The 144,179-nt window shown below is 41.1% G+C and overlaps 8 protein-coding genes and 2 pseudogenes across 16 annotated transcripts in view; 3 read left to right on the top strand and 7 right to left on the bottom strand.

The window, feature by feature from the left end:
* The window catches only part of si:dkey-22o22.2 (neural-cadherin), a 113,943-nt gene extending 79,920 nt beyond the window's left edge, over positions 1–34,023 (top strand). The window contains exons 16-34 of the mRNA XM_051399225.1: positions 1–140; positions 5,740–6,023; positions 8,599–9,228; positions 9,316–10,312; positions 11,709–11,802; positions 15,547–15,731; positions 17,306–17,541; positions 21,253–21,530; positions 22,418–22,632; positions 24,656–24,783; positions 24,952–25,079; positions 25,187–25,298; positions 26,200–26,380; positions 26,692–26,858; positions 26,980–27,244; positions 27,523–27,703; positions 27,800–28,050; positions 28,985–29,142; positions 29,502–34,023. The exon at positions 1–140 is cut by the window's left edge and continues 4 nt beyond it. Of these exons, the coding sequence (XP_051255185.1) occupies positions 1–140; positions 5,740–6,023; positions 8,599–9,228; positions 9,316–10,312; positions 11,709–11,802; positions 15,547–15,731; positions 17,306–17,541; positions 21,253–21,530; positions 22,418–22,632; positions 24,656–24,783; positions 24,952–25,079; positions 25,187–25,298; positions 26,200–26,380; positions 26,692–26,858; positions 26,980–27,244; positions 27,523–27,703; positions 27,800–28,050; positions 28,985–29,142; positions 29,502–30,173 (5,302 nt within the window). The 3' untranslated portion in view covers positions 30,174–34,023. The remainder of the gene's footprint in view (positions 141–5,739; positions 6,024–8,598; positions 9,229–9,315; positions 10,313–11,708; positions 11,803–15,546; positions 15,732–17,305; positions 17,542–21,252; positions 21,531–22,417; positions 22,633–24,655; positions 24,784–24,951; positions 25,080–25,186; positions 25,299–26,199; positions 26,381–26,691; positions 26,859–26,979; positions 27,245–27,522; positions 27,704–27,799; positions 28,051–28,984; positions 29,143–29,501) is intronic.
* Positions 34,024–39,200: 5,177 nt separating this feature from the next.
* ccne2 (cyclin E2) lies at positions 39,201–46,518 on the bottom strand. Of its 4 annotated transcripts, none has more exons than XM_051399370.1 (12): positions 46,152–46,518; positions 44,499–44,537; positions 44,163–44,244; positions 44,012–44,065; positions 43,201–43,340; positions 42,605–42,740; positions 42,371–42,517; positions 42,194–42,289; positions 41,543–41,677; positions 41,348–41,459; positions 41,010–41,167; positions 39,201–40,440 (listed from the first exon to the last, which is right to left on the bottom strand). In XM_051399370.1, the coding sequence occupies exons 1-12, from the start codon at positions 46,181–46,183 to the stop codon at positions 40,330–40,332; spliced, it is 1,242 nt and encodes a 413-aa protein (XP_051255330.1). In that variant the 5' UTR covers positions 46,184–46,518; the 3' UTR covers positions 39,201–40,329. The 4 variants fall into 4 exon arrangements, with proteins under 4 accessions (XP_051255330.1, XP_051255329.1, XP_051255328.1 ...); XM_051399369.1 differs by having other exon boundaries at positions 44,012–44,068; positions 46,152–46,517; XM_051399368.1 differs by having other exon boundaries at positions 43,201–43,343; positions 46,152–46,516.
* Positions 46,519–51,797: 5,279 nt separating this feature from the next.
* tp53inp1 (tumor protein p53 inducible nuclear protein 1) lies at positions 51,798–61,076 on the bottom strand. The gene is made up of 4 exons (XM_051399389.1): positions 60,789–61,076; positions 56,423–56,787; positions 52,499–53,048; positions 51,798–52,368 (listed from the first exon to the last, which is right to left on the bottom strand). The coding sequence occupies exons 2-4, from the start codon at positions 56,547–56,549 to the stop codon at positions 52,146–52,148; spliced, it is 900 nt and encodes a 299-aa protein (XP_051255349.1). The 5' UTR covers positions 56,550–56,787; positions 60,789–61,076; the 3' UTR covers positions 51,798–52,145.
* Positions 61,077–70,610: 9,534 nt separating this feature from the next.
* On the bottom strand, positions 70,611–87,194 carry nagpa (N-acetylglucosamine-1-phosphodiester alpha-N-acetylglucosaminidase). Of its 3 annotated transcripts, XM_051399344.1 has the most exons (12): positions 87,005–87,194; positions 83,708–83,907; positions 82,623–82,890; positions 80,874–81,013; positions 78,344–78,452; positions 76,402–76,530; positions 75,871–76,076; positions 75,297–75,344; positions 75,031–75,159; positions 74,818–74,949; positions 73,112–73,193; positions 70,611–72,083 (listed from the first exon to the last, which is right to left on the bottom strand). In XM_051399344.1, exons 1-12 carry the CDS (start codon positions 87,085–87,087, stop codon positions 71,834–71,836), a joined length of 1,776 nt encoding a protein of 591 aa, XP_051255304.1. In that variant the 5' UTR covers positions 87,088–87,194; the 3' UTR covers positions 70,611–71,833. The 3 variants fall into 3 exon arrangements, with proteins under 3 accessions (XP_051255304.1, XP_051255305.1, XP_051255306.1); XM_051399345.1 differs by lacking the exons at positions 83,708–83,907; positions 87,005–87,194 and adding an exon at positions 83,362–83,701 and having other exon boundaries at positions 80,874–81,000; XM_051399346.1 differs by lacking the exons at positions 83,708–83,907; positions 87,005–87,194 and adding an exon at positions 83,362–83,698.
* A 1,359-nt stretch (positions 87,195–88,553) lies between these two features.
* Positions 88,554–110,409, bottom strand: LOC127362072 (uncharacterized). The gene is given in 3 exon segments (XM_051397346.1): positions 88,554–91,046; positions 96,978–97,914; positions 109,618–110,409. Coding segments are annotated over 3 exon segments (3,441 nt in total). The 5' UTR covers positions 110,343–110,409; the 3' UTR covers positions 88,554–89,267.
* creb3l4 (cAMP responsive element binding protein 3-like 4) lies at positions 92,487–136,801 on the bottom strand. 4 transcript variants are annotated; one of them, XM_051399365.1, is made up of 12 exons: positions 136,554–136,799; positions 130,047–130,187; positions 129,686–129,950; positions 128,936–129,060; positions 128,768–128,857; positions 127,340–127,446; positions 126,125–126,193; positions 125,122–125,206; positions 124,502–124,595; positions 122,722–124,032; positions 112,160–112,452; positions 92,487–93,056 (listed from the first exon to the last, which is right to left on the bottom strand). In XM_051399365.1, exons 2-10 carry the CDS (start codon positions 130,182–130,184, stop codon positions 123,704–123,706), a joined length of 1,302 nt encoding a protein of 433 aa, XP_051255325.1. In that variant the 5' UTR covers positions 130,185–130,187; positions 136,554–136,799; the 3' UTR covers positions 92,487–93,056; positions 112,160–112,452; positions 122,722–123,703. The 4 variants fall into 4 exon arrangements, with proteins under 4 accessions (XP_051255325.1, XP_051255324.1, XP_051255326.1 ...); XM_051399364.1 differs by lacking the exon at positions 112,160–112,452 and having other exon boundaries at positions 122,426–124,032; XM_051399366.1 differs by lacking the exons at positions 92,487–93,056; positions 112,160–112,452 and adding an exon at positions 111,598–111,956 and having other exon boundaries at positions 122,223–124,032; positions 128,936–129,030; positions 136,554–136,801.
* Positions 97,921–99,232, bottom strand: LOC127362975 (E3 ubiquitin/ISG15 ligase TRIM25-like; annotated as a pseudogene).
* LOC127362948 (E3 ubiquitin/ISG15 ligase TRIM25-like) lies at positions 115,452–120,500 on the bottom strand. The gene has a single exon (XM_051399349.1). The coding sequence runs from the start codon at positions 120,435–120,437 to the stop codon at positions 118,767–118,769; it is 1,671 nt and encodes a 556-aa protein (XP_051255309.1). The 5' UTR covers positions 120,438–120,500; the 3' UTR covers positions 115,452–118,766.
* Positions 131,456–133,877, top strand: LOC127362964 (tripartite motif-containing protein 16-like; annotated as a pseudogene).
* Positions 136,802–144,172: 7,371 nt separating the features above from the next.
* LOC127362966 (zinc transporter ZIP1) overlaps positions 144,173–144,179 on the top strand; it is a 7,093-nt gene continuing 7,086 nt past the window's right edge. Inside the window, exon 1 of the mRNA XM_051399387.1 lies at positions 144,173–144,179. This exon is cut by the window's right edge and continues 152 nt beyond it. The gene's annotated coding sequence lies outside the window, so the exon portion shown is untranslated.

Here is a 144,179-nt window from a genome sequence, read left to right as displayed (position 1 = left end):
CGCCTACGTCAGGATCTTCGTCACCGACGTCAACGACAACGCGCCGGCGTTCGCCCGGCCGGTGTACGAGGTGAGCGTGGAGGAAGACAAAGAGGTCGGCTTCGTCCTCATCACCGTCACCGCCAACGACGAGGACGAAGGTGAGTCAGTCTGTCTCCTCCTTCCTCTTCTTCCCTCATCTTTTTTTCCTCTCCCCATCTCCTCTCGTCTCTCATCTCTTCTCTTCCGCTTCCTCATCCTCTTCCTCTCTCCTCATCCTCGTCTCCTCTTTCTCTTCCTCAGCCTCTTCCTCTCCTTCCTCCTTCCTCCTTCCTCCTCCTCCTCCTCCTCCTCTTACTGTCACAGCTCGTTAGCGAGTGCTGTTGCTCCCTTGAGGTCGACAGTTTTGATGTTTGTCTCTTTGTTTGTGTTTGTCCCTCGTTCCTCTTCCTCCTCCGCCCTAAACCAATAAGCAGCAGGAAGCAAAAAAATATGAAAACAACAACAAAACAGGCGTCTCCCCTCCTCTCTCTCTACTCTCCCCTCCTCCCTCTCTCCTTTCTCTCTCTCCTCCTCTCTCTCCTCTCTCTCTCCTCTCTCTTTCTCTTAATGACATCTGCTGGCGTCGTCTCGAAGCCTCGGGGGTTTTCTTTACTCGGCGTGAAGAAGAGTGACGTCTGATTATTTATTGTCTTTTTTTTTTAATCTTTAACCTTTTATTTCTTCGCGCTCCGCCTCGTATTCCAACATCCGTTCCCTCAGGAGATTCCCGCCTCCCCCCAAAAAAAGCTCTGCTCTCCTCCAAACTTTCTCTTCGCAGTTTGATCGGATGTTAGAATCGAGCCTTTTACTGTTAAAAATAGAAAGTGGAAGCAGTTCGAGTTGAGACTGAAGACAGGAAGTAGAATCAGTTTGGGCCGAGTTGGTGGTTGATGATATATATAATATCAGAAATGACTCACAGACACATCAGACAGTTAGCTTTAGCCTCCGTCCGTCACCAAACTCCTGAGGTTTAGAAATCTGCTTTGCTTTATATTATTCATTGTATTACGGGTTTAATCTCTCAGCTGCTGCTGTGTGCAGTCGTTGTTGGAAGTGTTTTAGTCTTTATTCCCCTCAGACGGATCCCTGCGAGATTCGGGAAGACGCTGAACACGGGATTAAGAAATGCTAAGATAGCAAACAGCAGATGATTCCCCTCCCCAAACGTAGACCTTTTATCCCCAGTTTGTGTCTCGTCAGGGACTCCCCGAGGTAATTAACAAACACCCCTCGACCCCCCTAAAAACCACTGGGGGGTCCGGAGAGGGAGATGGAGTCATCTTCGCCCCCAAAACCTTCCTAACAGGCAGATAGGCGGGAGATTAACGGAAAACATACAGACCTGATCCCGGCTGAGTCAGCAGGTTGAGATCTGGAAGCATTAAGCATCTTTTTCTGTCTGTGAAGACTTTCATGAAACTCCTCCACTGGTCTAACTGGTCTAACATTAAATAAAGACAGTAATGATATATATTTTACATTTACATTCATGTACAACATAAGGTTATAAAATCGATTTAATAATTCAACTGAATATATTAATTGCATCAAAAAACAAAATGAGGCAAATATTTAGAGGATTTCTTTTTAATAAATGAAGAATTACTTTCTTTCTAATAACAAGAATTACGAGCGAGCCTCTATAAATACTCGTTAATTTGTTACAGTAATTATGTTTCTGGGGTAAAAAAGCTTTGGATCCTCGTTTGTGAACAGATTTGAGGAGAGAAACAGTCAACAACAGAATCTGGATCCATATCTGATCAGCACTGTTTGACAGTTTGATCTGAGTTTGGTGCGTTGAGCTGGACTGACTCACTGAGAATGAGCTGTCAATCACAAGGTAGCCCCACCCTAAAGCATACCCTGCTTTATGGTCTGTTTTACTCTAAATGGGACCATCAGTTACTAAATGAACATCATGCTGTATGGAAGAAGACTGAAACTAGAGACTGAGACCAGAAACTCATCAGGAAACTGTTTACTGAGCTCATAAATCAACTGAGAAGTCGACTAATTTCTCCATAAGACTGAATGGTTTCAGGATGGAGCTCCCCCTGCTGGCCGTTACATAGACTGCAGGTCCTTAGACACGGTCCGTCATATATGCCGTCATTGCCTCTTATGCTGCCTGTAGTCTTTGTTTAGACTCTACAGACACGCTGTGTGTATATATGCAGGAGGTATAGTGTGTGTGAAGGTGACTGAAGGTGAAAGAATCAAACTCCTGACAGAGTTAAAGCTCCAATCTGAGGTTTGATGATCTGTAAACTCAACTGAAGGTTTTATCCTCCGACTGCATCACCTTCAGCTCTCTGTTTGTGTGTGTGTGTGTGTGTGTGTGTGTGTGTGTTATACGTTATGACCACAGTTTGCTGTTGAAGCATCAGTGACCTTCTGTCCAGATATAAACTGGAGGTCAAACAAACACAATTACAGGAGAATCACACACACACACACACACACACACACATTGCTGCATTTGTATTTGGTGTTTGTTGGAATAATCAAAGGTAGGGTGGAGTGTGTGTGTGTGTGTGTGTCGGTGTGTGTGTGTCGGTGTGTGTGTGTCGTTGTGTGTGCATCCTAAAGCTGATTAGGCGCAGCAGCTTTTGTCACCCGTCGTGTTTTTTTTTTTCTGGATCCCGTTTGGTCCTCCGAGTGGAAAATTTGCCGAACTAAGTGCGTCTGGTAATGAGATCAAGAGGCTCTTTTTTAATTCCGCTGAGTTTGGTGTTTCAGTTTAGTGTCGCCCCGGGGTTTAGTAAACACACACACACACACACACACACACCTACTGCTGCAGTGAAGCTGGGTGATAATGAGGGAGTGAGTGTGAGTGTGTGATGTTACTGTGCAGACAGAAGCTGCTGCTGATGATGATGATTGGCTGCGTGTGAATGCTGTTGGTTTATAATAATAAAGTTCAGCTGATCAGAGCTTGTAATTATAAATTATCAGTTTAAAAGTTCTGCACTGCAAGAAAGGAGGTTTGTTTCTGGGAAATGAGTAAATAATCTTGTAAATAAGAATGTTTTGCATTAGAAAAGTCGTCTGGAAATGAAGCAGCTGTTTAGTTTTTCATAATTTTAATATAAAATGCTAAAAAAAAGTCACTTATTTTTATTATGCTGTATTTTTTCTGAAATAAGCTTTCAGATGTAACTAGCTAGCTAATGATGATCCGCTGTAGCTGCGCTCTTTCAGTGAAAGAAGTCTTTTTAATTTTAAGAATTTGTTTTCCATTTGAGGTCACATATTATTATAATAATAATAATAATAATAATAATTATACCAATAACAAGGGACAGTTCCTACCTACTGTCTCTGGAATAAAGAACCACCGGCTGCAGGATTTCTGGGCAGTCAGCTGAATTTTCAAACAGCTCCAGTATCTCTCGCAGCCATCTTGAGGCCACAACATGTGATATTTTTTCTAATGTGGTTTTAAATCGAAATGAAACTTCCTCCAGTGATGAGTTTAGTCCTTCAGAGTGTCGACCTGCAGTCAGCGCTCAGGGACGACTTTCCCCTCCGGTCCACCTCACGAGGAGCAGAGATCTGACCTTAATCTCAATTTTGGGCCTCCTGCTAGGCTTCGAATTAAATCAGCCCTATCCCCCAGTGTGTGAGTTTGTGTGTGTGTGTGTGTTGTGTGTGTGTGTGTGTGTGTGTGTGTGTGTGTGTGTTAAGAGGGCAACACCATATGGCCAGACTGATCATTAGGGAGGCTGCCGGAGGCAAAAAAACCGCTGGAGCTACTCCCCTTACACACATTCACACACACACACTCAGCCGCTCGGCGAGTGTCACGACGGATCGTGCTCAGAGGCTGTGACGGACCGGTGCACTTAAGCTTTTCCTCACGCACACACACACTCACACACTCACACACACTCACACACACTCACACACACTCTGTGGTGTCGTAATGAAGGTCCTCCATGTCTCCACAGATGGTGTTTGTCTCCTAAAGTCTCCTTGGTGCCGGTAAACAGAGAGCAGGCCGGACCCTGACAGACCTGCCTCTGGGCACCGAACATGCATGTGTGTGTGTGTGTGTTTAACGTGTGTGTTGTGTGTGTGTGTGTGTGTGTGTCGGCATTTCTTCACCACATCGGGAACAGAGAGGAGAGGAAATCAGAGGAAAGAGGAGTTAAGAGGAAGAGAGGCCAGGAAGAGAGGAGGAGGGATGAAAGGGTTCAAGAGACAAGCTAACAAAAGATTTGGGGAAGTAAGGAGGAGAGTAAAGGAAAGGAAATAAGGAAAAAGAAAGGAGAGGAGGAAGTAGGAGATGAAGTCAGAAGAAATATGAGTTTAGGGTAAGCAGGAAGAGAGGAGGAAGGAGGAAGGCGGGATGGAAGGGTTCAAAAGAGATGGACAAAAGAGGAATTACGGATAATAAAAGACTTGTCGAAGTAAGGAGGAGAGGAAAGGAAAGGTGGAAGCAAGGAGATGAAGTCATAGGAAAGATGAGTTGTTTAGAAGAAAAAAGAGAGGAAAGGAAGAGGGAGGAGGAGAGGAAAGGGGAAGAAATGCAAAAGGGGAGGGTAGAAGGTGAGGAGAGGAGGAAGGACTGAAAGGGTTCAAGAAACAAGATAACAAAATATGTGTGAAAGTAAGAAAGAGAGTAAAGGAAGGAAGGAAAAAGGAGAGGAGGAAGGAGGAGAGTCGTAGAATCCAAACTGGAGGAAGCTATCGTATCTTGACTTTTATTTAACCTCCTCTGGTTTGCAGCAGTCGATGGTAGAAATACTGTAAAAACTACGTGAACTTACGACCCCGTTAGCGACCCGGTGCTAACCGACCGTCATCAGCCTCATTGTTAACCTTCGACGGTTAGCTCGCTGGCTAGCCGTGCACTCGTTACCGAACTTCTGGAAACAAAATATTTTGGTAAAAGACCTCGAGGAGGGAGAAGGAGAGCAAGAAATCAAAGATGGCGAGGAGAGACAGCGAGAGAGAGCGAGAGAGAGAGGGAAGGTGTGGGGCAGAGTAAGGCATCTAATGAGCCCCACTGTGAGAACGACGCCTGTTCTCCTCCCAAATATTTTATATCTGCTGCTGCTGTCCACACGGGGTCATCACTGTGTGTGTGTGTGTGTGTGTGTGTGTCCACTGCCAATCAAACACTTGTTTTTCAGGATGGAAATCGACTCCAATTTCATTCAAAAAGTTTATTTTTCACAATAAGAGCTCCACTGTCACCAGTGCACATTTATCAGCGTCACCTGGAAATCGTGTCGCAGATATTTCCTGAAAACAACAACTGCCGTCTCGTTGTTTTCTCTAGAAAATATATTTGATTTGAGTTGAAATAACTCAAGTAAATTAAGTTAATTGTACCAATTTCATTCAGTTAATTGAACTTAAAACTAATTAATATATTAGACTCTTCATGCAGCTCATTTGAAATGTGTGAACAGAATTTATCTGAACTAAATAACTTGAATCTTCTTTATACCAATGTTCCTACTTACAGTTGAATTTGCTCAGTTTTCTTCCACTAAAGCAAATTATTACTGTCAAAACAGCTGACTTACCAAAATGGAAGCCAATTAATATATTAAGTCAAATTAAAGAAAACAAGTCAGGTGGAACAAACTGGAATTAAATTGCAGATTTGAAATACTTCACACATCTAAGTTGAGTTATTACATATTAGAGTTGAGAGCTCCAGACAACACAAACTGACCTCCGCTTCCTCCCTTCCAGGCGCCAACGCCAAGCTGCGCTACCAGATCACGGCGGGAAACACCATGGGCACGTTTGACGTGGAGCCCGAGGTGGGCACCATCTTCGTGGCTCAGCCGCTCGACTACGAGATGGAGCAACGCTACGAGCTCCGGCTGGTCGCCTCCGACGGGAAGTGGGAGAACGAGACGCTGGTGGTGGTCCAGGTGGTCAATCGCAACGACGAGGCGCCTGTCTTCAGCCAGACAGAGTACCACGCCGCCGTGACGGAGGAGCTCACGCAGCTGCCGGTTTTCATCCTGGAGGTCAGTGATCGTCCTCGTATGGGTATGATGTCATATTAAAGCTCCATTATTATTATTAAGCTTCAGATTCATTTTTATGCAGCACTGACTTCTGTCATCTCTGTGCTTTACTACTTAAACAAGTTTAGTGTCTCTAAGCTAGTTAGCTCAGTCCGTGCGGGCCGGGGTGAGTGCTGGTATATTTACACTGCTAGCAAAGGAGCTTCGGTCCCCTGAGAGGAAGAGGAGAGACAGCGGTGAATGCTGATGGTGAGCAAATAAAAGGCTGCAGAGAGACGGCGAGCCGGCTTTCTTGCCGCATATCTAGGCTGTACTCTTTGTTTCACCCAGTGCATGCTGGGATCAACCCCTCTGTCACCCTGCACAGCATAAGCGGATACAGAAAATGAGTGATATTGAATAAAAAAGTAATAAAAAAGCACAGATTAGATGTCCGTCCAGTCCAGATGAAACTGTTTAAAATGTCAACATGAGAAAGTAGCGCCTCCTGAACGCACCTTCACCGCGAAGGAGCTTGTTGTGAGAACGTATCAGGTTAATACAGACGGATCTTAATACTGTTGGTCACGCTTCAAACCGAGAGTTGAATTAGCCCCGAGCGACACCTCAGCGTGGATCCAGTGTCCACGTCCTAACACATCACACGTGTGTTTAACACAATATCAGCTGATAGAGGCACTGAGATCGACAGGAAGGGCCCAACATCTGAAAAGTTGCCTCAGAAAGTCGACCTCCTTTTTCTTCTCTGGCTGTCATCCGCCTTTCGTCACACCTATCTCCGGTAATTCACAGTAATATGCGTGTGCCGCCAAGCTAAATCAGATTAGAAAGGTGGAAGTGCGTCTGAGAGGGCAGGAAAGTAATCCCCGTCAGAGAGGCATGTGTCACCGAGTCCTCAACCCGGGCCTGTTTCCCCTCGCCTGCTGGAATTGATTTGATATACGCTCGGTTCCTCTCTAACTCTCTCAATAGTTTTCCCGGCATGCGGCTGCCGGCCCCTCCCTGAACGCACGCCGCTCTGAGCCCCCGTGTATTAATACAATTCAGCAGATAGTGAACGGAGGGGAAAATCCAATTTGAAATGAATATTTTTTGACTTCACCTGCACAGCAGCCTCCTCTGTGGCGCAGCGACTGCTCATCTTCAATATTGTCTACCTGCATCACGTTGTCATGAGAGCCAACAGGGGGGAGGTGGCAGTGGCGGCGGCGGGAAGGAGAGGGGGGAGGGAGAAAACTTCAAAGGCTTCTGTAAACAAACCCTCTGGTGAGGAAAGAGGAGAAGAAAGGCTAAAAGTGTACTTTTTTCTTGCTTTTGTTGCCGTCTATTAACTTTTAATTGCACTGTGTGTCGCGGTGACAGATGTGAGAGCTTGTGTCGTCGCCGCCGCCGCTCGTGTCCCCTCGTTCAGAGAGATAGCAGGAGGGCAGGTTAATTAAGCAAACAGGACAAAGCAACAGAGAAATGTTTATTCCTGTGTCGCAGAGTCCCCGCGTGCTGCAATCAGCTCCCTGCCTCGTGTCCTATTTGCTGGGCTTGACATTTGTACATAATGAAAAAGCAATTCAACTGTTTTGATAAGAAACACCTCAAAAAGCAGTAGTTCCTTTAAAGAGGAAAGTCAGTGTTGCTACTTGTGACAGCCAGCGACCATGTTTCATTTCAGTATAATGAAATCCAATTTATCACCAACAGAAAGTGGTGTTTTGTGGGTGATTGGTTTTATTTTTTTTTACGTATTGCTTGTTTTTAGGGTTTAAAAGTCTTCCAGTGTCACCAAAATTTAGATTACAGTTTTTAAAAGGAGAATATTCGACGAGTATTTCATACAAAAAAGCTATTTAAAACTTAATTTAAAAACATAATTTAAGTATATAAAACAATGTCCTCCTAAATAATCAATATCAGTTTAATTGTACGCTATATTTCAAATATATATCCACAGTATTACTTTCCTTGTACCCTATCAAGGCAGCAGTAGACCAGTAACTTTGTTCTGTGAGGTAAAATTACAGTTTTTTTCAGTTGGGTCTGGTGGCTTTAGATAGAGTGATACAACAGCTTCAGTTCCCCTGTCAGAAATTTCCGTCTGACGGCGAAGTAAATGTGGCCCGAACTCGTCTAAAAGCAGAAGTGTTAATACTTTTTCTGAATGGCCACAGTTGGGGAACAGGTACCTCCCGGCTGCAAGAAATGTACAGCAACTCAGGGTTAAGACGTTGTTAGACGATCCAGCAAACACAGGAGCGGCTGTATCTCGGGATTCGTCGTGGGAACCAGAGTCTAAATACATGTCTTTGCATTTCGGGTCTTTATCTGTGTGAATGGAGTGGAACAAAATAAAGTAATTCTTCTTCTTAACACACCTGCGGCCCTGAGCTTTCTTTCCGTAACAAATTCTATAAATGTCTAAAGGTGGTCATATATCTTAATTTATTACCTCAAAATATATAAATCTATCTCTTCTGTATTTCAGTCTGGACCAGGAATGGTTAGTAGATCACCTGAGATCACCTGAGAGGGGGTTCATGTGGTAAAAATAAGTCTCATTTTAAATTTGTCTAAACCTTTGCAGGTGTCAGCCACTGATCCAGACCAGGAGGCTGATCAGACCGCCCTCCGCTACTCCCTCCACGGCCAGGGTGCTGGTGGCGAGTTCACCATTGAAGAACGCACAGGAAGAATCTACGCCCAACGGCGTTTGGACCGCGAGGAGCGCCCGGCCTGGAGGTTCCTTGTCCTCGCCACAGATGAAGGAGGGGCTGGACTGACGGGGTTTGCTGATGTTCTCTTAGAGGTCCGAGATGTCAACGACAACGCGCCCTTCTTCCCATGCCCAGCACTGGAAGTAGATGGATGTTTTGTCGGCCAAGTGCCTGAAAATTCACCTGCCGACACCTCCGTCATGGAGATGCGCGCCATGGACCTGGACGACCCCAACGAGGGCAAGAATGCCATGCTGACCTACAGCATCATCAAGAACGTCCGCAACGAGATTAACCTCAACCTGTTCTCCATCAACGCCAGCACAGGGACCATCTACACGGTTCTACGCTCCCTGGACCGGGAGGTGGAAGACCGGTATCTGGTAGTGGTCGAGGCCAGGGATGGCGGGGGTTTGGCGGGAACAGGGACAGCCACCATTATGATTTCAGACGTCAACGATCACCCACCCGTCTTCTCTCAGAGGCTCTACACTACTCAGGTGAGTCCACGAAGGTGAGGCAGTGACACGCCTTCATTCCCTTCTGTTGTTGCTAATAATAACTCTGTTGTGTCCTCCGGCGTTCAGGTGACAGAAGACCTGGAGGTGAACAGCGAGGTGCTCGTAGTTTCTGCCACAGATGGCGACGAAGGCGAAAACGCTGTGGTAACCTTCAGCATCGTCGGTGGTGACGAGGACAGGAAGTTCTTTGTGGAGACAGACAAAGTGAACCGACGTGGCGTGATAAAACTTAAGAAGAAGGTCGACTTCGAGAAGCCCCACGAGAGGACTTTCAATCTGACCCTGAAGGCTGAAGACGCTGATTTCTTCAGCCTCGCCTACTGTCTCGTTCAGGTTGAAGACTCCAACGACCACGCACCCGTATTCTTCCCGCAGTTCTACGAGTCACCGGCCATGTCTGAGGATGTACCCGTGGGGACGATTGTTGCCCAGGTTACAGCTTCTGATCTCGACTCCGGCCAAAATGGACGCTTTTCTTACAGTATTTCAAAGGAGTCGGACCCTTACGATCAGTTTCTGGTGGACCAGTCGGGTTGGGTGGTAGTGGCCAATTCTCTGGACAGGGAGAAAATCTCACAGCACAGGATCATGGTCCTCGCCACCGACTCTGGGACTCCATCCCTGACTGGCACTGCCATCGTCGTGGTAACCGTACTTGACATCAACGACAATGGGCCAGAGTTCGAGGTCCCCTATAAGCCCATGGTTTGGGAGAACATGGCCGCGCCCCAGGCGGTTCGGATGAATGAAACCTCCCTCCTCCTCCACGCCACCGACCGGGACACCTCCACCAATGGCGGACCGTTCTCCATACGGCTTCTCATGCTCACCTCAGACGCCACCAACTTCAATTTAACTGACTTTCGCAACGGCAGCGCAGCCATCACCGCCCTCCGGACCTTCGACCGCGAGCGGCAGAAGGAGTATCACCTCCCGATTCTCATGATCGACAGCGGCTCTCCTCCGATGAGCTCCACCAGCACGCTGACGGTCGTCATCGGGGACAGGAATGACCACCCTCACTCACCAGGACACACTAACTTCATCGTCTACAGTTATGAGGGTATGTTCCAAGTTTTCTGTTTATATAATTGACGGTATTACCACCTTTAGTTACAGACATTAGCAGGATAAATCTGGGTGGGGAAGGTGATTACCACCACCTCGTCACAACCAGATCATCACAGCAACGCCATGAGCGAAAAAACATCGCATGACCTCGTAAAAAGTCTTATTTTAGAGACTTTCTTCAAGTCGCCACCCCGTGAGTTTTAGCCGTTGACGGTCGTGGTTGGTCGTGATTGGCCCTGCTGCTACAGCGGCATGGTTATTCCCCCGCTGTGAAGCTGTAGTGGAAACGCATGTCATCACAGCTTGGCTTGGCCGACCAGGGTCCGTGGAAAAACCCTGTTATGTGAAACGGGGCCCCTGGCTCTTCTTTGATTTAGTAGGAGATCAAAGTGAACCGCTCCAAGAAAAGCAGAAATATTTACCTCCCTTGTGTTGTTCACAGCTACAACTGAAGAGTTCCTTTAGATTTTCTCTGCAGTTGTTGCCTTTTAATTTGTATTTTCTTTGACTTGTTAACCTCCTTTTATCCAGGAACAGGCTTTGCTGTTTTTCATTTCACACCCGAGAGCCTCAAAGTACAACTTTCTACTCCGCCGTAGAAGTTGCGGCGTTGCTCAAGGGAACCCTGGTGGTAGTTGTAGACAGACAAGAAAACATTTGTCATTCATCGTCCCAGTTCAGAGTTCACCAGCTGTTCTGAGGGATTCAAACTGGTGTCTTTCTGGTCGCAGACGGGCTCCTCTAACCTCCAAGTCCCCCCGGTGTCCCTCCCACCACCTCCTGAGTGCTCTGCGCTCGTGTTGTTAAGACTGTACTTGTCACAGTCGACTGCTTGCAGCCTCCCGCTCCAGCCCACATCACTTATTTAGCATTTCATACCATCTGTCAGCCTCCTGTAATTTGCTGGAAAAACTAAGGTTTTCTGTAATGTATTTTTAGTGGATTCCCTCTCCGGGGGCCTTTCCACATGAAAGTACATTAACCCGCTAATACGAATCCATCACGTAGCTCAACAACATGCCATGAAGCAAACAATTAACTCCAGCTTAAGTCCCAGGTTTGATGGGCACATAAACAGGAGCCATTTTTAAAAGGCAGCTGATTTCACGGCTAAAGAGATTACAGCGCTGCGTTCAGCTTTTTTTGGAAGAAGGGGGGAAAAACACTGTGCGAGCGTGCACGTCTTCCTGCTGTGCTGTCAAACCATGACCGTGTGTGCCAATGAGGCGGCACCCGCCACCTTATCTCCTTAAAGAAGCCTCCACTTTCTCTCCGTCACTCTTAATATTTGGGTTGTACCGCAGGGATCCCTCGCACTCAAAACTAATTCCTTTCAAAGCCGATGCATTTTTTGACTTTTTTTTTTTTTACTTCCCACCTCCTGACAGGTATTCTCCCGACGACAGTGCTCGGACGAGTTCAATCCCCCGACCTTGATGACTGGAGTGAGAAGGTGTACCGGTTCGAAGGCAAACCATCCAGGTACTTTGATCTTGTGCGGTGAAAACTGTGAGATGGCTGAAAGGTGACATGCAGAAAAGGGGGAGTGATGGAGGGGAAAAGTAGAGATAGAGGAGTAATAGTTGGATGTCGAGGTAAAGAGAGGTAGAGGGCTTTGAAGGAGAGCAAGGCCACGAGCTCATAAGGCAGAGAGGCAGCAGTGCAAACAGAGGAAGAGGTAGAAAGTTGAGGTCGAGTGGTAGAAGTAGGGATCTGAGAAAGAGAAGCAAAGTGGGGAAGACAACAAAGGAAAAACACGGACGCAAAGATAACGAGGTGGAGAGGATACCGCTGGCGGGTCAGTGTACTCGGCGGACAACAGATTTTTGTTCTGAAATGAGAAAAGCAACCTGTTTTGTTTCCCAAATTCAGAAATGGTAGTTTCACAGCGAGCAGATTTTCCTACCAACAGTCGAGTTTCAAACAGAATACACTCTCAGGTTTTCCAAGACAGCATTTTCTGGATATTTGGTCATTTTAATACATTTCCAGGTGTTTCCATGATTGGAAAACTAGTCTCTAAAGACTGTCTGAGAGGAGGCCCACACCCTCAGACTGGATTTAAAGCAGCAGGTAAATGACAACAGGAGGTAGTTTAATCCCTGTGGACATCTGGACCATCTTTAATACAAGTGTCCACACTCCTGTTGGGCACATTGTGAGTAGCTTGTAGATAAAAGCATCCGGAGAATGGCAGATGTAAAGCAGGTTTAGGACGTGTTTGGAGCAACGCAGCAAAGATTTCCCCCCCGTTAAAGTGTCCCACCTCTCATGTGACACGCAGCATGAAGAAACAGAGAGAGAATACAAGAGCGGCACAGGAACTGACAGATTTAAAATAGAGAGGGAGAGACAGTACAAAGGTGCGGCGGGAGAAAGGAAAATTGGGACAGAGAAACAGGCAGTTTGAAGGGGGAAACAAAGAAAGAGTGAAAGAGAATGAAAGGGCAGAGGACGGGGAGGAGAGAGAGATAGAAAAGGGGATCTGACTTGTCAGGAACAGTGCTATTAATACTTCATAACCAGCGGTATTGAAAATTCCCAGTGAAGCGCGGCGAGGGCGCGCTCGTTTTGTTTGATGAGGCGAGGCTTCATGCGGGCGCGTTTGAAAGGAGAGCCTGATTGCGCTCCCTGCCACCCTCTCTTCTAACGAGATACCTGTAAGGAGGGACGACGAGAGACGACAAGAAACGGCCGAGAACAAAGGAACCGCCGGAGAATTACCATAGATGCTCCTGGAGCCCTCATCACGCTGGCCCGCGGATAGCAATTTGTTCCCAGTATGGATCAGGGTTAGGTCTCGAGTTATTTAACGCACAGAGGCGATATGAGCTGGAGGAAAGAGAAGAACAACCTGTCACGTCACAGGACAACATATAGACATATAAAGAGAAAGATATCATCTGACAGACTGTTAGGGATTAATCTGCACATCATACACTGTAAAAAATATATATATTCAGGCAGATGGAGCGGATAAATAGTACAGTAAAATAAAAATAATATATATATTATATTTTATATTATATTTTTTGGCTTTTTAATGTTTAATTGAAGATATTTACACTGTAAAACCAATTAAATGAGCTGTAAATACAGATGAACTCTGCTATAATACAAATAACCAGGCTTACATTTACAGCAGAGTGCTGTTATTATTAGATTTTTCTTATTTTAATGTAAATTTTAAAAGTTATAGAACTGTAAAAAAAGTAATTATTGATGTTTTCACTGATAAAAACTGTGTTTGGACAGTTTACCAATGCTTATACACTTATAAACAACATTTATTCAACGTTTGTGTCATTAAAACTTCCATAATTATTCAAAATATCTGTAAATTAACAAACAAATCCATGTAAAATTACAAAACTAATATTTTTTACTGTTAATTTTCACTATTTGTTACATAACAACAACAGTATTAAACTTAAATTTAACAGTTTTAACTCTTAAACAGTAAATAGCTGCAAATAATTGTACATTTGCAAATGTATTTCAACTTTTTATGTGAAAAAAGGTCAGTTTCTTTAAATAAGCAATACTTTTATGATTATTTACAGTTACAGTACACATTATTTTACATTACACATGTAAATTCACAGGATATTTTTGTAATTTTATTAACATTTCCATGTATTCCATGCATAAAACCCAATAAATGTAAATATCCTCTCATTGGTCAGAGTGTTTGCCGGGATTGAAAAGTGTGACATAAAACCAGGCAAAGGTCCGTCTCAACCTCCCCTGCAGCAGAAGGTTTGATCCCGGGTGCATTTTGGCCTCGATTCAGCCGCAGTTAATTAATCCGTCTGGTTCGAGCTCTGAAGGTCGGCGCGGTGTAAAGAGGTTAAACAGTTACATGAGCCTGATGGCGCATATTCAGGACCGGGGTTTGGACCTGGGCCACGGCGCCTGGAATCGACTCTCCGGTGCAGCGGAGCGGAGAGCGCCAACGTTTTCCAGATGAAGAACGAGGATCCGTGTTCAACCGCAGACCTCCATCTGGTCCGAGTTTGATCAGAGGAATCCCACATGAGAGAGACTTTACCCAGATTTAAGATCGCACAGAAAAATAGATCAATAAGAGGATTCCTGCTCATATTAACATCTTCTACCAGTTAACTCTTGTGTTTTTGGCGTTGCTCCATTTTGGTTGCTCCACGTTCACCTCAATATTATAAATAATAAAAGTTAATATTTATATATAATATATATATGTAAATAAAGTATTTGTTTCTGTCTGAACTGGAGAGGAAAATATATACTGTATATTCCAATTAAACTAATTTATGTCCCAGTTTTTAAAGACTTCACTGCTTGACTAGTTCCACCGTTTGACTCTTAACATATAGAGGTGACAGTTTTATTCAGATCCTGCTCTCTTTTGTATTTAATCTTTATGCAAAATTGCTGTTTCTAACAATCACAAACTCTGGTTTGGTGGAAAAAAACGCTTAATTCAGCGAGTTAGATGAGAAAATATCTGTAAAAAGGGCTGCAATCGTTCCAATGTAAGCTACCGTTAATCCTTAAGGACAAACGCGTTTGACAAAGTGCGTCCGCTGAATGTTTGTTCCACTGACAGACTCAGGTTGTTATTGTCAGTGTCTGACATCATTATGGAAAGGATCCCTACAGAGATAGACCTTTAGTTTAACCACAAACAGCCGTAATATCACTATCACTCTCCACCAGACTCCAGAGACAAAAACACTCATTTTACCTTCAGATCATCAGAACTTCATTAAAGTGGACAGAAACAGAATTAAACTCATTAAAGCGTCTCTGTTAGTGTTTCCAATAATCACCAACTCTGGTTTGGTGGAAATAAATCCTTAATTCACCGACGTAGATGATAAAAACAGCAGTTTCAGTCGGAGCAGACCGGCTATGGAAACAAACCACAGAGAGGCTGCGATACAACACAGGCAGAGGGAGAGAGACACCATGTGACTCTGTGTCTGTATATAGAGAATATAATGTTAGCTCATATATTAATGTTTATAAATCTCAAATAAAACCTTTAAAGGACGACAGAACTGGAAGAAATTAAGGACAAAATCCAGTAATTTCTTGTCTTGACAAACAGATTTAAAATTAAACGGACTGTAATTCTTACTGTAATATTTCCTTCTTGTGGAGGGAAGCAGCACATCTGGACTAATTATTGACCAATGATTGATTGATTGATTGATTGAACGACCATCTCTCTTCCTCTCTCAGGTTGTTCAGTCTGAACCAGAGCTCGGGTCAGCTCACTATCAGAGAGGGGGCTCCTCCGGGCTCGTACCGCCTGCAGGTACGCGTGTCGGACCACGCCTGGCCCGACGTCACCTCCACCGCCCAGGTGGACGTCAGGGAGCTGCGGCAGGACGCTCTGCGCAACGCCGCCTCCATTCGCATGAGCAGTGAGTCCCACAGTGATGATGTGGGAGTGTAATAATACTATTACTGTTATTACTATTGGAAGTTTGACACATGACAAGATGCACTCGTGCACGCCCCAAGTGGTTGCCATGGTGACTGTAATTGCAGGGGAGCGATGTCGCTGCCGGGTCCTGGTTTTGAGCGCTGTCAGTTGCCCCAGGCTCCATCAGCAGCAACTGACAGAGAGGCATGATGGGAGAAAAAAAACACTCCCTGTGTTTTTTGCTGTCTTCTTCTTTCTTTTTTTGTTTTATTTCTTAATTTTTCTTCCTTTCTGTCCTCCTTATCTTTTACAGAAGCTTATTTCTGTATTTTTTCACGTTATTATGACATAAAAACTCATTAAAATGTCACAGTGTCATCACAATAACTATTTTCTGTTTATCTTTTTATAATGTCAAATGTTTCTTCACGTATTGTTGCGTACAGTGTTTACTGCTCTACTCAGTTAAATTATTATATTCCTCATTTAAACTTTATACATTTAAACTCTGAGCTTTCTCCTCCTTTTAGCAACGTTTTTGTTTAATTACACTGTTGTTGTTTACATTGTTTACACCCTAGCGACAGTAGCATAAGCAGTTAGCCATGGTTTCTGTTTCCATCGGCTCTTTCCTGCTCGGTGTGTCAGATGTTTACTTACTGCTCTGCCTCCTTTAACGAGAGTGTTATCTGTAATAAATGTAGTTTATTTGCTGTGCTGGAGGCCGGTGCGGGTTCAGTTCACAGCTCGGTCCAAACCGGATCTGTTTGTGTCCTGAGATAACTTTTGTTTGTTGTTTAAGTTATTGTTAAAACATAAAAGGTTTGCTGTTATAAAGAGATAAATAGTATATTGTTATTGACACTATGACATTGTGATAATATTGTATGTCGTACTAACGTGAAAATGTCTTGTTTTACACCACGGTCTGGGTAAATACTGGATTCTGATTGGCTGCTGTGTGTCTATTAATTCCTGTTGTGGGACATCTACTGAGTAGCGTATCGTAGCTATCTGTCTCGTAGCTGAGCCTCTGTGAGCGGAGAGAACTAGAAATATCTCCTGTTGCCAAGTCGAAGCTAAGGTTTGTCCTATTTACTGGAGCAAAACAACATTTCCATTGCATTAGAACATTATGGGATGGTAATGATTCTTCCAGGTATGAGTTAGACCCTCAGGTGTTACCAGGGAAACAGAGTTATGGCTTGTAAAAAAACTTTAGATTTTAATTGAAAAAAGCTTAAAAATATGAAATAATGATGGTATAAGCGGGTTAATGCCCTTTGAGGTCAATTAATGGGCGAAGTGGAGGCCAGAACCGTCCCGACGCACAGCCTCGTCGAGCATTATCTCTTACATAACAATGAACTTTTCATGTTGTAACGTGATACTGATCCGCTCTTCTTTTTCTCTGATGGCTGCTGCAGTCTTTGTATTTTTAATCTTTTCATTCATCTGGAAGTATAATGTCTCTGCTTTTTCATGCTGCAGCTGATTTCCCCTGAAGCTTTATAAACTAATTAAATCAATCTGTTAACCGTCCTCCTCCTCCTCCTCCTCCTCCTCTCTCAGACCTCACAGTGGAGGACTTCTTTAGCAGCAGCGGAGGTGAAGAGAGCCGGTTCTCCCGTCTGGGTCGAATGTTGGCCGAACTCCTGCAGACTTTGCCGGAAAACGTCCAAATCTTCTCTGTGGGCGGCGCCGGCCAGCGGGGAGAGAAGGCGCTCAATGTATGGTTCGCCGCTCACGGCTCGCCGTACTACAAGGCGGAGAAGCTGCACGGCTACGTGGCAGCGAACAAAGCCAAGGTGAGGAGAGAGTTAGTGTATAGGTAATAGGGGTCTTTTTTAAAGTCAATGTTCCTTTGATGAATTCAGGGTTTAAAGGAACGTCACGTCAGTTAGCTTCTGTAGCTATTACATAAGCTAACTGAACACTGCTCGCGTCTGTATTTGACGACGTGGGAATGAGAACGAGCTGTGAAGCGTGTAGGAGAATCTACGGTGGCCCCACTGGACCTTTAATCTCGTCTGTGGTAACACATTTGTGTGAGGACACACTGTTGATGCCCGTAAAACTTTCTTGGTCATTTTAAATTCTCGAGCGCCCTGGTTGCAGACTTTAAGGGGTTAAAAAGATCTACAAAATGTGGTTTTTAATTTGGCACAAAAATATTCTCTCAATTGATTAAAAATGTACAAGGTTGAAATTGTTTCAGAGTTTATCTCACATGAATTTTAAGCGTTTAAAACAAACACCACAGCGAGTTTTAAAAGCCTTAAATCTCTAATTTATGTTCTGTGTGACACAAAAAAGCTGACTCATGGCTGACTCTTTTCTGTCTCCCAAAAAACTCCTTTAAATGTGGAGAACACAGGATAAACTTTAAGAGCTGTTGAGTCAGAGCGAAGTGTGAAAGCAGGGAGGAGATCAGCTGACAGAACTCATAATTACGACTGCACACAGAGGGTTAAAGATACATTAATTACACATCAATTAAACATCACATTCACACATTCATACATACATTTCAGCGGCCACTTACAGACACTTAACACATTCTGTAAACCGTTTAACGCTCCGTCTCACACGCGTGGCAGAGGTTGAATATGGAGGTCGCAGGTTGACATGCGGACACGTATCTCCAACGAGGGGCTGCTCGTATGATACACACTCACACACAGATTGCTGTACGTGCATATGAATATTTCACATCCATTAAAAGCACGAGAGCAGCTGCTGAGCTGAGGTCAGGCAGGAAGGTGACGACAGTTAGTGAACCATGTAAACACACACGTGTTTAACACGTGTGCACACACGTTTACTGAGCAAAAGTGATGGAAGATATAAAATGTGGCATTTACACCTTAAAATGTGTATAAACTCTAGTTTTATATTCTATATGTAGTTGAGTTCTTACATTATCTCAAATGTTTCCAATGTTCAAACTTAGATAAATCTGTCATTTTATTCAGGTAACGCTGCGTTTCACCGGTCGCCTGTAGATGGCGTCATATCCCCTTTGTGCCTGCGTCAGCGTTGTGGTTGTCTGCCAGAAGCTGTCATACATTGACTGTTGATCCAGTCTGAAGCCACATTGTTACCATCCACTGTTTAGATCTTGGTGCTTTTTAACTCTAGATTTGAACCGGATGAAGGATTTTAGTCATCGGACGTCTGGATCTTAAGTTATCAGAGAAACAAGCTGAGCTAACGTTAGCAGCAGCTCGGCTCGCAGCCCCTCCGGGACGTCCTTTGTCTGTCCAACAGCGTGGGAGAAGCAGTGATTGTTAAGGTGGAACTGCTTTATTCAGTGTGTTTAAGGTGGAACTGCTTTATTCAGTGTGTTTAGTGGTTTTAATCAGCGGGTCAGTTTGTTTTGGAGAGGAGGAGACCTCTGTGGATCATCGGCTCCCGGTAGAAACCTCCTGTAAGTCTGGATCTTAAGTTCTCGGAGAAACAAGAGTTAACGTTAGGCGTTACGTGTAGCTACTGCATTAAAACACTAAATTTAAGAGCAAAGGTTGAGTAATTAGTAGAGTAGTCACAAGTTCAGTTCCTGAAGCCATTTTGTGTCCAAGTGTCAGGACAGATTCAGTATCTCATTCAGCAGCTTATTTAAAACAGTCCTTCCAGAAAAACTAGTTTTTTTGTGATTGTTGCAAAAATCCTTGATTATGCGGCACGTTTCTTAAAAAATGCGATGGAATATGCGGGATATTTATGCAATTTTATGCGATGAAATTGCGGAAACTTGCAAAAACTGTGGCTTCATCGCGGGGTTTGCGGCTTTTCGATGATGTTCATGTCGCGTAATTACGTCACTTCATAACGTTCTAGGCAACAGGGGACAATGGCTGCTCTTGTGTGAAGTAAACGCAACATTTTTCAACTTTCTGCTAAGATATATGTGACGAGGGATTATGAAATCATGCAAGCCCTGCGTATTTTGAGCGGAAATCCGCAATTTATGCGGTGAAAGTGCGGCGTCTTTGAAAAAATATGAATAAATATGCAGACTTTGGCTGATTATGCATTGAATTGCGCATAATCGCGTTTTTCTGGATGTACTGTTAAAAATACAGACTTAAGTCGATAGAAAGTATTGAATACAAACACCACCGGTGGCTGTGGCTCAGAGGCAGAGCGGGTCGTTCCTTAATCGGAAGGTTGTGGGTCCTTGAGCAAGATACTGAACCCCAAATTGAATCCCAAATTGCTCCCGATGCCATGCATCGTTGTGTGAATGTGTATGAATGTTAGTTTCTGTTCAATGGACTTTGCCATCACTGAGTGAATGTGTGTGAAAGGTTGAATGTGGCCCGTAGTGTAAAAGAGCTCTGAGTGGTCGGAAGGCACTATACAGGTTCATTTACCATTTACCAGAACAAAGCACACAGCATGATTAAAAATAACTTGTACATCAAATGCCGCAGAAGAAAGGCGTGTCTTATTATCTGAGGTTAAAAGGAAATTTTAGAATCTGATTCAGAACAACAATGGCAGATAAATCCAATAAAACTGGCTCTGGAGCCAAACACTGAAGCCCTGCCTGGGGAGTGTAAGTCACTGTGGATATAAGAGCGTCAGCTGAACAACTAAACTCCCCTAAAAAAAAAAAGAAGTACACACAGTTGGAGAGAGACAGGAAACCCTGAGGGACTCTGATGAAAACCTCTCACCCATAAAGACAAAACAAGAGCAGAGAATCGAGGTGACAAGCAGGAAAACGGGTGAACAGAAAGTAAATGACAGCAAAAACTTTAACAGGAGGGGGAAATGACAGAGAAACACCAAAGTGCATAAATAACATTAAAGGGAAATAAAGTAAAATTCAGATATCATTGATGCAGGTAGACGTGAGATGAAAGAGAGCTGCTGTCATTCTCTGAAATTCTCTATTATGTTCAAACACAACTCACAACTTCAATAGTGCTGTTTGTTTTTTGTCCCAATGTTACTTTATTTAGATTTTACATTCAGCCCACATTTAGTTTTAGTTGTAGTTTTATGTCTCCTGTTACTTTCAATTAGTCCGTTTCTCTTCGGGGGTTATTTGGTTTCATAATACTTTTAGTTTAAACTTAATATTAGTTTCAGTTAGCTACACGCTAGGTTTAGATTCGGTTAACTACCTTCACTTCAGTTTCTTTTCTTCAGTTTAACTTTAGTTTTAATTTAGCTTTGGTTAGCTTAATTGGCTTCTTTCTAGTTTAAAGTTATTTAGTAGTTTCAGTTAGTGACGGTCCGTTGTGCGAGTTTATCCTGGTTTCAACTTGGTTTCAGTTTATTCTAGATTCTTGCAAATGTTTTGTTCCTTTTACTTCAGAAGTTCTAAGTTACAACAGTTGTTTACTCTCAGTTAGCCTCGCGTTAGTTAGTCAGTTATTTTTATCCTCGTTACAGTTAGACAATGTTTTAGGTTCTTCGAGGTCATTTTTAGTGTTCAGGTACTTACAAACGTGATTAATAAATCATAAAAAATACTAATCTAATTCTCTTATTTTGACGCCCTGCAGCTGGAGGCCTCGTTGGGCGCGACCATCTCTCAGGTGGGCGTGGACGACTGTCCGTCCACGGACTGCGGTCAGTCCGGAGGCTGCAGCAGCGACGTGGCGTTCAGCCAGGCCCCGGTGGCGCTCAGCAGCGGCAACACCTCTCTGGTGTCGCTGTCGGCCTCATCGACAGCGCGGTGCGGCTGCCGGGGCCGAGAGGCGATCCACCTGCCCTGCTCCACCTACCCCACCAACCCCTGCCTCAACGGGGGCAGCTGCCAGGACGGGCCGCTGGGATACAGGTAGGCACAGGGAGGGGTGTATTATTATTATTATTATTATTATTATTATTATTATTATTCTAACAGTGATTTATTTAAGGTTTATCAATGAGTGAACTGACTTTATTCAACAAATACAGAGGATATAAATATAAACTGTAATATAAACAGTGAACACAACAACTGCAGGAAGGTTTGGATGAATTTATGCTTTTTTTTTAGATTATTTCCTGTGAATATTGATCAGAAATTAATTTTTCTGATATTTTTAAGAACTTTTTATACAATTCTTTGTCTGTATTATGTTTTTTTGTTGTTATTTTTAACAATCATACAGACTGGTCATCAGAGTTTAGATGTTAAATAATACATTGTGATGTGATAACTTATTTTAAAATGTTGAAACATGGAACATTTAAAGTTACACAAACTCATTCTTGATTAAATACATTTTACTAGTCGTTTTTTTACACAATAATAATTAAAAAAAGTTACTAAAGCTACTTAAAAAAAAATTGTTTCACTTAAAGATTTTGATGTAATCGGTTTCAACAATTGTTTGAGTTAAATGAACTTTTCTGGTTTTTAAATATAATTAAAAAATATATATAAATAAAATCAAAATACAATGGAATGTATAATAATAATAATATATGTATAATTTAGTAATATGATAATAATAATCTTATATATTTTAGGATCTTTGGAAGCCGGTATAGTGATATTTATTCTTAATAATAATAATAATAATAATAATAATAATAATAATAATAATAATAATAATAATATAGCTGTGATACACAAAATATAATTAGACAGTAAAATAATGAATACCAGAATACAATAATAAGAGCAGAATTGAAGTCAATAAATAAAAACCAATGAAACAACCTCTTCCTGTCTCTCAGATGTAAATGTCCTCCCATGTTCGACGGCCCCGAGTGTCAGCAGACCAAACACAGCTTCGGTGGTCAGGGATACGCCTGGTTCCCTCCCATCATGCCTTGCTTCCAGAGCAGGATCTCCCTGGAGTTCCTGGCTGAGTCTGCGAACGGGCTGCTCCTCTACGACGGGCCGCTCGGCCCCGCCCACTCCGGCGAGCAGGAGGACTTCATCGCCGTGGGTGAGTGTGCCGCCGAGGTTGTTCTTTAGTAAAAAATACAGTAATTTTATTTTATTAAAATACAGTTTTTAGCTTTATTTTACACAAAATCTTGTGTTATTTGTCTTTTAATGTTTAATTAAAGATATTTAACTGTAAAACCAATAAAATGACCTATAAATACAGGTGAACTCTGATATAGTACAATTATTATTAGATTTTTCTTATTTTAATCTAAATGTTAAAAGTTATAGAACTGTAATAAAAGTCATTTTCTGTGAAATTACAGAAATTATTGCTGTTTTCACTGATAAAAACTGTATTTGGACAGTTTACCAATGCTTATACACTGATAAACAACATTTATTCAATGTTTGTGTTGTGAAAACTTTCATAATTATACAAAATATCTGTCAGTTAACTAAGTAATCCATGTAAAATTAAACAAATACTTTTTTGCTGTTAATGTCACTAATTTAAGAAATGTATCAACAGTATTAAACTTGAATTTAACAGTTTCATCTATTAAATAAACTGTAAATATCTGCAAAAACATAAATTTACAAACGTATTTAATCTTTTTATGTGAAAAAAAGGGAATTTTCTTTAAATAATCAGTCATTTTATGATTATTTACAGTTATTTTACATTAGACATGTAAATTCAGCAGTTATTTTTGTACTTTTATTAATATTTCCATGTATTTTATAAACAGCAAGTGCAGCAGAAAGTAGACCAGAATGCAACTACGAGACAATCAGTGTGTAAATATCTGAAACTCTGAACTCACTGATGAGAATTCAGTGAAATGATTTAAAGTCTTGTAAGTCTGTTTACTTTTACTAAAAGTTCAAACATTATTCTTCTAACCACCACGCTATAATCTCGCAGTGCTGGTGGGAACGTGCCGCTCGTCCTTCTTCAACAAACACAAAGAGTGACTCAATGGCGGCGCCGTGAAGACAGTTTCCTCGGCGGACAAAGAGCTTCATAAACTCTAATGTCAGCTCCCGGCGGGCCCCGATGTGGCGTTAACGGATTAGCCTGCAGATGGCCTTTCCAACACTTCTTGCATAATCCCGTGGCGTTAAAGTTATGTAATTATTGATCCGGGGCGGTTGCTGCGTGACACCGGGGAGGGAAAAATCAAAGGCGGCCGCGGCCATTGATCACCGTGAAGCATTTTTTTACTCAACATGTTCAATAACGTGGCCGTGAGACAGTGAACGCTCTTAAAGGGAGAGGAAAACTGAATCATGTCTCCTCATCGCTCCCATGGCTCTGTAACTCACTGCCTCCCGACCTTTGACCCTTTCTATCATTCAGTTAACTGACCAGCTCATAAACCGAACAGTGAACTCAGTGACTGCAGGAAGTTGGTGGAAACCAGAGATTTGAATGAATTGTGAGCAGATTATTTCCTGTGAATATTGATCAGAGATCAGTTTTACTGGTAATTTTAGGGAACTTTTATCCAGTTCTCTGTCTGTATTCTGTATTTGGTTCTTTCTTCTCCCTCGTGTTCTGTTTGCTGTTCGGTTATTTGAACACAAATGTCGTATTTCCATCTTGTTTTCTGGGTTGTTTTTTTCATCGCTCTTTTATCTACGTCATCTTGTTGCGCCCTCTTCTTCTTCTGGTTTTTCCGACTAGAGAATTGGCGCCACCTACTGCTGACCTCGTGAACTAACTGCAGATAATCGGCAGTGGATGGAAACAAGCGCTCAGTCTCATTGTTCTTCTGCCGTTACTTTCGTTCTCTTCACCACATATTGTTAATTCCATGTACAGACGCTAAAATGAGACCAAAGGTTACGAAAAATAGTACGAATTTTGTAATGACCACTCAAATGTGCGACATTTTAACTCATGTTTCAGGTACCAGATGTATTTATTTCTTTGAGTCAGCTGGAGGTTTACACACTCACGTTAACAAAGCAGGAGGAAACACTTTAAACTATATATTTATTAATTGTGTGGGTTTACTGGACTGTGGGCAGTAAAATAGAAAACTAAGAATCTCTTCCTTTGTTTCCTCATCCAGAGTTGAGGAACGGGGTTCCAGCTCTGAGTATAAACCACGGATCAGGAACTCTGACCCTGCAGCTCCCGCCGAAATCCACCGTCACCGACCGCCGCTGGCATCGCCTCGACATCATCAGTGACGGAAAGGTAGGATTGGTTCCGATACCACAGTTTGAAAGGCCTCCGATACAGCCGGAAACGACGGATGGAGTGAACTTGAACTTTCTATAAACTGTAGGAAAGATGGCCGACAATAACAACGAGCCAACAGTCAGTTGTTGTTGTTGACGTGTGTGTCTCGTTGTCTGCGTTCAGGCCGTGCAGCTGATCCTGGACCAGTGTGGGGGGGTGGCGGTGAACGAGCAGGAGGGAGTCGGGGGGGACGCTCAGGAGACGGACGAGTCCGGCTGCAGAGCTGCCGGAGAGACGCCGGGAAACCAGAGGTGAGTCCGAGTCCGGAGACGCATTTACTGAGAATTTATAACTTATTATTATAAATATTTAATAAAGAGAAATAAATCTGAAAACTCCTCCTCCTCTTCCTCCTCAGATATCTGAATGTCTTCCAGCCTCTTCAGTTGGGAGGAGTGAAGGAAACGTCTCCTCATCGCCGTTACCGCAGTTTCACCGGCTGCATCCGCAACCTGGTGGTGGACAGCCAGGTAACTGTCTGTGTGTGTGAGTGTGTGTCTGTGTGTGTGTGTGTGTGTGTGTGTGTGTGTGTGTGTGTGTGCCGGCGGTTGGACAGATGATGGTGTGAGTTTACCGACATCACAGTCTAAGATATGATATAACTGAAGAGAACCTTCCTCCTCGTCGAGCTGCGGCTCTTTCTGCTTCCCAAAATGCCTTCAAAAAGTCTTAAATATGATTTTGACAGGTTTTAAAAATTGATTGGATGAATGAAGTTAATGTTATTTGTATAAAGTTGCATTTTTCAGACACTTTTAAATGTGTTTCTGGGAAGAATTGTATTGATCATGCTGTAACAACTACTAGAGGAAATCAACATAGAACCAATACTGATTTTCCTTCATATCCTTTGTGCTTCTTTTTTTGCCAGTATTGGTGTAAAATAAGTATTTAATGCATTTAATATGATCTTAAATTGAACGTGTTTATCCTAAACTTTGGTCCGGAGCAAACTATTATCCCAGAGGTTCCCTGAGGATGAAGCATAATGATTAGTGACCCTCTGAACTGTCCTCTGGCGCCACCATCAGCATGCTTCACGCTCCCCAGGAGGATGAACCCTCTCATGACCCAACAGTTTTATGACAAAACAAGAGCTGCTTAAAAGAAAGAGGAACATAATCCATCCTAACAGGCGTCTGTAATCAGAGCTGCTCTCTTGCTAAGCGTTAAGGTGGTTTGACACACCGCAGAATGAAAACACTGCACGGCTGCCAACAACCAGCATGTTCAGACATTCAGTGCATGTCAAATTCAGTCTCACTGCATTTCAGACTCAAAGCAGGAGAATAACTCCTCCGATGGCGGCTGTATTCAGCGCTCTTTCATAAAGGTGGTACAGATAATCCTCTTTCTGCCTCTGTTCCTCAGGTGTACGACCTGGCGTCTCCAGGTGAGAGCGTGGACAGCAGCCCCGGGTGCAGCCTGACGGACGGGGTGTGTGTGACGGCAGCCGGACCCTCCTGCGGCGTTCAGGCCTCGTGCCTCGCCGACTGGGGCTCCTTCAGCTGCGAGTGTCACCCAGGATACACCGGACACAAGTGTGACAGGGGTGAGGGACTCTGGCGGCATCAGCCTGAACTCTGAAGGGATCACGTGTTGAATGAAAATATTAAAACAGAGAGCAAAAAGCAGTCGTAGAGAGTTATTGTGGGTTTAACTGACCAGCTTGTTGTGGAAAAACTGATATTTGACTTTGAGCTTGTTTGGAAACTTCCACTTTCCACTTTCAGCTAAAACGAGTAACAATCATCAGATAAATGTTCTTTACAGCGTTTGTTTGCCAACAGTTGTCAAACCACTGCTGGTGAACTGTTTTTATCTGTGTGAGTGAAATATGACCTCCCTCTTTCCCGCCCTCAGCCGTCCCAGAGTTCTCCTTCAACTCGGGCAGCGTCGTCCGTTATCAGCTCCGAGGTGGCGGCAGCTCTCGCCGCACAAACATCCAGCTGCTCCTCCGAACCAGAGCCACCTCGGGCACCTTGCTCTCCGTGACGTCCCGGGAAGCCACCGAGTACATCGTCCTGGAGGTCAGTCCGCCAGTCGGCCGATCATTGGCTGACCCTTTTAAGCAGCGTTCACCAATCAATACGAGAGACGTGATGCATTGTGGGAAGGTTTCGGGAAAGTTCACGCTGTAGTTTCTTTCAGATCATGGAGGGTCACCTGTCTGTCCGCGTCAACCTCGGTGACGGCGCCCACGCCCTGCGGCTCCCCGGCCAGCGGGTGGACATCGGGCAGTGGGTCCTGGTCAGCCTCAGTCGCCATGACAACCTGTTTACCCTGCGTCTGGAGCAGGGCGGGGGCTCACGGGAGGTCCAGGCCCGGCTGGGGAGCCGCAGGGAGATCGTGGTTCACCCGGCCAGCGTGATGGTCGGCAACGGCCCGACCGCCGGAGACAAGGCCGACTTTCAGGGTGAGACATGGATCTGATCTGGATTCAGTTACTTAGTGAACTGACCCAGAAGAATCAATGTGACACAATAAGAGCTGCTTTAATTCTTTAAATGCTCCAAAAGTACATTAAGAGTAAAGAAATGTACAAAAAAGTTACCAAATTATCAGTAAAACTCATCTCTGATCAATATTCACAGGAAATAATCAGCTTTTTACTCAAACTTCCTGCAGTTATTGTGTTCAGTATGTTAATAATAATAATAATATTTATTGATTTGTGGACGTTTCCTCCCGCAGGCTGTCTGCAGGACGTTCGTTTTAACGGTCAGGTCCTGCCTCTGGACGGGCAGAGCCGGGACTTGGTGACGGTGCTGGAGAGGCGAGGGATCACCTCCGGGTGCTCCAGCGACGCCTGCAGCAGTCAGCCGTGCCGCAGCCCGCTGCGCTGCATCGACCTGTGGAGGAAACACCAGTGCAGGTAAAAGACTGTCACACCGCTGCTTCACATCTGGAAAACTTTTCTGATTTTATTCTGATGTCATCTTGCTCTCCGTCCCCTCCCTTCGTCTCCCAGGTGCCCCGGCGGTCAGGTGACGGTGACAGATGACTCAGGTCAGCAGCGCTGCGTGCCGTCGCCCTGTGGATCTACTTCCTGCCGTAACGGCGGCGTCTGCCAGGCGCTGTCGCCCGACAGCTACCGGTGCCGATGCCAGGAGGGGTTCAGGGGTCAGCGCTGCGAGCTGGGTCAGGTCAAAGGTCACCGGCTGGCCGCCCTCAGCCCCAGCTCCATCCTCGCCATCAGCATGTGTCTGCTCGTCTTCTTCGGTAAGGGACCGGAGAATTATTCATGAGCTCCGTTTAGAGAGAATCAAATGAGGAGAACTTTCTCATTACACTTTAATTAATTAATTAAAAGTTTCCTGAACTATAATGAAGTTTAAAACAATAAACTTTAGACAACACGAGCCAAACGGTAAGAGAGTGAACTTAGAGCCATATCAAAAACTTATAATAAACTTATAATGGCCCCACATCCCATTTTAATCAGTTTTAATGTATTCGTGGTGCACGCCACGTACGCTGAGTGGGGTTTGATTTGCTGCGTGTCGTCTTTCTCTTTCTCCCCTGAAGAATCAGCTAAAATAAAACGCACTGTGATCAATAAATGCCCATACATATGTAAATGACAAGACCAATAAGCACTTTAAAAATAGACTGCGTCAGACATTACGGGGTTAATATTATATAAAACAGGCAGATTCTCTTTTTATTCACATCAACTGTTCAGAGTGAGAAAAAGACTGAGCGTGACGTCAACTCAACCGTCTCCTCTAAAGACCTTTTGTTCCAAACTGAACTGATCAATAACTTTCCCATCAGCAATCGATCGGGAACCTTCAGACAGCGTTTGACACATTTCAGTTACGTAACGTTCACAGAACAATCAGCTGTTACGTATAGTTCAGGAAGCTGATGGCTGATTCTCCTCCCACCAACAGGCTCGTTTGTTTTTCACCTGTTTGTCGTAATTATCAGTAATTAAACTTAATATTAATTAACTGACTGAGACTCAGTTAACGAGCTGCTGCCTGCTACAAATATACAGGAAGGAAATGAAATCTGTCCCGGTGGCACAGAAGCACATTTACGCAAAGATGCATATTTATACTGTTCCCCCCTCTCTCTCCCCCCTCTCCCCCCTCTCCCCACTCACTCACTCTCTCTCTCTCTGTGTGTGTGTGTGTGTGTGTGTGTGTAGCGGTGCTGGTGGCGGTGACGGTGTGGAACCAGAAAGGCAGCCGTAACAAGTTCAGGAAGCGAGGAGTTTACCACATCCCCGCTGAACACGAGAGCTGGGAGGACATCAGAGAGAACATCCTCAACTACAACGAGGAGGGAGGGGGGGAGCAGGACCAGGTACACACACACTAACACACACACACACACACTAACACACACACACACACACATAAATAAGGAAATTCAGATAAAAATGTAAAATATGTTTAGAAATGTAATTTTTTTAATGCTACATGAAACTCACACACGTTGTCAATGTGTCACATTCTTCAAAAATATTAAAATATTCCTAATTAAACCTTTTATTAAATACAATTACACCACAAAGCCTTCAGCTGACCCTTCATAAGCCCCGCCCCTGAGGGTGGTTAAAAGATGACATAACACATACATGGAAGCTAATGTTGTGCTAATGTAAAACCTTACTCAGCTAATTTCCATCATCATTGATTGCTTGTGTTCCTCCTTCCTCCCAGAACGGATACGACATCACAGAGTTGAAGCGTCCGCTGTGCTCCAGTTTGTCTCAGTCCTCGTCCTGCACCACCGCCCCGCTCATCAAGTCCTCCCCCGGCTCCCAGGAGGAGGTTCACCCGTCCAGCTCCTCCTGCAGCTCTGGCGCTCCCTACCTCAGCATCCCTCATCACCATCACCACCACCAACAGCACGCCACCACCAACAGCTACACCAGCGACACCACCTACGCCAACTACACCGCTCACGTGGGCAGAGACGTGGAGACAAGCGACGGAGGCGGCTACGCGGACGCCCCGTCGGGCTCGCGCTCTCACGTGGATTTTAAGAGCTACGTGTCGCGAATAATCTGGGAGGCGGACAACGACTGCGATGCGTTCCCGCCCGACTCGTACCACGTCTGGTGTGTGGAAGGCTCGGGGTCGTCGGCGGGAAGCCTCAGCTCTCTGGGGTCGGCCGCGTCACGTAGAAACATTACCGCCGCGCCCGGCGACGATGAGGAGGAGGAGGATGACGAAGGAGGGTTCGTTTATGACAGGCTGTCGCGGTGGGGCCCCAAGTTCCAGGCTCTGAGCGAGATGTACGACCGGCCCCAGCTGGCCCTCACGTACAGGGACGCAGTGGCATACATACAGAGGAGCCACAGCCACGACCTCCTGCCGCACCACCACTAGGGGGCGCCGAGACACACAGTTAGTACAGACAGGGAGGAAGCCGGTGCTGCGTTCACGTCCCATCTGAAACAAACCAAACCCAGGATGATCAATCAGTTATCAATCAATCAATCAATATCAGATTATTAAAAAGTGCTGCTTGAACGTCAGAACCAGATTTTTTTTCTGAATTAACAGGTTTATTAATTCCATATAATTCAGTTTTATAATTAAAAGGCGAAAATTAGTCGCCACCTATGCAGATGATACCCACTTATATCTATCGATCAAAACGAGAGAAAATGTATCATTAAAAATAATATTTTGTAAACTTTAGTGGAGGAAAGCTGCTTAAAATGAGCAGGTAAAAAAACATGTTCGCTACAGACTCCAAAAAACTTCACAGCATCATGATTTTAATTGGGTTTTTTTTCAGTGAAAATTTAATTTGTGATGCATAAATTTCCACAATAATCGTGAATCATATTGCAAAATAACTGCAATGGGATGTTTTTACCACATCGTGCAGACCTCACCGAGAGAATCTGAGCTCCATTGATCCGCCGTGAGGCAGATGGGATACACCGGATATCACAATATTGCAATTTAATCATTAATTTGGAGGATTTACTTTTATAAAATGATTGAATTAATTATTGCACATTGTCTCACAAAGGAAATCCTGATGCAAAAGTGACCCGTCTGTGGTAAATTATTTAACTTTATTTATGAATATTCATAATTTTTGATGACTGATACTATAGGACATATTTACCCACTTTTCCAGGTTGGTAGTCCAGCTTTGTTTATTGTCCTCAACAAGTAAATTACAAATAAACCCTGAATCATAGACTGAATATTATCAATTTATACTAAAACTCTCTGTCCAAACACACGGATACTTTCTGTTTTTTCGGCTGATTGAACCTCGTTAAAGTTCATGTTTGGGAAGAAGAAGATTAAAAATAGTGCACTCATAATGAAATAGAATAATAATAATAATAAACTTTATTTATATAAATATTTATTTATATGGTTACTTTGCTCAAATTAAAGCTCAGGAAGCTTTTTTTAATGACAGTTGGTAAACCAGCTCTGTATGTGCATTACTGCCACCTGCTGGACTGGATGTGGAGCTGTAGAGTGGCAGGAAACAAACAAATAAAACAAAATAACTAAATTCTATTATTTCTGTTTATTCTTAAATAATTAATTAAAAGATTATGAACTTTCCACCCTCACTGTGCTTGAGACTAATCAGCTGAAAGAACTAAAAACACCTGCGTAGGTGCACATCGGGCCTTAAAATCTGATTGGCTGCACCGGGCGACGCCTTTTCAAATTCTCAGTCCTGATTGGCTGTTGGTCCCTTTAAAACTAAGACCAACTGTTCTTTCTGTAAGTTCATTCAGTCATGAGGCACAAAGCAGCAGCAGCAGCAGCAGCAGAGAACGTGAGTAAATCAAACTGGTTTATGTGGCCGCTGCTTAAACTTAACAACAATCAACAGGAAACTGGTTCAGTGTGTTTGTTACTGAGAGACACTGACAGTAAACTCAGTCTTTAAACCTTTGAATTTCTAATTTCTTGTGTATTTATTTCTCCTGAAAGCGTCACTTCTTATATTGTCAGTGTCCTTCAGTCTGTATTTGTTCAATTTTAATACAAGAAAGACTACCATTAACAAGTATTTTCATTATCTGTTAGTCTGTGAGTTTCTTAATTAAAGAACTAGAACTAAAATCAGTGAAAGTTTTCCCACAGACCAAAGTCCAGTCTCAAAAGGTCTTATTTTTGTCCTAAAGATTTCTATTTTCACAAAACACAAAGAAAAATCCTCAAACTTTAAGTATTTTTGCTTAAAATATTACTTCAAAACATTTATGGAACAACAAAACTGTTGCAGCGCCGACACAAACGCCACCAAAGCTCATCCTGAACGGAGAATGTGATGCGACGCGAACGCAGCGACGGCAGAAGCGAAAGGCTCCGACGCCTCTCAGGGGTCGAGGGGGGGTTCGCTGTGACGTGACCCCGATGTTTGTTCGTGTAGAAAAACCAGATAATGTTCGAGGTCTCGTTTCAGAGTTATGGGTTCATGTACCAGCTTCCCACAGGAACATGTCAAACATCCTTATTTATTCCGGCTCTTTAAAGCAGCTCAGCGTATTTATTTCTGTTCGTGGTTCTTTGTGGGTCGCTGAGTTCTCAGTCTGAAAAAATGTGGACTTTTAGGGTTCAAGGTTTTCTTTTTTTTTATGTCCTCTGGAGGAATATTAGCATCAAACTGTCAGAAATCTCACAAGAAATGATCCTGGTTCATTTGTTAACAACATTAAGGCCTTGAGTCTCACAAACAGGACTGGAGGTTCTTTAAGGGTGTTTTAATGTAGCGTTTTAATCTTTTTACCCGCGCCCCGACACTCTTCTTTTTCAAACCTCAAGGACGAACTTTCCTTTCACCGTCTTGTTTTCTTTGTTTGCTTTCGCTGCAGATTAAACCTCCAACAACCAGCTTTTAATTTCTCTTTTCTACCTTCCTGTTGCACTAGTGGACGATTCACTCGGACAGGACTGAAAAAAAAACAAAAGACAAAAAAACGCAGAGAAATAAAAGCCTGAAACACGTTTTCCTCCTCCAACATGTAACATAAGATTTGATAGATTGTTTTCAGAAGAGATTATTTTTGTACTCCCTTGTAGAAACTTGTGTTAACATCGCGGATGGCGTCAGGCCGTCGGTGTTCGTGAACGTCGAGATGTTTGTTCGACGACGTCCTCGGAGCTGGAAAAACACAGCAAAAATCACATCAATGTGAAAGCGTGTGCAGATTCTTTAATGACAAAACTGTCGAAGCACAAAACAAAGAGCTTGAGTCGTCTGCAGGTTCAGGTTTGAGAGCTCGGAAAAAGAAGCACAAAATCCAGATTTTACCGAAGCCGTTTTCAACTGTTTGTGAGTTTAACATTCTGTCATCTATTCTGATTACAGAAATATGAAATAAATTTAAATAAAAGACAAAAATCTACATGTTTTATAACAAATCTGACAGTTGAATCTGAAGTTTAGAATTTAGAAACATTACTTAATAAGGCTTTCTCATCTGTTATTGGACTCCTGAGGGTCAGTACAGAACTTTATTTTAGCAACTTCAGTTTGACGCTCTCAGATCTCAGCTGGCAGACTGACTTCAGATTTTGTTAATAAACTTCTGTAAATGGCGTTCTTTGCTTTTTAAAAGGCGTGTTTCGCCCCTCCCACCTTCCAAACAACCAAATGTGATTTATTTTTATTTTTTTAAATTAAAGAAAATGTGAAACAGCGGTTTTGTTGGGTGACTTTAAACCAGCGGTTGTTTCCTACCTCTCGGCGGCTGCGTATGTTGTCATTGCACCGTCTGATGAATGTAGTTTTATACGTAGGGAGTCAACGTTCCCCCGTTGAGGGTTTTTAGGAAACAATCAAAGAGTTTTTATACAAACTCTACTTGATAAAAGTGACTCTTAAAGGAGAAGTGCGTAACTCAATCCTCAGCTGGCGAAACGGCAACAATCGGATATTTTAAAGGTTTTTTCGAATTGCACTTGATTCTCGATTCTTGTGTCACAACAGTCGGTTTTCTCTTCAGAATAAAAGAAGCCCTTCAAAGACTCAAAGCTATGCATCCAAATGAAACAACACGGGTGTCTTTTTCTACGCCGATGTGAAGCTCCAGATGTTGTCCGTGCTGTGTGTGTAAAAGTGTTTTTAACTTCGACTGAGCAGCGTTGATCTGTATGATATTGTTGTACATATGGACGTTTTATAGCAACCTAACACGGAATATTCCTTTTGTATATGACTTTTAATAAAATGGCTTTTCCCCAAAAACCTTCTGGTGCTTTTTGTGTGTTAAAATATACCTGAAAAACTTTAACCTTGGACCTGTTAGATTTAGCCTCAGTATATTAGCATGCCATCATAACCAGGGACCTGTTGATGTTTGTTTGTACTATCAAAGTAAAAGACCCCCTTTCAAAATAAAACAGTAAAACATGGGTTCTGTATGCCTTTCAGTAAGATTGAGATAAATTAGTTGTTATATATAGCAGCACCATGCAATAGTGAGGTCCAGTTAGTAGCTGTTCTGTAGCTTGTGAGCGTCTTTCCTCAGCAGGTAGTTCCCCCCCCGGTTGCCATGGTGACTTCTGTATCCGTCTCAACTTAAAAATTATAAGTAAGTTAAAGTTCTTGAATCTGGAAACAGCTGACAAAGTATTTAAAGTAATATTTGAAGTATTTTTTTAGTAAGCAGTTCATATGGTGGCAATACAAATAGTTTGTAGTATCTGCTGGATGAAAATATGGTGCTTTTTTTTACTGACATACATTTATTTAAAAACTTGTAAGATCAGGTAATTAATACAAAGTATAATAAAGTTATACATTATGATGTATTATTTTAGATTTATTTATCCAGGGGAACATTCATAATATCAGAATATAAAATAATATTCTGCAAAAGTACTTTTACTTTAGGTATATGTTGATTCTAATTCTTATGTACTTTTACTGGGATTTTATTATATATTTAAGAGTATTTATAGTATGAGAGTAGAGTATTATTCCTCTGACTGACTGGTGGAGGTTTATATTTACTTGTGAGGCAACGCTGCCACCATGTGGTCAACTCTGATATTACACAGGACTGAATTATTTTCTGTATCACTCACTGACACTTCAGTTTCATTTTATTATCCCAAATTAAATATTTTGTCTGGATTATAGTCATTTTGGTTATTAATTGATCATTTCTGAATAAACTGTCTAAAAAAAAAAAGTTTCTCTTCTGAAGGCAGTTTGATAAAGTATATTTTATGAATATATAAGGTGACTTAAATGCGACATTATAAGCGTATGTGTGTGATACAAACATGGACATTAAATTGTTTACTTTATGTAGTTCAAATACACTGTAAAAGTTAAAAACCATAATATTACAGCAGCTTGGATGCCAACTTTTTAATTTTTTATAATTAATTTTAGCTTTCATTTTGCATAAAATCTTGTTGGCTTTTAATATTTAAAGACATTTACACTGTAAAACCAATGCAATGAGCTATAAATACAGGTGAACTCTGCTATAATACAAATAATCAGTCTTAAAGTTACAGCAGAGGGCTGTTATCAGATTTTTCTTATTTTAATCAGAATTTTAAAAGTTATAGAACTGTAAGCTGTGGCTCAGAGGAAGAGCGGCTCGTCCCCTAATTGGAAGGTTGTTGGTTCGATTCCCCGGCTCCTGGAGCCACATCTCGAAGTTTCCTTGAGCAAGATACTTAACCCGGAATTGCTCCCGATGCTGTGTGTGAATGTGTATGAATGAGTTAGCTGGCCCATCGAACAGAGTGAATGTGTGTGAAAGGGTGAATGTGCCATATAGTGTAAAAGCGCTTTGAATGATCGGAAGACTAGACAGGCACTATACAAGTACAGGTCCATTTACCATTTAATAAAAGTCACAATCTGTGTAATTACAGTAATTATTGCTGTTTTCACTGATAAAAACTGTATTTGGACAGTTTACCAATGCTTATACACTGATAAACAACATTTATTCAATGTTTTTATTGTGATAATTATATAATAATTAAGATCTAAGATATAAGATATCTGTCAATTAACAAACAAATCCATGTACAATTACATAACAAATACTTTGTACTGTTAATTGTCACTAATTTTATAAATGTTTTATTAGTATTAAACTTGAATTTAACTTCACGATCTCTCTCCCTGTTTGCATGTCCACAAGTGTATGAAGTGTGTATTTCAGCCTGTGTATAAAATCAAAAAATAAAAGACTGAAAAACCAATTTCCCCAATAGGCGATTTATAAAGTACATATCTTATCTTATCTGAACAGTTGAATCTATTAAATAAACTGTAAATATCTGCAAAAACATTATAAACTGTCATATAGCTCATCAGACTGCACATGCTCAGTGCGGATTGGCCACTTTATTTCCTGCCTGTTTGTCACATTGCAGCAGCAGAGAAGCCCCGCCCATATCATACAGGCCCCTCCCACTGCTCAGACCCAGACTGTGACCCCTGACCCCTGACCCCAAACTTTCTCCAGCTCCAGTTTATCTCTCTCGTTTAACTCTCTCACTGCCAGCCGTCCCTGGTTGATATAATCCATCATACATCTTGAATTTAACAATCAAAAATCAAATAAATCTTCCTGATTATTGTAGAAAAAGTGAATCTTTGAGACTTTAAAAAGCTGATCAATAGAAGTAGCCCAACCCCCCCCGACCCCTGACCCCTGACCCCCGACCCCGAAGCACATGAGCCAGAGTGCACATTGAGTTGACATGAAGCGTATGCACTGTTGCAAACAATGAATGGAGGTTAATGTGCTGTAACGCAGATGAGTTTGGCAGTGGGGTGCAAACTCAGCCTCGTTATAATATAAATATAATATAAATAAAAGCTGTTGCACCCTGGAGATAAATTATAACTTAACTGTAAATAAAAACTGAATAGTTACACATCCTAATATACTGAGGCTATCATGCTGACGTACTGACGCTGAAGATAAAGTGTAAACCATAAAATGTCCCAAAATAAACTCACTGACGGTAAAACAGTTTTTCTGCCACACAGCACAATTTCTTTCATTAATTGCAGCCTTTTTGTGACACAGTAACCAAGTACGGACCTAATTTATTGATATATTTCAATATTGATCGAGCTTAACTACGATGTTAAGGCCTTCTTGCTTATTAGGGGGTGAAAGAAAACTTTAAAAAATACACACAGGTAGGTCTTTCTCTCAGCGTTTGGTTCACTTCTGTGTAAGTTAATGTAAAGTGTCTAATAGAACAATAACCAAACGTCAAGGAGGAGAAATTGTCCAAAAAGAAAAAGAAGCTTATAAAGTCTGAATGATTGTTAAAAATCATTAAACACACAAACTCCCTGCAGCTACTGATTATATCTATGAAATATGTCACTGAGTCAGTTTAATAAATGATAGAAAAGGGGTCCTCAGAAGGAAAAAAGGCTGGTGCCATATCACATGTCCCCAAAAGGAACATAAACGTGTATACATGTGTATGTGGAGGCCACGCTTTCCCAGGCCGACACAATGCCCTCCATCTACAGGAGTTTCTTAAAGGGGGGTAGCATGTATATATGCGGGGGGGGAATCTGTCTGCCAGAATACCCTATATATGTCTCACTCTCACACACACACACACACACACTATTCAGCCCTTTGTCTCTCTTTCTGTGGACGTTCTCGTTGTCCTGCAGCAGTTTTTTCAGGCAGATTTTTCTGAACTCTGTGAAGTAACATCTCCAGCACATCTTGTGTCTCCTCGTTAGCACGTGAATGTTTTTCTTTACACGCGCTGGAAGTTTTCTTTGTTTTGTTTACGGCTGCCAAAACTCTAAACGTCGCACTAAACTGCGACCTGAAGACTTGTTGCTTCCTCTTCACCAGTTAGACTCAGTCAGTGGTTATAATATGGTCCTTATTATTCAATGTATAACAATAACAGTAGAGAACAACTGCAGGATGTTGAAACAAGTGATTTGGATGAATTTTGAGTAGATTTTTGAGTTTTACTGATATTTTTATACAATGTTTTTTATTATTTTTAACACTCATACAGACTTAATAAGCTTCTTTTCGGACAGATTTAGTGTATTGTTTCTCATTGTTCTATCAGCTGTTTGGTTGTTTTCTAATGCAAGATGACTTATATAAGTTTATCTAATAATAATAATAACTAAACTTTAAAAATAACAGTTTAATTTATTTTGTAGTTTATTTAGCTTATTTAAAGAAAAAATATTAAAGTACATTTACAATATTCCTGTTTATTTAATAGATTAAACTGTTAAATTCAAGTTTAATACTGTTAATACATTTCTAAAATTATGTCAGATTGAAGTATGGAAGTTTTCACCACAGAAACATTGAATAAATGTTGTTTATCAGTGTATAAGCATTGGTAAACTGTCCAAATACAGTTGTTATCAGTGTAAACAGCAATAATTACTGTAATTTCACAGATAATGACTTTTATTACAGTTGTATAACTTTTAAACTTCAGATTAAAATAATAAAAACCCAATAATAACAGCACTGTTGTAAATTTAAGCCTGATTATTTGTATTATAGCAGAGTTCACCTGGATCTATAGCTCATTTTTTAACCAATTATAATAATAAATCACATTATTTTCACTGTAACTCGCAATTTAACAGAGAAACTGTGGAGAAAACAGGAACTTTAAAATCCAGTAGGGACCGCTGTGTTAGTGTCCTTATCCTAATGCTGCCTTTTTCACAGCAACCATTTTGACTAGCGTGGTAAACGTTATCAGCGATACTAATTAAGGCTCTGTTCCATTTAGTGTGGCGGCCTCTGTTTGACCTGATCATTCATAAACAGCTATTTACCCCAAAATGCCTGCTGTGAAAAAGTCTATCCAGTGGCTTTTTGTTACGGTGGTCATCGTTTTAAGGACGATAAAAGTTTGCTGCAGTTGCTATAACTATAGTAAAAGAACATGTATGGATTTTAAACTTAATTCCATATTTTGTAAATACAAGTTTTTGCCATGAGAGTTTAACCTTTTTAAAGTTTACAGTGTTTTGCTGTCATACTTTGACTGTTTTTAGGTGTAATTTTAATCAAAACCAGTCTCTAAATTTCCAGGATTTGTGGAAATACTCAGCAGGTTTACGTAGCTGATCTAAGTGACTAAAATACTATTAAAAGTTTCCAGGATCGTTTAAATCTAGTTTTCCAGCCATGTAAATACATTAAATTGTCTACATTTCCAGGGGACATGTTGGGAAATATTTACCACCCAAACATGTTTATTTCCACTGTTTTTAAAGTTTCATTACAATGAGAGTTTTATTCCTCTTCACGTCTGATTAACCGGATGGAGTTTAACAACACAGTTTATGTAAAAGGAGATTAAATAACATTTTCCAGAACAAATTACTGAAATGATCAGAAATCTACATTTCTCAGACCAAACTCACTTCTCATTTCACTTTATTCAAAACATTGCCATATAAAAAGATTACACATTTCTGAATTATCCTATTTACAAAAACATACATTCAACATCTACATACAGTTTACATGGTTGTTTGTTCACTGCAGAGCTCCTCACTCTGTACAGTCACAGGTTTTTGTTCGATTTCAACGGCTCCTTCTGCCTTAAAGTAGCCGTACAGTTCATTTTCATTTCAAAAGGCACTAAGAAAGGACAGGCTAGCACAACAGGTGACAGAGCTAAATCATAAATAGCTTTTACCTTTGGCAGTGATCAAACTGAGCTCATTTGTTTGTTTTTACATATGAACAGACTGTTTGTTTTAATCAATAAATACAAGCACTGAAAATGAAAACTCTGCACAATTGTAGGCAGTTTCCTATGAAAGTCAAGTTTTCCAGGAATGTAACAAGAACGTGCAACCAGGTTGCAACTACAATAAAGAAAAAGGATTATTGAGCCACAAACACATCAGGTGCATTCAAAGACAACCCCAGGTTTCAGGATGTTACAGTCAATCAGGTGTCTGACTGTTCCTCTGGCTCATGAAGATAATGAGTTCATACACTATCTAATGGGATTAGACCGGGGGTGACAATTAAAACACTTTAATTACCCCAGTTTAGAGCAGAATTAAATATTTAAAGGTTGAAATGAGAAACTCACTTCCATGTTCCTGAGAATCCGACTGAAGCACCAGTAAAACTCCCAGAAAACCTCACAGGTACAAAATGTTCAGTTTCCTCTCAAAACAAAAAAACTGTTTATTTCTTTAAAATTTAAAAAAGGAGGTTTGGTTCCCTGCCAGCGTCCCCACTTCACATCAGTGGACTCAGTTGCTACTGCAGGTAAGACGTCTCGTACCTGCTGGCTCAATTCAAACTAATTAACATATAAAAATTATATTAAAAAAAAAAAAGTTTGGTTATGTGCCGAAGAACTGCAGCTCCTGAATCTCCAGTCGCAGTTTTAGAAAACCAAAAAATATAAAAAAGACTTAGTGTTTAAAAAAATAAAACGTCTTCCCTACAACGGCGTGCCGCTCTGCGAGGGGTCGGCTATCACTTCAGGTTAAACTGCGGAGAGAGAGAGAGGTAGCGGTGCTCGCTCAGGGATTGGCTGGTTTCTCTGCGCTGCTGGGCGGAGTCAGGAACGATCCCACGGGGACGGGCGACAGCTGACAGTCGGGTTGGTTCATCTGACGCTTCTGAGCTTTTCTCTGCAGAAAAACAATCCAACATCACGAAAAGGATTAAAAGACGATTTTAAAACATTTAAAAAACAGAATTAGTCCACTTTTTAAATCAGTGCTTTTATTTTGGTAACTTTAAACTTTGACTTATTGCAGCCTTAACGCCATTAAATGATTCCTGTTGGCTGGTTTAGACATTTACACCATATTGGACTCTGGAGTTAAAGGTGGGACCGTTATCGCCTCGCTGTACAGGAAGTTCATCCTTCAGGCTAAAATCAGTAAATATGTCAAAGTAAGTCACATGGAAACTATTTTCTTACAGAGTTTGTTTTATAGTTTGTTACAGTATAATGAAACAATATTTAAAATTGTAGTTATGATAAATGATCACCCAGATAGCATTAGCTCACTGGTTCCCAACCTCTTTATTAAAGAGACTTCTTTTCTGCTGAGTAAACCAAAAACCCCAATTAGGTGATTTTATAGATATTAAACATACAGAACTACTAATAAACTGTACAATGAACCCAAATACAGAACACGGCACTGAGTGTGAAACGAGTGTTTATATAATAATGTGCGTTCTCTCTCACCAGCAGGTCCAGATAACCCACGTGCGTCTGGATGTTGTGTCTGTCGTCAGATTTGACTTTGGGGAAGTTCTTGAGTTGCGGCGCGGCTTCAGACTGCAGCGTGTCCATGAAGGGAGTCATCCACCGAACGCAAGGAGCCACGCTGTCCCACGTCAGGCCTGATGGACAAACAGACGGGGGTCAGCATTTAAAACGCAAAGCCAGAGAACATTTTACCTCCGTCGACAAACAGCAGGAGTTAATTTATCCTGTTTCCGTAACAACCAAAACCTTAATTTCTGTCGCCACAGAGGATTTAAGATTTAAGTCAGACGTCCAGGTAGAAAAATCAAACTTACCTGAGACTTTATGAACGACGTCGAACGTGGAGAAGTGACAGAAGGCGGCCGCGGCGAGAACGCTGTAACTGTAGTCCAACGAGCAGGAGTCCATCATACACAGGTCCAACAGCTGCAAGCAGGTCAAAGGTCAGTACGACAGCAACAGGTTTGATTATCGAGCGCGTTAAGAGACGGGTGGGAGTGAAGGTTTACCTGCGTGATCTGGATGTATGTTTCCGGCGAGAACTGCGGCACTAGGAAGTTCTCATCGCCCGTCTGAGCTTCGACCTGCGCGTACAGCTTCAACCAGGAGATCGGCGTCTCCGGACACAGATTCCAGTCCAACGCCTGCAGGACGACACAAACAAACACCTTTAAGTTATTATTGAATTACTTAAACTCCAGATACGTCTGTTGAAGGTCCTATTGTTAAACCAGAGTTTAAGACCATTATAACCATTTTATAGACCAAATACAAAGTAGTATTTACATTTGGGAACTTGCCAACACAGAACACTGAACTGTGACCTTAAAAACAAAATCCGATGTTCCTCATTTTCTGACTAACAAATTAAAATATCTCTAATAAAGTTGCTCCACTAACGAGGTTACATAACGCCACGCTGCTGTAAAGGGGATTGGAGGAGTTTCTATTATTTCTTGTATCTGGAGCTGCTGTAGAGTAACTTAACTCAAAGTCTCTTATGAGCGCAGCAAGTGACCTCTGTACTCGTATTGATCCCTTTTGATTTTGTTCTTTTGTGATCGATACAAACTTAAGAGTCTGAAAAACTACTTTAAACAACATTAACTTCATTTTAGTTTCAGGGTCTTAAAGCATTAGAGTGATGAAGAGTTTCATACCTTCAGCATGTGAAGCTCAGTGCTCTGGATGTCCCAGATGTCGCAGGCGCCGTCGGTGACGTAGGCGAACTCGAACAGTTTGGGAGGGTATATTTCCTGAAGAGAACAGAACACAATAAGCACCCAGACGTGGATTTAATTTAGTCTCGGCGCTCGTGCCATCGTATCGGGACTCACCTCTATCTTTGAGGCGATGAAGAGCGCCGTGATCCCCAGGAGCTGCAGGCATTCTTTGCCCACGTTGTCCTCCGTCAGCATGAAGCGGTCGAAGTAGTCCTGAGCGAGGTAGGCCGTCTGCCGGTGGAGGCTGTACACCTCGCTCACCTGCACACACAAACACTCAGTTATATCGGCTGACGGCTTAATAAACGGAGCCGGTCCTGATCCGGTTTCAGTCTGCTGGTTCCTCACCTCGAGCAGCCAGTCCAACAGAATCGCCCTCATCTTGGGCTGCAGTTTGGGGTGCCGCTGCAGGTAACTCTTGTCGTGGACGTACTTCAGCTCCTTGTTGAGCATCTTGATCCACACGTCGTCCGAACTGGCCCAGCTGGAGGACAAACGCCAGGTTTTAACATCTTTTTATAATAAATGTCATTCCTGTCAGTTTCAGTCCTGTACGTTTGATTCACATTAAAAAAAGGTTTTGTTCTTTGAGTTTGTGTCACTTAATCAGCTGTTGGCTGGAAACCCTGAAACTGGATCAACTCTGTCTTAATCAGGGTTTCAGCAGGTTAAAGTTAACTTCTTAAGACCTATTGTGGCAAATGAAAAAAAGTACAAAGAATCTGAAAGAAACTGGTATTAGTTTCATTTGGTAGCAACACTGATCAATACACATTTCTCTCATTGATCCAATCCATTTTAAACCCATCACACATATTTAGAGACTTTTTGAACTCAGAGCTAAAAGAGAACTGAAGGTGAACGAGGGTGTTAACAGCTCAGCATGAAGTGTTGAGCAGCAGCAGCCTCATTGAGGTGTCACACACACAGACAGAGACACACACCTGAGGCGAGGAATGGGGGAGGCTTTGATGAAGAGGTTCTTGAACCTGAACTGCTTGAAGCTGGATGGATCTGAAGGCTCCAGCTCTTTGTGGGGGGTTTCGATGAGGACGCACGGACTCGCTCCGTCCTCCGACCAACACTTCTGCAAATAAACAAGAAAACAGTTCAGACGAGCAGATTAAGACTTTTTAATGTGGACTCATTTTATAGTTTTAATTATTGCTTCTTACATTATTTATCCCTCTGCACCTCTATATGATTTTAATTGTCTGACTTTATTTTAAAGCCTGGTTCCAGCCATGTAAGGCAACCTTTAAACAAACAGAGCTGAACGGCGACACCCTGTGGTGAAAAGAAGGTACTGCACAAACGCCTGAGTCTCTTTAACCTGCTTCATTCAGACTCATCATAGAAGATAAACTGAATGTAAGAACTCGCTCCAGCTGCTGTGAGAAAGGACATAAACGAGCAAGAGACGCAAAACTGTGATAAAAACTAAAAATAAATCATTCAAAACCAATATCAGACATATTCCATATAAACAAAATGGACGCCTCACTATAGGAGACTATACTGTAAGAACGTCTCAAAGTTTAAAGGTTTTACTGAAAACTCAAAAATACACAAAAATTAAAGTTTTTAAAGAGGACAGGTCGAACTGGAAGGGAGGAGACGCAGATAATAAGGTAGTAACACACATCCTCTCAACTCTTATCAGCTGTAAACACACATGACACACACACACACACACACACACACACATTCACACACACACACACACACACACACACACATTAATGACACACACACCTGTATTTCATAGCTTTGTTTCTTGGTAGCAGGTTGTAGTTTCTTCTTGGACGGCTGCTGGAGAATAAAAATAAACCAGTGAGTTATCAGAGACTGAAATCATTATTATATTAAAGTTAGTGAGAAACAGGTTGTAGGTAAAAACACAAACCTCTGACTTCCTCCTCTTCAGCGGGGCTCTGACGGTCAGCTCAGGTGTGTTCGAGTCTCTGGTTTGCAAAGTGATGCGACCGCTGAAATTAAACATAAATGAATCAACGTTTAGTGAAACCAGAGGACGGTGCTGCTTCATGTCTGAAATTAATTGAAACTTGGTCAATTTATTGATCAACTCTGAGTTAAAGAGGCAATAACGTGACTTAAATTCAATATAAAGTGAATTAAACAGCACTTAAGCTGGTGGATGATTCATTATTAACATTTAATTCAATGTAATCAGAGATAAATCTATTAATAACTCATTATCAGTCAGAAACCGGCTGCTCACCTGCGTCTGGACATTGTGTCGAATGTTTTTATGGCTCCTCTGCAAAGAAAAAGAGGGAACAGGTGAGATACAGGTGAATGTTTACAGCTGCTGTCAGAATGTAACAAAGCACACATTTACAAACAGATATTATATATAATTAGAGTTTATATAAATAAATACAGAGTAAAGAAGAAATAAGAGCACAAATAAAGTAAAATAAAATACAATTAAATGTTTCCAGATCATTATTAGTTCATTTCCAGGATATTTGTTCATGTTTAAATCCATTTCCAGGTATTCCAGGTATTCCAGGACACATAAAACCTGATTAATCCAACTCTCCTGGGACTCTGAGGCCACATGATGTGGAGCCACTGGGCCCCTTTATTCACAATATAACACTAATGTGTGCGTTAACAGGCCCGAACCACAGTTCAATAACCACAGTGGGGTTATAAAGAGACGACTGTAGAGTCAGACAGGATCCTGAGACATTAAATATTAAATAATATCACATTTTAAAGCTGGTTAGCTTCAGATAACTGCAGACAGACACACCGATAAAGAGACAAAAGGTAGCTCAACGGATCAATAATGGTGGACAGCAGCACATAAAACCCCTCAGACAGACAGACTTTGTATTAAAATATAATATAAGTGGATTTAATGATGATAAAGGCTCAAACTAGCCGGACAGGCTCAGTGAGCTAGTGAGGCAGAAAGGAGGGGGGCTGCTGAGCTTTCCCTCGATTTCAAACAAAAAAAGCTCAAAAATACCGCGTTTAAAAGCGGGTTTCTCTGCCCGAGCCGCTGAGCAAACGTCCCCACACTGCCCCGGGGGGCTTTAAAGGCACCAAAAGGGTCAAATATTCACTTTATTTCAGGATTGAAACTGAAAAGAGGCGCCAATTTCCGACGCGCAGAAGCGGGAGGATTTGAGCCCTGCCTCCGCCTGCTGGAGGGGGGGTGGGGGGGCAGAAAATACCGCTAAAAAACAACCACATCGACTTTAAAACACCATAAACCGATAGATCAAACCCCCGGGAACCAGATAGGATAAAGAAAACCTTTCTCACAGCCCGTTAAAGTCGGGTAAACCGAGACCACCGCGAGGTTGTGCTATGGAGGGAAGAGGGGGGAAGCTACAGTAATTAGCAACTGCTAACTAGGTCAACAATAAGCAGCTATCAACCAGATATTAACCAGATATTAACCAGATATTAACCAGCTAATAACCCCGATGTGCACGTAAACATCGTGTTTAACAGCTTCTGTGTGCAAACCGCTGGAAACCTGCAGCACTTCAGTTTAAAGAGGCAACACAACAGAAGTGCTCAGAGTTTAAAGTTTCCTCATAAAGCTCAGTGTTAGTGCAGATTGAACTCATTACACTCACTATATAAACACACAGTCTGGAGGAAATGCACGATTCAGATGATTAAAAGAGGAAACCGTTTAAAATAAGGTGACATAAGAGATAAAAAAACTCCCCTGTCCGGGTTTAAATCCACAAACACAAAACTACGTAAGGAAAACTTCATATTTAAGATTCAAACGCGCGATATAAAGTACACGACGGCCCGGACAGTGGGAATAAGAGCTGAAAGTAATAAGCTGTGTGTATGAGTCCTCTCCGGCTCGGTTCTCCGGCTCGGTGCTCGGTGCTCTTACCTCCTCGGTGGTGAATGAATGAATGAATGCATCAGCTGTGGCGCCGGCGCCAATCCTTATATCCGCAGTCCTGCCGCTGCCTACTGCGCATGCCCGTTCCCGGTTAACAGAAACGCGCTAAACGTTCAAATCAAAGGGAGATTTTCACAAAGCGCGACAGCGGATCGATAAAACACGATCGATTCACTCGTTTCATGGATTTATTGGTTCATCGGCGGCGCTGGGACGCCGTTAAACGGGTTATTTACCGCGTTTAACCGGAGCCTTCGTTCACTTTAACGGACAGCGCACCGTCGGACGGTCTTTGTGACGTCAAACACGGTTTCCGTTGGTTCCGGTTGAACTTTAACGGCTCGGTGGACGCACGTGAACCGTTTGACGCCGGAAACGAGCGGTAAAGTTTCAGCTCGCGGAGTTATTTAGGGTTTTTTTTCGCGGCATCCAAACAACTTCCGCGCTCGAGTCCCGCCTGTGGGAAGGGCCTCCGTGACGTCGAGCCAATGGGAGAGCGAGGAGCGAGCGCCGCGTGCTCACTCCGCAGAATGTAAACAGAAAGAGCACGTGGGGCTCCTGTCAAAATAAAACGCTTCTTTTCTGCTCTTTTAATTTATTATTATTATATACATTTATATTATATATTATACATTTATATTATATATTATACATTTATATTATATTATATATTATACATTTATATTATATTATATATTATACATTTATATTATATATTATAATATACATTATTATATTATTTAAATATAATATTTTATCCTCACAGATGTTACAACAGAGACATATTATATATATATTATATATACATTATTATTATATTATAGACATTAATATTATATTATATACATTTATATTATATTATATACATTATTATATTATAGACATTAATATTATATATTATACATTTATATTATATATTATAAATTTATATTATATTATATACATTTATATTATATAATATACATTAATATTTATTATATATTATACATTTTATTATATTATATATTATATTTATATTATATATTATACTTTTATTATATTATATATTATACTTTATATTTATTTATAATATAGATTATTATATTATTTAAATATAATATTTTATCCTCACAGATGTTACAACAGAGACATATTATACATATATTATATATACATTATTATTATATTATAGACATTAATATTATATAGTATACATTAATATTATATTATTTAATATTATATTATATACATTTATATTATATTATTATATTATTTAAATATAATATTTTATAGTTTTTAGCTTTAATTTTATATAAAATCGTGTTTAATTTCTTGTCTTTTTAATATAATATTATATATATATATATATAATACAAATAATCAGGCATTAATTTACAGAAGAGTGCTGTTATTATTTAATTTCTCTTATTTTAATCTGAATTTTAAAAGTTACAGAACTTACTTACAGAAAAAGTCATTATCTGTGAGATTACAGTAATTATTGCTATTTACACTGATAAAAACTGTATTTGGACAGTTTACCAATACTTATACACTGATAAACAACATTTATTCAACGTTTCTGTTGTGAAAACTTTTAATCCATTAAAATTAAACAACAAATACTTTTTACTGTTAATGTCACTAATTTTACATAATTTTAGAAATGTATTAAGAGTATTAAACTTATATTTTACAGTTTAATCTATTTAATAAACAGTAAATATCTGCGTAAAAGTTATAGATTTGCAAATTTATTTAAACCCTATGTGAAAAAAAGGAACTTTTCTTTAAATAAGCTGTAATTTTATGATTATTAACCGTTACAGATTTATTATTTTACATCAACATTTAAACATTTTTTGTAATTTTATTAATATTTCCATGTATATAAAGAATACAGAAAAAATCTGTAAAATAAACAACAAAAACATGTAAACTTACTGGGAAAGTAATATTATTAGTAGTTATAAGTAGAATATGGTCTCTGAAATATATTAAAGTGCCTTAAACCTCCAACTGAAGACTTTCAATCACCGATAAAAGTGAATAAGTCGACTTTGAGTTAATATTTGTGAAGCAGAAGAATCAGCCGGAGACACGAGAGCTGCTTATGAAAACATTTATTATCGGCTAATAAGAGATCACATGTATTAACTATTACAGTTCAAAAACAGATGACCCCACTTTTTAATTAGCTTTTTTTTTGTTTTGACATCAGAACAGAGTGAATTGATCTGTCACACATCCAAAAAAAACAAAAAAAAAACAAAGAAGGAGAACAAGTTATGTCGATAAATAAAAAGTTAACCCCTAAAACAAAATCCTACACCTTTTTATTCCTTTTTGGCAAAGTGCTGTATTATTCCAGTAAACTACACAAAACAAAAATAACAACTAACACTTGGTGAAAAATAAAAAATGCCACAAATATTCTTCACACTTTTTCTTTTTTTTCTTTTTAACAAAAAACAAACGAGGAGAGAAAAAGAGGTTTTTGCTACATCATTCTGTCTGGTTTTGTTGAATCGTTATAAAAACTGGACGTCTCCGAGTGGTGCATAGTTGGTTTCTAATGTCTGTTTGTTTTTATTTATTTATTTATTTATTTATTACGTCCGCTCGGGGACGTAGAAAGAGAGACAGAAAACAAAATAAAACAAAAAAGGGAGTTCAAGTTCTTCATTGATGCATTGTCGTTACAACATTTCAACCTGGAAGGCACGTGATCCACAAATTTCAAGGCATTGAACAAAAACATTACAAATCCCTGTTAGTTTGATGATGGAGAGATGAACTGAGAACAGAAAATAAAAACAACCAAAGGCTCCGGACAGCAGGAGGAGACGCCTCCTCCGATCCCTTCTGTCTTTAAGTTTGCCTTTTTCTTTTCTTTTTTTAACAAACAAAACAAAAACACAAAATAACGTCGTCCACGATCGCGAAAGCTCGAAAGCAGAGAAAGACATTCGAGAAATAAAAAGAGAAAGGTTAAATACACCAGAGAGAGAACCACTCAACTATGGATTATTTACAGCAAACCGTACGGACGCCTAACAAACGTTTGTTAGTGCTTTCTCAATAATGCTACCGTTCAATCAACGCGACCCACACTGCGAACTCTGTTATATATATATATATTTATTTATAAAGTTAAAATAACGAGCTGAGCGTGTTGAAATGTAAATGTAGGTTGAGATAAATCAAAATTATGAGATAGTGAAGTTAAATGTTTGCCCTTTAATGTCACAGCTGACCCTTCATAAGTCCCGCCCCTTGTTTGCTCCTATACCAACAGCCTCGGTCAACTTCCTCCTTTCCTCCTTTCCTGAACCTTTTAACCATCTTTAAAATGTGTCAACATAGATTAGTTTAGTACAGGAAGCGAGGGAGTTGACCGAGGCTAGCTCAACTGTTATTGGAGCACAGAGCGAAATGGGGCGGGGCTTAGCAAGGCTCAATTATGAGATGAGGAGTCGTAATAATAATAATGAGATAATAAGTAAAAATGAAACACGAGTCGTAATTATTAAATCATAATTTGTCATTAGCTTCTATCGGACTCAGTCTGTGTTTGTGTCCCGCAGTGTGGTGACTCGAGTCGGGCTCGACGTTCCCTACAGCAGACGCATTAAACACATTAACGTCCACCGCGTCAGAGCACCGACGCCAGCCGCTGTTAACAAACACCTAAACAGTTAAAAACAACCAATAAAAGAACATCAGTATTATAAAAGTAGTGATAGGTTAAAAGATCATTGCTACTTTTTTTTTTTTTTTGGTTTAAATATTTTAAACAGTTTAGCAAAAAATGTAACTAAAGTTAACACGGAAAATAAGAAGAGTTAAAAAGCATAAAGTACATTTTCTTAAACCATGTTAGGGTACACTTATAAAACATCGCTGACAGTTTCTCTCCATCTCGATGGGTTTCCAACAGTCGACTGAGAACGTCAAATAAAAAGGTTCATTTTCACAGTCCTGGGACCAAAAAGATTAAAACTAAAAGTCGATCATTACTCATAAACGCTGGGTGGAGAGCGGGAAAAGTCCGAGCAAAGAATCATCAGCCGTCAAGTAAATCTGCATTTTCCTAAAGAGTAAAAGGTGATTGGTTGTGACCCTGAGAAGTGGACTGCAGATTCATTTAAGAACAAACAATAATAATAATAATAATAATAATAACAACAACAAAAAGAAACAAAATCTTTTTCCATTTTCTTTTTTTCCCGCCGTCGTCACACTAACACAAACTCTACGACCATGCGACAGATTGCACACTAACATAACCAAACATACCTAAGCAAGAAAACCGTAGACGCATATAAACCAACTTCATACTGATATGTAAATTTTATTTTTTCTCTTTTCAAAAAAATATTTTGGAAGTTTTTTTTTTTAAATACATTTTTAGTTTTTTTTTTTACATTTCTATTCATTTAAAAGCTACCGTTAAAACAAGGCGTTTTAGTGATATTTAACCCAGTAATTTTTACCGTCTTTTTTTATTTTATTCCATTTTCTTTTCTTTTTTTTGTCTTTTCAAACAAAAAAAACAAAATATTGTGAAAAGTACTGAATTACAAAGTCAGAGGCGGGTTCAGCCGGCGGGGCAGGACGGGGCAGACGGAGGAACGTTCAACCAACAGGAGACAAACTTTAAAAAAGGCAGGAAAGTGAAGGAAAAATAGCGTTAAAAAAGAGCTTCTTCTGTCTTTCTTTCTAAAGCTGCAGGTAGAAATCATAAAAAGGAAGCACAGAGAAACCTAACATCAACCTAAAAGGCAAATCAGCTACAGTACAGGTTCTGGTTTCAGTCAGAACTGAATCTCTGTTCTCGGTTTACTACACACTACAGTTTCACAGACAAAAGCCCCTGAATGCAGCACGCTCACACCTGGGTCGCGATGTGGAGGAAATCTTAGTGTCTGTGAAGTTTGGAGGACTGAAAACACGAAGCAACCGACATATTCTGACTTTTACAGGTTTTCCTGCTGGCACAGGACGGCGCTCGGTTCTTCGTTCAGGTCCGGTGGAGTCTTACAAATACCACTAGGAGGCGTTAGGAGGAGCCAGAGGACGCTGACGCTTTCACAGATTATCTGCCTCATGTGCTACTATCAGGATATAAAGAAAGATTCAACAAATATGACAAATACAAATATATTTGTATAAAAATTACCGTCTGCAGCTTTAATTGCTATCTGGTTTGTCAGAATGCATTCTGGGAAAGTTTGGTGTAAAAATAGATTGCTGATTACAACACTGTCAGACTTTTTGAGGGGATCTTTCCTTTAAAGGTTTTGTCTCTCTGCCTTTCTGGGCAAAACTGTGGGGGGGGCAACTACCACAGCACTCCTGCACTGATTAAACGGCGACGTTGTGCTGCAGCACCGAACGCGTTCAAGCGATCTCGGGATCGGAAACGTCTCCGGTCGTCCTGTCGAGTCGCACCCAAAATAAAAAGCTGCCGCGACGTCCTCCAAGCATCCTGCCGCGCTGTGAACCCGCCCGCTGAGTAAAGTGACCTACAGCATTGATTCTACACATTAAGTTGTCCGTAAAGAACGAGAAGAAGAAGAAGAAGGAAGAAACAGAAAAGAAAGAAAGAGGAGAAGAATCACAGTGACGACTCTTCTCCTCTGTGATCGATCTCCAGAGTAAAACATGGATGACAGAGGAGGAGAGGGACGTGTCCTCTCCTCTCAGAATCAATATGGAGGATGAGGAGGATGAAGAGGAGGATGAGGAGGGAAGGTGAGAAACTTTTCACCCACTGGCCACATGACAAAAATCAGCCACTTTCCCTATTTCACCGTCCAATCAGCTTTCAGATCGGTGTAACTGGTGGCTGATGATGGTCGGTTGTTGCTGGTGTTGATTTATTGAGAAGATTAAAAGCAGAGGTGTGTGTGTGTGTGTGTGTGTGGGGCCAGTGTTAGTTTCCCATACTGCTTAGCGGATCGAGGTTGATGATGATGAAGATGAAGTTGCCGTGACACCTCAGAAGTTGAGGTGTCTCTGGCTGGGCTGGTGCAGGTGCGCGGTGCTGGCCTTCGGGGGGCGCAGCAGGTTGAGTCGTCGGAGGGCGTTGCGGGACAGCGGCTGGGTGCGTTGGGTGGCGTTACCCGACCGCTGCTGCAGGAGGCCGTTGCGGGCGGAGAGCGCCGCAGCGTAGCAGGCGGAGTGGAGGCTGGAGCGACGCTGGACGACGGCTACCTCCGGCCTGCGGGGGGGGGGGACAGAGACAGAGACAGAAGCAGAGAGCTGTTAGATGGAGAGACAAGCCTCACCGCACAGCACAGGACACAGCGCCCCCAACAGGAAGTTCCCCGTTGTGTGTTTCCAGCTCTTACCTGTGGCGAGGGCCGTCCAGAGTGCGTCTGCCCTTCTCCTTCCCACCGGAGGCGGTCGGGGCCGAGGGCATGTTTCCAGGCAACAAGCCCAGCTCCAGGTCGAGGGAGCGCGGCAGGGGGTCGAGGGTCAGTCTGGGGGGGCTGCGGTGGGCGTAGACGGACATGCTGGGGTGCTCGATCAGCAGGTTCTCCAGGGGGCTGGTCTCCAGGAGGACGGGCTTGCTGCCACGGCCGGTGAAGCAGGGCGGGGGGGTGACGAACCAGCTCTCCTCCAGAGAGCCGACGTCCAGACGCAGGAAGCCGCTCTCCTCTTCGTCGTCGTCGTCGTCCTCCTCCTCCTCCTCCTCCTCCTCCGCCCCGCCGTCTGGGTCGGTGTCGGCTGTGGAGTTGAGGGAGGTGCAGGAGGCGTAGCGGACTGGGGGGCTGGCCATGGGGGAGGGGATCATCACCAGGTCCTCCTCCTCCTCCTCCTCCTCTTCCTCCTCCTCTTCCTCAGGGCTGACAGTGGATCCAGAGAGGCCGTCGCCACACTGAGCGGAGCAGGCTTCAGCTGCAGGGGAGACACAGCAGAGTGGGTTTACTTTACAGAGTTTTAAGCTTTTAACGGGTTTAATTTATGTAATCTCAGCGTCAGAGAGCAAATGAAACCAAAACTCTGTAAAATATGTGTTTTTGTTATTTATGTGAATTTGAGAACATTATAAATCCATTATTGGAGCTTTAGGTTGTTTTCCAACGGGCTGCTAGTGGAGGCTTTCATCAGAGACACTGCAGGGCAATGTCTTCAGTGTGCCAGCAGGTGGCACTGTGACCTGTCTGCTCACATGTAAACAATCAGGAGAGCTCCAGGCGGCCTGACAGCTCAGCATCACATGTGCAACTGAACCCGCAGCCTGCACGCATGTTTACTGTCGGTCTGCAGGCCGGACGGCGCTGAACGATCTGCTCAACGACCGCCTGATCCTTCCACTCTGCTTCCTCCGCACGAAGCTGCAGAAACAACACGCACAACTGCACATAAATCAGCGAACCCGCAGACATCCTGCTAAAGAGTCGGCCTCTTTTTGCTTTTGATCCAAACATCAGCTTCTAATGACTCGCAGAGAGAGACAGGAAGTTCTGAGGCGGAGAGGCAACATGATCTCAAGCAGCCAGACTAAAAATAACTCAGACGTCTGTTTGATTTCAGTTCTGTTTTTTCCCCCATAAAAGCTTCTTATTGCTCAAACCCTGCTGCTTTTTATCCTTTATCCAAACACCCTGCTGACAAAAGTTTAGGAGCTTCATCTAAAGACCCCCCCCCCCGACCTCTGTGCGCTCACTGTTTACAGAATGCATTTCTTTCCATGCATGTCAGCCAGCTCATCACACGTGAACACCGTGGCATGAACAGGGCTCCGACTCCCAGGAGTTCACAGAGGAATCCGTGTTTACCCACAACAGGCCAGAGGGTGCTGACTCAGCGCCAGCCAGCTGATCTGCACGCGTCATCCTCTCGCTGTCCGATCAGCAGCTGAGCTCTTCCTCCAGAGGCTGGCGTCTGCAGGAGTTAGCGAGGACCGGCAGTGTTTTGGAGACTTTGGCCGGCGGTGTGACGGGTTAATGAGGTCGGTGTGGATTATGAACGAACCCACTGACCTTCCACTCGACTCAGAGTCAGTTCACCTTCAACCAGACCAGAGTCACAAATCTGCAACATGACGTCATTTTAGCTCAATCATTTTGGTATATTTCCCTGATCAAGACGAACGGCACACTTGTGACAGCCCTGTAGGACCGTCATCTGTGATCTGTGTGTACGCTGCGCTGCCTTCTGTAAACAGGCCCCCGGCTCGCAGGCCGCAGGGCCTCCATACAGTCCAAAACACGGACATGCATGCAGTCCTGTTGTCTGTACATTAAGGGCTCATGTGGATATCACAGCACAAGTAAACCCTTAATTCACTGAGTAACGTCTGCACTGGTTACTGTGGCTTAAATAATAAACTAAACTTCAGTATTAACAAAACTCATCTCCAAACCACAGCAGGTGGGATTGTCAAGTTCCTAATTGTGACTTTTATGGTAGTTTGTGATCACTTCCAAACTGTTCATTTATGTAACTTCTCCAATAAGTAATGCTTGTTTTACTTGTGGAAGACATTCACACAAAAGAAGATTTCCTTACGTTCAAACCTTCAGACTTCCAACCAAACATCATCCTGAGCGCTCGTTAGTCTTGTGCAGAGCTCAGCGAGACTTCACGGACAGTTGTGTAACTTTATGATGCACCTCGGAGAAACACAACACTGTATCCAGGTGTGTGTGTGTGTGTGTGTGTGTGTGTGTGATGGAGAGGGTTTAGCTGGAGGGATGTCAGAGGCGGCTCTGTGCCCATACATGTCCACCTCCACAGGCCCAGAATGGGAACTCCAGCTCCACCAGGTTCTATTTTTACCTCCTCTGGTTCCCCCGGGCGCTTTTGTTTGACCCGTTTACAGGTTGACTACCATAAACTGCCTGATGGCACCCTGCCGCCCCACCACCCGGCCTGAAGTGGACCAGCCAGCCTCTGGTCCTCCCCCTCCCCTCCCACCTGAAATATTCACACGGCTGTGGAATCGGAGACGGGTCAAGTCGAGTGAAGACCGGCGGCGGGTGAACGGTGGGCCAAACTGAAGCTGTGCTGAGAGCCACCTGGAAGTCCCTGCAGTGTGTCATGTTTCTGTATACAGTGTGTGTGTGTGTGTGTGTGTGTGTGTGTGTGTGTGTGTTTTGACTGGGATCTTTTTTTGATCTCAGAGACTCAGCTGGAAACTTGGCTCGACTTTTCGCGGCCATTAAAAGAGTCTAAAGTTATCCCGTATCTTCCTTCCTGAATCTTCCGTGTGCAGGTTTATCGTCTCTCTCTGCGTCTCCGCTCAACGTCTCCTTACTAACTTTACCCTGCAGCTTTCAGCTGATCTCACAGTCTTCATCAGCAGGTGGATTTTGCTCTGCTCATCCTTTAAATGAGCCTATTTTTTTATATTTTTAGAGACACGTTTACATGTTTTTATGCACAAATTTGAGGTAAATTCATCTTTTACTTCTGCTAATATTTATGCTCTGAAAAAGTTTCATTTATGACACTTTTGTCCAAAATTGAGTTTGATTGTTTTAACTTGAAATATTAACTCAACATGTGTGATAATAAAGCTGCACAGCCACAGAACGTGCACACAATCGGGAGGGTTTTATATCCTCTTTATGTGCAGCTGCTGCATTCACACTGTTTTGGGGTGTATTTGGAAAACAAGCAGCAGGAGACAGATTCCTTTTCCATGTATGTCACTTTATTTGGGTGATCTGCCAGAAGGAATAACGGGGAACGACAGATATCTCCGGAAAACTAAGACTGTAGCAGCAAACAAACAGATACAGACCGACCCACCTACAGCAGATAACGTCAATGTCACATTTAAGACATTTTAAGGCCTGAAATTCAGATTATTGGATTTTTAAACAGACAGTAGAAAGGTTCAGGTTTATAAACTGCTGCAGGTCAGCGAGTCGGCAGCTGATGAGCTGGAGTAAAACTGTCAGAGCGTGTTTTTACTTTGCGTCACGTCGCCACTGTGCGTGCCTTCGAGGTTTTGGGAGGATTTTATCTGAGGTTTCGTATGTGGTTACAGGTTTTACTGCTGTATGTTCTTTGAATTAAAGCGTGCTGATTGTCGTTTCTGGAGGAATTTTTTTTTGGAGGAATTTTTTTATGGATGTATTGTCCAGTGTAGAGATGAAACAGTTCATTTATTAATCAGCAACTATTTTTACAGAAAGGAATATAATAATACATTTTTTTAAAACGACTTAGAAATCAGTCATTTATTGTTTTTTTTAAATCATTTAATTTAATTTTTTTTTACCGGTTTCACCAGGTCATTGTATTCTCATGAGACTTACCCAGGTAGTTGACCAGGATCCAGTCTTCATCATCCTCTTCTTCCTCTTTGCCGTCTCCGGGTCTGCTGCTTCGACTCAGCTCCTCCACGTCGTCCCCGAACAGAGCGCTGGCAAACCTCTGGAACATCCCTGGGCGTCCTGGGGGGGCCTGAGGCTGAGGGAGGGGCTGGGGGAGGCGCGTGGCTCGGGGCGACGGCGGGGAGGCGTGGCGCACACTTTGGTCATCAGCTGCGGGGTTCACGGCGGCAGGAAGGCTCCGGAAAGGTGCTAAAGTGCATCAATAAGGTGTGGTCATGGATCATCTGAGGCTGGACATCGCTCAACGGCAGGGTCGGATCAACGAGTGCAAAAATACAAAACGAGCCCTGAGAGGAGAAAAGACAGATTTAATCAACACTCTGATAATCAATTCATCATGTCAGCCTCTCAAACGTGAATATTTCCTGGTTTCTTTAGTCCTGTGTGTCAGGAAACGTCACCTCGGTTGACGTTTTTCACCATTTTCTGGACCAAACAACGAATCAACAGACTAAGTGATCATGAAAATGATTGTTAGTTGCAGCCAATAAAGTCAATAAGACGAAGTTTGAGTAGAATCTGAAGTCCTCATTACAACTACAGGAGTCTTTCATGTGTCTGAATGTCCAATAACAAGACATTTTACCTCCAAGAGCAGTTTTTAATGTCATTTTAACAAAAATGTCTCAAAACTTCTGCTGTCAGGTCAGATGAGCATCATGTGAATTTAGTCTCACAGCAATCAAGTCCTAATTCCTCAAACTTTAAGATGCATTAATAAGGATTTTGGCCTCGCCTTATAAAGCCGTTACGGACAATATTTGCTCTCTTTTAGGTAGCGTACAGTGAGCGCTGAGAGTCAACAGCTAAACAATGAGCTGTAAACCACTATGAGGCTCAGTCATGCCGGTGGGGGCAGAATCAGGTGATAATTCTGGAGTTATTTACAGCGGAGAGGAGTCTTGAATTTGCAGCGTATGCAGAGATTTTGTTTTAAAATAGAAAATGGGTCAGACGTCGGGTCTTGATTTTGGAGGCCAAGAATCTTCGCAGCTGGGGGGCCATGTAATTATTAAGTTACCTGTAACCTTATCGACCGACCCCCACAGACACTGTAAATACTGTAAACCCTCTCCTACTGGCTCTAATCTCAGCGTAATAATCAGTTCCACTCTATGTGGGGGTGACTTTTAAATGTTTTACTCTTTCCTGCAGTGAGTGTTTGCTAAAGAAAATACAAAAACTTCCTTACAAAAAGTCCTCATGAAGATTAAAATGTGAAGATTTGCTGAATATCTGTCACCTGCAGAGCATCACGTCCACACCTCTCATGGAAAAAACAACTCTACAGCCATGTTAGGGAGTGGTCTGATACATACACCAATGTGTGTGTGTGTGTGTGTGTGATTGTGTGTGTCTCAGGCAACAGATAAGGGTGTTAATCACACACACACACACAATGAGGGCTGTACTGCTGCACACACACACACAGGCTCGGAGGTTGTAAACTCAGTCGGGATTCATTTCCTGAGCAGCAGCTGCAGTTTCCTCACTTATTGAGCTGATGGGAGGCGAGCAGAGAGAAGCCGTCCCGTCTTGTGTTTTCACTCAACGGTAAATAAAGAAAAGGACGCGCTGTGTTCAGAGGACACACAGACACAGCTGGCCGGCAGCCGCTCTGCTGCCTCTCAGTACAGTCTTTCATGCTCAGAGAGCTCCAGTAGAGGCGATCAGTGTGGCCGTCCCACTGCAGCTGCTGCGTTAAAGGGGAAGGGAAGGAGGCCTCTCCTTTGGCACAATATTGGTGGATTGAAGCCAAAGGGTGCAATCCCCGACTCGTCCTCCGACTGTCCGGCGTTCAGCAGTGAGTGAGCGCTCAGAGAAAAAGGCTTTACACTGATTTATGGCCTTTCTCCGCCCTGGGTCGGGCCTCTCAGGCGACAGCTCTCAGATTGGTGGAGCAGACTCTGCAGACACTACTGAGGGATGATAAACCGCGTAACGCCTCGACGTGTTTTTGTTGTGAAATGAATCAAAATGGTGACTCACAGTTTGACTCAGTGTTTCAACAAACCACACAGAGTTTGCAACAGTTTAATCCTGAGGCCTCTACCAGAGACAATCGGCTGGTTTTATAAAGTTATTCTTAATGTCTGTTTCCCCTTGAAATCAATGAAACGAGGAGGCAGAGAAACACTACCGCTTTTGTCCACAGGGGGCCGCCAGAATCAACACAACAGAGTTCCTTATAGCGGCTTTAAGTGGAGTTAATAATTAATAACAACAAACTACCTAATCACAATGTAAAGACTGGTGTGTGCATACAGGTATGATATAAATAGTGTTACAAACTATAAACAGTGTAGTGCGAGTAAAACTCATTGTTCTTATTAAGATTAAAGGAACAATGATGTCCCCTTTTTTATATACATCTTTTTACATTTTTTATTTTAAAACTGTGATAAAAAAGATAAAATAATACTAATAAACTGCACTTTCCATGAAAAAGCATAAAGAGGCGACACAAAAGCAACTGTGCACGAATAAAACAACTAAAGGAAGTAGAGTAACAGGTATGAATCACTTATATATTATATTATAACTATATCATTAATAGTATAATTAGTCACTGTAAACATTACAACCTGATGTCACACCTTATTTTCAGACTGATGTAAACAAACCTCTAAAAAATATATTTTGAGTCGGTGTGTATTAAAAGGCTTGTCAATCCCTTTGGGAGACACAGCAGATGTTATTAATGCTAGCTGCTAAAATAACCACCACCAGGAGGCTAACGTCTATTGTTTATCTGAAAACCGACAGAAACCCAAACGTCGGATTTTTGTGAACGCGTCCTCCGTTGTGAACGAATGTTCCGCGGCTGTGATGCGTTCAGTTCCTCTGCTTCCAGTTCGTTTTTCTGCGTTCTCATATTCATTACAAGCTGAAAAGAGGGAGGGGGAAAAAAAGAAAGAAAGCGGTTTTCTTTTTCTTTTTTCTCTGCCTCAGTAAACAGCTGTGACCGCGGGACGGACCGAAACACAGAAAACGGTATCACAACAACAACAACAACAACAACAGCAGCAGCAGGCTGATAATCTGCTGCACCTGTTCCTCCTCCACCCTGCACACACATTTCATAGCACACTGAATATCAGACCATGATCACAATCACACAAAGGGAAGCTCCTCTGGGTCACTGAGTCACCGCAACTCACGCATCTGTTACATCATACCCGCATTATTTATTCAAACGCGGTTAAAACCCGTAAATCTGATGTGAATAAGCTGCAGGATCACACACACACACACACACACACACACACACACACACACACACACACACATATATAAACACAGGTCCCATAATGAGGATGAAGCCACATTACTGTGCTGGAGCTCATACAGCTGCTCACACAGCTACAGGACAGTAAACTGTATTAATTGTGTGTTTTTGTTGACATTGCAGGTTGCAACAGTAACTATCTCTATAATTAATCGATCAATCTATCCTATAACATATCAGAAATAAATGAAGGAATGTCTTCAGATGTTTTGTCAAGAGTCGAAATCAACTTAAAAATCATATTTGGGATAAATTCTCAAATTAAACATAAAAAAACAGAAAGTAGTGAAATATGTAAATAATAAAGTTTCTGAAATCCAATATGATCTCTTCAGGTTTCTTACATTGTTTAACAAACAGTTCAAAAACCGACACATCTCTATTTAAAACGGTGATGAAAAAAAAAGCGAATCCTCACTTGGAAAAAGCTGAAAACAAAGAATAATTGACGTTTTTTCTTGATAAATGACCAACTATCTAAAAGGTTATTGATTCTCTGTAGAGTCGATGTACTAATAGACTAATCGGCGCTAATGTGATTTAACAACCAGTAAAACAACAAGCCGAACTGGTCCGGTATTAGTCCGGTATTAGTCCGGAGCAGCAGCAGGGTTTGTCGGTTACAAAAGGGGAAGGGGAGGAGGCTGTAACCCTACACCGGCCGGACAGATCCCGAGGGCCCTGAACTACAGACATATATCAGGAAAACATTCCCACAGCATGCTGGGAACTTATTCTTATTAAAAACAACAAACCAAAAAAAACCCAACCGAGTTCCTGCAGAGCCACAGCTAACGTTAGCCTAGCCACATGAAGCTGAACACCGCAGAGTAACGCAACAAAACAAACAAACAAACAAAACAATGCAACGCAACAAAGGCCACAGCAACGTCTGTGTCCCGGTGGAGGAAGGGGCTCTGCTGTAAAACAGACCATAATAAGAGGAGGAAGAGGCACCGGAGCCGTTAACGGACACCGAGAGGAAAACAAAGAGCTCACCTGCGGCAGAGAGAGAGAGAGAGAGAGAGGGAGGGAGGGAGGGAGGGAGGATGTAAACGGGTTAAAATCCTTTAAACTGAGGTAGATGGATCCTTTTCGATAAAATAGAAAAACTTGCGGTTTCTTCTCGGAAGAAATAAAATATAAAAAGAGTTAATTTAAGGATTGTTCATCGGGAGTCACAGTGTGCTTCAGCTTCTACTCCTTTTTCTTCTTTCTCCCCCTTTCAGTCCGTTTCCTCCTCCGTCCCCCGACTGCTGCTCCTTCTTTTGTTGTTGTTGTGGCGCTCCAACAGCTGATCGCGGGTGACGTCGCCGGCCGGCAGCCAATAGGAAGGCTTCAGGGGCCAGGAGCGGCTCGGGCCAATCACAGCGCGCGTTACAAGCTGTCACCAACCCACGTGACCTCTCCTCCCTCCTCCCTCCTGGAAAAAAGAAAAAGACATGACTGGGCAAAGCACACACACACTCACACACTCTCAAACACACACTCACACACACACACTCACACACACACACACTCTCACACACACACACACACACACACACACACACACACACACACACACACACTCACACACACACACACACTCACACACACTCTCACACACACACACACACACACACACACACACACACACACACACTCACACACACTCACACACACACACACACACACACTCTCACACACACACACACACACACACACACACACTCACGCACACTCACGCACACACACACACACACATACACACTCACACACACTCACGCACACAGACACACACTACACACACTCACACACACACACACACACACACACACACACACTCACTCACACACACACTCTCACACACACACACTCACACACACACACACACACACACACACACACACACACACACACACACACACACACACACTGTAAATGTAAACAGTCAGCTGTTTATTAAAGTCATAAAACAATAAGTGCAGAAATAAAAATAAAAACTTTTTACAGACTTTTAGTGTTGTTTGGGGTCAAATACGACGCGAGGGGTCTTCAGTTAGTTGCTAAATCTGCTCGATGCTACTCACTCCTCCACGCTCGGTCCGTTCAGCGACACGTCACACACACGTTATTGTCTCAACACGAGAGGGTTTGATTCAATGTTTAAAAAATGCTTCTGGTTTCATTATTTAGTGAACGCAAAGAAAGAACGTTTGTGTTTGAGAACGCAGCTTGTTCATCAGTGGGGGGGGGCTGTATGTTTAATGCACCTGAACAGGTGTTCACAGAGGAGAGGGTCTCCTGCAGCCGTCTACTGCACGAGGCTACAACCAGATAATGGGTCAGTGGTGGGGCCTCAGAGGGGGGACCCCCTCTCCCCCTCTCTCCCCTCTCCCCTCTCTCCTCTCCCTCTCTCCCCCTCTCCCCTCCCCTCCCCTCTCCCCTCTCTCCTCTCCCCTCCCCTCCCCCCTCCTCCCCCTCCCCCCCTCCCCCTCTCCCCTCCCCCTCACCCCTCTCCCTCCCCTCACCTCTCCTCTCCCCTCTCCCCTCCCCTTCTCCCCTCTCCTCTCTCCCTCACCCTTCTCCCTCCCCCCCCTCCCCCTCCCTCTCCCCTCACCCCTCTCCCCTCCCCCTCCCTTCCCCCCCCCCTCCCTCTCACCCCTCACCCTCCCTCCCCCTCTCCCCCCCTCCCCCTCCCCCTCCCCCTCTCCCCACCCCTCCCTCTCTCCTCACCTCACCCTCTCCTCTCCCCTCTCCTCTCCCCTCTCCCCTCACCCCTCCCCCTCCCCTCCCCTCTCTCCCTCTCCCCCTCCCCTCCCCCTCCCCCCCCCCCCTCTCCCCTCACCCGCTGCCCTCCATTCAGCCCATAATCTGGAGGAAAGGCCGTAAGCTTCAGACAAAGGTTGTCCTGCTGTTGTGTCTCAAAGCCTCAATATTTTCTGTTCTTTGTTATTAAAATGTTAAAAAAACGGTTGTTATATACATTTAATTATTCATTCAAACACTAAATGTTTTTATTCTGTTTAACATCTCAAACTGTTCATTTTAATGCAAACAATAAAGATCTGCGTGCCGTGACCTTTGACCTCCCCTAAGCGTTAAAGCGTCTTTAGGTGGCTGTCAGGTAATAACCATACGTCATACAACAGGAGAGGCAGACGGACAGATTCCTGCCTCAGCTCGTTGACTTTAATGACCACAGACTGGTTGGCTCCGCCTCCAACGACTTACTCAGACACGCTGTATGTGGAGGGACAGGACGAGGACGCGGGAAACTTATCCTCTAATATTTATTCAACCTATATAGAAAGAAATCAACGGCGTCCAGGTATAAGAGAGTAAGACATTAAACACACGGAGAAATCAGCGGAGACACGTTGTTTACGGAGGCTTCCTCCAGCTGATGGCGTGTAAGAAAACTTTATAAATATATATTATAAATATTTCTGTGAAGAAAAATGTTAAAAAAAACCCACAAAAGTTCCTCCAAATATCAGGAAAACTCGTCTCTGATCAACATTGACAGGAAATAATCTGCTTCCTGTTGCTGATGTGTTTATTACGTATATAATACGTCTTCGTCAGTTTACTCGAGGTCGAATCTCCGGTTCTGACTTCGAGAAAATAGATCCGTGGGTCCCGGGATGGTAGCGAGAGCGGACAAACCTCCATGCACAGCGCGGCTCTTAGGTTTCCGACGAATGCAGACTACCGCCACCTGCTGGTACAGAGAGTCACTGCCTCTGGCGCCGAACGTACGCGCTGGTTGGTCGCTGTCCTGACTTAGCATTTATCTCACAGCACCGCTCACAGAGCTTCTAGTATGGATCCTGTAAGTCATTATAATGAGAAAATGTCTCAATATTTGTACTTAACATCTTAAAAATATGACAAAGTATCTTGAATTTGAGTAAAAATGAGAACATTTCTCAATATTTTAACAATTATACTGACTAACAGAATCCCTTTTCCCCGTCGCATTGGCAGAAATGTTGTTTCTTGTTTTGAGGCGTGACTTTGACTCTTCTAAAGCTTCATTTAAAGCCCACACAGAGCAGATATTTTCTCATTGTACCCGAGCAAACACGCTACGAGGTTTTTCAGCCCACTTGGCAGCGACAACAACGCGAGGTCGTTGACCCCCGCGGTGCTCAGAGAGGACAGGATTGTGCAACGCGGACTGTAAACATTAGCCAGATTATGTAAAGCTGAAGGAAGGTGCATTGTTGTGATGAATGTGTAACACTGATCCGCTTATTATGTGGGTAAGGGGGACATTTTGTACGACACACACACACACACACACACACACACAGAGTGAGCACCTTGTGTGTGTCATTACTGATTTCTAATGAGGAAGATGTGACTTCAGTGTCTATCAGCAGGACACAAACAACCTTTTTAGAGCCACGACCTCCACAGAATATTCAGGAATTACAGGAACAGGGTCCACGAGCTCCAAAAGAGAGGGGATTTTAGGATTGATGCAGCCTTAAATGTTTAGTAGGGACATTTTGTCTTAATGTCTAATGTAAAATAACATGAAAAATGAACTGTAAATAATCATAAAATTACTGGTTATTTAAAGAAAACGTCCTTTTTTCACATTATTTCACAGATATTAACAGTTTATTTAATAAATTAACCTGTTAAATTCAAGTTTAATATTGTACATGTATGACATTATGTCAAATTAGTGACAATTAACAGTAAAAAAAAGCATTTATTGTGTAATTTCATATGGATTTGTTTGTTACCTGACAGATATTTTGTATAATTATGGAAGTTTTCTAAACAGAAGCGTTGAATAAATGTTGTTTATCAGTGTATAAGCATTGGTAAACTGTCCAAATACAGTTGTTATCAGTGTAAACAGCAATAATTACTGTAATTTCACAGATAATGACTTTATTACAGTTCTATAACTTTTAAAATCCAATAACAGCACTCTGCTGTAAATGTAAGTCTGATTATTTGTTTTATAGCAGAGTTCACCTGGATTTATAGCTCATTGGTTTTACACTGTAAATATCTTTACTGTTTACATACAGTTTGTATGTGATGTGAATGTTTTCCTGTTACGGCGTCGGACGGCGGGGTCAGAGTGCAGCGGCGGTGATGTAACACAGAAAGGGAGCAGTGAAGGACTTCTTATCGCTGTTGTTTGTGATGTCAGAACAGTACAGGTGTGACCTTGTTATTTCGGGAATGGAAAGATCTGGAGTAACATGTTGTCCCTGTGGCCTGCTTCTGTGTGTGTGTGTGTGTGTGTGTGTGTGTGTTTTTCCACATGGATGTGTAACATGTGTTTGTGTGTTGGAAATATTCACACTTTTAGAAGCTGAGGAAGGACAAAACATTCCTCTTCCTACATTAAGATCAATATCTATTAAGACAGTATAAAACATTAAAACTAAACAAAGAATACAGGAAAAAGTTAAATGAACTGTATCATACAGTGTATATCAGCGGTTCCCAACCTTTTATCTTAAAGGAAACCTTTTCTATCAGTGAATAAACTGATAAACTGTACAATGAACCCAGATAATAACAATAACAATAACTGTATAATTTCCTGTGAATATTGATCATGGATGAGTTGATATTTTAAGGAATCTTTTATAAAATGTTCTGTCTGTATTTTTTAACTCTTTAACAATCACACAGAGACTGAAGCTCTGTGAATACAGACTGTGTTCAGGTCTTCAGAGTTTAGATCTTATGTAATGATTTCAACTTTTTACAACTATTTATTGTTATTCATTTAGTTTTCCCCACAGAGACCTGACTGTGCACTTCAAGAGTTAAAATAATAAAAACTGAATCTTCTTGCATTGTTCTGAATGTTTCAATGTTCATAAATAAAAGGTATATTATATTATATATATATAATTCACTCGCAGAGGCAGTTGAATCTTGTACTATTGAACAATAAGTTTAAGGAACTGTGAGTATTAGTGTGTATGTTAATGGCCCCACCCTCGGCTCCATTTATCAAACCCAGTTGTAGAGACGCAGCATGTTTCACACTCTGCTGTGGGAGCTTAAAACACTGCAGGCTGTTGGGAACAAGGCAAATATAAAAGACAAGATAGTTAAGGTCATAAAAGGAGACAACAGAGGGAGGGAACTTTTAAAATGTGTAAACAGACCCGTCAGAAAGAAGAACTGATGAAACTCTGAATAATGTTTCATTATTGTTTCTATTTCTGCACCTGCTGAACAATATTTACATCCAACAGCTTCAGAGTGATTGGATGATTATAAATGATCATATCATATAATATATTATTGTGTCTCTGGGGTCGTGAACGCTCGCGAGCCTCCTGGGAGCTTTTTTTTTTTTTACAGTTATCTCCTCCGGCTGTCGACGGTTGCCGCGGCGACGTCAGTCAGGAGTTCAGCGACCGTTGATCAGGACGTAAACATGCAGAGAGGAATGTGGGCCGAGTGTAACACACTGACCTCTGCGGTGTGAGAGTTCACAGCTCTACAACCGGGAGGATCAGTGACACACACACACACACACACACACACACACACACACACACACACACACACACACACACAGAATAAATAACTTCCAACTTCACTGAAATTGATCCTGACTAATCGATACGATGGATGATTGATAACATTAACAGTTACTGACTAATTAACTGCCTACAAACTGGCTCCTCTTCCTCCTCTTCCTCTCCTGTCGCTGCCTGAACCCGCCGAGTCTTCATCCCCAGAGTCAGAGTCCTGGTCGGAGCCGCCGTCCTTCCAGCTCCCAGTCCGCATACAGACAGCTTATGGGACCGTTAACTAGCTAGTGTTTCTAAACTGCTCGTTTCATTGATTTCAAGGGGAATCCGACCTGGTGGCAGACGTTAAGAATAAGTATAGAAACAGCCAATCTTCTCACTGATGGTCTTGTTTCTGTAGGTCATATAGAGGAATCAGTATTAGACCAGTTAAAAACACTTTGTAATGCGTTTAAATAAAGGATCTGAATCTGTTGTATTGATCATAGAGTCCTAATCACAAACCTTTGGCCTTGGAGCTACTAAAACAGACAGAGGAAATGTTGTCTTTCTCTCGACTGACTGAATTCAAGCTGCTTGTTCTTCACTGGCGAGGAAACTACACGGCTACAGGAGGGTGGAGGACTGTTAGATGCTCAGATAGAGTTTGGGTGGAGTGTCACTTTAACCCACGATTGACAAACAAGACCACAAACAAGTGAACACACCCGGGAGACGTGAGAGGCGAGAAGAGTTCGATGAGCTGATATCAGACACGAGCTCATTACGCTGCAGAGGATCCAGAAAGCAACGCTGAAGTCTGCAGGAAGAAATGTGAAAGTGACATCCTCCTCCTGAGTTGCATCAGCTGAGGCCGGCATAGCGGGAGGCGGGACGAAACCGCCAGAGAGCCAGCAGGTCATTGGCTCTCAACGTCCCGTCAGTTGCCTCAGTGAACCCTGCTTGGCTGCCCTCCAGCCCCTCAGCTCATAAAGCCAGTTAATAATAGAGGTGAAGTCATAAAACACAGCCCCGGCTTCCTTTCTCCATCAAAATAACTGCAGGAAGAAAGTGAGTCACTGTTAGGAAAATAAGAGTCTGAGAGCACGTGAAGAGATCCACCACTTTTAAATGTCCTGTGATTAAATAACAAATTGTTTTCCAGGACATTTTCCAGGAGTTTTTTTTCTTCTCAAAACGCTGGTCATCATTTAAGGAAGTGTGTGTGTTTCCCAAATTAAATAAGATTGGCAATAAACCCGATTCTGAGGCGGAGAAGAAGACAGACCGGAGGATCATGTTACATTATAATCACCTCAGTTTGAATTCCACACCGCTGCCAAAACAAACCTCAAACCAGCCGGAACGACAGATCACAAACAGGTCGCTCCTTCTGGTGACAAATTTTTAAGTTCACTCACAGCCGATACAAACAGGGTGTTACTGAGGAAGAGGAAGAGGAGGCAGCAGAGAGAGTCACAACCTTATTGAACGTGCAGCATCTCTGGGTTCAATAAATAAACTTTGTTTCTTCACATACATTCAACACTGCTCCACTTACAGACCATAGACTCCTTTATTATTAACTAATGACTAACTTCATTCACATTCACCCGTCAATCAATCTTCAACTTTTAGCAACACAAAGCGAAGTAGAGTTTTTACAGGAAGGGCAGAAGCAAACAGCTCTCTGATTTCAGTTTCAGGTGGACTGTGTGGTCTCCCTCTTTGCTAGCTCACTGAGCCTCGGCTGTGATGAAATGGGGGCTCGTCCTGGACCACAAGGCTTACGTCTCTGAGCAGCACGCGGCAGAGAATCCATCCCAACAGGTTTCATCGTACAGATATTTAGTGTCGGTGTTTCAAAGAAGACGGCTAACCTGATTCTTCGGCTGCTTGGAACGACGCTCACATTCCTGCTCTGGCTCACATATCTGACCCGCAGGCAAACACAGACAGCTGAATACTTCCCTGTGTGTTTGTTTACATCCAGCCTGTCAGTCAGTCGGGAGGGAAGAACGTATGTTGCGTCTGAGAAACATAAAAGGATGTTTTGAAGCCTGGAGGTTTGGTTTTAAAGCTCGCTGACATCTTTTGTTAGCTCCTGTAATTTATGGAGGAATGTGCTACTAACAGGGCTCCAACTCTTTTTAAGAAATAATTTTCCAGGAGTTTCTTTGTTTGAGCTCTAGGCTATTAAAAGAAGTAGAAATACGCTGTTTGTGTGTTTATTAACCACCAACTTTCATGAGTTCTGCTCGCAGCTTCAGCAAAAACAGACTTGACGACAAAAAAGATTGATGCAAGTTTGTTCCACGTCTGGTAAACCCGTTTTAAAGACCTCGTAGGTTCAACAGTTGAGTTTCGAACTAAATATGATCTGAGGCCAAAGATCAGAGCGAGGGGCTAAAATACAATAACACAATTCCAGGACTGCATGGATCATTTCCAGGATATTTGGTCATTTTAATCAATTTCCAGGCGTTTCCATGACTGGAAAACAAGTTATTTAGAGGAATAATTCAACATTTTGATTAACACATTACGACAATTACAATACGATTATGTCCTTATTTGGCAGGGCTCAACAATAAGGACTTCCCAATTGCCGGGTGCAAGTAAAATGCCACTTCGGGATAGCACATGTAGTAGTAGTAGTAGTAAGTTCACTGTTCTCGGTTTAGAAATGCACAAGTCAGTGAGCTGAAGGGCAAGGAAACAGGAGTTTAGCTGGGTGGCGTTAAGAGGATCTGGGCGAAACTCCAACTATGCGTTGGATAAAATGAGGTTGTTTTTCAGGCACATCAAGTTTCTGAAAAAATATCTTGTTTGCGTGGCAGCTAATGAAACAAGTTTTATAGGGGAAAGCAACGTTTGACCCTGTTTGTTACACATTATTTATGTCTCAATATGAAGCTACAGCCAGCAGTTAGCTTCACTCAGCACAAAGCACGGGAAAGGAAACAAAATCCACCTACCAGCACGTCTTAAGCTCAATAATTAACTCATTGTATCATGTTTTCTTTAATTAGCATTACTATTTCTGTCTAAATCTGGCACATTTGCGTCATTATTGATGTTAATTAATGTGTGTGACTAAAATAATAATTAGTAAATAACATTTTCTTGGCACAGTCACTTCCTTAAATACAAAACCACAACATTATGCTCATTGATACCATGTTTATTAATGAGCTTTACAAGTGCTGGCAGGCAGATTTAGCTACTTTTCCAGTACATGACATGAGAGTGGTATCGATGTTCTCATCTCACTCTTGGGAAGAAAGCGAGTATGTTCCCTAAAATGTCGAATTATTCCTTTAAAACTGTAGGGTACTTCCAGAGACACCAGATATTGTCGTACAGTGTAAAAAAACATGTTTTCTAAATGTATAAACTTAAGTTTGTCACCTCCCATCAGCAGAGTTTAACTCACCAAACATCCAAGTGACAGGAAACTCAGAGTAAAAAATACCCACAAAAGTGAAACTAGAACAACAGGTGTTTTTCACATTAACTGGTCGGAGCGAGGAGCGTGCAGCTCGAGGTGGAGGTCAGAGGTCAAGTGAATGCCCCAGTGAACTGATAGTGGACAGAAATGCTCCTAAAGGTGCAGTGACCTGCGGGTGAAACCTCAACCTCAGCTGACCTGCAGACTGGATGACTCTGCACATAAACATAAACTGAGAAAATGTCTGATGCTGCAACAACTCGGTGACCTGCTGCTGGGCGGAAAAAAAACAAAGAGACAGAATAAGTGAGTCAGCGAGGCAGAAAAGATGCTTATTTTCTTCTCACACTGACAAATGTTTCTAAAAAAAATACAGAAATGACGTCAGAAACCTTTAAATCCACAACAGAGACACCAAACCAGCAGTTATATGTGTGTTTGTGAGCCAAGTGAGTCAAAATGAGCCAGAACTTGTTTTGCTTTAACTGAATGGAGATTGTAATCTGCGTCGTTTTAGTTTTAAATTGATTTTACAAGCTTTCAGCATTACAAAGTTAAAGCACATTATTGCACAACGGTGGTTTGTGCTATGGCTCAATAAAAAGGTCAGTTCTTAAAGGGGCTAATAATTTTGACCCTGGTAGTTTTTGTTTTTTGTGAAATAATTTTGTTTCTGTGTGCAAAGTAAAATAATGTAAGCATCCAAAATGAAACTAGGATGTTTGAAAAAGCTGTGTTAAAAATTGTTTGCTTTGTTTAATTGCAATTGGGAAATACTTTTTAAAAAAGGAAGTTTTCATAGCTAATAACATGGCAACAGACGAGCTTTATGAACATTGATTCTCTCACTGATCAACTACAATCAGAGACAGATTCATCTTTCAGTGGTCAAAACCTGATATTTAAATTTATTTGTGTTTAAAACAGGCACAAAGAGCCAGTGACATCTCAGCAGTTTGATGACATTCACAAATGACATTATAAAAGAACAACAGTAAGAAATCCTGATGAGATTCAAAGTTTGGCACATTTTTTACAGAGAAGCTGAAACTGAATACCTGTTGCAACATTAATCTCGTGGTTATTTTTACATTCAGACATGAAGCTCAGTGCGGTATGACAAAAAACATCTAAAAAAAAAAAAAATGTTAAGAAATTCTCTGATAAAAAAAGTTTTGAACACCAGGAGCTTCCTGCTTTTAAAAAGTGTTCAAAGTTCATCTGATTATGTGGCAACAAGTAGAAACTCCACCAGGAGCCGGTATCATGAGCAAACACTCAATATGATGGGATGTAAAAAAATATGATATATATATTATTATACATGGTTGTCTTTATTTAAGATGTTAAGAAGTTTTTGGTGCTTTTTGTTGACAAACCAACTACATATGGTTGTAGTATTAAAGAAACTGCAGCATTAATTAGGTTGGGTGGTGAATCATCTTTCTGTTTGTTACGTAGTTTCTTCGGGTGTTATTTTCATGTATTAATCACATTTTATTGTAAAGTAATTTATGCTCCTGAGCTCCCTCACGCTTCACTTTCCTGCAGTATCAACAATGTGCTAATGTTAGCTTATAAACGAAGTCCACTAACGTCCACAAACGGCCGAGAACCCGCCACAACACAGAGTCCTGAGTCAAAGCTAACGTTACTGTAAAGCTTGTGAAAGATACTGTCATACTGTGGTTAATGTTAGTTCTCATTCGTCAGAAATCAGACGAAGCGAACCGGCTTCGTGATCGCCAAAGATCGCTGGATAACACATTAATCTCGCTTCGTGATACAGGCACCTGGTGTGAGTTCAAAGTTCATCATGACAACGAGTTACTGGAGCTGGGATTCAAACATCCGGATCGCTGAGAGACAAATAAAGCTTGGACCTCTTTTCCTTTCATGATCGGTTTTAAAAAGGTCTGAACTGTAAACGAAAAAGGTGAAAATCTGATTAGCTGCAGACAGAAAAAACGAATGGAGCAAAACTCTTGTGCTTTCGTCCTTTTATCTTTTTCCTTCAGCAGGACAGTCGGTTCAATAATCAGCTGTTTGTCTTTGTGCAATAACAGAGCGTCCTCACTCGTCGTCCTCGGTCCTCCCGACAGCTACGACCTCCCCGACGGAGACCAGATTTCATCCTGAGAGTCCGAGTCGTCCAATCCGAAACCTCCTTTCCCGCCGTCTGCTCTGGCGCGTGAAGCGGCGCCGTTGATGTCGTTCAGCGGCACGTAGGAGTAGTCTCGATGTTCGGGGAGGCGAGCCGCCACCGAGCCGCGACAGACCTGCACGAGGTGAACCAGCAGGCTGACCGACAGCAGCGAGGCCAGAGTGAAGGTGATTATCAGCCACGTTCGCCTGAGGAGAGACGGACGAGGTTACAGCTCCGTGAGCAAAACCAAAAACATACAAAGACGGACGTGCATCCGTACTGAAAGGCATTGTAAAGAGACCAATACGGAAACCAAGTGAGTCAGTGATTAAGTAATCAGGTTATTGGAAGGACAGAGTCAGAGTCCTGGTCGGGTACAGACAGCATTAGCATATGCAACAGCGCACCGTTAAGTGACTTCCTGTGGATTTATACATGCCGTCTCTTTGTTTCGATATCGGCGTTACATATCGCTCACCCTGATTTCTAAATATCTGCGACTACACATATTTTTTACACTGTGTTCAGGCTCGTATATAATAAAACATCCGTACATTTGAACACAGATACAACAGAACATCTGTGGTCTCACCACAAACAACTGGTTTCAGTTCAAATGTTTGGTCAAATAAGGGTTAAAACCACCAAACCACCCTTCTTTTCCTCCATCTGTGACCAGAGTACCCGTTCACAAAGCGCTCTGCAGAAACCATAGCAACAACTAACAATTCCTCACTTGCATGTGAAAGGTAAGGAGGCTAATGAATGCGTCCCGTCCTCAGAGCGCCCGCCTTGTTTTCATGTAAAGGAGAGACGAGAAGCCAAAATCAGAGCGGAGGACACGACTGATCATTCCTCGTTAAATATCTCACGTCACACGGATTTCTCGTCCTTCCTTCCTTCATTTGACATCTCTTCCGTTCATCTTGAATTGGTTTTAACTTAAAGCCACACTGAGAGAAGAACAGAACCTCCTCACACAATGTGTGTTTAACAGAGGTTTAACATTTGGCTGGCAGATGGGAGGATTTCACACCTCGACACATTTTCTGAGAGAGAGAAACCTTTGTGTCGACCAACCAGTGATTATACAACAAAAAAATAGACAAATAAACCTTTCTAGTCTTTTCTAAAACATCTCAAAATGAGAGAACTGTGACCATTTTTAAAGGAGATGGTTTATTAAACGAGAGATGGACAGCGGGGTTCACGTGACTCGACCTTTGACACTTACTCTGTCAGATGAGGCTGCTCTCGGTGAGCTTCTTCGTCTCTTCTCCAAGATGTAAACATCTGTTTGGCCAGACAATGTCCAGCTGTGGAGAGAGAAAGGAGAAGAGGACTGTTTGTTATTAAGAGTTAAAAAAAGAAACATCAGCTCATTAATGCGAGATCAATATTTATATGAACTCTTTGGTAAAGAAAAAAGAAGTGTGTCAATGTAGAGTTCCTGACCCAGTATTGATGTATTCTTGAAATAATTTAATAAATGATCTCAAAGGATAATGGCCAACAAAGCTTCAGGGACACATAATAAGCCTATTAAGTCTGTTTGATTGTTAAAAATGATAAAAATACATAATACACACAGAGAATTGAATATTCCTGCAGTTACTGAGCTCACTATTTGGGTTAATTGCACAGTTTTGAATATTAATACGAAACATCCATAAAATATGTCACTTAAGCGAGGGGTCTTCAGTTTGATAGAAGCACTGTTACAGTGCGTATGGAGCTGAGCAGTCCTGGAGAGCATCATAAGATATATATAGATCTATCTATAGATCTATATATTACAATACAAACACTGACTCACAGTCTCAGTACTCAATGCACCAATGATTCTTCATGCTTGTTGAATAAGACTAAAACTAAAGACATTTCCTGTATATTTAGTTAATTTAGTTCACAATATCGCTTCAGTTCAAGTCTAGTTTTTATTTTAGTTTTAGTAAACTATAATCCCCTCAGCCCTCAACCTTCCCAGCATGTAGGAGAAGCTACGGTGTACCTGTAAAGATCCACTCTGGGTTATATTCAGGTAATGAAAACATACTGATGATGAATATTAGATTACATTTCTGACAATAGATCCTCCTCAATGTTAAACACTTTAAAGCCCTTTAAATTATCACCCGCCTGTTTGTGTCTCAGTCAAAATTCAAACCAGAACGAGGAGATAAATCCAATTCAGCTTAATTTAATATGAATTATGGGTGAAATACGAAACAAAAACAGGTACATTTACCATCCAATAGTCATTTAAAGACAATTATTGGTAATTTGAGGGAAAGAACTGATTTAAAGGAACAGTTGAACATGTTTGGAAATATGCTTATTTGCTTTCGAGGAAACAAATGATGCGTGTGTGTTAAGTACAGAGCTGAACCCCGGAGGCAATCAGCAAAATGACATGTTAATGAGTGAACTTTAAAAGCTCTGGTAGGTTTACATCTACATCCAGTCTCTCTGAGTCTTTATAGAGTTTGTGGGAGCTGAAACATTTCCAGTCCTCCCAGTTGAGTCGATACAGCTCTGTTTGGACAGACGCCAACAAAGACTGGACTGTTTTAACTTCTGCTCAATGCAAACAGTCAAACATTTACTAAACGTGAGCACACACAGACACACACACACACACACACACACACACACACACACACAGACACACACACACACACACACACACACTGTGATAAACACTCTTTGTCAGTGTCTCCCTCTCAGTCTCGAAGTGGTGGAGATATATTTGTGTCAGAATCGGTGCGTACAGATGATTGATTGGAGGTTACAACTGGTGAGGATCATGTTCAATATCAGATCAATAACACACCAATAATCTCTAATAAGTGTATGATGTAAACGAGGAAGAGGAAGAGGAAGTTGGGAGGCTGCAGGGAGATAATCAGCTGTATGTAAACTGTGTATGTGTGTGTGTACCTCTGTGTAAGGTGTAGTTGGTCTCTTTTCTCAGCGTGGCGTTACAGCTTCCTGTCTGGGGGTCACATGGACACAGGTCGTCACAGCGACACTCCTGAGCGCAGGACGGACCGAAGAAACCCAGAGGACACGCTGACACACAGACACACAGGGAGTAAGTCAAATCTTCTAAAAACGAACCGGCTCAGATGCTGCAGCGCGAAGCAGAGCTACCTTGGTCACACGTGTTGCCGTGGAAACCAGAGGGGCAGGTGCAGCGTCCGTGGACGGGGTCGCAGGAACCGCCGTTGACACAGGCGCAGGTTTGGTTGCAGGCGTCGCCATAGAAACCTGGAAGGCACTCTTCAAACAAGAGAAGAAATCGACGTTAAAGGAACTCCATCCACTAAAAAGGCTAACACTAAAGGCTAACGTGTGTGTGTGTGTGTGTGTGTGTGTGTGTGTGTGTGTGTGTGTGTGTGTGTGTGTCTCCTGATTACCTCGGCTGCAGTTGTTTCCTCTCCATCCAGCATCACAGACACAGCCCTCTGCGACAGTGCAGACAAACAGTGAGTCATTCTAAGGTAATAAAAACACAACAATTCCTATATTCAGGTGATTATACACTAAATCCTAAATGTTACTGAACCTTTAATATATTGCTGGGTGGTTTAAGAAGAGCTTTATTGTGCTTTGTTTCAAGCAGGTAAACCATCTGATTTTAAAAACAAAGCTTAAAGTTTCATTCTTGATGTCGGGAAGTCCGTCGTAAACTGTTTAAAGCTCTGGTACATAAGTGAGAAAGTGAACCCTGAGTTATTTTAAGTGATGAATGATATATTGCATTACAGGAAGCAGCACATGTAACAGGTATTTTAGTCTTCTTCCTTTTGTTATTCATCTTCCTGCAGTTTAACTGTGTCTGCGTTTCCTCCTAAACTAAACTAAATATTACAAACCCCTCTGAGTAGTCCCGAACCTCCTCCGAGACCTTCCCGGTTGTATAAAGTGAACAAATAAAAACACAGAAAGTCAAATAAATGAGATTCAGCTGAGCTCCGCCTCCACACTCACTGGCAGTGCAGACGCCGTGGGGGCCGCAGGTCGGCGGCTGACACACCAGAGAGTCACAGGCGGCGCCCCGCCAGCCCTCCTGACACCGACAGCGTCCGTCCACGCAGTCTCCGTGTCCGCTGCAGTTCGCCGGCTGGCAGCGCCGCGGGTGAACGCACAGGATGGTGGAGACGTTCCGGCCACAGCGCCACCTGCTGTCCGATTCACTGTGAGGGGGAGGGAGGGGGGTGGCGTTTATTTGTTTGTTTGGTGTTTTAAGGCGAGGAAGGCGACATCAGATCTGTGTGCGGTGATCAGGTGATGTGTCATAGAGCCACAAGGAGACTAATGAGTTAAATGTTCATTAACTCTTTTACAAAAAGCCAAAAAGCAACTCAAATGTTGAAAAACTGAGGACTTCTTTTTCTAATGTTGCTGCTTTAATCAAACTTTTCCAAGGCGATACTTCAGGAAACACTAAGAGGGCTTCGTATTGAAGGCAGAGTGAAGAGAAGACTTTGTTCCTCGCGTACGGAGGATTAATTGGCTCACCAGTGATCAGAGGGGTAGCTGGCCAATGATCCATCAGTCACGTAGGTGGAAGACCCGCCTCCATCCAGATTAATGGCATTGATGACTCCGTACTTCTTCAGAAAGTCGGCCACCTCCCAAAGATTCATACTGTACCGACAGAGAAACAGAAGAGTAACGGGATGAGGTTCAGACCGACAGTTCAAAGTGGAATAAATCTGACGTGTGCCAGAGTACAGACTGTTGTTATTCGTGAGCGGGAGGTCGTTGTTTGGTCCCATCTGACTTTTACACGTTGTTATTGAGCGGCCGGTGTCCTGATATTGAGCGGAGACGTACAGAGGGCTGCTCTGACATGTCATCTTGTTGTGCTTCTCAAAGCCAGATCATTAACACCAACCCATTAATCTCCACAGTCGCTGCACCGAGGGTGGGTGGGTGGGAGGTGGGGGAGAGGCAGATCAATACAATCGATTGGTTGATAGATCTTAGTGGGTTGAGGTGACATGAGCCCAGGTTCAGAGAGTTTAGTGCTTGTTATTGGCAAGAATCTGGTGATACAATACGTATCTAGGAATGGGAAGCGATAAGATTATATTGAGACCAGCGACGTCACAATAACAGATATTTCTGATGGCAAACTTCTGAAAACGTGACGGTACACACTTTTGTACAGTACTGTAAGTACCAGGGAATCAATTCTTCCCAACCTGATGGGTCACCTTCCTGTACAGCTAATGACTGTCGCACAGTTTCTGCAGAGAAACACTCAAACACACGACTTTATCAGTGATTTGAGTGAAACTGGATCAGATTTTATGGAGAGAAAATTGTCTGGATTTCCCTCTGACGTCCTCCGACTAACTGATAATGTAGATTTACGACAATAAACTCAATTTCTTTGTATTTTTATATGAAAATCTAATATTTTTGGTGATTTATGGGAGTTTTTCAGATAAAAGAAGCAAACTGTCGCTAACTGTGACATTAAATGCTGTTAACTAGTTAGCTTGGTAAGAAAACACCTTTACTTTATTCTCTGTAGTCAAACTGTCACATTCAGTCCACTAATGGATCCACTACAGCTACGTAACAAACAGCGCTACTGACTCACTAACTGCCTGTTTGTAAAGGAAATACATAAATATGAGGAAGCAAACAGCTCTCTGACTCCTAGTAGACAATAACTGTCAGATCCATCTTAACCTTCAGTAACTCGTCATGTTTTGTTTGTAGAAGAACTGAATGGCTTTGTGGACACATTTCACTGATCTCACAGCCGGTTTTAAGATTATTACTGCTGGTTTATTTTTTTATTGTTTGCCTTGTAACATCAAACCAATCAGGAAGCAAACAGACAGGCTGAATAAGACTCTTTGTGAGTTCAGATGATTACATTTAAGTTCCTGTTTCCTTGTTTTTTTTCTGCATTTGATTTTGTCTTCTTTGACGTTCATGTGCCAAAACGAAACCTGTTATGAAACGTGTTCCCAGTATGAGGCTTGCAAGGCTTTAAGGCTGGGCTTCAAACCACAACCAACCGTAATACCTTAACAGTACCGACCACAGTGAGTCTGTAGTTGTGATTACTTAGTCGTACATTCAGGATATATACTATATACACCCTTACAGCCTTTATTTAAGCTAACCATGTCAAACAGAAGGATCCATCCACAGTGAACAGATAAAGAAACTCCAAAGAGCATAGAGCTTGTTTTTTGTGTTTGGCTCAGCGGGGCTCAGGCATGCAAAATCAAACCCTGCATATTTAATTCCTAGTTGGGGCACTTTGTATTGACTCAAAGGCCCTGTGAGTCACTTTGTGTTAATGGAATAAATTATCATGTGTTTTTCTCACGTCCACATCTGTGTCTGCTCGCTCTTCCTTCCCCCAGAGAGGGACTCACTCTTTCATCCTACTTACTGGGTGTTAAGTAGAGCAGAGGAAGGGAGCTGCTCTTACCCTCTTATCCCAGTCTGTCCATCGATCTGAAACAGGATCAGTCTGCCCTCGGCGTCGTGGCCCACCGCCGTCCGGGCCGACACGACATCCACAAATGTTTTGAGGAGCCCTGCGAGAGGAGCAAGAAGAAGGTAAACACAATTGATTGTGGACTCTGTGTTCCTTGAGGCAAAAAGCTCTCACAGAGTACTCGATGTTTTCTTTTCTTCACCCAGGAGCTTCTTCAAGTCTAACACGTCGGATTCAACTACTGAGGTGCAACGACGTGAGCTCGTCTGCACTGGAAATATCAAGTCTGACAAAAACAAACCTCATCCTTTTCTGTAGAGGACAGAAGGAGCAGATACAAACACAGAATACAAAGTCAGGCACATCGTGTTAAGACAGGTTCACATGGTCTTGAAACAATACTTGCACGCCCATATTTATTTTCACAGAGTTATCGGCCTAGGTTATCGGTCCTCCTCCCCATCCTGGCTGCACAGAGATCCCTTCTTATCCTTAAGTTAAGTTATGTTCTATATGTAGTTGAGTTCTTACATTATCCCAAATGTTTCCAACAATGTTCAAACATTTTATTCAGGTAACGCTGCGTTTCACCGGTCGCCTGTCGATGGCGTCAGATCCCCTTTGTGCCTGCGTCAGCGTTGTGGTTGTCTGCCAGAAGCTGTCATACATTGACTGTTGATTCAGTCTGAAGTCACATTGTTACCATCCACTGTTTAGATCTTGGTGCTTTTTAACTCTAGATTTGAACCGGATGAAGGATTTTAGTCATCGGACGTCTGGATCTTAAGTTATCAGAGAAACAAGCTGAGCTAACGTTAGCAGCAGCTCGGCTCGCAGCCCCTCCGGGACGTCCTTTGTCTGTCCAACAGCGTGGGAGAAGCAGTGATTGTTAAGGTGGAACTGCTTTATTCAGTGTGTTTAGTGGTTTTAATCAGCGGGTCTGTTAGGAGGAGACCTGACCACTGCAGTGTACCATTTGGTGGTATTAATAACTATTAAGGCAAAAGAACATCTTATAGCTGCGATTAGTATGAAATGCCACATTGGTTGCCTGTGATCTGTCTGATGAGAGCCGCCCCAAGGAAAGTGATATTTGCCAATTCTTCATTGTATAGCCGTAATATTTTATAGCTTCTGAAACGCTCCAGGTTGAAGCTGCGGACCGAAACTCGCAGACGTGGCATCATAGAGGCGTGCCCAGTGGAAATAAGGTGTCGAAGATGACCATTTTATTTATCTAACTTAGTAGTAGTACTGGTAACTAGGGATGTTCCTGGTGACTCATTTTGCTGATGTAAAATTCAAATTCAGACTATTTAAGTAGTTTAAAAGTAAGAAAACAATCAAAATTGAGCAAAATTTAAACATTAATAAAATATTACAATGAGTTTAACCGACTCGCGAGGGTAGCACATCCCTACTGTTAACTTTTAAAGGCAGTTTCCCAATTTGTTATTGACTCAAGTTCGTGTTGAAAGAAATGTTGGTTGTCCCAAAAAGCCACACGATGCCACGGCGGTCAGTGGGAGGACGTCTCTACAGAGCTTTTAAAATCGCTGCCACGAAGCTGAGGTCAAGTGTCAGCATTATGTAAACAATGACAGATCAGTTCAGAGAAGCCTCAGCCTTATTTATTAAAGAGGTGTGTGTGTGTGTGTGTGTGTGTGTGTGTACTTTGGTTGGTGCTCTTGTCGCCGTTAATCAAACATGGCAGTGTTGTGTTTTGGTGGTGTGATGTGAGTCCCGTCGGGTCACAGATGAGTTTCTGTGTTATGTAAAAGCGGCTGAGATACAGTTACATTTAATTACTGCTGAACTGAAGCTGATCCAGTTTCTACCTCCCAGCCCGGGCCGAGCTCAGGAGAACTGATCCTGGACAACCAGGGTTTATTTACAATCTGTACCTGTCACTATGGCAACATATGCCCTGAAACTAACCTTATACAGCAGATTAACTCAATCTTAACCTCGACAACAGAGTTAACTGTTCTGATCTTATAGATCAGTGGTTCCCAAAGTGGAGGTCGCCAAATTTCGTTGATTTCTGTGAAGAAAACTAAATGGAATATTCATTTTTAAAGTTTAGATTATTATGTAAATTCTAATCTTTTAAGCCCTGTACACAAGTTATACTGACCGAGCCTTTACTCTCTGATAAACAGCAAACAATGGTCGAGTGTCAGAGAGAGGAAAACACTGAATTTGTCCAAAAAAGCCTTTTAAGTGTTTACAATTGGTAAAACCAATTAAAAAATACATAACACAGACATAAAAAGTATAAAAAAATATGAGGAAAACTAATTTCTGATGCAATATTTTGAGAGTTACTGAATTGAATATAATATTAAATCCATAAAATATGTCACTTAGTCAAGAGGTCGTCGGTTTAATGAACCATGTAGACGTTATAGACGATCCAATCGACTTCTGTAGTGTTTGATTGGACAGAAAACTGAACCCTGCAGGCAGACAGGAAGCCGTCTGCCTGTGGATGTGAATGTAGATGTATATATATATGTACCCGTCTCCTGGGTCTTGTCGCACTCGGCCTTCAGACTCTCGCTGATGTAAACCTCGCCGTTCCTCAACAACCACACCACACCGCTGACCAGCTGGACGAAGGGGTTGGACTGGTCCAAAACATCTTCCTGCGACAGATACCTGGGTTTAGACATGAAGTAGTACACAGGTGTTATCAGGATGAATTATAATAACTTTTGATGATCCTTGATTATGATTTGTAATCTAGTGCCATCATCAGGTCCAATACTTTAATTTTATTCACTGATGAAGGTCTTTTATTCTTACTTCTGATCTCTATGTGAGTGGGTCACTTTTACCAGGAGGTGTAAACAGCCCAACTGTTGCCTCACTGTGGGAAACAATGAAGCAATACTTCCTATTTTAGGTCAGAGGCAGGTGTGTTTTCACACAGAAGAACCGAGCAGGACAATAACTGGTTGTATCAAGTCTGAGGTTTACTGCGTGTGAGGAACATAAATGTTATTTTAGCTTCACTTTCTCAGGATGATTGACACAAAAACCCCACGCAGACTGTTGTTCCAGAGTTTACTGACCTCAGGTATCAAACAAACAAGTAAAATTGACTTTTTCGTGGTTTATAGATAAAATGTGTGTTTGTGTAAGTGTTGACCTTACAGTGGCATTGTAAATATCCAGAGCTATCCTTGGGGAGCATTCTAGGAAGGACTTAATCAGCAGAACTATTTTAAATGTTAGGTTGATTTTCAGTGAGCAGTATTTAAAGGAAGAAGAGTCTGAAAGCAGCAGAGAGCCATGTTCACATTAACATCCACACATTGTGTTTTCGTGTGTAGTTCATTAAACTGAACCAGAGGTTAGAAGTTACCGGTCCACTGGCAAACAGGAAGTCACTAAACTGCAAATGCGGGTTTACTTGAGATAACGCAGGCGGGCACAGGAAGCACCGTGGAGTGAGAGCGGAGGTCAGGTGCAGACGGGCAGAGAGAGAGGAGACTGAAAGCAGTTTGTGTTTATGTAAAATGTAGTTTCTGACTGTTAAATGAAACGTTCCCACTCTGATGATAACATGAAGAATGGTGGCCCGTGCCTTATCAAAATAAAAGCTGCTGGTATGCTGACTGTTGTAATCTGGCAGATTTTGTAGTTGGTAAAACATCTCGCTGTATTTCCAGGAAAATAACATGTGTAAAAGTTGTTGTGAAATAAGCACAAGTCAGCTTTGACATTTTGTTGTTTATTCTAATAGTCTAAATATAAATATATATATATATATATATATATATATATTTGACCGGTTACTGACTCTAGTGGGAGCAGCTAGATGAGCTTGACTTTGTGGATGTCCGGTTGTTGTGGTGAAGGAATTCCCCCTGCCGTGATTTAGGGTGGCTGAACAGCGCAGTACCCATTTTTACTGCCATTTTTGTTCGTTTTCGTTTTTATAAAATCCTTTGTAAGGAGTACAGCTGCATAGGGTACAGTTAGATTGCTCTAGGGTGCTAAATCTCTGGTACCGCTAACTTTACTGCAATGGTTCTGAGCTTCATATTTTAGCCAGGATTTTGGGCCTCCTCGCAAAAAGTTGACTTACTTTCCGGCTTCGTGTTTCTGTTTGGTGGCTTAATATGTGTCCGACATCTCCAACAACATGTAACGGAGATGCTTCTTAACTCTAGCGAGTAAGTAAGACAACAGGTTTTTCATAGTTTGCGTGAAATGACCCTTTAACGTTGGGACTGTGGTTGGAGGTGGAGCTGGGCCTTACCCGAACACCAGGGTGCCGTCCCTCCTGATTCCAAACTGGGCGTTCTGCACGCCGCCGCCGTCCCTCACCATCCTGCCGTCGCTCACCACGTTGCCCAGACAGTAGCCTTTGGTGGTGTTGAAGAAGCCAGCGTTCTGGGCGTAAAGACACCCGGCAGCCTTCGCCGTTTCCTCCACCGACGCCGTGTGATTCATCCCGCAGCCGCCCGGCCCGCCCGGCTCCAGCACCGACAACGTCCTCAGCGGGTCGTGGACCACCGTCATGTGACCTGGGAACAAAGACGCGACGAGATGAGATGAAATAAATGAAGATTTTAATCAGTGTCTACTTAAATACGCAGTGTGGTCATGTTTCTTTAGTTTAATAATATTGCCACCTTCAACCCAGACTCTACTGTAGTAGTACTGTAAAGCAGGGTCCCTAATAGACACAGGTCTCTTTTAAAAGCCTGGTGGCTACACGTTTTGACAAATAAACGCAGGTCTCCAATAGAGGCCTGGTCTGGATTTTAGAGAAATTATCTTGATGTATAAAACCTCTTAAAACCCACCGGGTCGCCTGCTTGAGCGAGTTTTAAGTCGTTTCAATCTCCTACACAAATATAAATGTTTAACCTTCTGTCAGTATGAACATAATGAACATCATGAGATCAGTTATAGATTCTCCACAATTCAATCTTTCAATATATTTTACTAAAACTATCAACAACAAAGTATAACTTTAATTCATTCTGACTTACCGGTGAACAAAAGAGAAGGAAAACAACCTCTGAAGCATCATAATCATCATGTTAGTTGTCAAATTTGCTGAACAAAACCTCAAGAGAAGCAGCAGTTAGAGTTTAGTTTCGTGCTAAAGGAATTAAACGCCTGTCCCAAATAGAGGCTTGTCCCCAATAAAGGCAGGGGGAGTTCAGTGATTTAAGCAAATAAACTTCCGGGCTATTATTAGAAGTTTTACGGCACTTTAATGGATTAAATGGATCAGAGGTGAGGGAGTAAATCAATAAACAGAGAGGGATCGATCAATCAGAAGTTCATCAAACAAGGATTAGACTCAAATCATTTAAACTGTCCGTCACCGACCGTAAACCCACGTGGAGCGCCCGGGGACGTCCGATACGAACACCGTGGAGTCCGGCAGCCGGCTGTGGTCACTGGAGGGCCAGCTCTCGTGGGTGGTGTTGCCATGACGGACGGGCTGACAGTCTCTGACGTGGCGGTGAGAGTGGGAGGGGCCGTGGCCGTGGGCGTACGGCAGCAGGACGTCGTCGTTCATAGAGACCCTACGAGGAGAGGGAACCAAAACAAGATTAATAGAGGAAGAAAGTAACGGCTGTGTTGTTTCTATTGTTGTGTGTTTATTGGCCTAACAAAAGCCCCCAGCCTAAAGGGGCCCCCAGCCTAAAGGGGCCTTTTCTAAGTTGTTTCCATGTTTATTTATTTTGTTGTTTTCTTCGGTTTGGGCTGTAAATAAGTTGCACTGATCCACTGCTTGGAAGAAAGGGAAATAAAGAAATTTGGACTGACTGAACAGTTTCAAGGTCCCTTCCTTCCTGCATTCGCCGCTCGAGCAATCGTACAGCGGGATTTTGTTCCTTGTTGAGGATTTTAAAGCCTCCCACAGACGACACAAACGTTCCTTTCTCACTCGCTCTCTCCACAAGAACCAGAGATTCACCGATCCGGATCCAAAAACCCAAATTTTTATATCTGCCGACTCCAGTGTCTCTTTTTAAACGTGCATTCAGCCCATTGTGATTCCTCCGTTCTAAAATCTTCCAGGACTTTTTCTTGACAATAGCACAATAACACGACGACACATTAAATAAAGAAACAGAGTTATATTTACACTATATACAGCGTTTTATATCCAGATGTGACTGCCAACAGTCGGGTTTCAAACTAAATACGCACCCAGGTTTACGTAATGTGAGTGAGGGGCTGAAATACAACAGCATATAGTTCATGGTTCCAGGTATATTTGGTCATTTTAATCTGTTTCCAGGTGTTTCAGTGACTGGAAAACTAATCTCTAACGCTTGGGAAGTACCTGGAGTGTGACTGCATGCCCCGAGCAGCATGTCTGCCCCTCTCTCTACAACCCACCTGTCTTACACCTCCTTCCATCCTCTCCCTCTCTGGATCTCACACACACACACACACACACACACACACACACACGTATGAACAGCAGTCAAACAAATCAATAGAAACGTCAGATATCAGATGTTCACACAAACTCGACTTGCAATCAATTCAATCCGTAGATGGTGACCTAAACAATAAACACACTAGTTATAAATATAATATTTGCTGTCTAATATGGGGCCTTTGGTCTTACCGCAGGGGCCCCGGTTCGATTCCAACCGGCGGCCCTTTGCTGCATGTCCTCTCCCTTTCCTGTCTATCTTCACCTATCAAAATAAAGGCACGAAAAGCCCCCCAATTTATCTTTTAAAAATAAAATAACTCTGTCAGACTCTAAATGTTTCACAGTTTCTTTCAACCGTGTTTGTGTTTCAGGCTTTGTTGAATACATAATCCAACAGCGCCATCTTGTGTCTGCCGTGTGTGTGTGTGTGTGTGTGTGTCTGTGTTGTGTGTGTGTGTGTGTGTGTGTGTGTGAGTGTTGTGTGTGTGTGTGGTGTTGTGTGTGTGTGTGGTGTTGTGTGTGTGTGTGTGTGTGTGTGTGTGTGTTGTGTGTGTGTGTGGTGTTGTGTGTGTGTGTGTGTGTTGTGTGTGTGTGTGTGTGTGTTGTGTGTGTGTGTGTGTGTGAGTGTTGTGTGTGTGTGTGAGTGTTGTGTTGTGTGTGTGTGTGTGTGTTGTGTGTGTGTGTGAGTGTTGTGTGTGTGTGTGTGTGTTGTGTGTGTGTGTGAGTGTTGTGTGTGTGTGTGTGTGTGTTGTGTGTGTGTGTGTGTGTGTTGTGTGTGTGTGTGTGTGTGTGTGTGTGTGGTGTTGTGTGTGTGTGTGGTGTTGTGTGTGTGTGTGTGTGTGTGTGTCTGTGGTGTCTGTGTGTCTGTGTGTGTGTCTGTGTGTGTGTGTGTGTGTGTGTGTGTGTGTGTGTGTGTGTGTGTACAGAAACTGACAGTGAAGGATCAAACACACAGCAACAACTAACAATGTGAGCTGATCTACGTTTGAGTTATTGTAAATGTTGCAGTTAATAATTTATTGATTATTTGTTTGTTATTTTAAATGTTGCAGTTAATAATTTATTGATTATTTGTATGTTATTGTAAATGTTGCAGTTAATAATTTATTGATTATTTGTTTGTTATTGTAAATGTTGCAGTTAATAATTTATTGATTATTTGTATGTTATTGTAAATGTTGCAGTTAATAATTTATTGATTATTTGTTTGTTATTTTAAATGTTGCAGTTAATAATTTATTGATTATTTGTTTGTTATTGTAAATGTTGCAGTTAATAATTTATTGATTATTTGTTTGTTATTGTAAATGTTGCAGTTAATAATTTATTGATTATTTGTTTTTTTTAATTTATTGATTATTTGTTTGTTATTGTAAATGTTGCAGTTAATAATTTATTGATTATTTGTTTGAGTTATTGTAAATGTTGCAGTTAATAATTTATTGATTATTTGTTTGTTATTGTAAATGTTGCAGTTAATAATTTATTGATTATTTGTTTGTTATTGTAAATGTTGCAGTTAATAATTTATTGATTATTTGTATGTTATTGTAAATGTTGCAGTTAATAATTTATTGATTATTTGTTTGAGTTATTGTAAATGTTGCAGTTAATAATTTATTGATTATTTGTTTATTTGAGTTATTGTTTGTTATTTTAAATGTTGCAGTTAATAATTTATTGATTATTTGTTTGTTATTTGTAAATGTTGCAGTTAATAATTTATTGATTATTTGTTTGTTATTTTAAATGTTGCAGTTAATAATTTATTGATTATTTGTTTGTTATTGTAAATGTTGCAGTTAATAATTTATTGATTATTTGTTTGTTATTGTAAATGTTGCAGTTAATAATTTATTGATTATTTGTTTGTTATTGTAAATGTTGCAGTTAATAATTTATTGATTATTTGTATGTTATTGTAAATGTTGCAGTTAATAATTTATTGATTATTTGTATGTTATTGTAAATGTTGCAGTTAATAATTTATTGATTATTTGTATGTTTGAGGGAAGTGAAAGTCCTCTTTGTGTCTTAAATACTGAATATTGTTTCTCAACAGCTGGAAACTTCAGTAAAGGTTAACTACATTGAACCAAAAACAATAATAATTAAGTTATAAAAGTAAAATTAACTAATTTAACTGTTTGAAACGAAACAAGTTTAAACTCGATCTTTAGCCACGGCTAGCATTAGCATCCAGCTAAAGCCGGAAGCGTTGGTCTTACCGGGTGTTTGTGGCCTCGGACGGCCGGACACAGAGCCCCAGCAGCAGCCACACAAAGGGACATTTCACCGACACTGCGGCCATGTGAGGAGGGGAAACTATCCGGCCAAGGTCCCCTCTGCTCCCGCTGCTCCCGCTGCTCCTCGCATCCTCCAGCTAGCACACCGCAGCACAGTAAACAAACGGAGAAGGAACCACTTCCTGTTGGGCTACAAAATAAAAGCCGTATTGGCAGCGTCAGCCAACAATCAGCCATTTTATTTATAGATTTTAGTTTTTAGAAAAAAAACATTAAAAAGCTAATTCCTTAACCCTTTAAAGTCAAATATGTTCAAATACCACATAAAATGTTTTATTCAGTTGTCAAATTTGACTTATCTGACTCAAAATGTTAATATATATATATATATATATATATATATATATATATATATATATATATATATATATATATATATGTAACTCTATATAACTCTATATGTGTGTTTTTTAATAATTTTGGGTTTATCAACTGACAGAAAAGTTTAGGCCTGTTTGTTTGTTTGCTGTGTTGACGTACAGTGCTGCTGCAAACTTTTGACAGCGTATATAAACAAAAAAGTAAAAAAAAGCAACTATTAAGTAGTTGTTGTCAACGGTTTGTTTGTGTATGAAAACACTTTATTTTGGAGGTTAAAGCAGGTTCCAGTACTGTGTTTGCAATTTCCACAGTAGGGCCATTTATATTATTACATGTTATTTATATATATTATATTTATTTTTAAAAAATACTAAATTTAAAGCTAATTTAAAGTATTTAATGTCCTTTTGATGGTTGGTAAGATCTAAGACTGGAGATATATTATTTCCCTGCATCCCTTTGTTTGTTTTTTGACTTTTGGTATTTATTTTTATTTTTTTTGGTTATACATATCAGATGAAAACATATAATAAATATATAAACGCTGTCTTGTTACATTGATTTCTTTTCACTCATAGAATATTCTTTCAATATTTTACTTTTATTTTGAAAGAAATATTAACATTTTCCGGTGTTTTTGACGTAATGTAGTAACTTAACGTAGGGCGGTCACATGACTGCCACCAGCTGGCTGACAGCCACGTGTACTGACATAGAGGATGTTAGAAACAGATGAGTCTTTTATTTTACACAGTATGAAATTAAATTCAATAAAACGTCAAACTCTACAACAACATATTTATATAAAGAGTTCTGGACTGTAAATATATAAAACACTAAACTCTATTTGTCCATTTTGTTCAGCCTGTGTAATAAATCCTCTTTATTGACTGAGTGCACAAACAAAATGTTGGTTGTAAAAAGCAACGAGTGATAGAAAACTCTGCTCATTTCTCTGTGACGAAGCTGTTTTAGTGAGGAAAGTTGAAAGGACAGAGACTGACTGACAAATGCTCTTCTGCTCTGAACATGAACTCTGAACTTTGTGGTGTTTCAGGAGGAAAACTGCCTCAGTTATACTCTCATATTAGTTTCACAGTTTCTCCATCAGCTTTGTATGAGACCCTGGAATGAAGACAAGAAGAAAATACTTTGTTCATGTTTGTTTATTCATGATGTAAAGCTTCAGTTTGTTCACACATCCCATCAGTAAAGTCTGTTCAATGACTCTTGTTCAATGAGTTCATGTACAGATTCACTTCATCCACACAATCAGTTTGTTGGAGCAGAATCTCAGCTATGTACAAGGAAATAATCAATCATCTGCTTATTGATTATCATCATGCTGAATACACTTTTATAATCCCTCATAGTTCCTCATTTGTGCGTGGATTTGGACAACAACAACAACAACAAACAAATAAATGTGATTAAAGATTTCTTTCCAAAGCGGTGAGAACAGAATATCTCCGATAAAGGAAGGTCTGCTGCTTTCTCTCTTAGACCCATACAGTGGAAGAGAAACAACAACATACAAATACATCATTACAAATATTCAACAAACACAAGTTTACATTTTCATGCAGAGAAATATCAGTTCAGGTAAACAACAGTCATCATGAGCAGTGATAGCCTCCATGGCTAAACAGACACAGGAAGGAGCGCCACCTAAAGACACTCAAACATTTACAGAACAACTAATGAGAAGATGTCAAAGTACCGCCCACAATGTTTGATTGACAGGTGATCTCTGTGCAGTGAAGAAATGCCACAACAATCAGCTCTCAGCAACAACGATGGAAACAAAACCATTTGAAGAAATGAAACACAGAATTTAACCCACTGTCCCTGAAATCACTTCTGTCTATTTCAGTTTACACAACTCAGCTGTGGATCCATCATAGAAAGGCCAAAGTCCAGCATAGAGAGGCTGAGTGAATGTGGTCTGGACTCTGTGGAGGAGAGTCATGGTTTCAGAGACGCTGTAGAAGGACAGAATACCTGCACTGTGATCCAGGTACACTCCAACTCTGGAGGACTGAGGACCTGAGACAGGAGTTTGGACTCTGTTGTAATAAAAGTAATAACTGTTTGTGAAACATTGTAACATCCAAGATTTGTCATTGAATCCAAATCCACATTCATCTGACCCCCCTGCTCTGCTGATATTCTTGTATGCGACTGCTACACAAACTCCTCCCCCTCTCCTCTCCACCTCCCAGTAACAACGTCCAGTCAGACTCTCTCTACTCAGGACCTGCTCCCAGTCAGTGAATCTGTCTGGGTGACTAGAATAAGACTGTTGTTGTCTCATTAATGTTACTTTTCTGTTCCCCTCAGATAATAACAGCAGTGTGTTTGCTGTGTTTGGATCCAGTGTGAGTTCACGTGAATATTGTAAGAATCCAGCTCTGGTCTTGGGCTCTGGTTGTGGCAGTAAAACATCCACTTCAGTCACTGTCAGTGAGACGTTTGTCCATTTGTCCCTCAGAACGTCCTGTAGTTTATCTCTGAGCTCTGACACAGCCGCTGTCACATCCTCAAAGTACCTCAGAGGACGGATATTGATGCTGGATGTAGATTCACTGAGTGCTGACAGTGAGGGGTAGTTGTGTAGAAACTGGGTGTGGTCCTCTGTGTGTGACAGCTTCTTCATCTCAGCGTCTTTCCTCTTCAGCTCAGTGATCTCCTGCTCCAGCTTCTCCTGAAGCTCTTTGACTCGACTCACTTCAGTTTCCTGCTGGGATCTGACCTGCTGCTTCACATCAGAGCTTCTTTTCTCCATGAGACGGATCAGCTGAGTGAAGATCTTCTCACTGTCCTCCACTGCTTTATCAGCAGAGCGATTGATAGCCTCCACCTGCTGTTGAAGCTCCTTCACATCTTTCTCTCTGTCCTGGATTCTCTGCTGGATGTTTTGTCGACTCACATCGAGCTCTCTCTGCCTCTCAGTCCTTTCTGCTGCAGCTGAGACTGTGTCGTGGCCTTTATGTTCATCCACAGAGCAGAGATAACAGATACACTGCTGATCAGTACGACAGAACATCTTCATCACCTCATCATGACGAGAGCAGATGTTCTCCTGGAGCTTCTTGGAGGGGTCCACCAGCTTGTGTTTCTTTAATGGAGCCACATCATAATGAGGCTGGAGGTGTTTCTCACAGTAAGAAACCAGACAGACCAGACAGGACTTGAGGGCTTTCAGTTTTCTCCCAGTGCAGACATCACAGGCCACATCTTCAGGTCCAGCATAGCAGAGATCAGCAGGAGCAGCTTGGAGTCCAGTCTTCTTTAGTTCCTCCACTAAATCTGCTAACAAGGTGTTTTTCATCAGGACAGGCCTCGGTGTGAAGGTCTGCCTACACTGAGGGCAGCTGTGGATTTTCTTCTCATCCTCTCCATCCCAGAAGCTTTTAATACAGTTCATGCAGTAGCTGTGTCCACAGGAAGTAGTCACCGGATCCTTCAGTAGATCCAGACAGATCGGACAGCAGAATCTTTCTCGGTCCAGCTGAACTCCTTGCTGCGCCATTTCACCTCTCAGTTACAGTGACTGTCTGAGTTTCACTTCCTCAGAGCTGAAACTAGTTTGAGCTCTGATGTAATCAACAGGTGTTTCTGCAGCGAATGGGGGCTGTCGGCTCTTTCACATCACCACATGTTGGTTACACCCATCTTCAAACTGTAGATCTAAAGGGGAGGGAACAAGGAAATATGTGTGCAGAGAGGAGCTCGCTGTGTTTGAGAGCAGGAGGAAGAGGGAGGGGTTATCAAGCTGTGGTTCATTCCAGGAAGAGGAGCAGCGCTGTGAATGTGAATTTTGATTCCTCGTTTATGATGAAGCCTCAGTTAAAAGCTGCTCCATGTTGGAAAACAGTTTAGATTTTAGTTTTAGGGCAAGAGGAGGGGTCGGGGTTACGAACACAAGCATTCATCCACTGTCAGTCTCAACTTCCCCCATCACATTTTGACCACCAAAAATAAAGTTAGAGATGTTTCATTATTAATATTATTTAGTCATTTTTATTCAGTGTATAAGATCAAAATAATAAAAAATAAAATAAGGATAGCAAAAACCTTAAGTATTCAACCAGCTATGACTGATTCAGGCCTGAAACTCTTTATGCTCTTTGCTTTACACTTTCTGCATTTGTTAAAATTTTGTATTTCACCAGATTTTTAAAACTGTTTTTCAAAATTCTTTATTCTTATTATTATTATACAATACAATAGGTCTTCCATCTTGTCTTGCTTTCCTCATTTTTATCTGATATTAATATTATTAAACTGCAGGTTTAATGTTTCAACTCATTTTATATTGATTATGACAGTCAATGCCAGTTTTTATGTTTCTATGTATTTTTCATGTGAAACACTCGGTGTAATTTTTTTGTTGCAAATCGCTTTGAGCTGCATTTCTTGCATTAAATGTGCTATATGAACAAAGTTATTACTGTCATTATTATTATTACTGTTGTAACTGATGTTGTCTTCTCTGCACTGCCAGAAAAAGAAATTCTGGCCAAGAAATACTGAAATCTATTTGTTTGCCCTAAAAATTTAAACATATTTTATAAGAAACTGGAGTCACTTTGTCAAATATCCCCCACGTGTTACTCTGCAAAATAGCTAAAAGCCCAATAAATGAAATAGAAAACACTGAGGAAATACAGTAACCTGAATGATATAAAGCTGTTGAAGGGCAGTAATCATTAACAGCTAGCCTCTTTAATCTGGCTGCTTTTGCTCAGCAGCAAACTGCAGACAGACACAGTTACAGACTAGCTGGCGAACATATAGTGGAGCATTTAGAGTTAGATACTTCCCTCAGAAGTTGGTGCAGACCAAAAAAAGAGCTAAAGGAAAGAGACTATTGGACTTATATACATCAGGTGGACACAAACACGACTCTAGTGGGTTCATTTTGTGTTCTTAATCATCATTAAAGCAGCTTTAAGAAGGTAGCTAAAACTAAAATCCACTGAGTGGCTGCATCAAGCAAACTGGTGTACTGCATTATAGTACTGTATGGTGACAGTCAGGTTGTCCCATAAGAGAAATAATCAAAGAATCCGACACAGTCTCCACTGATTGTTCCCTTTTAATAACGTTATAATGAAAAATGAAGCCTGTGAGTGGATGAATGACGCTGTCTCACACAAACAAAGGGAGGTGTCCTTCCACTGCACTGTTATAAATGAGATAATGAGATAAATGAGAACTTAACACAGCGCTACAAGCTGAAGACAAAGCTCCCATTTCCATCCTGTAATTCCACTGGAACTCAATAAATAAACTCAAACCACTGAGTGAAGGAAACCACCATCAATAATTCATTCATAATGACATTTCATTTTGGTTTAAAATAAAATAAAAACATTCAGAATTAGAGTCAACAAAATCCCTCCAACAAAGAAAACTGATTTTCTAAATAAAAATACACACAGTACCTTTTATTTTTTAACAGAGCGACACTGTCAGTGGCCTTGAGGCACATTACAGCCAACTGTTGAACTGTTTATTAATGTAATGTAGGAAAACAAGCTCAGTCAAACTCCTCTGTTAAAGTTAAATTAACAAAAACTACATTACACTCTATTAGATTTTGCCTAAATTGAGTTTAATTTAAAAAGATCAGCTCTTTTCAAAGTACCTAAACCAATAATTTATCTTAGCCTTTATCGTTACAACTAAAGTGTATTGTGTGTATTGTGTCCAATAACAGTTGAGCACGCCTCGGTCAACTTCCTCCCTTCCTGTGCTTAGATATGCTACGTGCTAGGCTAATCTGTGTTGAAAAGACGACCACATTTTGAAGATGGTTAAAAGATAAAAGTGAAATCTTTACGTTCCCATGTGTCTGTGCTGAGCCCGGTTCTGTCGCCTGCTAACGGCGGATACAGTTAGTAGCAGTTAATTAGCAGTACCATTAATAATACCCGAAAATACCTAAAACATGACTTTGTCGTCACTGTTGGGTCAGAAACTAGATATTATTATATATACTAGATATAACTTAAGCTGTGACTCAACTGTTATTGGACTAAAGAAAGGTCAGTGACAGAATTCCTTTATGTCCACTGTCAATAAGTTTATTTGAACATTTGTTCATATTATGATGGATTATAGCTGGTTTCCAGAGTAAGGGATAAACAGAGGACTTATGTGGCTATGAATGACGAGCGAACACGTTGGGAAACAACAAACAAATACGTCAACGTTTCAAATATTAAAAGATGTTCTGTTTAAATGAGCGATCGCGTCAATGAAACACCAGATTATGTTGAAAATCAATCATTTTTTAAGGAGAATATTAAAATACAAGCATATTCCCAACCATTAAAACACAACAGTTAAAATTAAACATCTTCCAAACTTTCATGAAGACTTTGTCCGAACCCTGTAACCATAATATAAGGGGTGAAAAAGGCCACAAAGGCGGAGAGGCAGACGTACGGTCAGCAGGTAATGAAGCGGTGTTGGGTAATGGCAGAGTGAACTGGGCCTTAAAAAACATCATAATCTGTCTGAAAAATCCCTTTAAATTTTTATCTTAATCATTTTTTAATGATCAGTGTCTTGTTGTGGAGATTGTCCATGTGTCCTCCTTCTGTGAGGGAGCTACCTAACATCTGCTTTTAAATTCTGTTGCGGAAGAAGGCAAAAGGTTAATATTGTAACTTTGGGCAGCAATGGCGTCTACCGTTGGCGTTATTCTCTGCAGGCCTTACCTAACTTTACCGTCCTGCCCTCATCCACTGACATGACATCCGGTTGGCTGCCTATCGTCTGCCTGAATCCATGTGAATGCAGCACCAGGCAATAAAACTACTTGGTTAGCTTCAGGAAACGATCATGCTTTGTGTGGAAAAAAACACATTGGCTGTTCCACCCTGGGTGCAGATAGCAGGGTTGGCTGCTGACAGCTGGGTGCTAATATCATCTGCCAAACAGAAGCTAGATGGATATGAGATTGTCAGAACTTCCTCACACCTGTGTACCATTAATAGCTGTTTCTCAGCTGCAGAAAGAGACAAATACAAATACATACATCACTTTATCGTTAACAGTTACCCATTTCATGTTGTCACTGATAATAGTAAAAATAATAATGAATTTGATTAATAAAAGCACATTTGTAAAAGCCAACAGGTTGATAGAGTACACAGATCAGTATACTCAGTAACCTCAACATATTATAGCCTTCCAGTCAGTAGAATAAGTATAAATCCATGATATTTAGGAATGACACCTGCAAAAACATTTGTATTACTTAATCACTATGGGTAAGATCATTACATTTTCATGTAGGCCTACACACAAATGCATATTTTCATCAACTCCAACCAGCTCGTCAACCCTGTTCCCCTAGAATGGAAACAGGGTCGACTAAGATACCTCACCAAACTGTTGTTTTGATCAAACTTTTACACATATGAAGAATAAAACCCATTCATGAGTGATGAAACAACACTTGAGGCTGGGAAGGTGAAAGGTGTCCCACAGACACCACTGATGGCTTTCTTTGACCAGCAGGTTCTCCGCAAGGCCAGGTCCGTTCTGGACTGTACAAACTGAACCTGGAGGTTGAAACCTTCCCTTGGCCCTCAGTAGATTTAGAGAACCAAGGTTGAAGTGCAATAGGAGTAAAACATCCATTGTTCCTTTTGCAATTACTAATGTGCACGTGTCATTTTAAATTCTGAGTGTCTTATGTGTAATTCTAGCATCTTGCACATGGATTTCTCTACATTGTTGTTGTATTATGGTGTACTATTTATTGTTTGTACAGAAATCATTTTTGTGTTGTTCAGGATTTTATTACTTGGTTAAATAAACTGAATCACACATAAATGCAGCAGTAATATTAATCCAAACACATCAGATATAACAATAAAACACTGGCAGGAACATTTTACTGCAACACTTTTACTTTAACTACTTTATGTACTTGTTGCTTATTGCAAAGTTTTACTTAAGTAAAATACACCTTTACCTACATTTAGTTTTAGTAAGTAAGTAAGTTCACAGTGTTGTATTGGTATTTTTACTGCATTACTGAATACTGAATACACTGTGGAAATAAATGTTGAGAAAACTCAAGGCAACTGTCTTCATTCAGTTTCACAAACTGTGAAGTTAAGAAAGAAACTAATTTACTTTTCTTCTTTAAAAAATACTTGAATCTTTAAAACAATCTGTCTTTCAAACAAAAAAACCAAGACGAGGTCAAATCGGCTGAATGCAGGGAGTTCATTTAGAGCTTATGTGCAATGAACACATGAATGCTTGGTGCATTGTACTGATAGTGTTTGACAAGAAGTAGTACTGCAGCATGTGGATGTATCAGCTCTGTATGTGGTAAAGAAGGTTTCACACAGCAGAGGCTCATTGGACTGAAGGGAAATATTAAAACGTGTGCAGAAGTTCTTCAGTGTAGATTGTCCTCTGTAATTCCAATAAGAAACAGCAGGTGGAGCCCACACACACACACACACACACACACACACACACACACACACACACACACACACACACAATAAGTGAAATGAGCCACAAGTCCACAACTACACGATATCTGTTGTCTCATGTGTGTAAGGACTCAAACTGGACCCAATGAATTCTGATTATTTGTCCACTTTGTTCAGCCTGTGTAATAAATCCTCTTTATTGACTGAGTGCACAAACAAAATGTTGGTTGTAAAAAGCAACGAGTGATAGAAAACTCTGCTCATTTCTCTGTGACGAAGCTGTTTTAGTGAGGAAAGTTGAAAGGACAGAGACTGACTGACAAATGCTCTTCTGCTCTGAACATGAACTCTGAACTTTGTGGTGTTTCAGGAGGAAAACTGCCTCAGTTATACTCTCATATTAGTTTCACAGTTTCTCCATCAGCTTTGTATGAGACCCTGGAATGAAGACAAGAAGAAAATACTTTGTTCATGTTTGTTTATTCATGATGTAAAGCTTCAGTTTGTTCACACATCCCATCAGTAAAGTCTGTTCAATGACTCTTGTTCAATGAGTTCATGTACAGATTCACTTCATCCACACAATCAGTTTGTTGGAGCAGAATCTCAGCTATGTACAAGGAAATAATCAATCATCTGCTTATTGATTATCATCATGCTGAGTACACTTTTATAATTCCTCATAGTTCCTCATTTGTACGTGATTTGGACAACAACAACAACAACAACAACAACAACAACAAACAAACAAATGTGATTAAAGATTTCTTTCCAAAGCGGTGAGAACAGAATATCTCCGATAAAGGAAGGTCTGCTGCTTTCTCTCTTAGACCCATACAGTGGAAGAGAAACAACAACATACAAATACATCATTACAAATATTCAACAAACACAACACAACACAACAAAGACACTCAAACATTTACAGAACAACTAATGAGAAGATGTCAAAGTACCGCCCACAATGTTTGATTGACAGGTGATCTCTGTGCAGTGAAGAAATGCCACAACAATCAGCTCTCAGCAACAACGATGGAAACAAAACCATTTGAAGAAATGAAACACAGAATTTAACCCACTGTCCCTGAAATCACTTCTGTCTATTTCAGTTTACACAACTCAGCTGTGGATCCAGAATAAACAGAAAGTCCAGCATAGAGAGGCTGAGTGAATGTGGTCTGGACTCTGTGGAGGAGAGTCATGGTTTCAGAGACGCTGTAGAAGGACAGAATACCTGCACTGTGATCCAGGTACACTCCAACTCTGGAGGACTGAGGACCTGAGACAGGAGTTTGGACATTGTTGTAATAAAAGTTATAACCGTTTGTGAAACATTGCAACATCCAAGATTTGTCATTTAATCCAAATCCACATTCAGCTGACCTCCCTGCTCTGCTGATATTCTTGTGTGTGACTGCTATATTAACTCCATCCCCTCTCCACTCCACCTCCCAGTAACAACGTCCAGTCAGACTCTCTCTACTCAGGACCTGAGGCCAGTTAGTGAATCTGTCTGGGTGACTAGAATAAGACTGTTGTTCACTCATTAATGTTACTTTTCTGTTACTCTCAGATAATAACAGCCGTATGTTTGCTGTGTTTGGATCCAGTGTGAGTTCATGTGAATGTTGTAAGAATCCAGCTCTGGTCTTGGGCTCTGGTTGTGGCAGTAAAACATCCACTTCAGTCACTGTCAGTGAGACGTTTGTCCATTTGTCCCTCAGAACGTCCTGTAGTTTATCTCTGAGCTCTGACACAGCCGCTGTCACATCCTCAAAGTACCTCAGAGGACGGATATTGATGCTGGATGTAGATTCACTGAGTGCTGACAGTGAGGGGTAGTTGTGTAGAAACTGGTTGTGGTCCTCTGTGTGTGACAGCTTCTTCATCTCAGCGTCTTTCCTCTTCAGCTCAGTGATCTCCTGCTCCAGCTTCTCCTGAAGCTCTTTGACTCGACTCACTTCAGTTTCCTGCTGGGATCTGACCTGCTGCTTCACATCAGAGCTTCTTTTCTCCATGAGACGGATCAGCTGAGTGAAGGTCATCTCACTTTCCTCCACTGCTTTATCAGCAGAGTGATTGATAGCCTCCACCTGCCGTTGAAGCTCCTTCACATCTTTCTCTCTGTCCTGGATTCTCTGCTGGATGTTTTGTCGACTCACCTCGAGCTCTCTCTGCCTCTCAGTCCTTTCTGCTGCAGCTGAGACTGTGTCGTGGCCTTTATGTTCATCCACAGAGCAGAGATAACAGATACACTGCTGATCAGTACGACAGAACATCTTCATCACCTCATCATGACGAGAGCAGATGTTCTCCTGGAGCTTCTTGGAGGGGTCCACCAGCTTGTGTTTGTCTTTAATGGAGCCACATCATAATGAGGCTGGAGGTGTTTCTCACAGTAAGAAACGAGACAGACCAGACAGGACTTGAGGGATTTCCGTTTTCTCCCAGTGCAGAAATCACAGGCCACATCTTCAGGTCCAGCATAGCAGAGATCAGCAGGAGCAGCTTGGAGTCCAGTCTTCTTTAGTTCCTCCACTAAATCTGCTAACATGGTGTTTTTCCTCAGGACAGGCCTCGGTGTGAAGGTCTGCCTACACTGAGGGCAGCTGTGGATTTTCTTTTCATCCTCTTCATCCCAGAAGCTTTTAATACAGTTCATGCAGTAGCTGTGTCCACAGGGAGTAGTCACCGGATCCTTCAGTAGATCCAGACAGATCGGACAGCAGAATCTTTCTCGGTCCAGCTGAACTCCTTGCTGCGCCATTTCCCCTCTCAGTGACAGCGACTGTCTGAGTTTCACTTCCTCAGAGCTGGAACTAGTTTGAGCTCTGGTCTAATCAACAGGTGTTTCTGCAGCGAATGGGGGCTGTCGGCTCTTTCACATCACCACATGTTGGTTACACCCATCTTCAAACTGTAGATCTAAAGGGGAGGGAACAAGGAAATATGTGTGCAGAGAGGAGCTTGCTGTGTTTGAGAACAGGAGGAAGAGGGAGGGGTTATCAAGCTGTGGTTAATTCCAGGAAGAGGAGCAGCGCTGTGAATGTGAACTTTGATCATCAGTCAAACAACCACTAATAAAGACAATAATGTCAGTGTTTCTTATTTTAAATGATGCAATCCTAGACTGTCTGTAAAAGGTGTCAGAGATGAGGACTGTAAACACAGCTGCATCACACGGTGCCATTTTATCACCTTTGTTCTTAATTTAACAGTCTAAAATCCAAGACTCCCTCTTTAACTTCCTACAGTTTGCTGAAAATGTGAGTAAAGTCAACTTGAAGATCAGCTTTGTTTCATCTCAAAACATCAAGTTATACAAGTTGTTTAACTGATTTGTTGTTTAAACTTGATACTTTGAGTTAAAACAACTAACTCTGTTACATTATCCATTCAAGAAAACTTGCTTAAAGATTAAGTTAAGAGAACTTAATCGTTTCTACTTCATGACTAATAATGTTTCACAGTTTACTGAATCGACTTTCAACTCATCTGTTCAAAGATGTAAAATGTATTTGAACAAGAGCAATGTTACATAAAGTACAGCTTTTTTAAATAACAGTGTCTCCACCCAAAGCTGATTCAAAATGAATGAAATAGAAACAGAATGAACTGTACTTTCATGTCTATAAGATTACTAATACACAGCGGTGCGACGCGTAGCAGTGAGCTCCCACTAGTCGGTTTGAGAAAAGTACCTCTTATCAATAGAAGTAGCTTTGAAAACGTTTCAAATCAAGTATGAGAGGAGGGAAACGAAACGAAGGGGTCAGAGGATTGACAGGAAAATGAACAAAGCACAAGAAAACACGGAGGTGACCGAGTCTGCCGAACGCGGGGATGATGGCGACCATGGAGGAACATCGACAGGTGAAGCTATCACAGCAGCTACCATCCACCAAAACGCTCTGCTTGAAGGCCTGACACTCAGTAAGGAGCTAAAAGACTTCAAACAAGATATGAGACGGGACCTGAGAGAAAAACAAAATTAAGAAAGCTGTGAAAGACGACTTCGCAGAGTTTAAAGAGGAAGTTAGAAGAGCTACAGATCCAAAACGCTAACATTGCGGAGGCACGAACCCGGATAGCCGACCTGGAGTCAGCCTGCCTAGAGATGAAAGATGGTTTATGGCTGTTGATGGTGGAGAAGCAGAACATGGAGATGAAAGAAGAAATAATATCAGGATCTACGGAGTGCCAGAAGAAAAAGAGGGGAGTTCAGTCGTTGAGTTTGTGCCTGACGGAGTGGAGCTCCAGATCCAGAGGGCGCACAGAGCACTGATCCCAAAGCCAGCTGCTCCCTCATCCCGAGATCAATAATAGTAAACCTTTTACACTTTCATGTTAAAGAGCTGGTTCTTAGGAAAGTTTGGCAACAGAAGATTGAGATGAACGGCACACGACTTTACCTTGACAACGATTACGCGACTGACATCATGGAGAGACGCAAGGCGTACGGGCGCTATGGAGAAGGGGATCCGGTATCAGACGCCCTACACGAAGATGCGAGTGCACTGGGATTCCGGATTGAGGATCTACGGGACAGCGGACGGAGCGACTCAGGAGCTGATTCGACGCGGAGTCAAGGTGACGGTGACAACGAAGGTGAGCCACTGGATGCGGTGATGCCATGGAAACGCACCATCGCTTCAGAGAGCGCAGCTCTGCGCGCAAGAGAGAGGCTGACAGAGTTCAGACGAGGCACCGAGTGAGAGAACTGAAATGAATAAGGAGATAATTGTGGTCCAGGTGAACTCAAACATTACTATTACGATATGTTTTATTATTATTTACCTACTTGAATGAATATTTACTTTTGAGTGAGTGGTTTTGTTGAAAACATCCAACCCTGGGCCACACAGGATAAAAGACTCAGGACTTATGTTATTAAGTTTGTGAAACCGATTGGAGGTTTGTAGTTTAAACAAGCACCTAATGTTGGACAATTCTAGTAATAGTGGGTATCTTCTCACAACTAGGGAGGGCCCTCATAGAAATGAGGCACTTTACCCTCCTCCCACCAACAGGGACCTTAAGGGATGTCAAAACACATCCCTTCTTTTGAAGGTCACACTGTTATTGTTGTTCTATAGTTATATTGTGTTTTTTATGTTCAGAGTTGGATTGCCACGCAAATTCATAAACAGTAATTGGAGTATAATACCAAGATACTGTCGTTGAATGTTAATGGTCTGAATAATCCCGTGAAACGACAGAAGGTGATGACTAAACTAAGGAGGGATAAATCACAGATTGTATTCCTACAGGAAACTCATCTGTCTAGACAGGAAAGTGAGAAGCTCAAGAGGTTTGGCTACACAAAATCATTTTATAGTTCATTTCGCCATGGGTGTAGAAGAGGTGTTATCATACTTATTCCCAATTCTGTGAAATTTTAATGTGTATCAAAGAAATCAGTGATAAAGAAGGGAGACACTGGAAAACTGGAAAACAAAATGGTGACATTGGTTAATGTATATGCTCCACCCAATAGTGGAAAGCTATTCTTTAAAACCTTGCTAGATATCATAATTTTAGAAATGGATGGAATACTAATATGTGGCATAGACTTTAGTATTGTGATGAATAGTAAATTAGATACAACAAACAAGAATAGAAGCAATCATGTCACCAAAGTAATTAAGAAAACATTTAAAGAATTTGGTTTATTTGATACTTGGAGGGAATTACATACCTCTAAAAGAGACTACACACACTACTCGCCCCCAATGACAGCTATGAATTGACTATTTTGAATGAATAAAAAGGAGTTATATAGAGTACAGAAATGTGAAATTCAACAAGCAGACGTATCGGATCACTGTGCGGTTTATCTTGAATTCAAATTAAAACCACAGGAGAAAAGTACACTGTGGAGGTTAAATGTTGGAATACTAAATAACAAATCAATAGTGGAAGAGCTAAAGAAAGACATCACAATTTATTAAAAGGAAAATGACAATGGAGAGGTCCCGCCCGTTGTTTTGTGGGATGCCCTGAAAGCAGTGATTGGAGGAAAACTTATTGCAAAGACAGCAGCAATTAAAAAAACTAAAGAGGAAACTTATATGAAGGAAAAGGAGAAACTGCTCAAAATTGAAAAGCAACATAAAAATACACGAGATTCTTCACTGCTTCCAAAAATTAAAGAAATCAGGGATAAAATAGATAGACTACTAGTTACAGAAATTGAAAAGAAGACAAGATTTCTAAAACAATCTTACTATGAAGTGGGGGCGAGGTCAACCAAATTATTGGCAAAAGAGATTAAAAAAACAACAAGCGGACAGGACAATCCATAAGATAAGGGATATAAACACAAATCAGATAGTCAATGAACCCAAGGAGATTGAAACTAAATTTATGAACTATTATAGAGATTTATATAGCCAGCCCCCATCTGCTGATACAGACCAAATGAAAGCTTTTCTTGAGAAACTGGACTTACCAGCAATTGGGAGAAATCAGAACGACCTCCTGACTTCACCCATTACAAAAGAAGAAATACAAAAGACAGTAAATAAATTAAAAACAGGTAAATCTCCCGGCAGTGATGGCCTACCATCTGAGTGGTACAGAACATTCAGCGAGCAACTTATACCACTACTTGAATTATCATTTAATTATACACTTGAATATGGTGAAATCCCCCATCCTGGAAGGAAGCAGTAATATCAGTGATCACTAAGAAAAATAACAGCGAGACTTGTTCAGACTACAGACCTATATCACTACTTAATATAGACTATAAACTATATACTTCTATTATTTCCAAAAGATATGAGCACTTTATTAGTGACATTATTGAGGAAGATCAAACAGGCTTTATTAAGGGACGTCAAACCCATGATAACATTAGGAGAACTCTACACATCATGGATTATATCCAAAACAAAAATATTAGTGCGGCCTTGATAAGCCTGGATGCGGAAAAGGCATTTGACAGTGTTAATTGGAATTTTCTATACCTGGTTCTTAAACAATTCGGACCCAACGACAAAGCCGTTGAATGTATTAAAACACTTTATCAAAGACCAACTGCAAGGATAAGAATAAACGGCAGCCTGACTGAGAGCATTACTTTAGAACGGTCTACCAGGCAGGGTTGTTGCCTGTCACCAACCTTGTTTGCAATTTTCATAAAGCCCCTGGCCCAAGCACTCAGGCAGACTAAAGATCTCAAAGCGATAAAGGTTGGGAGAGAAGTAACACCATTGGGCTTTTTGCTGACAACGTGATTTGTTATTTAGAGGACCCAGACACATGTATTCCCATATTAATCAACCAACTTGAAACATTTGGTTTCTGCTCGGGATATAAGCTGAATCTGACTAAAATACAAATTTTAACATTCAATTATCACCCCCCTAAACACATACAATTAAAGTACAATTTGAATTGGAATGCAACAAAAATTGAATATCTTGGGGTCACCCTAACACAAAGAATCGATGAAATATACAAAGCCAATTACATCAAAGTGGATAAGGGAATTAGGAACAATATGAATAGGTGGGCTGTCCTTCCACCAGACATTGGTTCACGAATAGAGACCTTAAAAATGAATATTCTCCCTCGTATCCTCTACCTGTTTCAGTCGCTACCTATTGAGATAACTGAGAAGACATTTAAACAATGGATTTTAAGTGGAATAACAGCAATGTGTACACTAATTAAAAATGGGAAATTTATGAGTTTCCAGGAGATTAAACAAAAATATAAATTAAACAATCAGGACCATTTCAGATATTTACAAATAAGGGACTATTTTGACAAAGAAATAAAGTATAATGTAAATTTGGATAATAACGGAATAATCAGAACCATAATTGGAATATACTATTCAAAGAAATACAGAATAATATCTACAATGTATTGCAATCTAATGGAGAGAAGAGGGAATACAACTTTATACGTGAAGCTGAAATGGGAAAGAGAACTGGGAGTGAATATTTCTGAAGATGAATGGCTACATATTTGGAGAACACAACAGTCAACCACATCATCACGTGCTTAGAGATTATTTTGTTGTAAGAACTTAATTAGATTCTTTATCACACCTAAAATCCAGAACAAATACCTGTCGGTACCACAGCCATGTCAGAGAAAGTGTGGGGCAACAAATGTAGATCATTCTCATGTTTTTTGGCTTTGCCCTAAAATTATAAAATTTTGGGAGGATGTTCACATGGTTATTGTCTGAATTCTGGATTATGATATACCTGAGTCATGTGTATTACTTTACTTTGGCAATATGACAGGGAATGTTGTGTTAAAAGAGGACAGATACTTGTTGAAAATCTTGTTAGCAGCTTGTAAAAAAGCAATTACGAGAAAATGGTACAAACCAGATCCACCAACACAAGATGACTGGCTGAAAATTGGGAATGAAATATATGTCATGGAGCAGTATACCCATAAGATAAGGACTCAAGAGGAACAAAGTCGAGAAAAGTGGAAGAAATGGACTGACCACACGTCAACAACAGGATAATAATCACACTGACATTATCACTGGAACAAACTGTAGAGACATGGCAATCCAGCATGTTCCTTTTCTGATGTTGTTTTGTTTTATTTATTTATTTATTTTTAAAATTTTGTCAGTGTTTATATGTTGCATAAAAAAAGGCAATAAAAATAAAGTATCAAAAAAAAAGTGTACTAATATACAATTCAAAAGAACAACACAGTCATCATTTCTGTTGACTTTCCTCATTTCTCTCAGGCTTCTGGTCCCCTTTATATGAACATAACTTGTTGAGCTCTTAATAGTAACACTGAGACAGTGCTGAGAAATCCACCCAGTGCAAAGTGTAACAGTGCAAAATGACAAAGCTTTCCTCCAACAAAATGCTCGAGGTGTAACCTGCCAGTCCACACATTTTAGATTTGGATATTATTCAGCTGTATTTGGCATTTGTTTCATATTTTGAACAACAGCAACTAAAATGTCCTCCAAAGGCTTCAGATATTCATCGAACTCCTTATGTGCAACTTTCTCTGAAGAAGCAATGTTCAAAACTGCATCATGCAGGACGCCTTCACAGCCGGTCAGGAGTCCAACACGCACTCCCTCCATGATGACATCCAGGGTTTCACCATGAACCTGAAACAAATGGACGGCTTTGATCCTAATTTACATTGTATGCAAGTTGATAACATGACAACTAATAACTTAAATGACGTTGAAAGGACTTATTGATCAGTGCCAATTTGGGGCAGAGCATATTTTTCATAATTTGGAGTAAAAACAAACAAATAACATTATCTGACTCATCATCAATACTAAAATGATCAATCAGTAGTTACATTTCAAACTTTTGTTCTGATTGAAATATGTATGAAGCTCTCAGTGAAAAGAGAAGTCCTGTGATATTTCCAACAAAAATTAACAAACTATGAATTCGGTCTGATTTCAAATGAAAACCAGTGAATCCAATATCACCAATATCTTATCAATATGTAAATATATGTTCTTCCATCCTGATGAGCTCAGAAGTATCTTCTGAACAGAAATGTGGAAGACCACGTCGGGCAGCTGTTCTCGTCCTCTGGTTGGTGTCCTGCACAGAATCAGAGACGAGTGAGTGAATGCAATACTTAAAGTAGAAATCCTTATTTTAGTCCACTGGTGAGTTCAGTTTGACACAAACCTGCTTATGAAGACACTGCAGAGCTCTGCTGATGGTCAACCTGCAGCAGATCTGTGCTGACTCTTCTACTGAAACACAAACAGCACAGATGATGAGCAGCAAGATAGAAATATGATGACATATGCAGATCACATTAATGCTGAAGGAGGCAAATACCCAAGGTTCTTATTCTCTCGTCGACAACATTTAAAAAATGAGTGGACTAATATAAAAGTCAGATGGAGAATAAATACTGTGAATAATCCAGTTCATTTCTAAAGAATAAAAAGGCCAAACGTTTCCTTGTTCCAGATTACAAATTGAGGATTTACTGCATTATTCTTTCGATGTGGCATCTGAATCAAACATTGTGGTTGAACCATTTTCTGCTTTAATAACAATTGATTACATAACCTCCAGATGAAATGAAAATAAAAGTGTTTGTTGTTGCCCCATTGGGAATAGTACTGGACAGAAACATCATGACTGACATCGAATGCAGGGTGCCAACCAGTGAGGGTCAGTGGGGACATTTCTCTCACCTGGAGAACATACAGTACATCATCAATATGTCTGCTGCTGGAATCACATCATACAAATACACATAAGAGCAAAAAGCCAATGAAAATGTCAAATGCAATGAATTCCTCTAGAACACTGTTTTCATTTTTAAAGACAGAAACCTGTCTGGATTCTTCATGCAGCCCAACGCCTGAGAGCAAATCTAAAGGCCAGACCTCTATTGAGACAACAGCAGAACTGATGACATTATCAGCTCCACCTTTAGTGTCCACTCTGAAATGTTCCTTCTCATTAGGCTGCAGCCTTATTCAGTTTGGACAAAACAAATTCAAAAGCACTATTTAAGACGAACTCAGCTCCTCTTCGTCTTTGTGTACATCAGGAAACTTCACGTCACCTCGCTCCAGTTTGCATTTGAACTCCGTCCCCCTCAGCTTGTAGTCCGTCCTCAGCTGCAACTATCCACCGCTGGACGTTCATATTTTAGCTGTCCTTGGAGTTCTGTGGTCCTATCTTCACTATTTTCACCGTATAGAAACACTTGTTCTGTTACAGCCCTCTTCCCATTACCATGTTTTAGACACTTGCAGGCATGAGTTGGATCAATGCTGTGAACCCAGACAACCCTCACAGTTAGTCGACACAATGTGTAACTTTAAGTTTAACTTTTGAAAACCTCTAAACTTGAGTTTAATATCCAAAACTTGACATGAAAAGTTGAGTTAAAGAGGAGAAACAGGTTAATATAACTTATTGGGGATATGGTGTTTTACAGTGCACAGGTCGTGATGTGGGGAGCATGTTTTTAAGAGAATATATCTACCTTCTGGAACAGTCTCCTAAGTCCACCTCTGTGCGCAGCAGTTTGATGGTTAACAGGTTCTGTTCATTACAGCTGAGGCTGCGTTTAGGGGGCTCTGCTGATCCGGATTTCCAGGACTCTGAAACAAAGGAATATAACCGTAAGCTGAGGAATATATGTTGGGAAACCCAGAGCCCGTCCTGACCTCCCTGGGGCCCCAAAAAGCCAAAGTCTCACAATATCCGCATCAGGTCCTTTAAACTGGATCCACTGATCCCCTTTTATACACTTTCAAATAGAAAATACTCGATGGTTATTATTTACTGAGAGATCTGCATCCATCCATATTGATCAGTATGCAGCTAATATTGAATCAATAGTCAGTGTCAGATTTCAGAGTTAAGTGAACCCTGACTGAGAGAGAGAATCACTGTCCTCCACAAACTCCACAATCTTCTTACGCAGAAAATCTTCAGCTGTATAAAACTGTGCACACCTGTACACAGTCTCCTCCTTACAAACAGCCACCTGAGGTGAATTGTGCATTTACTCCTCCCAGCGTCTCCCCACAATCATCCATGAACGCTGGATGCTGATCAGATGATGGACATAGCGACCTGTTTAAGGAACCTTTGTTGGACTGTCAGTGAGGGAAAGACGGAGCAGCCGATGTTAAATATGATCTGAAGGTAGCTGCACTCTCTCTGCACCAAACAGTTGTAACTACAACGAAAAGCTTCCTCAAATACAGTCACACAAACATGACAGTGTTATGAGTGTGTGTTTAATTCCACCAAAAAGCTCTTAATTGATTGAGAAATGGTATTTTTGTAAATGCTCTGCCTCTCATTCCCACAGTCTCCTCCCACTAAAAGAACACAGCCAACCAACGGAGACTGACAGCCTGCTGAGGAGACTCAATCCCAATGATGGAACGAAGCTGTTTTAGTGAGGAAAGTTGAAAGGACAGAGACTGACTGACAAATGCTCTTCTGCTCTGAACATGAACTCTGAACTTTGTGGTGTTTCAGGAGGAAAACTGCCTCAGTTATACTCTCATATTAGTTTCACAGTTTCTCCATCAGCTTTGTATGAGACCCTGGAATGAAGACAAGAAGAAAATACTTTGTTCATGTTTGTTTATTCATGATGTAAAGCTTCAGTTTGTTCACACATCCCATCAGTAAAGTCTGTTCAATGACTCTTGTTCAATGAGTTCATGTACAGATTCACTTCATCCACACAATCAGTTTGTTGGAGCAGAATCTCAGCTATGTACAAGGAAATAATCAATCATCTGCTTATTGATTATCATCATGCTGAATACACTTTTATAATCCCTCATAGTTCCTCATTTGTACGTGGATTTGGACAACAACAACAACAACAAACAAATAAATGTGATTAAAGATTTCTTTCCAAAGCGGTGAGAACAGAATATCTCCGATAAAGGAAGGTCTGCTGCTTTCTCTCTTAGACCCATACAGTGGAAGAGAAACAACAACATACAAATACATCATTACAAATATTCAACAAACACAAGTTTACATTTTCATGCAGAGAAATATCAGTTCAGGTAAACAACAGTCATCATGAGCAGTGATAGCCTCCATGGCTAAACAGACACAGGAAGGAGCGCCACCTAAAGACACTCAAACATTTACAGAACAACTAATGAGAAGATGTCAAAGTACCGCCCACAATGTTTGATTGACAGGTGATCTCTGTGCAGTGAAGAAATGCCACAACAATCAGCTCTCAGCAACAACGATGGAAACAAAACCATTTGAAGAAATGAAACACAGAATTTAACCCACTGTCCCTGAAATCACTTCTGTCTATTTCAGTTTACACAACTCAGCTGTGGATTCATGATAGAAAGGCCGAATTCCAGCATAGAGAGGCTGAGTGAATGTGGTCTGGACTCTGTGGAGGAGAGTCATGGTTTCAGAGACGCTGTAGAAGGACAGAATACCTGCACTGTGATCCAGGTACACTCCAACTCTGGAGGACCGAGGACCTGAGACAGGAGTTTGGACTCTGTTGTAATAAAAGTTATAACCGTTTATTAAATATTGTAACATCCAAGATTTGTCATTGAATCCAAATCTACATTCATTTGCCCCTCCTGCTCTGCTGATATTCTTGTATGCGACTGCTACACAAACTCCTCCCCCTCTCCACTCCACCTCCCAGTAACAACGTCCAGTCAGACTCTCTCTACTCAGGACCTGACTATATACAGTGAATCTGTCTGGGTGACTAGAATAAGACTGTTGTTGTCTCATTAATGTCACTTTTCTGTTCCCATCAGATAATAACAGCAGTGTGTGAGCTGTGTTTGGATCCAGTGTGAGTTCACGTGAATATTGTAAGAATCCAGCTCTGGTCTTGGGCTCTGGTTGTGACAGTAAAACATCCACTTCAGTCACTGTCAGTGAGACGTTTGTCCATTTGTCCCTCAGAACGTCCTGTAGTTTATCTCTGAGCTCTGACACAGCCGCTGTCACATCCTCAAAGTACCTCAGAGGACGGATATTGATGCTGGATGTAGATTCACTGAGTGCTGACAGTGAGGGGTAGTTGTGTAGAAACTGGTTGTGGTCCTCTGTGTGTGACAGCTTCTTCATCTCAGCGTCTTTCCTCTTCAGCTCAGTGATCTCCTGCTCCAGCTTCTCCTGAAGCTCTTTGACTTGACTCACTTCAGTTTCCTGCTGGGATCTGACCTGCTGCTTCACATCAGAGCTTCTTTTCTCCATGAGACGGATCAGCTGAGTGAAGATCTTCTCACTGTCCTCTGCTGCTTTATCAGCAGATCGATTGATAGCCTCCAGCTCCCGTTGAAGCTCCTTCACATCTTTCTCTCTGTCCTGGATTCTCTGCTGGATGTTTTGTCGACTCACCTCGAGCTCTCTCTGCCTCTCAGTCCTTTCTGCTGCAGCTGAGACTGTGTCGTGGCCTTTATGTTCATCCACAGAGCAGAGATAACAGATACACTGCTGATCAGTACGGCAGAACATCTTCATCACCTCATCATGACGAGAGCAGATGTTCTCCTGGAGCTTCTTGGAGGGGTCCACCAGCTTGTGTTTCTTTAATGGAGCCACATCATAATGAGGCTGGAGGTGTTTCTCACAGTAAGAAACCAGACAGACCAGACAGGACTTGAGGGATTTCAGTTTTCTCCCAGTGCAGACATCACAGGCCACATCTTCAGGTCCAGAATAGCAGAGATCAGCAGGAGCAGCTTGGAGTCCAGTCTTCTTCAGTTCCTCCACTAAATCTGCTAACATGGTGTTTTTCCTCAGGACAGGCCTCGGTGTGAAGGTCTGCCTACACTGAGGGCAGCTGTGGATTTTCTTCTCATCCTCTTCATCCCAGAAGCTTTTAATACAGTTCATGCAGTAGCTGTGTCCACAGGGAGTAGTCACCGGATCCTTCAGTAGATCCAGACAGATCGGACAGCAGAATCTTTCTCGGTCCAGCTGAACTCCTTGCTGCGCCATTTCCCCTCTCAGTGACAGCGACTGTCTGAGTTTCACTTCCTCAGAGCTGAAACTGGTTTGAGCTCTGATGTAATCAACAGGTGTTTCTGCAGCGAATGGGGGCTGTCGGCTCTTTCACGTCACCACATGTTGGTTAAACCCATCTTCAAACTGTAGATCTAAAGGGGAGGGAACAAGGAAATATGTGTGCAGAGAGGTGCTTGCTGTGTTTGAGAGCAGGAGGAAGAGGGAGGGGTTATCAATCTGTGGTTCATTCCAGAAGAGGAGCAGCGCTGTGAATGTGAACTCTGATTCCTCATTTAGTCTCAGTTAAAAGCTGCTCCACATTGGAAAACAGTTCAGATTTTAGTTTTAGGGCAAGAGGAGGGGTCGGGATTATGAACACAAGCATTCATCCACTGTCAGTCTCAACTTCCCCCATCACATTTTGACCACCAAAAATAAAGTTAGAGATGTTTCATTATTAATATTATTTAGTCATTTTTATTCAGTGTATATAATCAAAATATTTAAAAATAAAATAAGGATAGCAAAAACCTTAAGTATTCAACCAGCTATGACTGATTCAGGCCTGAAACTCTTTATGCTCTTTGCTTTACACTTTCTGCATTTGTTAAAATTTTGTATTTCCCCAGATTTTTAAAACTGTTTTTCAAAATTCTTTTATTCTTATTATTATTATACAATACAATAGGTCTTCCATCTTGTCTTGCTTTCCTCGTTTTTATCTGATATTAATATTATTATACTGCAGGTTTCATGTTTCATCTCATTTAATATTAATTATGACAGTCAATGCCAGTTTTTATGTTTCTATGTATTTTTCATGTGAAACACTCGGTGTAATTATTTTGATATAAAGCTGTTGAAGGGCAGTAATCATTAACAGCTAGCCTCTTTAATCTGGCTGCTTTTGCTCAGCAGCAAACTGCAGACAGACACAGTTACAGACTAGCTGGTGAACATATAGTGGAGCATTTAGAGTTAGATACTTCCTTCAGAAGTTGGTGCAGACCAAAAAAAGAGCTAAAGGAAAGAGACTATTGGACTTATATACATCAGGTGGACACAAACACGACTCTAGTGGGTTCATTTTGTGTTCTCAATCCTCATTAAAGCAGCTTTAAGAAGGTAGCTAAAACTAAAATCCACTGAGTGGCTGCATCAAGCAAACTGGTGTACTGCATTATAGTACTGTACATGGTGACAGTCAGGTTGTCACATAAGAGAAATAATCAAAGAATCCGACACAGTCTCCACTGATTGTTCCCTTTTAATAACGTTATAATGAAAAATGAAGCCTGTGAGTGGATGAATGACGCTGTCTCACACAAACAAAGGGAGGTGTCCTTCCACTGCACTGTTATAAATGAGATAAATGAGAACTTAACACAGTGCTACAAGCTGAAGACAAAGCTCCCATTTCCATCCTGTAATTCCACTGGAACTCAATAAATAAACTCAAACCACTGAGTGAAAGAAACCACCATCAATAATTCATTCATAATGACATTTCATTTTGGTTTAAAATAAAATAAAAACATTCAGAATTAGAGTCAACAAAATCCCTCCAACAAAGAAAACTGATTTTCTAAATAAAAATACACACAGTACCTTTTATTTTTTAACAGAGCGACACTGTCAGTGGCCCTGAGGCACATTACAGCCAACTGTTGAACTGTTTATTAATGTAATGTAGGAAAACAAGCTCAGTCAAACTCCTCTGTTAAAGTTAAATTAACAAAAACTACATTAAACTCTATTAGATTTTGCCTAAATTGAGTTTAATTTAAAAAGATCAGCTCTTTTCAAAGTACCTAAACCAATAATTTATCTTAGCCTTTATCGTTACAACTAAAGTGCATTGTGTGTATTGTGTCCAATAACAGTTGAGCACGCCTCGGTCAACTTCCTCCCTTCCTGTGCTTAGATATGCTACGTGCTAGGCTAATCTGTGTTGAAAAGACGACCACATTTTGAAGATGGTTAAAAGATAAAAGTGAAATCTTTACGTTCCCATGTGTCTGTGCTGAGCCCGGTTCTGTCGCCTGCTAACGGCGGATACAGTTAGCAGTTAATTAGCAGTACCATTAATAATACCCGAAAATACCTAAAACATGACTTTGTCGTCACTGTTGGGTCAGAAACTAGATATTATTATATATACTAGATATAACTTAAGCTGTGACTCAACTGTTATTGGACTAAAGAAAGGTCAGTGACAGAATTCCTTTATGTCCACTGTCAATAAGTTTATTTGAACATTTGTTCATATTATGATGGATTATAGCTGGTTTCCAGAGTAAGGGATAAACAGAGGACTTATGTGGCTATGAATGACGAGTGAACACGTCGGGAGACAACAAACAAATAAGTCAACGTTTCAAATATTAAAAGATGTTCTGTTTAAATGAGCGATCGCGTCAATGAAACACCAGATTATGTTGAAAATCAATCATTTTTTAAGGAGAATATTAAAATACAAGCATATTCCCAACCATTAAAACACAACAGTTAAAATTAAACATCTTCCAAACTTTCATGAAGACTTTGTCCGAACCCTGTAACCATAATATAAGGGGTGAAAAAGGCCACAAAGGCGGAGAGGCAGACGTACGGTCAGCAGGTAATGAAGCGGTGTTGGGTAATGGCAGAGTGAACTGGGCCTTAAAAAACATCATAATCTGTCTGAAAAATCCCTTTAAATTTTTATCTTAATCATTTTTTAATGATCAGTGTCTTGTTGTGGAGATTGTCCATGTGTCCTCCTTCTGTGAGGGAGCTACCTAACATCTGCTTTTAAATTCTGTTGCGGAAGAAGGCAAAAGGTTAATATTGTAACTTTGGGCAGCAATGGCGTCTACCGTTGGCGTTATTCTCTGCAGGCCTTACCTAACTTTACCGTCCTGCCCTCATCCACTGACATGACATCCGGTTGGCTGCCTATCGTCTGCCTGAATCCATGTGAATGCAGCACCAGGCAATAAAACTACTTGGTTAGCTTCAGGAAACGATCATGCTTTGTGTGGAAAAAAACACATTGGCTGTTCCACCCTGGGTGCAGATAGCAGGGTTGGCTGCTGACAGCTGGGTGCTAATATCATCTGCCAAACAGAAGCTAGATGGATATGAGATTGTCAGAACTTCCTCACACCTGTGTATCATTAATAGCTGTTTCTCAGCTGCAGAAAGAGACAAATACAAATACATACATCACTTTATCGTTAACAGTTACCCATTTCATGTTGTCACTGATAATAGTAAAAATAATAATGAATTTGATTAATAAAAGCACATTTGTAAAAGCCAACAGGTTGATAGAGTACACAGATCAGTATACTCAGTAACCTCAACATATTATAGCCTTCCAGTCAGTAGAATAAGTATAAATCCATGATATTTAGGAATGAAACCTGCAAAAACATTTGTATTACTTAATCACTATGGGTAAGATCATTACATTTTCATGTAGGCCTACACACAAATGCATATTTTCATCAACTCCAACCAGCTCGTCAACCCTGTTCCCCTAGAATGGAAACAGGGTCGACTAAGATACCTCACCAAACTGTTGTTTTGATCAAACTTTTACACATATGAAGAATAAAACCCATTCATGAGTGATGAAACAACACTTGAGGCTGGGAAGGTGAAAGGTGTCCCACAGACACCACTGATGGCTTTCTTTGACCAGCAGGTTCTCCGCAAGGCCAGGTCCGTTCTGGACTGTACAAACTGAGCCCGGAGGTTGAAACCTTCCCTTGGCCCTCAGTAGATTTAGAGAACCAAGGTTGAAGTGCAATAGGAGTAAAACATCCATTGTTCCTTTTGCAATTACTAATGTGCACGTGTCATTTTAAATTCTGAGTGTCTTATGTGTAATTCTAGCATCTTGCACATGGATTTCTCTACATTGTTGTTGTATTATGGTGTACTATTTATTGTTTGTACAGAAATCATTTTTGTGTTGTTCAGGATTTTATTACTTGGTTAAATAAACTGAATCACACATAAATGCAGCAGTAATATTAATCCAAACACATCAGATATAACAATAAAACACTGGCAGGAACATTTTACTGCAACACTTTTACTTTAACTACTTTATGTACTTGTTGCTTATTGCAAAGTTTTACTTAAGTAAAATACACCTTTACCTACCTTTAGTTTTAGTAAGTAAGTAAGTTCACAGTGTTGTATTGGTATTTTTACTGCATTACTGAATACTGAATACACTGTGGAAATAAATGTTGAGAAAACTCAAGGCAACTGTCTTCATTCAGTTTCACAAACTGTGAAGTTAAGAAAGAAACTAATTTACTTTTTTCTTCTTTAAAAAATACTTGAATCTTTAAAACAATCTGTCTTTCAAACAAAAAAACCAAGACGAGGTCAAATCGGCTGAATGCAGGGAGTTCATTTAGAGCTTATGTGCAATGAACACATGAATGCTTGGTGCATTGTACTGATAGTGTTTGACAAGAAGTAGTACTGCAGCATGTGGATGTATCAGCTCTGTATGTGGTAAAGAAGGTTTCACACAGCAGAGGCTCATTGGACTGAAGGGAAATATTAAAACGTGTGCAGAAGTTCTTCAGTGTAGATTGTCCTCTGTAATTCCAATAAGAAACAGCAGGTGGAGCCCCCCCAAAAAACACACACACACACACACACACACACACACACACACACACACACAACACACACACACACAATAAGTGAAATGAGCCACAAGTCCACAACTACACGATATCTGTTGTCTCATGTGTGTAAGGACTCAAACTGGACCCAATGAATTCTGATTATTTGTCCACTTTGTTCAGCCTGTGTAATAAATCCTCTTTATTGACTGAGTGCACAAACAAAATGTTGGTTGTAAAAAGCAACAAGTGATAGAAAACTCTGCTCATTTCTCTGTGACGAAGCTGTTTTAGTGAGGAAAGTTGAAAGGACAGAGACTGACTGACAAATGCTCTTCTGCTCTGAACATGAACTCTGAACTTTGTGGTGTTTCAGGAGGAAAACTGCCTCAGTTATACTCTCATATTAGTTTCACAGTTTCTCCATCAGCTTTGTATGAGACCCTGGAATGAAGACAAGAAGAAAATACTTTGTTCATGTTTGTTTATTCATGATGTAAAGCTTCAGTTTGTTCACACATCCCATCAGTAAAGTCTGTTCAATGACTCTTGTTCAATGAGTTCATGTACAGATTCACTTCATCCACACAATCAGTTTGTTGGAGCAGAATCTCAGCTATGTACAAGGAAACAATCAATCATCTGCTTATTGATTATCATCATGCTGAATACACTTTTATAATCCCTCATAGTTCCTCATTTGTACGTGGATTTGGACATCAAAAACAACAACAACAACAAACAAATAAATGTGATTAAAGATTTCTTTCCAAAGCGGTGAGAACAGAATATCTCCGATAAAGGAAGGTCTGCTGCTTTCTCTCTTAGACCCATACAGTGGAAGAGAAACAACAACATACAAATACATCATTACAAATATTCAACAAACACAAGTTTACATTTTCATGCAGAGAAATATCAGTTCAGGTAAACAACAGTCATCATGAGCAGTGATAGCCTCCATGGCTAAACAGACACAGGAAGGAGCGCCACCTAAAGACACTTCAATAATTTCTTCATCGAAGCCATCAACCTGTCTATTAGACCGGATCCCAACTAGGCTGCTTAAAGAAGTTGTTCCCTTAATTGGCACTTCTTTACTGGATATGATTAATCTTTCTTTATTATCAGGATATGTACCACAGTCCTTTAAAGTAGCTGTAATTAAACCCCTTCTTAAAAAGCCCACTCTTTAGCCAACTATAGACCGATCTCTAACCTCCCCTTCCTCTCTAAGATTCTGGAGAAAGTAGTCGCCAAAGAGTTGTGTGACTTTCTACATAACAATAGTTTATTTCAGGATTTAGAGTTCATCACAGCACAGAGACAGCTCTGGTTAAAGTTAATAATGACCTTTTGATAGCTTCAGACAATGGACTTGTCTCTGTACTGTTACGACCCGGCTCAATTTGGAGAGCAGTAACATACAATTGGAATTGGAAAAGAGATGGAATACAACAATTGACAGGTTCAGGTTAAAATCAGGTGTTTTAATTAACTAAGGAGAGTGTGCTTGCACAATGAAATATAACAAAAGAGAGGCTATACAGGTGCTGACAAATAACTAGTACACAAAATGAAAATGACTGGATAACATTAAAGAACAAAAAGAGATCAGCACCCATAAGCTTACAAACTAGTGAACCAAAAACCAAACCAGCAATTATTGAGCAACTTAAAAGGTCACAAAAGATTACAAAGGCACTGGCTGAATCCACTCAGATAACAGCCAGGCAATACTAGAAAGTACAGACACTCTAAACTAACACAATGGTGTGCAACCAACAGCGAGGCGAACTGATCACTAGTTCACAGCCGCCCTGAACTGTGGACACACAAGCTATTTATTTAAGTGCAGCTGGGGTTGATTGAAGACTCCTGATTGGTAGCTTCAGTGGAATTGCAGCCACACCAATCACTGATGCCAGGGGACAGCAACCAGGAAGTAGGCGGACTCTGCTCCAGAAGGACCAATCCTCAACAGGGAATCACACATGAAACACCACAATGAATATACACTAAATGACAGCCAGCGGCGGCCGTAACAGTACTTGTATTATTAGATCTTAGTGCTGCATTTGACACCATTGACCATAATATTCTCTTACAGAGACTTGAGCATCAAATTGGCATTAAAGGAACCGCACTAAGCTGGTTTAAGTCATATTTATCAGATCGTTCGCAGTTTGTACATGTTAACGATGAATCTTCAATAAAAACTACAGTTAGTCATGGAGTTCCACAAGGTTCTGTACTTGGACCAATACTATTTACTTTATATATGCTCCCTTTAGGCAACATTATTAGGAATCACTCCATTAACTTTCACTGTTATGCAGATGATACGCAGTTATATCTATCGATCAAGCCTGATGAAATTAATCAATTATCTAAATTACAAACATGTCTTACAGACATAAAATCCTGGATAAGCTGCAATTTTCTGATGTTAAACTCAGAAAAAAACGAAATTCTTGTTCTTGGCCCCAAAAACCTCAGAGACTCACTGTCTGAAGATATAGTTACTCTAGATGGCATTACCTTGGCCTCTAGCACCACTGTCAGGAATCTTGGAGTTATCTTTATCAGGTTGCCCCAATAAGTCCATTAAAACGCTCCAATTAATTCAGAACGCTGCAGCACGAGTACTGACAGGAACTAGAAAAAGAGATCACATCTCTCCTGTACTAGCTTCTCTGCATTGGCTCCCTGTAAAATGTAGAATAGAATTTAAAATCCTCCTCCTCACCTATAAAGCTCTTCATGGTCAGGCCCCTTCATATCTTAAAGAGCTCATAGTACCCTATTACCCCTCTAGAACACTACGTTCTCTGAATGCTGGGCTACTTGTGGTTCCTATAGTCTCTAAAAGTAGAACAGGAGCCAGAGCCTTCATTTACAAAGCTCCTCTCCTGTGGAACCAGCTTCCAGTTGTGGTTCTGGAGGCAGACACCCTCACCACATTCAAGAGTAGGCTTAAGACATTCCTCTTTGATAAAGCTTATAGTTAGGCTGGATCAGGTGAGTCCTGAACCATCCCTTAGTTATGCTGCTATAGGCCTAGACTATCGGGGGATTTCCCATGGTGCACTGAGCTCCTCTCTTCCTCTCTCTTTCTGCACTCATTCATGTCCCATTAATGCATGTTACTAACTCCACTTCTTCCCCGGAGTTCTTGTGCTTTCTCATCTCGCAGGTTCTCGTCGATCCTGGTGGAGCCTCTTGCCATGGTCCTGCAAGATTGCCATTGCCAATACTCTTCTTGCTGTGCACCTGTCTGTCTGTCTGTCTGTCTGTCTGTCTCTCTCTCTCTCTTTCTGTCTCTCTCTCTCTCTCTCTCTCTCTCTCTCACCCCAACTGGTCGAGACAGACGACCACCCACCTAGAGCCGAAGGATCTGTCCTAGGTTTCTGCCTCTTAACAGGCAGTTTTTCCTTGCCACTGTCTCCAAGGTCTTGCTCATGGTGGTACTGTTGTGTCTCTGTAAATAATGTCAAAGGAGTTCGGTCTAGACCTGCTCTATTTGAAAAGTGTCCTGAGATAACTTTTGTTATGAATTGGCGCTACACAAATAAAATTGAATTGAATTGAATTGAACTTAAACATTTACACAACAACTAATGAGAAGACGTCAAAGTACCGCCCACAATGTTTGATTGACAGGTGATCTCTGTGCAGTGAAGAAATGCCACAACAATCAGCTCTCAGCAACAACGATGGAAACAAAACCATTCGAAGCAATGAAACACAGAATTTAACCCACTGTCCCTGAAATCACTTCTGTCTATTTCAGTTTACACAATTCAGCTGTGGATCCAACAGGGAAATATAACCGAAGTCCAGCATAGAGAGGCTGAGTGAATGTGGTCTGGACTCTGTGGAGGAGAGTCATGGTTTCAGAGATGCTGTAGAAGGACAGAATACCTGCACTGTGATCCAGGTACACTCCAACTCTGGAGGACCGAGGACCTGAGACAGGGGTTTCGACATTGTTGTAATAAAATTCATAACCGTTTATCAAACATTGTAAAATCCAAGATTTGTCATTGGATCCAAATTCACATTCATCTGACCCCCCTGCTCTGCGGATATTCTTGTATGCGACTGCTACACCAACTCCTCCCCCTCTCCTCTCCACCTCCCAGTAACAACGTCCAGTCAGACTCTCTCTACTCAGGACCTGCCAATATTCAGTGAATCTGTCTGGGTGACTAGAATAAGACTGTTGTTGTCTCATTAATGTTACTTTTCTGTTCCCCTCAGATAATAACAGCAGTGTGTTTGCTGTGTTTGGATCCAGTGTGAGTTCACGTGAATATTGTAAGAATCCAGCTCTGGTCTTGGGCTCTGGTTGTGGCAGTAAAACATCCACTTCAGTCACTGCCAGTGAGACGTTTGTCCATTTGTCCCTCAGAACGTCCTGTAGTTTATCTCTGAGCTCTGACACAGCCGCTGTCACATCCTCAAAGTACCTCAGAGGACGGATATTGATGCTGGATGTAGATTCACTGAGTGCTGACAGTGAGGGGTAGTTGTGTAGAAACTGGTTGTGGTCCTCTGTGTGTGAGAGCTTCTTCATCTCAGCGTCTTTCCTCTTCAGCTCAGTGATCTCCTGCTCCAGCTTCTCCTGAAGCTCTTTGACTCGACTCACTTCAGTTTCCTGCTGGGATCTGACCTGCTGCTTCACATCAGAGCTTCTTTTCTCCATGAGACGGATCAGCTGAGTGAAGATCTTCTCACTGTCCTCCACTGCTTTATCAGCAGAGCTATTGATAGCCTCCACCTGCTGTTGAAGCTCCTTCACATCTTTCTCTCTGTCCTGGATTCTCTGCTGGATGTTTTGTCGACTCACCTCGAGCTCTCTCTGCCTCTCAGTCCTTTCTGCTGCAGCTGAGACTGTGTCGTGGCCTTTATGTTCATCCACAGAGCAGAGATAACAGATACACTGCTGATCAGTACGACAGAACATCTTCATCACCTCATCATGACGAGAGCAGATGTTCTCCTGGAGCTTCTTGGAGGGGTCCACCAGCTTGTGTTTCTTTAATGGAGCCACATCATAATGAGGCTGGAGGTGTTTCTCACAGTAAGAAACCAGACAGAACAGACAGGACTTGAGGGCTTTCAGTTTTCTCCCAGTGCAGAAATCACAGGCCACATCTTCAGGTCCAGCATAGCAGAGATCAGCAGGAGCAGCTTGGAGTCCAGTCTTCTTCAGTTCCTCCACTAAATCTGCTAACAAGGTGTTTTTCATCAGGACAGGCCTCGGTGTGAAGGTCTGCCTACACTGAGGGCAGCTGGGGATTTTCTTCTCTTCCTCTCCATCCCAGAAGCTTTTAATACAGTTCATGCAGTAGCTGTGTCCACAGGGAGTAGTCACCGGATCCTTCAGTAGATCCAGACAGATCGGACAGCAGAATCTTTCTCGGTCCAGCTGAACTCCTTGCTGCGCCATTTCCCCTCTCAGTGACAGCGACTGTCTGAGTTTCACTTCCTCAGAGCTAGAACTAGTTTGAGCTCTGATCTAAACAGTATGTGTTTCTGCAGCGAATGGGGGCTGTCGGCTCTTTCACGTCACCACATGTTGGTTACACCCATCTTCAAACTGTAGATCTAAAGGGGAGGGAACAAGGAAATATGTGTGCAGAGAGGAGCTCGCTGTGTTTGAGAACAGGAGGAAGAGGGAGGGGTTATCAAGCTGTGGTTCATTCCAGGAAGGGGAGCAGTGCTGTGAATGTGAACTTTGATTCCTCGTTTATGATGAAGTCTCAGTTAAAAGCTGCTCCATGTTGGAAAACAGTTCAGATTTTAGTTTTAGGGCAAGAGGAGGGGTCGGGGTTACGAACACAAGCATTCATCCACTGTCAGTCTCAACTTCCCCCATCACATTTTGACCACCAAAAATAAAGTTAGAGATGTTTTACTGTTAATATTATTTATTTTTTTCAGTGTATATATTCAAAATATGGATCACACTACTTGTTGTATTTCACCAGAAAAAAATCTAAATATATTCTCATTATTCATTAGGTCTTCCATCTTGACTTGCATTCCTCATTTTTATCCGATATTAATATTATTATACTGCAGGTTTAATGTTTCAACTCATTTTATATTGATTATGACAGTCAATGCCAGTTTTTATGTTTCTATGTATTTTTCATGTGAAACACTCGGTGTAATTTTTTTGTTGCAAATTGCTTTGAGCTGCATTTCTTGCATTAAATGTGCTATATGAACAAAGTTATTACTGTCATTATTATTATTACTGTTGTAACTGATGTTGTCTTCTCTGCACTGCCAGAAAAAGAAATTCTGGTCAAGAAATACTGAAATCTATTTGTTTGCCGTAAAAATTTAAACATATTTTATAAGAAACTGGAGTCAGTTTGTCAAATATCCCCCACGTGTTACTCTGCAAAATAGCTAAAAGCCCAATAAATGAAATAGAAAACACTGAGGAAATACAGTAACCTGAATGATATAAAGCTGTTGAAGGGCAGTAATCATTAACAGCTAGCCTCTTTAATCTGGCTGCTTTTGCTCAGCAGCAAACTGCAGACAGACACAGTTACAGACTAGCTGGCGAACATATAGTGGAGCATTTAGAGTTAGATACTTCCCTCAGAAGTTGGTGCAGACCAAAAAAAGAGCTAAAGGAAAGAGACTATTGGACTTATATACATCAGGTGGACACAAACACGACTCTAGTGGGTTCATTTTGTGTTCTTAATCATCATTAAAGCAGCTTTAAGAAGGTAGCTAAAACTAAAATCCACTGAGTGGCTGCATCAAGCAAACTGGTGTACTGCATTATAGTACTGTATGGTGACAGTCAGGTTGTCACATAAGAGAAATAATCAAAGAATCCGACACAGTCTCCACTGATTGTTCCCTTTTAATAACGTTATAATGAAAAATGAAGCCTGTGAGTGGATGAATGATGCTGTCTCACACAAACAAAGGGAGGTGTCCTTCCACTGCACTGTTATAAATGAGATAAATGAGAACTTAACACAGTGCTACAAGCTGAAGACAAAGCTCCCATTTCCATCCTGTAATTCCACTGGAACTCAATAAATAAACTCAAACCACTGAGTGAAAGAAACCACCATCAATAATTCATTCATAAGGACATTTCATTTTGGTTTAAAATAAAATAAAAACATTCAGAATTAGAGTCAACAAAATCCCTCCAACAAAGGAAAACTGATTTTCTAAATAAAAATACACACAGTACCTTTTATTTTTTAACAGAGCGACACTGTCAGTGGCCTTGAGGCACATTACAGCCAACTGTTGAACTGTTTATTAATGTAATGTAGGAAAACAAGCTCAGTCAAACTCCTCTGTTAAAGTTAAATTAACAAAAACTACATTACACTCTATTAGATTTTGCCTAAATTGAGTTTAATTTAAAAAGATCAGCTCTTTTAAAAGTACCTAAACCAATAATTTATCTTAGCCTTTATCGTTACAACTAAAGTGCATTGTGTGTATTGTGTCCAATAACAGTTGAGCACGCCTCGGTCAACTTCCTCCCTTCCTGTGCTTAGATATGCTACGTGCTAGGCTAATCTGTGTTTAAAAGACGACCACATTTTGAAGATGGTTAAAAGATAAAAGTGAAATCTTTACGTTCCCATGTGTCTGTGCTGAGCCCGGTTCTGTCGCCTGCTAACGGCGGATACAGTTAGTAGCAGTTAATTAGCAGTACCATTAATAATACCCGAAAATACCTAAAACATGACTTTGTCGTCACTGTTGGGTCAGAAACTAGATATTATTATATATACACTAGATATAACTTAAGCTGTGACTCAACTGTTATTGGACTAAAGAAAGGTCAATGACAGAATTCCTTTATGTCCACTGTCAATAAGTTTATTTGAACATTTGTTCATATTATGATGGATTATAGCTGGTTTCCAGAGTAAGGGATAAACAGAGGACTTATGTGGCTATGAATGACGAGCGAACACGTCGGGAAACAACAAACAAATACGTCAACGTTTCAAATATTAAAAGATGTTCTGTTTAAATGAGCGATCGCGTCAATGAAACACCAGATTATGTTGAAAATCAATCATTTTTTAAGGAGAATATTAAAATACAAGCATATTCCCAACCATTAAAACACAACAGTTAAAATTAAACATCTTCCAAACTTTCATGAAGACTTTGTCCGAACCCTGTAACCATATTATAAGGGGTGAAAAAGGCCACAAAGGCGGAGAGGCAGACGTACGGTCAGCAGGTAATGAAGCGGTGTTGGGTAATGGCAGAGTGAACTGGGCCTTAAAAAACATCATAATCTGTCTGAAAAATCCCTTTAAAAGTGAAAAAATTAACTGATCACAATGGAAATAAAACCAACCGTAACTGTAAAACCAACTCGTTAGTGTTTCTGGCAACTAACAGGAACAGCTCAAATCAAACACACGCAGTATTTTGGATTTAATGAGCAAAAAAATGAAACAAAAATGAGTTGTCTACTGTATCATTGAGGTGCCAGAGTGCGGTGGGAATATCATTACATTAGAACAAATTCTACAACATCCCAAAATATGGATCCATCTCAGGTGAGTTGTGAGCTGAACAGGATCCCGAAGGTTCACAATCGTCCAGAAACAAAAAGGTTTCTGAAATGTGAATCCACGGATCCTTGAAGAGGTTCCAGACGAGAAGAAAAAGGCGAATGTGTCCCGACGAGCAGTTCGCCTACATCTCGTCAGCGTGTGCAGGTTTGGCGGGATCATGGCTTCCTTTCCCCGCCGCCGAGCTCAGACGCAGCGCCAGAGGTTCAGTCTGCCCGGCGACAAGAGCTGAGCTGTTCCCCGATTGGCTCCCCTCTTGCGCCGCCCCGTCAAAGCCCGTATTTTCAGGGTTTTCTATCGGTTCCCGGAGGACGGCGGCGCCATCCGGAGGTCCCGATTGGCTGAGCTCAGAGGGCGGGGACGCAGAGTCGGACTGGACAGCTGGACTGTCCGCATCGTCTGCTGCGGTCTGGGTGGAGGAGGAGGGGTCCGTCAGGATGTTTCTAGAGATAACTAGAACGACAGAGGAATATATTGGTGTTACTTTAAGTATCTGTTGTATCAAACGTACCACAACACATCACATGACCATCCACTACCAGCCAATGTGACGCCATCTTCCCTCAAAAGTCTCCGTGATGTTTTACAGCTTCAGCAACCATCAATCACTCTGAATGTTATCACATCCTCAGTTATATTCTTCCTCTATTTAACAATTTCTGCCAAAACAAATTCACAAAAACTCAATTTCTTTGTATTCTTGTATCAAAAATCCAATTATTTTGTCTTCCTGTAAAACAAAATGTGACATCTTATCTTCAGGAAGGTTCATTAGAGATTACAGCATGGTACTGATTACTGTACAATAATAATAATAAAAATAATAATACTGGATCATATCTTATGGAGAGAATATTGTCTGTTGTTGTGTTTCCCGAATGGTTTACGATGCTACATGGCCTCCAGCCACCGTGCCACAAACCTCCTGTGGGTCTGTAGTCGTCGTCTGCAGACGAGTTGCGGCTGAACGGACTGAAACTCGGCATGATGATCAGACCCAGAGAGACCAGGATGATCTGAGGACAGGTGGACATGATTTGGTCATAAAACAGCAGACACATTAAACCCTTTTCCACAGATCCTTCAAGATTACACAAACAAAGTCACACGATTCAAACCAGCATAAAACGTGGACGAGGGTTGGCCGCCCGGACGGAGACTTATTAACTTGTCTTTGACTTATATGTGTTGGAATAAATGAACTAAATGTCTCCTTGCTGGTTGTTCTGACACACTGAGAATCACATTGCCGCTGTTTCTGTTAACATTTAACTCATCGTGAGAGAATAAAAAAGGTGTTTTAAAACAGGATTTAAAAAGAGGTGCTTTAGCCTCCATCTTGACACAACAAGGAGCAATAAAAACAGAATAAAAACAGACCTCCTGCACCAAACTGTGTTCATATTTTTACTCATTTTACTATTTTAACCAACAAATGAGAAGAGGAAGCAGAATGATCTTAAAATACATGTTAATGATAGCGAACCCTAACGCACACACAGACACACACACTCTCAGACAGACATCCTGTGCGTCTCCTACCAGTAAGCAGGTGCTGGTCTGGGCTCCTTTACTGACCGTCTGTTTAATCAGAGACTGAAGCTGTCGCAGCTGAGCCAGCAGAGACCTGAACAGCAGGAACACATCGACATGCGTCAACTTTCAGCCGTAATCTGACCTCAGAAATGTCAAATAAAAGATGATGAAAGGCCTGATGGACTGACTCTGCTTCTTCCTGTTTTTCCTGTTTGTTAATAACTCAGAACATCTACGTGGGTCCGCTGAAACTACAATGGTAGCTCGGTTCAACTGCTGCCCCAAGGAATTGTGGGACGGGATTATCTCCTTTCCTTTGGGAGACGATGGTCCAGAGTCTCCTACAGCAGGCTGAAGATCAGAAAGGAAGCACTGGAGCAGGAAGAAGACGACAGAAAGAAGAAAGAAAGAAGACTGACAGAAGACGATAGAAAGACGACAGAAAGAAATGGCAGAAAGAAGACGACAGAAAGAAGAAAGAAAGAAGACGACAGAAAGAAGACAGAAAGAAGACAGAAAAGACGACAGAAAGAAAACAGAAAGAAGACAGAAAGAAGAAAGAAAGAAGACAGAAAGACGACAGAAAGAAGACAGAAAGAAGACGACAGAAAGAAAACAGAAAGACGACAGAAAGAAAACAGAAAGAAGACGACAGAAAGAAGAAAGAAAGAAGACAGAAAGACGACAGAAAGAAGACAGAAAGAAGACGACAGAAAGAAGACAGAATGAAGACGACAGAAAGAAGACAGAAAGAAGACGACAGAAAGAAGACAGAAAGAAGACGACAGAAAGACGACAGAAAGAAGACGACAACAACCTCTGCTGTCTGTCTCAAACTCTACTGCAGCACTGAACTGTATTTCTGATGTTTCTGACTCACCTGGACACTTTCCTATAAATGAACCCTGAAGCTCTTTTAGCACTGAATAACTGTGACTCATCGCTTCCTCTATGATCGTATCGATCAGTGAACAGTCAATCAATCGATCGATAATCAACGTGGCCGTACATGTTGCGTTTCTCCAGCTGCTCCACTGTCCTCTGCAGCTCCTTGTTCTGTGCTGAGCAAGCTGCAGCCCTGCAGCCAATAAAGACACAATGCACCACAAATATGAACAAACATCATGTTTACAGCATTACACGTGAATTACAGAGCATATATTAGCACCACATTAGGACACTGTAGGAGTCAATATATACATGTATCATATACAGTGGCTGTTTGTGTGTGTGTGTGTGTGGAAGGTGGAGATGGTCCTATTGAGCTTCATCCTCTACAGTGTATCTGAATTAAACAGAAGAGGATCCTCAGTCCTCTGCGCTACTGTGCTCGGTTTTATCAATCCTACACCGACCAGTGGTGCCTTCTTGATTGTACGGCGTGCTAGGAAACTTTAAAGTGATACACAGTAGGCCGATACCTCAGCGTATTGTTCACTTCTCTGAAGATAAGTAAATGTAAACTGTCTAATAGAACAATGGCCGAGCGTCAGAGACAACAAGACACTGAATTTGCCAAAAAAGAAGCTTATTAAGTCATAAAAATCCAGAATACAGACAGAGAATTGTATAAAAAGTTCCCTAAACAGGAAATAATCTGCTCAGAATTCATCCAAATCTCAGATTTTACACAAACTTACTTAACCTGCAGTTACTGAGTTCACTGTTTGGGTTCATTGGACAGTTTTTAAGATAATATGAAAAATCCATAAAATATGTCATTAAGCGAGGGGTCGTCAGTTCACTAAATGATAGCAAGGGGTCCCTTAAGGAGAAAGGTTGGGAACCAGTGGGTTAGACGATGTCAAACCGTCTGTTTCATAAAGACATGAACAGGTTTTCCTTCTGTTCGGAGCCCCGTTACAGACGGGAAGACTCTGCTGCAATCACATCTAAAGGGTGTACATTTCATTCTTATAGTAGTTATTAAGGCCCCCCACCCCACCGAGAAGAGTCTTAGTCGATGCATACTGAGAAACTGAAAGGTCTTCTGCAAACTAACGGTAGAAAACCAATTTACAATCATATCAGATCAAGATATTTTACACTTTGAGAACCCATACCGGCTGCGTTTCTGCTTTAAAAACAACAAAATCAGTTGATCGATCGGTTGATTATCGACATTCTAGCTGCCAGTCGGTCATGCAGGGACCCCGCTTCAACAAACGTGGGACGTCCGACTACAACATCTCATTCAGAGAGTCAGACAGGTGCATTGGTGTACCTGCTCTCCAGCCCGTCGATGTACTCCTTCCTCCTCCGCCGGCTGTCCTGAGCCGACTGCTTGTTGCGGATCTTTCTCCGAACTCTCTTCAGGATTCTTTCCTCAGCCTGCAAACAAAGCCTCATTCAGAATCACTCATCGTCTCCACGCTCAAAATAAAAACCTGGAACCGTTCGGGGCTGTTTCTAGCATCCTGGGGGCCCCGCTTTTGTGACATGATGGAGTTTATGATTCCTCTAACGTAGTCTGGGGACATTTAACATTTCAATACATCAATCAGCTGCACTTTAATGCTGCGTTCCCACCAAACACCAATAAAGTTATTGACGCAGGTAGATTACATAAATAGCCAGTGCGAGGACGGAAACAGACGCGAACTGGGCGACGTGAATGGTGCAAACTTTGAGCAAAGATGTGCACACATCTGGAGCTTCTGGAGGAATAAACAGCCATAGTCACAACAGATTCTGCTCCGGAGACGTTCACCAGCAAGAGGAGAGTTTAGTTTTTAAACTTTTGGGATTAAAAAGTGGAAAAGTGGTTCACACAGAGCTCTATGGTTCTCCTTCACGTTTACACAGAGACCAGAAAAGGAAGAGAGGACGTTGGAGAATATGTGTCTGTTACTTGATGCTGTCGGTTTTACTTTACTATGAACTCTGTTAGCATAGCCCCGATCAACCAAACTCCATTCAGAAAACAAGCATTTTAAGAGTCGTTTGCTTGTCGTCTTGTGAATTCAGACTTTTTACAAACCGTCATTGTGATGTTGTTATTTCAGCGTCATTTTGATCCGTTTATTGACATTAAATCACAGCTGAATCGGTTTATTTTGGGCTCATACCACCGTTGTAAGGCAGATTGACGGACGGACATAAGGAATAGAGGACAGATCTGTGAAAACCTCTCAGGGTTTTTTATTTTCTCGAATTGTCCCCAGAAATTCAAACATAGAGAAAATGCTAATAAATACATCAAAAAACTCCTGAAGACTTTCAGGATTTACAGAATCTGAACTATAACATCCGTCAAACGCCCATAAATGAGACAGATGCTGCATTTTCCTTTGTTTACTGTGGTTGTCATGAAAACCACGTTAGAGCAGAGTTACGGCTGAATTTATGCTGAAAACAACAACACCACATGTTTGTGATAAGGAGGTAAATACATATGAAACATAATCATTAACACAAACATGCATTAAACACCTTTAATCAGTCGTATTCGCTGATGAATGCAGGAGTTTGGAATATGAACACACAAGCATCAACGTACAGCTTGTTTGGAATATAATGGTGGCTTCAGGGGGCCAACATGCAACCACATAACTGTCCAATAACAGCCCCAAGTTGGTAGAAAAGATCAGTCGCTCATTGTGCTGAGAAAACTCCTAAAAGCGAACGTTTCAGGGACAACTGTTGAGCTGACCTTGGTGAGGGGGAGGTTGTTGGGCAGAGAAACTCCTTCCTGGCTCAGCAGCTTCTGTTCCTCCTCGGTCAGCTGGAGATCTGAGTACAGCTGCAACAGCAGAGGAAGAGTCAGTGCGCACACACACACACACACACACACACACACACACACAGAAAGAAGCCTCACCAGATCACCGTCAGGGCTCGGAGGGTCGATGAGGGTCAAACTGCCGTCGAGGCGAGCTGCAGGGAGCACGGGCAGCTCGTTCACAATGCACGAGTCTGAAAACAACATCTGAGAGCTCCATTGATCTGTACAGGACAGAAAATGACATCATGGTCACATTATTATGGATGATATTGATCAGTATACACTGTATCTTTATGGATGATATTGATCAGTATACACTGTATCTTTATGGATGATATTGATCCTGTATTGACAGTCAGACTGTGGACATATGACGGCCTTTAGCTCGTGTTTCTAGAGTTACGTGTTGTTACGAACACGTTAGGAATTGTTAAAATGTGATATTTCTTAAAGGGAGTTTGGTGCAGGGAGCTTTTAGTTGGATTCAAACTGTTGATATGGATCATTGTTAACGTTTAGTCTCCACTACAGAAACACTAGCTAACTGCTAAAGTCTGACTATATTAGTTTGATTAATGCTTTAATAATCTGTGTATTGATTACTGACACTGGCTGATCAGGATCATTATGTTTTTAAACGTGATGTGCTCGTTATTAACGGTGTTATTAAGTGACTCCTGATGAAACGTAGTGCGGAGACCAGTCAGACTCCTGGTGAAAGATCTCGCAGTCTGTTGCTGATCAGTCATGTAGTGTGAACAGTACAGAGATCTCGTGACTTTGAAAGTCTTGGTGCGATTGCAGCTTCCTGGAGGGAAACAGAAACCATCACACCCTCGCCCTCACCGAGCTCTATGGAGATGACGTTCTCCTGTCCAGGTTCAGTCTTCACGCCGCCCAGGCTGCTGATGTCATAAACCACCTGGTAGACGGTCGCTGGGGCTGGCTGGGGGGTCGCAGTCGTCACCATGGCGACGGGACTCTCGAGTACAGGATCCTCAGAGATGCCGCTGTCGCTCTCAGACGAAGGCTCTGCAGGCGGCCCGCTGGGAAACACCTCGTTGGGGTCGACACCGTGGAGGACGTCCTCCGGCTCGCTGTCATTCAGCGTCTGAGACACAGACACAGGGTCGACCGATTTAACAACCCGCATCGACGTGACCTCACCTGTATTATCCACTGCACGCATGCTGGAGCGCAGACTCACACAGTCGGGGTCTACCGCCCAGTCCTGCAGGGGTTTCTCTGAGCCGCTGAAGACGAGGTCGGAGAACGGAGCGTCGAGCTGCCAGCTGTCTGCCGCCACGCCGCCGCCCAGAAACAGCTCGCCACTCTCTGCGTCCATGACCTGAAAAGATAAAAACATTTACACAATGACCCTGCTCACCAGACCAGATGTAGATATTGTACTTTTAACTCCACATTCAACTGACAGCTTTAGTTACTTCACAATTCAACTTTTTGCACCCAAAACATATGAAGAGTTAAATTAAACTACCCAACAGTTTATCAGTCCTTCCAGAAAAATGCGAGTTTTTTTGTGATTGTTGCGGGCAAAAATCCTTGATTATGCGGCACGTTTTCTTAAAAAATTAGATGGAATATGTGAAATATTTATGCAATTTTATGCAATGAAATTGCGGGAACTTGCAAAAACTGCAGTTTGATGAAAAAGAGAAAAAAAAGTGATTCCCCCAACACCCTGTTCTCACTAGGCTACTACCTTAATGTAAAGACTCATTTCTTATTACTTCCTATGATAAGCAAACATACTACATCACAGAAAGTGCTGGGAATATTTAAGTTCTCATCTTGTTTTATTTCAGACCTTAATAAACACATGGCTCAAACCTACAAAACATTGATGAGTCAAATGAGGTCTGTAGCTTTACAAAAGGAATATTCTACAACTTCTGTAAAAATGAATAAATAAAATATAACAAAACTGCGAAAGTGCGACGTATTTGAAAAAATGCGGCCCCCGCATAAATATGCGGACTTTGGCTGATTATGTATTGAATTATGGGATTGCATAATCGTGTTTTTCTGGAGGGACTGGTTTAGTACAGCAACGGTTAGTCGATTAAAGTTCACAGTCTGAAGTCTGACAGAAATCTAGTCCTGATTAAAAAAACGTACTTTAATGTAGAATATTTCATTTCTGCCTAGAAGGTCTCTCACATCACAACAATAAGAAAAGACGTTTGGTGGTGATTCTTTAAGGGAGTCTGGTGATAATGTGGTTACTAGTTCAGTGTAATACATTTCAGTCTGGAAGATCAAAACGTTTGTCAGCGTTTGACTATGATGTATTTGGATTACTGCTAAAATATGAAGTGTTTAACAAACTAAAGTGTTTTCCAATGAGGAGCAGCTTTTAACTGAGGATTCATCATAAAAGAGGAATCAAAGTTCACATTCACAGCACTGCTCCTCTTCCTGGAATGAACCACAGCTTGATAACCCCTCCCTCTTCCTCCTGCTCTCAAACACAGCACCTCCTCTCTGCACACATATTTCCTTGTTCCCTCCCCTTTAGATCTACAGTTTGAAGATGGGTGTAACCAACATGTGGTGACGTGAAAGAGCCGACAGCCCCCTCAGAGCTCTGAGGAAGTGAAACTCAGACAGTAGCTGTCACTGAGAGGGAAAATGGCGCAGCAAGGAGTTCAGCTGGACCGAGAAAGATTCTGCTGTCCGATCTGTCTGGATCTACTGAAGGATCCGGTGACTACTCCCTGTGGACACAGCTACTGCATGAACTGTATTAAAAGCTTCTGGGATGAAGAGGATGAGAAGAAAATCCACAGCTGCCCTCAGTGTAGGCAGACCTTCACACCGAGGCCTGTCCTGATGAAAAACACCATGTTAGCAGATTTAGTGGAGGAACTGAAGAAGACTGGACTCCAAGCTGCTCCTGCTGATCACTGCTATTCTGGACCTGAAGATGTGGCCTGTGATTTCTGCACTGGGAGAAAACTGAAAGCCCTCAAGTCCTGTCTGGTCTGTCTGGTTTCTTACTGTGAGAAACACCTCCAGCCTCATTATGATGTGGCTCCCTTTAAGAAACACAAGCTGGTGGACCCCTCCAAGAAGCTCCAGGAGAACATCTGCTCTCGTCATGATGAGGTGATGAAGATCTTCTGTCGTACTGATCAGCAGTCTATCTGTTATCTCTGCTCTATGGATGAACATAAAGGCCACGACACAGTCTCAGCTGCAGCAGAAAGGACTGAGAGGCAGAGAGAGCTCGAGGTGAGTCGACAAAACATCCAGCAGAGAATCCAGGACAGAGAGAAAGATGTGAAGGAGCTTCAACGGGAGGTGGAGGCTATCAATCGCTCTGCTGATAAAGCAGTGGAGGACAGTGAGAAGATCTTCACTCAGCTGATCCGTCTCATGGAGAAAAGAAGCTCTGATGTGAAGCAGCAGGTCAGATCCCAGCAGGAAACTGAAGTGAGTCGAGTCAAAGAGCTTCAGGAGAAGCTGGAGCAGGAGATCACTGAGCTGAAGAGGAAAGACGCTGAGATGAAGAAGCTGTCACACACAGAGGACCACACCCAGTTTCTACACAACTACCCCTCACTGTCAGCACTCAGTGAATCTACATCCAGCATCAATATCCGTCCTCTGAGGTACTTTGAGGATGTGACAGCGGCTGTGTCAGTGCTCAGAGATAAACTACAGGACGTTCTGAGGGACAAATGGACAAACGTCTCACTGACAGTGACTGAAGTGGATGTTTTACTGTCACAACCAGAGCCCAAGACCAGAGCTGGATTCTTACAATATTCACGTGAACTCACACTGGATCCAAACACAGCATACACACGGCTGTTATTATCTGATGGGAACAGAAAAGTAACATTAATGAGTCAACAACAGTCTTATTCTAGTCACCCAGACAGATTCACTGTATATAGTCAGGTCCTGAGTAGAGAGAGTCTGACTGGACGTTGTTACTGGGAGGTGGAGTGGAGAGGGGGAGGAGTTGATGTAGCAGTCGCATACAAGAATATCAGCAGAGCAGGGGGGTCAAAGGAATGTAGATTTGGATTCAATGACAAATCTTGGATGTTACAATGTTTCACAAACAGTTATAACTTTTCTTACAACAATGTCCAAACTCCTGTCTCAGGTCCTCAGTCCTCCAGAGTTGGAGTGTACCTGGATCACAGTGCAGGTATTCTGTCCTTCTACAGCGTCTCTGAAACCATGACTCTCCTCCACAGAGTCCAGACCACATTCACTCAGCCTCTCTATACTGGATTTTGTTCTCTCTCCCTTATGGAGCCACAGCTGAGTTGTGTAAACTGAAATAGACAGAAGTGATTTCAGGGACAGTGGGTTAAATTCTGTGTTTCATTTCTTCAAATGGTTTTGTTTCCATCGTTGTTGCTGAGAGCTGATTGTTGTGGCATTTCTTCACTGCACAGAGATCACCTGTCAATCAAACATTGTGGGCGGTACTTTGACATCTTCTCATTAGTTGTTCTGTAAATGTTTGAGTGTCTTTAGGTGGCGCTCCTTCCTGTGTCTGTTTAGCCATGGAGGCTATCACTGCTCATGATGACTGTTGTTTACCTGAACTGATATTTCTCTGCATGAAAATGTAAACTTGTGTTTGTTGAATATTTGTAATGATGTATTTGTATGTTGTTGTTTCTCTTCCACTGTATGGGTCTAAGAGAGAAAGCAGCAGACCTTCCTTTATCGGAGATATTCTGTTCTCACCGCTTTGGAAAGAAATCTATAATCACATTTGTTTGTTTGTTGTTGTTGTTGTTGTCCAAATCCACGTACAAATGAGGAACTATGAGGGATTATAAAAGTGTATTCAGCATGATGATAATCAATAAGCAGATGATTGATTATTTCCTTGTACATAGCTGAGATTCTGCTCCAACAAACTGATTGTGTGGATGAAGTGAATCTGTACATGAACTCATTGAACAAGAGTCATTGAACAGACTTTACTGATGGGATGTGTGAACAAACTGAAGCTTTACATCATGAATAAACAAACATGAACAAAGTATTTTCTTCTTGTCTTCATTCCAGGGTCTCATACAAAGCTGATGGAGAAACTGTGAAACTAATATGAGAGTATAACTGAGGCAGTTTTCCTCCTGAAACACCACAAAGTTCAGAGTTCATGTTCAGAGCAGAAGAGCATTTGTCAGTCAGTCTCTGTCCTTTCAACTTTCCTCACTAAAACAGCTTCGTCACAGAGAAATGAGCAGAGTTTTCTATCACTCGTTGCTTTTTACAACCAACATTTTGTTTGTGCACTCAGTCAATAAAGAGGATTTATTACACAGGCTGAACAAAGTGGACAAATAATCAGAATTCATTGGGTCCAGTTTGAGTCCTGACACACATGAGACAACAGATATTGTGTAGTTGTGGACTTGTGCTCATTTCACTTATTGTGTGTGTGTGTGTGTGTGTGTGTGTGTGTGTGTGTGTGTGTGTGTGTGTGTGTGTGGCTCCACCTGCTGTTTCTTATTGGAATTACAGAGGACAATCTACACTGAAGAACTTCTGCACACGTTTAATATTTCCCTTCAGTCCAATGAGCCTGTTTCTGACTTTTTACAGAGCAAACAATCAGCAGATGAATCCATAACGGGAATAATCGTTGTTAAAGTTGGAGAATGTAAATGCAAACATCAGAACAAAGAGTCTGTGTGGAGATCCTGACAAACCCGGGTGGAGCAACACTGGAGGAGGATATCCTGGTAGGTACACACCCACCCTCACACACACACACACACACACACACACACACACACACACCTGAGCTGTGACAGTTACCAGTCTGACTCAATAGAAACCTGATATGCTGCCAAACGTGTTTCCATAATTCCCTCTCCACTTTCCAAAAAACTTTCTGGTTTCACAGCAAATTAACAAAATAAAATAAATACTGTGACTGTATTCCGATCGATAATATGTCGATTGATTGTGCAGCCCTACTGCGAGGCCTTCAGGAGCTCCAGGAGCAAAACTTTGGGGTTAAAACGAGACCCTGGTGCTCTGAATCTCTCGTCCCCTCTCAACTGTCGGCTGTCTGATAAAAGCTCTCCATCACAAGATCATAAATCACATAATCATGTGTGTATATATTGGTGGTCAGTAACAGTAACGTCAGTACAGACGTATAAAACATATGTCTCAGGTCATTTAGAAAGGATAATGACCTAATTCTCATATTGGATATCAGACTGACGTCACCGATCCATGACCGGCCGATACCGATTTTTTTTTGTTGTTATATTTTCGGGGATTTTGTTTCAGGGAAACAAGGCAAAAAGGGAGGAGATTATTTCTCTACTATCTGAGTTGGAAACAACAAATAATGAGGCGAATATCCGATGTTCAGCTAAATCGGCATGTTGTCTTCACCACCATTGGCGTCATTGCAGTCAGCTTCTCCCGGTTAGGATTCCTTCAGTTTTTGGGTTCAGGGGGTTTCCCCCGGGCGCACAACAAAAAAAAGACCCCTCCTCCTCTCCAAAAAAAAAAAACCCCCTAAAAAAAAAAAAAAAAAAAAAAAAAAAAAAAAATAGCGTCCGCCACGCTGTTGCAGTCAGGGAGCTGCTGCTAACGTTAGCTCAGCTTGTTTCTCTGATAACTTAAGATCCAGACGTCCGATGACTAAAATCCTTCATCCGGTTCAAATCTAGAGTTAAAAAGCACCAAGATCTAAACAGTGGATGGTAACAATGTGGCTTCAGACTGGATCAACAGTCAATGTATGACAGCTTCTGGCAGACAACCACAACGCTGACGCAGGCACAAAGGGGATATGACGCCATCGACAGGCGACCGGTGAAACGCAGCGTTACCTGAATAAGTTTGAACGTTGTTGGAAACATTTGGGATAATGTAAGAACTCAACTACATAGAGAACATAAAGTTTATAGACTGTTTAATGAGGAAATGTTACGTACTTTAAGTTACTTTGAAAGCTCACCACCCGTTTCCAAAATACTCCACTACAAGTAAAAGTCCTGCATTTAAACCTTATTAATAAATAAAAATAATATATATATATAAATATATATGTATATCCCACTGGAGCTTTAACGTGCTCTGTAAGTGTAAAGAAAATGTACATAAAGTATCAAAAGTACTCACTAAGCATTGTAAGAATATTATATATTAAACTATAAGAGTAATATTGATGCAGTAAAAATGTAAAATGCATTTTAATTTTAGATTTCTTTATACTGTTGATTTAATTTAATGTATATTTCATTATTACAGGTTTTCACTAAAAGTAGAAAGTAACGTTAAGAGTAATTAAGCACACTACTTGAGTAAATGTACTTAGTTACTTAGTAGTTTTTCTGCTCCAGGCCCGTGAAGCTGTTTATAACGTGTAAACAGATTAATAAACTGTTTATTAAAGGACCAAAAACTGAGAAACAACCTGTTTTTGTTTCGAAAATAAAAAACATAAAACAAAAACAAGTTGTTTTACAGTTTAAAAATAAAAAAACAACAATTTTCCCTCTTTTGTTTGTTTGTTTTGAAACTAAAAACTGAACTCAATAACGACTCTTTTTGTCCTCCATACTCATATAAATGGTTACAGAGCAGAACTCCGTTAACGAACATTCATTAATGTGAGTTGTGTGTCAGAGTTCGGGCCAGAGTTCGGGCCTGATCCCGGTCCAACCGGATCAACGGGACATTTAACACTCACCGCTTCTCTTTCTTCCGGGTTCACACTCTCCGGTTCTTCATCACCGAGCGGCCCCGTCCGCGGCTGCAGGAGGACCGGGGACGCAAACAGCCACAGCACGCTGCTTTTAATCCGGTTCTCGGTAGATGAAGAGTCCAGCTGGAGGCTCCGCGTCCAGGTCCAGGTCCTGGTCCAGGATGGAGTCCGAGTCCGCTTCCTCCGCCTCCTCCGCTGCTGCTTCTTCTACGGTTCACCGGCGGGCTGCAGGCCGACCGTAGAGCGTGTGTGTGTGTGTGTGTGCGTGTGTGTGTGTGTCGCCCCCTAGTGTACCGGAGGGGGACAGCATGACTTTAATATGGAATTACTTATCACTTATTTAATATTTAACAACATTAATAATAATAACATTAATAATGATAACATTATTAATAATAATAACATTAATAATTACAATAATAACAATATTATTATTCATACTAATTAATAACAATAATATAACATTATTAATAATAATAATAATAATAATAACATTATTATTAATAATAATAACAATATTATTATTCATACTAATTAATTACAATAATATAACATTATTAATAATAATAATAATAATAACAATATTATTATTCATACTAATTAATAACAATAATATAACATTATTAATAATAACAATAATAATAACATTATTATTAATAATAATAACAATATTATTATTCATACTAATTAATAACAATAATATAACATTATTAATAATAACAATAATAATAACATTATTAATAATAATAATAACAATATTATTATTCATACTAATTAATAACAATAATATAACATTATTAATAATAACAATAATAATAACATTATTAATAATAATAATAACAATATTATTATTCATACTAATTAATAACAATAATATAACATTATTAATAATAACAATAATAATAACATTATTAATAATAATAATAACAATATTATTATTCATACTCATTAATAACAATAATATAACATTATTAGTAATAACAATAATAATAACATCAATAATAATAATAATAATAAAAAGTACGCAGTTATAACAACCAAAGTGCTGGAAGCAGCGTCAGGGACAAGAAAACACAGAATTTTCTGAAACAGAAGCCTATTAAGTATTATATTATGTATGATTGTTAAAACAATTATAAAAATGCACAACACAGACAGAGAATTGTATAAAAAGTTCCTAAAAATATCAGGAAAACTCGTCTCTGATTAATATTCAGGGAAAGTAATCTGCTCAAAGTGAATCCAAACTGCACATTTCACACAAACGTCCTGCAGTTACTGTTACTGTTCGTTCACCGTTCACAGTTGATCACTTGTTCTGTGCTGTTACTGTTACACATTGAATATAATATGAAATATCCATAAAATATGTAACTCGTCAGTTCACTCAGAGGACGTTAGGTGGCGGGAACCGAGATTAAACACATTTCTGGAGGCAATGAGACAAAATACAGAACTAAAATCATCAGAATCAGAATCAGAAGTTGTTTTAACAAATAATGTATAAATAAAGATAAAAATAGAGACAATATACACAAATATAAAAAGATAACCATTATATAAAAAGGTAAAGTTATTTTAAATGGTTAAACATCTCAAAATAATATTTGAGAATGACTAAATAATCATATAATAATACACATTTAATCAGAAAACTGCTGTCTAAAAACTGTGAGTGTAGTTCCTGCTGTTGGCCTCTGGGGGGCAGTGGACATACAGTGATATTTATAATGTGCCACATATAAACCAGAGAGTTTAAGAGCCACAGTCAGTGGCTACTAGAATAAAGAGAATAAAAAGACCTCCAGCAGTAAACAATAAATACTATAAAACAGATAAAACTCGAAACTTGATGACGTTTTCTACAATTTACTGGAACATAATGATAAACAATGGATGAACTGACAGTGTTCCTTTAGTTCAGTTTAGAGTTTTCTTTTTGTTCTTTTTCTCCACTTTTGTATAAATTGTAAACTTTATATTATTATATTGTATTTTCCTTTTTGTTTACCTCGTTTTTGTTTGTTTTTCACTTAGTTTTCTAACTGTTTGGATTATGTTTGTCTGTCACTGATATTTACCTTATTTACCTGCTGTAGGCTGAATTAAATCATAGATACACAATAATACGATACAATAATAGATCACCTCTAACGGTTCGTCCTGATTGAACACTACACTGAATACCTCCTCCACCCACTGAAGACTGTGTGTTCACAATCAGCAGCAGGGCTCCAGATGTGTGAACCTCTGTGTGGAAGGTAGATAGTCCTGATATTAACAGACGTTAGAGAAGGAAAAACAAACCACCAGAATTAACACTTTTTCTTATGATCTATTAACAGTCAGAGTAATAGCAGAGACTGGAATATAATAAAACAATATACTTTAATATGATGATCTGTTTGTTTGTCACAAACAGAATTTACGAGCCTGTCTGTGTTTTAACACAACCGTTGTTATGTTGAGGATCTTGAATGCAAAGAACGAAGGGAAACACTTTTTAAAGCACAGATATCCAAAGTGTTGTTGAGACTCTGGTAACAGCACGAAACACACAAATCTTTCTGAACGCAGCTTTTGGATGTCTGACAGGAAGATTGTGACGTGGTGAGCGGCTTCGTCGAACAACGGAGTAATAATAGGGCCAGACTGAGAGAAAAAATATTATTACTTTTTGGGAAATTTCGGGAATAAAATCATAAAATGACAAGAATAAAGTCGTAACATTACGAGAATAATATTACGAGAATAAAGCCGTAACATTACGAGAATAAAGCCGTAACATTACGAGAATAAAGCCGTAACATTACGAGAATAAAGTCGTAACATTACGAGAATAAAGACGTAACATTACGAGAATAAAGCCGTAACATTACGAGAATAAAGCCGTAACAATACGAGAATAAAGCCGTAACAATACGAGAATAAAGACGTAACATTACGAGAATAAAGTCGTAACATTACGAGAATAAAGACGTAACATTACGAGAATAAAGTCGTAACAATACGAGAATAAAGCCGTAACATTACGAGAATAAAGTCGTAACATTACGAGAATAAAGTCGTAACATTACGAGAATAAAGCCGTAACATTACGAGAATAAAGCCGTAACAATACGAGAATAAAGTCGTAACAATACGAGAATAAAGTCGTAACATTACGAGAATAAAGACGTAACATTACGAGAATAAAGACGTAACATTACGAGAATAAAGTCGTAACAATACGAGAATAAAGTCGTAACATTACGAGAATAAAGCCGTAACATTACGAGAATAAAGTCGTAACAATACGGAATAAAGTAGTAATTTATGAGAACTTTCAGCCTGTTGGCTCAGCCAGTAAAACTGTTTAAAGATGAAATGATCAATACCTCAGTTTACCTGTTGACTGTACGGTACGACTGAGACAAACAGCGGCTGCTGGGCTCAGACTGAGGCTGCTGATTGGTTGAACTGCTCACGTCAGATCTTGAAAACTCTATCGAAGACTTTTTTCTCTTTAAAACGACTTTTCTTCTTGTTTTATTACATTATTCTCGTAATTTCCCCCAAAAAATAAAACATTTTTTTACTCCGTCGTATTGTGGAGAAGTCCGTTCCCCAACATTTACTTTTTACTGTGAAGTCGTTACACTGTAAAATAAAAAATATTTCATTTTTAATAATAGTTCCAATTTATTATAACTTTTATTTTCATATTTTTGACCATTATGTCTTTCACTGTACTCAGTGATCCCAGAGTACATTATTATTATCATTATAATAATATAACAGTTGATCAACAATCATTATAGTCATTAGCAACTGTTATATTATTGTAAATCATCGAGTATATGGTGTAAATGGGCGTTAAGGTTATCGAGTTATCCGATCAATGTTAGCATTTTCACATGCTAGTGTTCGTGTTAGCTTTGGCATGTGCTGTTATGTTAGTATACTGACTGATCTATGCAAATGTTGCTAATGCTAATTGCATAGGCACAACACAGTTGATGCCAACATGTTAAAGCTGCAGTAGATAACTTCTATATACACTATATATATATATATATATATATATACTATATATATATATAGTGTATAGTGTGGCTGTACACATATTTATACTCCACTAAATATAAAAACTCATAACAAGTCTCCAATATGTTGATAGAATATGTATGAACTTTCATTTTGTGTACAAAAGCGGTACTGTTTCCACCGCCTCCTTTCAGTAATTTTAAGGGGAAACCAGAGTCAGCTAATGGATCCACTACAGCTGCTGGACTGGGGGACGCAGAAATGTACAGCATGAGTATAATTTAAAGGAAATACAGACTATATGTATAAGGACATATACAGACAGTGATAAATATAAATATATACGGGTATAATTGTACAGCACAGTAATAAAACAACGTTAATATCGTCATATAATTTGTATTAATATGAATAAGGGCCTGACTGTGGTAGTGAAGTTAAAGTGTAAAGTGGGATTTGAATTTGAAATACTAAAGTACAAGTAGTTAAAAAGGCTCCCAGGGGTTAGTTATTGTTGTGGTTTGTATGAGTCTCAGATGAGTTCCAGGCTTGTGGTTAGTTTCTGGAGATCCTTGGTGTGGTTCCAGCTGTAAGGACTGTTCAGGGGCTCAGTAGAATAAACCCACAAAATCTTGAGTTGGGCTCTGAGTTCCTTCAAGAGGTCTTTTAAGGTTGTGTGTTTTCCTGGTGGGATTTCAGACTTACTTTACACAGGTTCCACGTTCCCTAAAGCTTTTCCATCTGTTATTGTTGAGTTTGTAAGCATCACCAGGACGTTGTAGAGCAAATCTCAGGGATTCTTGGAGGCATTCCCAGATGTTCTTTAAGGGTTTCCTGGGAATCCTGAAGGGAACCTTGAGGTATATCTGAGATTCCTGAAGGAGCAGGATGTGTCCTTGAGGGATTTCAGTTGGTTTTGAGGCCTTGCAAATATTGTTTATGGTTTCAGAAGTTCAGGAGAAGATTTCAGGGGCCTTCAGAGGATCCAGTTTCAACGTCTTCTGGTGGGATTCCAGAGCTACTTTGTGCAGGTTCCAGGTTCTTGTGGGAGATGAATGTTTTAGATGGAGTAATTAATGTAACCTTACCTGTAAGTGTAAACAGCGCAGGAGGTAACTTGGGTCATTGGTGTCAACATGAGACAGATTTTACACGTATTTTTCACATGTTTCTAACAAATCTCTGTGGTGAATATTTTGTTATTTTCTAACCGAATCAGCATGTGAACAGTTTTATCAGCTGCATGTGACCCACCCGCCGGTGGGAACTTTCTCTTCTTTTAATAAAGTCTTTTATTGTACGTCTGGAAGATAAGGTTCCCAGTTTATAATGTCACACTGTCAGCATGTTTCCAGTACAGTACGTCTTCCAGTGTTACAGACATGTCACAACAAAGCTCAGTACATGGTACCTGATTCTGGTTTACTTGTGGTTTACCAACAAATACGGGCATTGACCCATTTCCTAAAATTCTAACTAGAGTTTTAGTGGGTCTTGGAGGTCCACCAGGGGTCCTTTGGTGAATCTAGATGGGGTTGGTGGGGTTCTTAGAGACTATTTGAGAGGCCTCTGAGGTAATTCTGCTTCAAATGTCCAAAGCCCTTATATATATATAGGTTCAAGGGTCTTTATAGAGTGTTTGACGGGTTTTTGAAGACCTCTAAGGGACTTTGGCCATTAATGGTTGCTCCTCTTCCAGGGTCCCTGATTTAAGATGGGCTGGTGAGTGCTACTAGGTGTTCGACAGGGATCCTGGAGGGTCTTCTGTAGTTTCTTGATGGGATTCAAAGGAAAGCGAGTGACATTTTGGGGTTGTTGATTGTCTTACCAAAGGCTGTAAGGGATTTCTTTTAACAGTTTACAGGAAATTTCTAGCCTCTCTTGAGAATCCCTCGACTTCTTCAGAGGAATATTTTAAGAATCCCAGAGATCTTTGTTTGCAGAGGCCAACATTAAAACAAGGAGATTGCATAATTTAATTAATTTGCTATAAAATTTGCACCGGGAACGAAGAGACAGAAAAGGTTTATGTTTGTGATGATTTTGACTTTTAGATTTCCACATAAAAGACAAACATTAAAAAAGAAAATGATCACCTTCTTCATCAGAAATGTTTACCGGTGTTTGAATGATTTGTGCCACGTTGGAATCTCTTATATCCTGTACTGTGTATTCTTTGTACTTTCATATAATATATTTGTAATTAAGGTGGATGGATCTTCCTCCCGGCTGCAGCTGTGCGAAGTTCGACAAAGATAGATTTAAAAATTAGATTTTGACATCAAAATAAAAGCAATAATTACTAATAATTGTTTATATTATTATTACTACTGCACTGTGCCATACTAATAATAATTATACCTGTAATGTTTAGTTATTAAAATTGTAATATTACTATACTAAAATATAAGGTAAAATATTCCCGCTTGATAGAAATTGTCCACAATGCAATATAAACTCTGAGAAATATGGTATTTTACAGTCGGGGTTTCACAGTACTGTTCCTCTAAATCTACAGCAAGATTCCCCCAAAGCTATATAAAGATTTCAGAGACTGTCTTGGATTGTCTGGATGTTTTAGAGATAAATGTGGTTCAGGACAAACATATGATGATCTTATAGACTGTGATACACTGCTGTAGATTAAACTACCCAACAGTGTATAAAGGAGTTAAAATGAGCTCCACCTCAAACATCTCCAGCAGTAATATTCAGCCAATAACATCAGAGATACTGTAACAGGACAACACTGACAGGTACAAGTACAATCTGCTGATAATACTTACATACTTTCATTTAAGTGAGGTTTTAAATGCAGGACTTGTAGTGGAGTATTTTCACTGTGATATTAGTACTTTTAAAGTATCTGAGTACTTCTTGGGCTGGTATGTGGCAATCAAACTATAAAATGTTGTAATACACACAAAAAGAGGCTCAACTTAATTTAAAAAACCTGTTATTTATTACTCATGTAGTTCTCATTAATCCCTGCCAACAGTAATTAGTTACACTACTCATTATATTACTTCTCTGCTGCTCCCCATAAAACTGATAAACTCAGACTTATTGTTTGTTATAATCAAAGTAAGGGAATATTTTTAGCTGCTGAATGTTTCAAACTAGTTTCCTCTACGATTATTAACATGAATCAATCAAACAAGGATGTGATTGGATGGTTTCAGATCAGTAGGAGGAGAAAATAAAAGTAAGGTTGTAAAAAAAGAAGAAAGGTTATTTTTTGAGGGTTAACTGTAATATTATTACTGTAATATAATAATAATAATAATCTTATTTATATAGCACCTTTTAAAAGTTTACAGACAAAATTATAAATATAAAAATACAGAAAATCAAATTACAATAAGAGCAGAGTGGAAGCCTTCAAAATAAAATGAAAATAAAAACAATAAGAAATGAAATAAAATAGATATATCACATAAAGGGAAGTCTATAAAAATGGGTTTTATGAAGTTTCTGTCCAACAATGAAAAATAATAAAAGCTGAGCTAAATTCCCAACCAGCTTTTATTCTGAAAACCGGAAACAGGGCGTGTTGCTGTGATGTAACTGACGGCAGCTTCATCA

Source organism: Dicentrarchus labrax, unplaced genomic scaffold, assembly GCF_905237075.1.
Source record: "Dicentrarchus labrax unplaced genomic scaffold, dlabrax2021, whole genome shotgun sequence".
Classification (NCBI taxonomy): Eukaryota; Metazoa; Chordata; class Actinopteri; family Moronidae; genus Dicentrarchus; species Dicentrarchus labrax.
This window is presented reverse-complemented; position numbering and strand designations above follow the sequence as displayed.

Bases quoted from the DNA above. Each gene is read 5' to 3' on its own strand.
- ccne2 (XM_051399367.1), bottom strand. From the start codon at position 46,183: ATGCATTCATTCATTCATTCACCACCGAGGAG. The intron at 44,538-46,151 runs GTAAGAGCACCG...TTTTCTTTGCAG, and splicing joins ATTCATTCACCACCGAGGAG to AGGAGCCATAAAAACATTCG. The intron at 41,678-42,193 runs GTATGAAACTCT...GTCGTCCTGCAG, and splicing joins CTGAGCTTCACATGCTGAAG to GCGTTGGACTGGAATCTGTG.
- tp53inp1 (XM_051399389.1), bottom strand. From the start codon at position 56,549: ATGTTCCAGAGGTTTGCCAGCGCTCTGTTCGGGGACGACGTGGAGGAG. The intron at 53,049-56,422 runs GTAAGTCTCATG...TCTCCCCTGCAG, and splicing joins GATCCTGGTCAACTACCTGG to CTGAAGCCTGCTCCGCTCAG. The intron at 52,369-52,498 runs GTAAGAGCTGGA...CCCCCCCCGCAG, and splicing joins CTGGACGGCCCTCGCCACAG to GCCGGAGGTAGCCGTCGTCC.
- nagpa (XM_051399344.1), bottom strand. From the start codon at position 87,087: ATGGCCGCAGTGTCGGTGAAATGTCCCTTTGTGTGGCTGCTGCTGGGG. The intron at 81,014-82,622 runs GTAAGGCCCAGC...GTCTAAACCCAG, and splicing joins GACGGCACCCTGGTGTTCGG to GTATCTGTCGCAGGAAGATG. The intron at 75,160-75,296 runs GTAATCAGGAGA...TCTTGTTTGAAG, and splicing joins AGGAAACAACTGCAGCCGAG to AGTGCCTTCCAGGTTTCTAT.
- LOC127362948 (XM_051399349.1), bottom strand. From the start codon at position 120,437: ATGGCGCAGCAAGGAGTTCAGCTGGACCGAGAAAGATTCTGCTGTCCG.
- creb3l4 (XM_051399364.1), bottom strand. From the start codon at position 130,184: ATGGACGCAGAGAGTGGCGAGCTGTTTCTGGGCGGCGGCGTGGCGGCA. The intron at 129,061-129,685 runs GTGAGGGCGAGG...TGTCCTGTACAG, and splicing joins CGTCATCTCCATAGAGCTCG to ATCAATGGAGCTCTCAGATG. The intron at 127,447-128,767 runs GTCAGCTCAACA...CTTTGTTTGCAG, and splicing joins ACAACCTCCCCCTCACCAAG to GCTGAGGAAAGAATCCTGAA.